The 124934-nt window shown below is 33.0% G+C and overlaps 9 protein-coding genes and 1 long non-coding RNA gene across 15 annotated transcripts in view; 3 read left to right on the forward strand and 7 right to left on the reverse strand.

Moving 5' to 3' along the window:
- Window positions 1-3673, reverse strand: part of LOC144843416 (dynein axonemal assembly factor 19-like) — a 4347-nt gene extending 674 nt beyond the window's left edge. Inside the window, exons 1-4 of the mRNA XM_078700204.1 lie at window positions 3537-3673; window positions 1160-1312; window positions 903-1053; window positions 1-682 (exon numbers count right to left, since the gene is read on the reverse strand). The exon at window positions 1-682 is cut by the window's left edge and continues 674 nt beyond it. Coding sequence (XP_078556330.1) covers window positions 293-682; window positions 903-1053; window positions 1160-1308 — 690 coding nt within the window. The 5' untranslated portion in view covers window positions 1309-1312; window positions 3537-3673 and the 3' untranslated portion in view covers window positions 1-292. The remainder of the gene's footprint in view (window positions 683-902; window positions 1054-1159; window positions 1313-3536) is intronic.
- A 310-nt stretch (window positions 3674-3983) lies between these two features.
- LOC144843149 (DNA replication ATP-dependent helicase/nuclease DNA2-like) lies at window positions 3984-17867 on the forward strand. Of its 2 annotated transcripts, none has more exons than XM_078699876.1 (29): window positions 3984-4066; window positions 4231-4284; window positions 4428-4632; window positions 4822-5942; window positions 6114-6194; window positions 6465-6604; window positions 7217-7285; window positions 7413-7574; window positions 7932-7956; window positions 8059-8121; window positions 8443-8528; window positions 8683-8811; window positions 8900-9023; window positions 9149-9244; window positions 9582-9699; window positions 10457-10619; window positions 10964-11149; window positions 11480-11587; window positions 11862-11999; window positions 12239-12355; window positions 12730-12818; window positions 13255-13356; window positions 14400-14644; window positions 14853-15046; window positions 15635-15839; window positions 15963-16037; window positions 16178-16261; window positions 16469-16651; window positions 16742-17867. In XM_078699876.1, exons 1-29 carry the CDS (start codon window positions 4037-4039, stop codon window positions 16907-16909), a joined length of 4560 nt encoding a protein of 1519 aa, XP_078556002.1. In that variant the 5' UTR covers window positions 3984-4036; the 3' UTR covers window positions 16910-17867. The 2 variants fall into 2 exon arrangements, with proteins under 2 accessions (XP_078556002.1, XP_078556010.1); XM_078699884.1 differs by having other exon boundaries at window positions 4428-4614.
- Window positions 17828-21714, reverse strand: LOC144843375 (cyclin N-terminal domain-containing protein 1-like). Its single transcript, XM_078700166.1, has 8 exons — window positions 21593-21714; window positions 20904-21097; window positions 20721-20799; window positions 20292-20460; window positions 19643-19805; window positions 19268-19412; window positions 18696-18792; window positions 17828-18132 (listed from the first exon to the last, which is right to left on the reverse strand). Exons 2-8 carry the CDS (start codon window positions 21076-21078, stop codon window positions 18013-18015), a joined length of 948 nt encoding a protein of 315 aa, XP_078556292.1. The 5' UTR covers window positions 21079-21097; window positions 21593-21714; the 3' UTR covers window positions 17828-18012.
- A 726-nt stretch (window positions 21715-22440) lies between these two features.
- On the forward strand, window positions 22441-25760 carry LOC144839209 (uncharacterized). Its single transcript, XM_078694555.1, has one exon. The coding sequence runs from the start codon at window positions 22480-22482 to the stop codon at window positions 24379-24381; it is 1902 nt and encodes a 633-aa protein (XP_078550681.1). The 5' UTR covers window positions 22441-22479; the 3' UTR covers window positions 24382-25760.
- Window positions 25761-26154: 394 nt separating this feature from the next.
- On the forward strand, window positions 26155-28130 carry LOC144839309 (uncharacterized). The gene is made up of 3 exons (XR_013611740.1): window positions 26155-26457; window positions 26879-26996; window positions 27834-28130. It is a non-coding gene; the product is annotated as an uncharacterized LOC144839309 (long non-coding RNA).
- A 1166-nt stretch (window positions 28131-29296) lies between these two features.
- Window positions 29297-36029, reverse strand: LOC144834918 (uncharacterized). Its single transcript, XM_078689907.1, has 13 exons — window positions 35759-36029; window positions 35400-35654; window positions 34766-35203; window positions 34250-34672; window positions 33653-34087; window positions 33193-33431; window positions 32814-33009; window positions 32041-32469; window positions 31432-31851; window positions 30916-30960; window positions 30458-30552; window positions 29846-30066; window positions 29297-29530 (listed from the first exon to the last, which is right to left on the reverse strand). Exons 1-13 carry the CDS (start codon window positions 36027-36029, stop codon window positions 29416-29418), a joined length of 3582 nt encoding a protein of 1193 aa, XP_078546033.1. The 3' UTR covers window positions 29297-29415.
- Window positions 36030-36170: 141 nt separating this feature from the next.
- On the reverse strand, window positions 36171-41248 carry LOC144834927 (hyalin-like). The gene is made up of 11 exons (XM_078689919.1): window positions 41127-41248; window positions 40276-40858; window positions 39868-40110; window positions 39368-39610; window positions 38895-39140; window positions 38558-38800; window positions 38150-38392; window positions 37476-37718; window positions 37003-37248; window positions 36666-36908; window positions 36171-36499 (listed from the first exon to the last, which is right to left on the reverse strand). The coding sequence occupies exons 2-11, from the start codon at window positions 40367-40369 to the stop codon at window positions 36171-36173; spliced, it is 2373 nt and encodes a 790-aa protein (XP_078546045.1). The 5' UTR covers window positions 40370-40858; window positions 41127-41248.
- Window positions 41249-47015: 5767 nt separating this feature from the next.
- Window positions 47016-105054, reverse strand: LOC144843309 (cardioacceleratory peptide receptor-like). 4 transcript variants are annotated; one of them, XM_078700113.1, is made up of 11 exons: window positions 105028-105054; window positions 96584-96715; window positions 93274-93300; window positions 56835-56995; window positions 55988-56123; window positions 54640-54746; window positions 52388-52481; window positions 50436-50720; window positions 49210-49332; window positions 48557-48728; window positions 47016-47675 (listed from the first exon to the last, which is right to left on the reverse strand). In XM_078700113.1, the coding sequence occupies exons 4-11, from the start codon at window positions 56919-56921 to the stop codon at window positions 47495-47497; spliced, it is 1185 nt and encodes a 394-aa protein (XP_078556239.1). In that variant the 5' UTR covers window positions 56922-56995; window positions 93274-93300; window positions 96584-96715; window positions 105028-105054; the 3' UTR covers window positions 47016-47494. The 4 variants fall into 4 exon arrangements, with proteins under 4 accessions (XP_078556239.1, XP_078556245.1, XP_078556231.1 ...); XM_078700119.1 differs by lacking the exons at window positions 96584-96715; window positions 105028-105054 and having other exon boundaries at window positions 93274-93938; XM_078700105.1 differs by lacking the exons at window positions 93274-93300; window positions 96584-96715; window positions 105028-105054 and adding an exon at window positions 71023-71229.
- Window positions 105055-109925: 4871 nt separating this feature from the next.
- On the reverse strand, window positions 109926-111262 carry LOC144843407 (uncharacterized). The gene has a single exon (XM_078700194.1). The coding sequence runs from the start codon at window positions 111112-111114 to the stop codon at window positions 110359-110361; it is 756 nt and encodes a 251-aa protein (XP_078556320.1). The 5' UTR covers window positions 111115-111262; the 3' UTR covers window positions 109926-110358.
- A 4645-nt stretch (window positions 111263-115907) lies between these two features.
- LOC144839400 (achaete-scute homolog 5-like) lies at window positions 115908-120868 on the reverse strand. 2 transcript variants are annotated; one of them, XM_078694773.1, is made up of 3 exons: window positions 120727-120868; window positions 120057-120379; window positions 115908-117143 (listed from the first exon to the last, which is right to left on the reverse strand). In XM_078694773.1, exon 3 carries the CDS (start codon window positions 117089-117091, stop codon window positions 116600-116602), a length of 492 nt encoding a protein of 163 aa, XP_078550899.1. In that variant the 5' UTR covers window positions 117092-117143; window positions 120057-120379; window positions 120727-120868; the 3' UTR covers window positions 115908-116599. The 2 variants fall into 2 exon arrangements, with proteins under 2 accessions (XP_078550899.1, XP_078550976.1); XM_078694850.1 differs by lacking the exons at window positions 120057-120379; window positions 120727-120868 and adding an exon at window positions 119883-120014.
- Window positions 120869-124934: the final 4066 nt, after the last annotated feature.

The following is a 124934-nucleotide window of genomic DNA, read 5'->3' on the forward strand; positions in this document are numbered from 1 at the left end:
AGAGGGTACTAAATTAAAAGTGTTCAGTTTGAACATTTATTTGTATACATTGTGGGGCTGTATATTAGCTTATTATGTTAGCATCTGTATGGTCACGCAAAACCAAATAAAACATATCTCAATATATTAAATGATGTTTGTATTGTACTATTTCAATTCATTCTATGTAGCCAATGTTCCGAGTATTTTGGTGCCATATTCTTTAAAATATCCCAGAGGTCATTATTAAAATGAAAGTTGAAACACTGGATACACTCCTGTCTATGACCAGTTTCATTCGCAAGCCATTGTTTTATTCAACATATTTCCTGCCATAGATTTTAGTCAATGATTTCAAATCAAAATCTGAACATTTTAACACTGTTTGCAATTTGTCCATTAACTCATCTCGATGCTGTGCCTCTTCCTTGCTTAGAAAATCAATTGATAAACTAAATCGTTTCGTGTTTGACAATTGCTTCAGAATTAAAAATATATCTGTGCAATTCTCTTCTTTAAAATGCATGTTAAAAAGTTTTAGGATTTCTCCTAGTAGACCAAAACTGATTTCATGTTTAAAGGTTGAAAACAGTTGATCAGCGTCAAACTGTAAAATGTAGTTATATTTTTCTTGTTGATTATCGCCAAGTCTTTTCCACTGTTGCATAAATTCATGACCATCTTTTGGTAAATGTCCAGGTATCTATAATAAAAAAATAAACACAATTATTTATATTCATTCCATTACATATTTATAACTCAGATTGTATTGCAAAATTATCTTTTTTCGTTTGTCCCATGTGCAAAATGGAAAATGTTAACATTAGGCGAGGAGTGAACATTCCATGAGGATTATCTCTGTGAGGATTATCTCCGTGAGGATTACTGTATCTCCCTGACCCACACCTTATCCAGATTTTTACCTTTATTGGTTGATCAGTTTTGCTTTCCACATTTTGAACGTCTTTGTCATTTTTATTTACATATGGGTTCCATGGTTGTTGTCTAGGCCGACCGAGTCCTTCTTTGTCACCTTTCTCAAGAGGCTTCAAATGAGATGCAGCAACAATATCCCTGAGAAAAGATAACGTTTTGTTAATAGCACAAAATAACATGGTACTGTAAAATAAATAATGTATTACTAATTTCAAGAAAAATTGGCAAAATGTTTTACACTAACCTAAACTGTTCATATGTCTCAACACGTTGCTCAACGGCTCGGAACTTAGCATCATTTTCTCTCCAATATTTATTGTGCGCATCCACAGCCAATGAGAGTTCCTTTTCAAGCTTCTGAAAGTCTATAGTATCTTCATTAGGGTCTGCCATGGTTCTTCAGAAACAAAAAGCCTTATTTAGTAAAAAGCCTTCTACACTACTACTAAGCTGAAGGCTAGGCCTATAAAAGTATATTGTTTCAATAAATTTCTTATAATTTATATTAAATATAAAGTCAAAACATCAGCATAACGGGTAGTACATGCATTAAATTAGGCAATGTAGGTTTCTACAACAAGGCTAGCCTAGGTGGCGTTATGTATATTGTGTAGGCTAAACTCCTAGTGTAGGCCTAGGCTAACTAGGCTAGGCCTTTTAGTACCTCAGTCCTAGCTAGGTAGAGTAGAGAGAGGAGGATCCGAGTAAGGGTGTCAGATGAAATCGGTCGCGCTTGAAATCGGTCGCGTTTGAAATCGTTCGCGATAAAATCAACTTCCGGTATTTTGTATGGCGCGCCGCTAGAGCTATACTTTTGATTATATCGGTCGCGTTTGAAATCGGTCGCGCTATTTTGTATGGATCGAGCGGGATGCATGCTAGAGCGGGATATACATTTTTCGTTTATATATATTTAATTGATATTTTTTAGGAACTAGATTATTTATGTGGATATTTTTTATTTGGTTAATAAATATTTATTGTTAATCATTAAATTAATTTTTTTTTTGTATTTCACAGGTCTCGGAGAAGGACTGTGTCTGTTCAAAATGGCCATTTATAAACACGTTTAAATATTATATTAGGCATAATATTATATAAGGCATATAATAATTTACCTCTATTTATATGTACTGTAATTAATATATTATATAGAGAATATACGTCTGTCGTGTCTTTTATTAATAATTATGCAAACAATTACGTATGGTTTTATGATATTAATAAAATATATAGATAATATGCCGTTATAAATCAATCTACCGGCCTACAGTAGGACTATGATGTACAATGATTGATGTGAGAATAATAATGTATGGATAATAAAGGTGGACACGATTCTCAAAGAGGTAATCTGCACTGATATTTAAACATTTATATTTACGAACGGCATATGAATGTGAGACACTTAAATTTACATTAAATGATTACTGTATTATAAATGAAGAAATAAAAGATATTCAAATTAAAATCTATAGTATCGCCGACGTATATACGTAAATTATATATAAATCATACTGTCAACTGTCATCTTTACCTCACCATGGACAACGATCGTACGTGTTTTGTCCATGAGTTGACACACTAACAAGTGCGTGTTTTTTAAAAAGGGGAAACCCCGTCAGCAAAATAACGTATTGTGTTAGAGGAAACAGCTGCACGATCATAGAAGGCGCATCTCCGATATGGCTTATGTGGGGGGTTATTTCAGTTACTCGCCTTTTAACCATCCGCATATAATGATCATTTTACTAACAACTATTTTAAACCTCAGAAATAAAAATATACACGTGATTTGCCTCAACAATAATCATTATACACTTAATATTATCCTACATAACGGATAGAAATAAAATAGAAATAAAAATAAGGTGATCGAATAGTATGTTGTTAACGACATGGATATGATATAATCTGCCACAGTATGCATAAGTATAAAAATGGATACGCTGACTTTACGGGCTATATTGTAAAAATTATTGTTTTTAAATAAATTGTTCTCTTTTACGTAATTGTTTGCATAATAAAAGACACGGCAGACGTATATTCTCTATATAATATATTAATTACAGTACATATAAATAGAGGTAAATTATTATATGCCTAATATAACATTATGCCTAATATAATATTTAAACGTGTTTAGAAATGGCCATTTTGAACAGAAGTCCTTCTCCGAGACCTGTGAAATACAAAAAAAAAAATTAATTTAATGATTGATCAATGATAATAAATATTTATTAACCAAGTAAAAAATATCCACATAAATAATCTAGTTCCTAAAAAATAGCAATTAAATCTATATAAACGAAAAATGTTTATCCCGCTCTAGCATGCATCCCGCTCGATCAATACAAAATAGCGCGACCGATTTCAAACGCGACCGATTTCATAAAAAGTATAGCTCTAGCGGCGCGCCATACAAAATACCGGAAGTTGATTTTATCGCGACCGATTTCAAACGCGACCGATTTCAGACGCGACCGATTTCATCGTAAACCCGAGTAAGCCTCTAGCTAGGCTAGCTAGCCTACAGGCCTAACCTAGCGTAGCTAGCTAAACTACTGTTTGTGGGCCAATAACTGTCTTTAAATACACAATAAAATAAACATCAAAATTACCTTTATATTTTTTGATATTTAAAAAAACTGATTATTGTTACGTTATTTTGTTTTTAGTGTCTGTTGTTAGTTACGGACGCTCCGATCTTTCTTTTTATGATGGCCGACTGCTGATATGCTTGAATGAGCACAACACAAACAAACGACTGGATTAAAATACTACGCAAAATCCGCGCGAATTCCGCATGTTTATCATATTAAATGTTCAGCTTTAATTTTTATCCGTGGACTAGCCTATGTGTTATGTAGTCCTAAGTTAAGAAGGCATATGGTGAGATTGAGTATGATGTGTACTTCTCTAGTCCAGTGTGTGATATTGCAGTCTAGCTAGGCCCTCTGCTACTCTAATACTAATAAAAAGGCCTCTCTATATAGAGGCTAGTGTATCTATTAATGAGTATGAGGAGTAGGCTAGGCCTACATAAACAGTAGATTGCTGCACACAGTGCATTCATTTCTAAATTGAAGCTTTCGTGTTGATAATTGTACTTGCTGTTAGCATGGGTAAACTTTCAAGATCTTCAGCTGTGGTGAGTTATACAAAATCCCAATTATTTAGTGTATACAGTACAGACAGTAGTGTACAGTATGTCTATGTATGTAACTACAAATGTAGACATATGCCTATTTAGAATGAATTCATATCTTTATTCAAATACTTACTGTGTTTATTAAACTTTCTTTAAATTTTCAGGCAAAGAACGCGAAGAAGAGTGGACAGTTGTCGCTGGAAAGTTTCTTTACTAAGGTTATTTAACTATTTTAATTTGTTTTTCAAACGATTTGCACATTTAGAAATGTATGTCATATTTGTAGAATAAAAACATTGATGTAAATTAAATAAATACTTTGATAATTTGTGTAACAGTTTCATCAATTTTGTTTTTAAAGTTTAAGCCTGCTGAGAAGTTAATTGATCAAGAAGCAAATTGTAATGGTACTACGGAAAAGGAAGTGTTAAGCTCTTGCATACCTGACAAAGATGATGAGTTCCTAAACAGAAGAGATATTGTACCATCAACATCCACGGAAAAGCAAGGAGATATGACTCTTTCTGAAAATAAAATAGAAGATGACAGTAAGTCGCAAATTATTGGTAAGCTGATTATTATTATTTTTGATAGAGTGAGTGTGAGCTGAACTAAATGATCTACAGAATAACACTTTATTAGAAATATTATGTTTTTAGACCCATACACATGTTTTATTACATGAATATGGAATGAGTAAATAAAACATAAACTTTGTATATTGTATAATTTTGTCAATGATCTTTTACCTGCAGAAATTCCTAATACCCCAGATCAAAGAGATCCCTCAACTCCAAAGACAAGCCAAGAATGCTTGCTATATCCAACACACATCGTCCCAGAGACGCCAGTCAGTCAGATGAAATCGTCAAGATTTAGAAGTCAAAACCTGGAGCAGACAACTAAAGGAAGAGCGTTTGTAGAGAATGAAAACATAAGGAAACTGCATACGGCATACAAAGAAAATTTGAAAGAAAGTGAATTATTAAAGCAAGAGTTATATAGTGACATGATTGGAATTGAAACTAAGAAGATCCATACAGAAATTGAACATTTACTAAGCAGTAGCAGAGGGGCAAAACTTTCTCGTAGCTATAAAAAAGCAGTAAGAACTACTCAAGTTCCTTCTAAAGGTGCTAATGTATCAGTGTTAGCTGTTCAGAACATTTCAGATAAAATTGAAACCAAACAGAATGTGTGTTGTAATTTAGCTATAGATAATAAAGTTGAAAGTACAACTATCATATTGAATTCCAGTTTGAGTGACGATGATGAAGACTTTCTTAATGCTGGACTTGATGAACTTTTCCAGAAAAGCTCACAGAGGAAAAATGTTCGGTACAATAGATTAAAAAACAATGTTCAGAAGACTTCTAAGCGGAAATATGGTCAAAACAAAGCAGATGTACACGTGGAGGAAGATGGCACTATCAAACCTTTTAGACTTCACCTTAAACGAGCATCAACCAAAGGAATCTCTCCAAATGAAAAACGAAAACCATCAACTAACCTAAGAAATCCTTTTGCCAAAAGTAGTACTTGTAACAAGATTTTATTTTCTGAGAAAAGATTAGAAAATGTAGTTAGTTCATTTGCAGATAATGTTGACAGTGTTTCTGTCTTTAAAAATGCTAATGTAGTTGAGACTGGTAACACCGTTGATAAAGTTGATTGTTCACCTGTTGTAGACGCCACAAAAGTGGCCAATATTGATGATTCCTTTCTCGTAAAAGATAACTCTGCAGATATAGATATATGTGCCAATACAGATGAAGTTAAAGCTACCAACCTGTTAGGTTGCTCCTTTGACACCAAGAGTAAACTTCAACCTGACGACCTTCATACACCAACTAAGAAGGTCAGCACAGCTGAAGACGTAAGTATCCATATAGAATAGTTAATTAGTAATATAATGTGTCTGTGACATACATGATGGTCTTCGGATCGGAGCATACACTCTCAATATTACTATCCTGTAATCACGCTTTATGCCCTGGTATCGGGTTGAAAAAGAACTCACTCCACAGCATTCTTTTACATTATTTAGTTGTTGACCCCCAACACAAAGGCCTTTTTGGAAAGCATGGATAACAGTTGGGTAAAAGAAGATGTAGCTATGGTGTCACAAGTAAGTTGTATACTTATCTATCTATCAATCAAGGAATGATGGGTTATGGAAATAGAAACCACAGTTTTCAGGACTATTGACTAACTGTATACCCCAGATATATGTGTATTGTTGTATTTGCATCATTGAATGCTTTCAAATATTAAAGTATGACTGAGGACATTTTGGAGAAAGTGAATGGACCACACAATAATGGTTTTATTTACACTTGAGAAAAGACAAACCATTGAATTCAAAATTGAATTGAAATACTGTATTTCATTTATACAGGATTCAGATAGTTGCCCTGATCTTCAAAGGACTTTTAGTGACCTCTTTCCATTTAAGGATCAGTCGGCACAATCAAGTGATGAACCAGAATATCCAGATCTGAACCGATACATCGTTGTCAAAGTTGTTGATCAACAATTGTAAGTTCATAGAAATTATTGATACTAAACACAAAATATGTATAGTTTATAAGTTGCCTATACAGTATATCTATTGACATTTAGTAACATTAAAATGCTCATAACCTGGTGATTCAAGATTCAATTTTATTTTGCCAATTAAAATGGAAATAATATGAGTACATTTTCAAAATGTTAAAATGTATATTAATAAAATTATTACTATATACAATATTTATATTATTTAAAACAATCAATATTTAAAAACAGACATGAATACTACAGAGATACAACATTTTAAAAGCAAATATAAGAACATCAAAAATACTATAAACATTATTATTTGCTTCACTATGATGCATATGAACAGACATACGGCAAATAAACATTTAAGAATATAATTGCTATTACAGTTTTTGGGGGGTTGTTACAACACTCCAGAAATGAAATGCATGTTCAATTTTAGGGTGTTGTATAAACACAGCCTAGGCTAAATATAGCTGTACAGTATCTAAGACTAGCTGGAGAAACTAAATTGTAAGTGAAGGTAAAGAGCTCATTGGTGACCAATTTACAGACAACAAAGAATTTACTTAAATGAGATATATTTGTTTATTTTTATTTTCTTTGCAGTCAAAAAGAAGTTCATGTTAAGGCTGAATTAGATGGTGTATTAAAAGTGTGTACTCTTAAAGGAACTTGGTAAGTATTATTTGAGTATCTGTATTTCACTGCAATGTTCATCATCAAGCCTCTGTAAGCATCTGTTTATTACTGTGTCCTGTATATTATTAACTGTAGTCTTCTATTTTCGTGTTTTTTCTTAAAGGAGTCGGATGCCGATATCTGAAGGTATGGTGGTAGCTATTCATGGTACATTTGACAAATCGAATCAAATTGTTGTTAATCAGAGTGATAACTTCATAGTATTAAAACCAGATATACTATTAACAGGTACTGCAATAGCTGGCAGTATAAAATGTAAAAGGAGGTAGGTACTCTTTGATTATTAACGTTCATCTTAGTCGTTCATCTTTCTTTATCCGAGCCATGTAGTTGAACAAAAGAAGTTAACTAGATAGTTATTTTCTAGTCTTAATCAATATTTTGTTGTTGATTCTTTCTTTCTTTTATTTAGATAGATAGATAGATAGATAGATAGAAATCTTTCTTTATTCTGGATATTCATTCAATATTTGTACATTGTTCTTCCTTGAAGTCCAGTTAACACTTACAAATTACAAATATAAACAATAAAAATGGAAAATTATGAAAATTTAATTCATGTTGATTAATTGTAGTTATTATGGAATTAAATTTTGAGTCATTTACTTTCTCCTTTTTCCAGGTCTGTTTTACGAGAAAGGTTTAAGGTATTTTATTTTTTTTGTTCAATATGTTAAAACCATAATAAAATGTAACCTTTAATTTCAATGACATTTTGTTACAACCACATTATATTATCTTGGTTACAGGGTGCAGATTTTTCAAATAAAGCTATGTTATGTGGAACAATTCTACATGAAGTGTTTGAAAAGGTATGTACAAATTGAATTATTTTCTATATTCTATTCTTCTACTATGAAACAACTAATGTTGTTTTAATTGGTGACTACTACTGAATATACATATGTAAACATAGTAGGGAGTTGTAAACGTTAACCAGGTCATAAAGGGTGGAAGTGCTCAATGCAATGCAAAGCAGAATAAAAATATTCACGCTAGTTATAACTTACAACATTTTAATGCACTACAGGCTGTTTTATGCGGAGTACCTGAACGGTCAGGTGCTTTGGCTCTACAGTATATTTAAACATATGCAAGATCATTACCCCTTTTCTTTGTTTTTCTTTTTGTAGGCAATAAGTAAGAAAACATTTAATAAAGAATTTTTGGAGATGACTGCAAAAGAAGTTTTGAGAACACCTTCTATTATAAATGACATGTAAGAAAAGTCTTCCTTTAGGCAAGATACATTGGGAAAGATCATATAACATTAGACAAACTTCAGCAATTTTTAGGCCATGGACCCCATTTGAAAATCGTGGATCAATCACTGACATCAGAACTTTTTTATTGTTTTATCTTGGTTTTTGTAGGTTTAGAATAGGCCTGAGAGATGAAGATGTGCTGCAAGTAGTTGACGAGTACGTTGGACCAATCACAGCCTGGGCTAGAAAGTATTACTGCGCTGTTCCAAAGACTTCATCATCTCTTGATGTCAAATTGTAAGAAACTTTCTTAAAAACCAACTGAAATACTGAATGTAAAGTTTTGTCACCTCAAATTCATGTTATTTTTTTGTGTTTTTTGCAGCCCTAATGAGATGAAGCCATCAAAAAGCTCCATGTGTGTTTCTGAATTGAAAGATATTGAAGAGAATGTCTGCTCACCACGATGGGGTATCAAAGGCAAGGTCGATTTAACTGTTGAAGTCAAGGTAAGGATATTGCAGTAGCCTCTTATTTTAGAGCCATCAGCTAAATAAATAATAGATGAAAAAAATGAATGCAATAAAGTGTATTTGTAATTGATGGATTCACACCTTTTTTTTACATAATACAGATTCACCGCGAAAAACCTCATCAAAAACAGACACTCATACTCCCTCTAGAGTTGAAGACAGGAAGAGAAACAAATTCTATGGAACATCGAAGTCAGGTAAAGTGATTAACATGGTTTGCTGCCCTCATGGTTATTTTCCATAAAACTCTGTCTACACTATCAAAGTTTATGTGACAAAAAATGTGATGTGCCCATATATGGACACGATGATGTCATATCACTACCATATTTGAACACATCACACTTTTTTTGTCAAATTAATTTGATAGTGTAGACAGAGCTTAGCACAAGTATAAATATATATATCATATATAAATTACTTTATTTGTTGTATGTTAAGGTAACTTTTCTAGTCATACTACATTCCATATGTTGTAATGCTGCATTTTTCAAAGTTATTTTATCTAAATAAAGTACGTCTTCCATTTTTCAGTTGTTGCTTTACAGTTTTCTGTTGAGTGAACTAGGTTGCAGTAAAGAGCTTGGGTTTCTATTATACCTCAAAACCGGAGCCATGATATCAGTACCAGCAACACACATGGATAAAAGAGGTAACATTAAAGCCTTATACCGTATCCATCCAAATCATTTTATTACCTCCGCCAAGGAGGTTATATTTTCACCCCTGTATGTTTGTGTGTGTGTGCCTGTGAACAGCCTGGAGGCCGAAGTTTTCATCCGATTCTCACCAAATTTGGACACAATGATCTATGCCCCAAAAGCTTGGACGAGTTCGATTGCGAGAGGAAAAGGTCATAGGTCAAGGTCACAACTAACAAAAAACTATTTTACTGCCTAGAGACCACAGTTTTTATTCGATTCTCACCAAACTTAGCCACAATGATCAATGACTCATCATATAATTACATTTTGAAGGGTCAGGGTCAAAGATCAAGGTCCACAAAAAAAAAGAAAAAAAAAAAAAAAACTCAACGGGACTTAAACCAGCGATCTCAACTGTGAGAGGCTGGATACATAACCATTACACCAAACTCTCATTCACAACTTTGTAGTGTGCAGTTAGCCTATTTACACTTAGAACTAATAAAAAAAAATTTAAAAAATATATATATTTTCCGGGGACATTTTATGTAGGGGAATTTTACAGTAGGCGGAGGTTTGTACCCTCTAGTTAACTATATTTTGATTAATCGTTATCTGGTTATGGTACTTCTATTCAGATTGTTAAAGAATGTAGAATTTCATGATTAACTCGATAAATTAGGAATACCTTCCATTTTATGTGAGTTATTTTGTTTTTGATTATCAAAAAAGTATATATAATATGATGCAAATTTTCTATTCCAGAGTTGATAAACCTTCGCAACCATTTAGCATACTTTATCACACAATCCCCAAGCAAAGGTGAGAATGAAGAGAGCTGGTCTTTACCTCTCCTACCTGAACCAATCCAAGATACCTTTACTTGCACCAAGTGTTCTGAGCTTCATCATTGTGCCCTTTTACACAGGTAACATATATTTTTTTATTATTTTTATTAATAAAAACATATTAATTTCTAATTTTTCTAATATAGTAAATAGATATGATGTATGAAAATGAGATGCATTGTAGTTTCATTTTCACGATGCACCATGCAACTACTCAGCAGCTATTGAGGTTAACAGTAAGCATGCCCATTTCTTAATAACTTTTTGACTCAATAGCTGCACAATCGAATTAACTGTATGTATCACTATGTAACTCTGCAGAATAAAAAGACTCGGAAATGTGCATCTATGTTTGTTATTGCATTGAGTGTGTGCTTAAAAAATAGATTATAAAATAAATATTTTCTAAATTAATCTGTTTCAGACTCGAGTCAAATCCAGTGATTTTGAGTGAGAACATTGCAAATTTCTACGAAGAGAAGTTGGAACATTTAAATGAAGAGGAACTACAGTATTTTAGAGAATGGTTTCTCATGTGTATGTTGGAGCACACTTCAGCAGAAGAAAGAAAAATCAACAGTGAAATGTGGCTGGTTGATGCTTGGAAAAGGTACAGTTTAAATTTTGAGGAAGTAGGGCTAGTGTTTTTAATCTTTATTGCGCAAAAATGTACTGATTATGCAATGTTTTTCTATCAAATGTTTTACCTAAACTTGTAATTCAGAATTATTATTAATTTAAAAAAAATGCAATTTAAAGCTCTCTCTACACTATCAAACTACTTCGACAAAAAAAAGTGTGATGTTCCCAAATAATGGTAGTGATATGCCCAAATATGATAGTGATATGACATCATGTCCATATATGGGCACATCAAATTTCACATAAAGTTTGACAGAGCTTAATACTATAGATTAATATTTATAAAAATTGTTTGCAGAGAACAGAAGGACCAATGCTACAGTGGAATGCTCCTCACAAGTTGCAAACCTGGTAAAAATTCAGGTCAATATTTATTGACATTTAAACGGAAACCACTTCACCCCAGGTTAATATTACTATTATCAATATCAATACATAATCATAAGTATGTTCATTCACTGTCTTTCTCAAAACATATACACAAGATGTTTGGAAGTGGTAGTTGTATTTTGTCATAAAACACATTTTAGAATTCTGTGATCAGTAGCTGAGCATCTAACCCTCTAAGTTACAACTCCAGGTTGGATACAATTTCAATATATTGAAATATTGAGTCATTGGTTTTTAAAAAGCCCAGTCATATACAGTGAATAAACCCTTACTGTTTACTTCTTTTTCAGCAATAAACCTCTTTCAAGTGTGCAATTGACTGTAGGTCAAAGGTTAGCAGTAACTAAGGAGAAAACAAACGAAGTAGCGCTATGTGTTGGATTTATTGTAGAAGTAACTAGTGAATATGTTGTCATAGCCACTGACAGGTTTGTGAATTATTTAGAATTCTAAAAAAAGATGAAGGAAAGATGATATTTTAATTGTTAACAAGTTTAACCATCTTTCTTCAGCCCACTTCTGGGCAAAGGCCTCTCCCAATTAGTGCCAGTTGTTCTCGTCTAAATCTTGGCCATACTGTGGTAACCATCATCACCATATAAATATGTACAAAATATTCTTCTACAGATCATTGATCCATTTATTTATTTTAAAATGCTATTTACAGGGAACTGAGAACAAGAGGTAAGAATGCGATATACAGACTTGACAAGGATGATAGTTACAACAGTATGGCGTCCAGCTTGGTCAATCTTGGAAACTTGATGAAAAATGAGCCTACAAGGTAATATATCTTCAAATTGGCTCACAGTGTCGTCTTTGTTGTCTCTTTTATTTGATGTTATATCTTTAGGCACATGTGGCCAAGGATTACCAATAGTAAATTAATCACTGTCCTATCAACTAATTTGTGAACCAGTTCACCGGGGTAACACTTACCCATCTCGAATGATGAGCTGGGTTCAACTGTGTATACTGGAACTACGGATTATAGTCCATGTCCACCACCAGAACTAGGAGCGAGTCAGCCTCGAACCCTTCCGATATTGTTCGCTCTTTAGGTATGGTAAACGGTGCCCCTGCCTTAACCACTCAGCCATTGACTTGTATATGAATACATATAACAGTTGTAGAACCGGGTTTGGTTTCTCATTACAGTTCTCATATACGACAGCTTATATTGGATACTAAGCAACCAGGCTTTGAAGATGCTCCTATTGGTCTGCCAACCAATGTCCACGCTAAAGGTACACATTGGCTTGCTTACTATATTCTTAATACTCTAACCATAAACATATTTATGGAGCCTAGTAGGTGTAATATTTAATTCTTAATGTAGTAAATCAAATCATAACTAGATGCAGAGACAATATCTGGCACCAAATTGAGTGTCACAGAAAATACTAAAAAAAGAAAGTCTGAATAGTACCCTAATTATTAAAATGGAAAACATAATGTACAGCACATGATAGGTGTGTTATAATATTAACATATCAAGAAGTAAGTGGACATCTTAGTGTTTGACTGATTGAATTTATAAGCTTAGAAAATGAAAATTTAAATGAAATTCAGAATTGTTTCAAATCCCTGTAAGATAATTATCAATATTTATATTTGACATAGTAGTTAAAGATGTATAATTGGTTGGAAAGTGGTTATTAACATAGTTTTACTTTTCTTTAGTAAAAGGAATCCTAGCTGACTTAAATAAAGATCAGAGATGTGTCATTGATAAAGTACTGAGAAGCAATGATTACACATTGGTTGTTGGTATGCCTGGAACAGGTGAGTAGTCAATACAATTCTTAAAGATGTATTGTCCCTTTGTCAAATTCCAAAAAAATAAAAAAAAAAGATTTGGAAAAAAAGTGGGTCATTTTGAAGTATCATAATAGTTATTAACTTTCACCAAAAATTAGTCAAAAAAAAAACCATTTAACTGAAATACAGACGGATTTTGGTTCAAAAAATAACTTTGACTTCCAGTCAAAGTTTTCGATCAAAACATATCTCATAATGCAACACGCTTATATTTGGCTACTCTGTATGCATAATCATAAAACTTCCTCGCGATCTGTGTGAAAACACCTTCTCAACCGTGACGAGTTCTAAACAATCCTAATTAGCATCATGCATAATGTATACTCATGGTTTAAAATCTTTGTTTACTTTCGCTCGCGACGATTTTCCAGACGAAATGTAATCAAATTAATTTAGCTGTTAATTACGTAAAATTGTTGTTTTTTGCTTGAATTTTCGACTTAAAGTGAATAACTTTAATATTACTTTGATATGGCCAATTTAAATTTAGAATATTTTGACCTTCATTTTTTTGTGTTTCAAGGGACAATACATCTTTAATAAAATGCTTGTTTTTGCATTTTACTTAAAGACAGATTACTGTATGTAGAAAAAAACACATTGCATATGTAGAGCAGTAACACAATCGGAATAAAAAAGCTTATAAATTCTGTTTTGTGTATTATATTATGTTAAAAATGTTAAATGTTAAATGTATTTATTCTGGTCCTCAAGCTTAACTGGAAACTGAGAATATTCCGATTATATTATATTAGTATAAAATAAAGTTTATGGTATACCGTGTGTTTCCAAAAAAGTAGAAAATAAAGTTTGTTATGCTGTCATAACAATCAATGTTATATACCAACCATAAGCTCTGTCTACACTATGAAACTAGTTTGGCAAAAAAAGTGTGATTTTTTTGTCACATAAAGTTTGATAGTGTAGACAGAGCTTTACTTTACACAATATTTTATAATAATGTTTTGTATTTATAAATATTTGCAATTCATATATTGTATTTGTAGGCAAAACAACCACCATTGTTGCTTTAGTGAGAGTACTCATGTATTATGGAAAGTCAGTTTTATTAACAAGCTATACACATTCTGCAATTGATAACATCTTACTAAAGCTGTGTAAACACAACATGGAGTTCATTCGCCTTGGTCGATCACTTAGCATTCACCCAGATGTACGCCGTTTTTCTGAGGAAACTGTTGCGAAACAAGCTAAGGGTATTGCAGAAATTACACATATTTACAATTCAGTGGTATGTGCGTCATTCCTGATATTTTAAAATTAATTTATTGGTACTTTTAAAAAAGTGGAACTGTGCATCCAAATTGGAAAATCTAACATCTAATAAAGCAACAATTTATAATAAATGCTTTGGAAGGATCACTTCTATCTAACTACTCTAAACATGATGTGCTCTAATACTTGATCCTTATACTACCATCTCTATATTTCTCTTTCAGCCTATTGTAGCCACCACCTGTCTAGGAACCAAGCATGCCATCTTCTCTCAACGCCACTTTGATGTTTGTATCGTTGATGAGGCTTCCCAGATTAGCCAACCAGTTTGCCTTGGTCCATTGCTGCTAGCTAACCGCTTTGTTTTGGTTGGGGATCATCATCAACTTCCACCACTTGTTCAAAGTAAACATGCCAAGTATGTGCTATTATGGTTTTAAGTTAAATGTAACAGCAAGATTAATGAAAAGTACAAAATTACGTCAGAGTAGGGCAAACATCTGTCCAATTACTCAATTCCTGACACAAAGCTACTTTGCAGTAGTTAAATACAATTAACAAGATTAATGATATTCAATATCACTGCTCTTAAAATTAAATTAAATTCAACTAATAATAATTTGTCAAAGTAATTGTAATGAATTATTTTAGTAATTTTCAAATTGCAAGTAACTAATGATTTTTTATTCAAAAGTACTGATTTAAAAGAATAAATAAAAGAACAGAGAAATACTTGTACATTTAACACTTCCAATACTGGAAACCCTTGACTATGCTAATATATATATGCTTTTCTGGAAAGTTGGGTATTCTGAATGTGTTTTTAATAATTAAAAAAGAATTTTGGACATTTTGGACCTCAAAAAAGTACTGATTTAAAAGAGAGTTTGGTATTGAGAAAGTTGAAAGATAAAAAAAACAACTGCACATGAAGTTATATATCACAATTTAATATTTTTAATATTTAAAGTTTCAATACAGAATGGTGTTAAATGTTGTTTTACAGACTTCTAGGAATGGATGAGAGTTTATTCAAGCGTTTAGCTACATCTCACCCGAGTGCTACAGTGTCATTAACATTCCAATACCGAATGAACTTGGAGATTATGAAACTGAGTAATATTTTGGTGTATGAGGGTGCTCTTCAATGCGGATCTGACAAAGTTGCAAGATCTACTTTAAGCTTAACAAATTGGGATGCTTTTCGAAATGCAAGTACAGTGTGCTTTAAACTATAAATAAAATTAATTTCAATTAAGTTGATGTGATGTGATTTGTGTTTACAAAATGTGTCCATCATTTACATAATTTATTTGTGGTATGTTTATTGTTAGAAGTCTAACCAGCCCAAATGGTTGCTACAATTGTTGGATCCGAAATCTACCGTTAAGTTTTTGAACATGGATGATGTAAGTATAACATTTTATATGAAGTTTAGTATTATTTATTATTACCTTCATTCAATATTGCACTGGACACCAAAACATTTGTTTCAATTGTTGCATTTGGTTAGAGAGCATTTTTAATTATTTGTGGTCTTTTATTTTAGGTTGAAAGCGATGGTCAAAGTTCATATAGCACCAATCAAAATGAAGCAAATGTTATGATTAAATTAGTAGATGGATTGCTTAATGTAAGTGTTTATTTTCTATAACCATGATGGCAATAGTTGGCATTATGTTACAAAATTGTTCAATAATATGAAATTTGAAAATGATCTATGTGGATATAGACCAGACTATACCTTATTGTATTGTTGGATATAAGCTGGGTTTATAAACAAATGTTGGTAGTTTTTCTTATAATTGATGGTTTGATGTTATTTTTTGTTTGTTTAAAGTGTGGTTGTAAGGGTACAGATATAGGCTTGGTGTCACCCTATAGAAACCAGTGTTTATTAGTTAAATCAATGCTACCAAGCCTAGCTGTAGATGCTTCCCAGGTGGAAGTAAACACTATAGATAAATATCAAGGAAGAGACAAAGAAGTTATTGTTGTGTCATTTGTCAAAACTGCCACACAGGTTAGTGTTTCTATTTATAATATTGTTATGGTCAGAGACTTCATTAACTTCCTTCTCTCACTAATAATGCACTCACTTCTTACAATTCAGGGCGAGTTGTTACATGATATTCGTCGTTTAAACGTGGCATTGACTCGGGCGAAGAGGAAGCTGTTATTGATCGGTAGCTACAAGGCATTGAATGGGTACGAACCATTGCGCAACCTACTCATTCACCTAATGCAAGACAAGCTAATAACTTCATATTCAGACGCATAATGGGAGGACCATGCCAATTCAAGTTTGATATGTTTTATAAAACAATACAGTACCACTAATTAAATATATTCCCAAAAAATGGTATATTTCTACATTTTTATACAAAATAATAAAAACCAATTATAGTTAGATTTTTCTATGACCAACCATAAGTTGGTATTTATTTTATTAACAATTAAAATGAATTAAGTAGATGGAAATCCAGGATCTAGATAAATGCCAATTGCAATATTTTTGTCCATAGATAGAAACTAGAATCTCATTTTTTTCAATAAATTGTGACCTTAAAAGGGTAAACTTAAATCAGGTTTGTATCCTAAGAGATCTCTCTTCTCCCACAGACCTGTCAGAGCAGTAAATTGCAAAATTCACATTAGTTTCACAAGAAAATTGGATTTAAATTTCAACCCTATTTTTATCCAGATTACTCTCTAATAAGAACAAAATAAATGCCATAGTTTTAACTTTGTAAATTTATTTTCAGCTTTGTACCCGATACAACTTCAATTGTTCTAAATAATTAATATATATATAATTAAAATAATAACGTATGTATAAACGTGGAAATAGTATTAGTACTTGTATGTCTAATAAGAAATTTATTGTTTAAACATAACTAGTTTAAATTTATTGAATTGTCAAGGGATATTTGTATTCATTTCCTTTAGGTTGAATGTTTCCCACTACTCAAATGAATACTCTGTATAATGATTTCCTATAAATAGTTTAAAATGAATAGTTGCACATAGAAATTTAGTATTTTGCTTCTTGCACTTTTTATGTATTACTAAAAAAAAAAAATTGAATTATACAATTGTAATATAATTAAACATAAAACTATTCATTTTGTATTTATATCTTTAAAAAAAATTCATTTATGCATATGCATTAAAAAAATATTTTTGTCTGTACTTTTTGTTATTCCTGAAATTGTTTACAGTCAATAAATAGGATAATATATATATATAATATTTTCACTTTTATGTTTATAAATCTGTCATGTAATATTTATTGTTTGCCAAATTGGGTAAGTAGATCTTTTGTTATAAATATAAAACAACCTGTCTGATTTTTCACATCATTTACACATAAAACCCATACATTTATTTGGCACTGGTCGGTGGATCCTTTTGTGAAACTACATAATTACGCACTAGGATGTCGGCAAACATTAAAATGTCTAGAGTACAGATTCCGGTTATCTTCTCTAGATGATTAATGACCTAATGAAATGAAATGGAATTCATGTCGTCAAGAAAATGTTTGGTGAATTTAAATTGCAATTATTTCCAATATTACTATTCAAATAAAGATTAACAATGTACACATTATGTGCATTTATATAGAATGCAGCTTCTATTATTATGCTGTATTTTAAAAAGGTAATAACCAACCACCAATCACCATTCATTCCCAGAGGTATAGTCAGAACATCAATTGCAGGGTGGCACACAGAGCAAAACAGCAAATAGGATGTGGGTGTTTGCTAACTGGATGGATGCTAAGGCCACTAAGGACCATAAATGAAGGTAATAACTTGTTTATCTTTGACTTACACATTTCACTACAATTTAGTATGAATTGAGTATCTTGGTTTTACCACAGTGTAGGTGGACAGTGTAATCATTTGTTTCACCCACAATTACATGATAAGGTCTGCTGCAGCTGAATTTTAAATGTAGCTTTATTAATAGGCCTACTGTTTACTATATTAATGTTTGTGCTCCACCCTAAGCTATAAGCTATGCTAATTATTTTTTTTTTTATTTTATAATTGGAAGCTTACTTGATCACTTGTACTTTGATCTGCAACATATGATGATGCAGCTATAACAGCAACTGCAAACAACATTAAATCATTCTCAACGGGTACAAACTTTATCCTAAATCAGTAAAAAGAAAACAGACATCAACAAATACGAACTGCAACAAACGGACATCAACAAACGGACATCAACAAGTACCAACAAATTGAAACAAGTATTTGGAAAATCTCAAACAAAAATGTGAGTTTTAGGTTTATTTATTGGTTTTTATAGCAATTGCTTGAGGGTTTGAATGAACCCCGCTTTTTTAACAAAGTGTCCTTTTTAAACTACATACTGACAACAGAAGTGATGGTAAATATGCTTAGCTCAATATGATTTATTTAAAAACAACCTTGTAAAAATCCTGGCTACAGGCTGGTGTATTATGTTCTTGTTTGAATACCATTATTTCAAACATTGTTTATGCAAAATCACATGATTATTAGATAATATATGTTTTCAGTTGTGGGGTTTATCAAAATTTGGATAGATAATTTTAAAGCAATACAATCTTTGCTTTAATCAATAAGGCATTCATTTGACACTGTACCTGTCCTGTTTGTATATACATGGTTGACCAGTAGCAGTTAAAAATAGTTGTTCATAGATAGATTGTCTTCTTAGATATGCTAGATCTATTATCTGTATACTAATATGATGCAGAGGTTTCATCTCTACTCCGTGATCATTATGAGCTATTTGGTAAATAGAGACAGACAAAATTAGAATTTAACCTACTGTCCTGGAAAAATAAATTAATACAGAAATATATTTGTACTGTATTGGAAAAGTATCATTTGTTCTTAACATTTTCATTTTTTCAATATCTTTATAACAAAAACACAATAAAAAATGAAAACAATATTGTTTAATGTATATAAGGGTTTCCTATTAGCTTAACATTAGTTGTCAATACTGTACTTACCAATAACCTCTAGAATGATTTCCACATATGTTATTGGTGAAGATGTACTGATTTCATACTGTAATGTCTTAAGCACACACAGCTCAGACTGAACAGTGTTGTCCATTGAATAATTAAGTCCAAAATCATGCAAGATTCGATGGCACCTTTTAGCTGTCAAAGACTTGAATTGGTAGAGTACAGTATGCAATTAATGACAATATATTGTAAATGGCGCACGCAGGCATAGTTACATTTTTTTTCTACGGAAGTGATTAACTTGATTAAAACAGCGAAATGACCTATTCAAAGTCTTTTTTTTTATTAATCTTCATTTTTCATGTTTTTATAATTTGTTTTAATAATGTCATAAATATCTTTTATTAGTTTTCTTCAAATTAGCATGCATAAACTGGTTTATTCATTGTGTAATACAACAAACACAAATGTAATACAGTATTAATCACAAAATAGTCATTCCTGTGGTAAAATTAGCAGTTCTACACCAGGAGGTGCTCTAACTTGTGTTATATAAACTTGCTCAGATATGCTGGCTGAATAAATACATTCAATTTAGCTAAATGTCATTCTCCTTAGTAAACTAAATTTCATACAAAGAATCTTTGAACCACAATCATTTCAGCTTTCATTATCACATCCACTGTCTTACCTTAAAATGTGAGCAAAGTTTACTGGCCACTTGAATGCATGATAATATTCTTAATGTCATTTGCTTCATTAATCTTTTTATTATGTTCTGCCAGTCTTGTTTCTTGTGGGTGTATGTTGGACTGCTCATTACATATTCATATAAACTCAAGACTTGCTTGACCATAAATCTAAAAGATAACAAAATAATATTAGTGTGCAAGGTTGAAATATCTGTGGTACTGGGTGGTACTCCTCTTCAAATATTAATAAATATAAATAAATGTAGTAACAAATAAGAATCATTTTACTGAAGGTGATTTAAATTATAATATAATTTAAATCACCTTCAGTAAAATGATTCGTATATATTTCATGTTATGTAATCATAGTCATTGGAATAAATTTGATATTGAAATAAGAGTAAGAGAAAAATATTTAATAAATATACCTGTTGAATATATCTACGGCCAAATATCTTGCTTCAGTAGGTTGTTTTAGCTTTTCACACATAAGAAAAATAAACTCAACTAAAACAAAGTAAAAGATCAATTAATTCTTGAGAATCACGGTGATTAACATTATGTGAGCACATCCTTAACTAGGTTAATGGATTTATAAAAATGTTTCTTACCTGCTTTTTTCTGGTTTTTGAAGCAGTTTTGGTTATTTATGCCATCCTTCAATTTTTTCTCATTTTCTTTTGCCAAATTTTGTAGCATCGACTCCAACACTTCTGATGAAACACTTGCTCCTTTGTGATTGAACAATGGTTCTGGTGGAGTGGCAAATATTTGAGATGCCTTCATGTTTCATGAAATTTCGATTCTGTCATAGAAATAATATTAAAAGAAATAATTCTAAATATACTGTACTACTAGGCCTCTTAGGTAATGTGGTTCTTACAGTATGTTAGGCGTTCCAAATGTGTTTCATAGTTTAATACTAGGGGCCTAGTTAGAAGAGGCCTAGGCTAGGACACAGTAGCTAGTAAAGTAGGTCTAGGTTTGGCCTAATCTAGCTCTAGGTTTGGCCTAATCTAGCTCTAGGCCTAGGCCTAGTGTAGAAGTAGGTAGCCTCTCATGACCTCTAGCTAGGCATGTCATAGCTCTAGGCTAGGCCTAGCTAGCTAGGCCCTAGCTAAGGAGCCAGGCCTATGGTACCTCAATGCATTCCCATTAATATTCACTGTAGCCCGCCAGGCTAGGCTTAGTTAGGCTACCTTGTCCTTTTTAGGCTTAGGTTAGGCCTCTAGATAGCTAGGGCTAGACATATATTAATGCTGACATAACCTAAAATAACGACTCCTATCACCGAACTTACATGTACAATTCAAATATTATATAATATAATGGTAAAAAGTAACATTTTAAATAGGATTTTTAAAGAAATAAAAATTAAATGCCAATCGACTGAATGTTCCGGTTGAGTGAGTTTTCTGTGACTTCCAACCAATCACGTTAATCTATCATTCAGCCAATCGTTGATGAGAAACCATCTATATTTCGTACAATATTCATAATAATTGATTAGGCCTATTATACTGTAAATAAAGGCAGGTAATTAGTTTCTTATCAACGACGAAGATGAATCTACCGTACTAACGTGAGAATAGCATATACAGTAACTACAGATGGTAGATAACTTTAAAATTAAAAATAACGCTTATGCATATAGGCCCTATAAATATAAAATGTACATACATAAATTAATTATATTGCTAAAAATTGTATTTTTTTGTATAATTGTTTCACTTAAATGTTATCAGTAATCATATAGGCCTAGGCCTGTCACATGAAATTCTTGTGATCGTTCAAAATGAAAGCGTTATAATTTAATTACAGTATTTCAAATCTTGACATTTGTTCAATAAATAACCCAGTATTTGTTAGACATTAAATGTGTTTCCATTTTGAAATATATAATATAAAACTCTGTTATACATTGATTGTGTGAAAAAAATACACCTATTTTGAATCAAATCTCGATAACAATGGCTGACAATTGAATTGCGTCATGTTTACGTCATTTGTTTGCTAATTCATCATAATATTTTGGCATTTGTAACTACAAGCTAGTGAAACGGAAGTTACTCATAACCGTTTTTAAAATTGGAGTTTCCGACGCACTTAAAAGTCTTGTTCCAAATATATGCGATTTCATTAGCAAGCCTGTTTTTCAGACTCAACCTTGTCTGCTGTTAGTCGAACATGGCTAGTAATGTTCTTGCAGACCTTGCTACTGACTTTCTTGAATGTTCCATTTGCGTTGAACTTTACCATGTACCAAAATTGTTACCATGCGGACACACATTTTGCCGAGAATGTATCAATAAATGGATAGAAACTCAAGGAAGCCGCGCTATATTCTCATGTCCAAAATGTCGCACTGATACGTTTGTTCCAGACGGTGGCTTAAATGCATTTAAAGATGACAAGTTTGTCTTGAATTTGTTGTCGTTTCACCGAGTGCAAGTTGGTATCCATGATGAAGTAGAGTGGCTGAACTGTGCATCGTGTTCTGAGCAAGTTGGCCAATCCAGCTGTAGTGGGTACTGTCATGAATGCAAGGGTGTCATCTGCAAAACATGTGGACAGCATCATAAGATGTTGGCGGCTTTGAGAGGTCATACTGTTGTTGACGAAGAAGAGCTTAAAAGCAGTAATATTCAAGAGTTATATCAACGAAGCCAACCAGAGGAACAATGCTCTCAGCACAAAGGAGAAACAAGACGTCTTTTCTGTCAAACGTGTGAGATAATCATTTGTCAGGTTTGCTGTCTGATTGCACACCCGCGCCCAAAACATTCGGTCTCTCCTGTTTCTGAAACGGCAGATAGAGTGAAGAAGGAACTGACAAAAGACCTTGATTCTGTTTGTCTAACAATGAAAAGAATTGAGAAGAAAATGGAAGATGCCAATCATATTAGAGGAAGATTAACATCTAAAATTGATTCGTCAAAACAAGCTGCCTTTCGGCGATGTGAAGAAGTTATTAAAAAGGTTAACGAAGAGTTCCATTCGATTATTAAACACATCGATAAAGTTGGTGGTAATAGATTGAAAGTTATCGATGCGTTTGTCGATAATACAAAATTAACTCTGGGAAAAGTGAAAGGTAGTTATCATCTTGCGCAAAGACAAGTTGACCTTTGTACCGATCGTGATATCTTGATGATAGGACCAGAACTTAGGCAGATGAGTAAGAACCTAAAAGGAGAAACAGTTGGTGAAGTTGATTCTAATTTTGGGACCATTGTATTTGAATCTAATAAGATTGAAATTAATCCACTACTAGGAAAGCTGATAACAACAAGCTATAGGTGGCGCCTTAAGAAAACTTTCGGCCAATTAGGAAAGAGCAAAGGCGAATTCATGTGGGCGTATGACGTAATTGTCACACCAGACTCCGATATCGCTGTCTGTGATCCAAAATTGAAACGAATACAAATTTTCAATGAGGTTGGAAAATACAAATTTTCTCTTGATGTTGGAAAAGATGAAAAAGATGGCACTAAAGAGCAAATGAATGTATCTATTACTAATGATGATAAGTATATTGTTGCCCAGAGGAATTCTAAATGGGTTAAACAATACACGTTTGACGGCAAGTGTTTTTGTAAATTTAGTCCAGATGAAACACTAGACGGACGATATGCTTCTCTCGAAAGCGTTTCTGTAAGTCCTCGAGGTTTGATCTGTATTGGCCAATCTACACCGATAGGTACAGTTTATCTTCACGATAAAGACGGAACTATTATCTGGAAGCGTAACTACTCTCAACCGTGGTTTATTGCTTTTAATTCTCTTGATCAAATTGCTGTTAGATCAAAAGATGGAATCAATATATTATCGTCGGAAGCTGGTGATATGATTAAGAAGATCACAATTCCGATAAAAGAATTTGATCTTAGAGGAGTTTGTTTCGACAGCAAAGACAATCTATACGTAGTTGACAACAAAGGAAAAACTGTTCATAAGTTTAATCAAGAATGGAACTATTGTGGGAAAGCTGTGATTGGTTTGAATGATCCGTATGGAATAACGTTTTCAAATGAAGGCCGGATGTACATTTGTGATCATGATGACGTTAAAGTGATGGAATGGTTTTAATATCAATAAACTATAAGAGTATATTATACTATACTGTTTATATAAATTCCCAATATACACAATACACGCTTACGGTTTACTGTTCCCTATTATTATTGCTGCTAACCTTGATTGTAATAATGGATTGTAATGAATTTATTCAACAAACATATATATAATATAATATATATACAGTATGAGAAATATATGATTTACAATGCCCATAGGCGTGTTCAGCATGGTGCATGCTTTCTGCTATTATAACGTGTGCTGAAATAATGAATTACAGTGTATATATTAAACTCTATGCAATTAAGTCCCTTTCAATTGCTTATTTTTATGTTTACATGTTAAGACATTGACAGATTAGAAAGCAATCGGTTGATATGATTTGGGCGTCAATTAAATATGGATTATTAATTACAATGTACGTAAGTTGAATAATAACAAATAGGCGAAAGGTTACAATACTATTAAGCCTGGAATAAACAAAAATCGCTTTCTATTGTTGGGTGTCTCTGTTTTTAGACCAGCAAAGATTTCAGTAAAAATGTCAACAATTTGATCATGTAAATATGTACCGTATATCTTATACTGTTATACAGAGGAAGGCAACTTTATTTGTATTTCTAGATTTAAAATTGATAATCTATTCATGGCAATCTAATGTTAACAACTAATATAAAGACATGACACCTAGATAATTAGATAATCACTGTAATGTTTTGAAGAAGGAATTGGGATAATAATTTTGGTCGATGTTGCTTTAATTTAATCGCGTGGTTACGGATTGGACCCCATTGGAAATAAGTTTACTTTTTTGTCGACTTAATGGGTTATCCAGGTATTCTTTTTATACATTGTATATTTTAACTTTTATGTATGAATATCAAATAAAATCAATCAATCAATAATCACTGTATTTTGGGAGGAGATGGAAATAGGATATTGGGTCCAGATTCTCTTGAATAATAACTGCATTTTGTGAGGATGAGATTAGAATAAGGTGCTCGATGTTGTTTTAATAATCACTGTATTTTGGGAGGATGGGATTAGGATAAGTGGCCTCGTTGTTGTTTTAATAATCACTGTATTTTGGGAGGATATGGGATTAGGATATTGTGTCCTGATTTCTCTTAAATAATCTCTGTATTTTGGGAGGATTAGGATTTGCTTGGATAATCACTATTTTGTGGTTGATAAAATCGGCTGATGTTGCGTAAATGGTATTTAATACGTTTAATGTTTTATGTTGCTTTAGGTTATATATTAGGCTTACTATGTTGTTCTTTAGAAGAATTAGATTACAATAGGTACGTGGTTTTTTACAAGGTTGCCTGTAGCTTATTAATTTTAAGCAACACACCAATTTTTGAATAAATACTATATATTATTAAGAATCGCAATATTTTCATTCATGATTGGTTTCAACAAAATTAAGCAAAAACATGCACTGAAAGCAGCAAATGAATCGCTATCGTACTTAGATTAAAATTACATTATAACCTTAATGATGTTTCGCACAATGTAGATGAGAGCATTATCATAGAGCATTATCAGAGAGCATGAATAAAAGCCATTTTTGTGTGTTAATTATAGTTGCGGTTAACATTTCCTAACTACACGGAAATGCTTTTCAATCACTCTTTATGGCAATGTACGTACTGTAATGATAAATTGTATTGCTCAGCCTACATGGAAAACAGCCCTTTGATTAGAAAACCTTCAGTTTCTCATTAAGATGTATAACATTATAAGATGTGCGGATGACGCAGATCAAAACGTCCAGTTAATAATAATAGCTAATAACTGTTCACAGTATTGGAAAGCACCGCTCGGCATTGTTCTCTGTAATTCGGATGCCTGAAGAAATTACGACTTAAGGCTTCTGATTATAGACTAATAATGATACTGTAATGCATTTAGAAGTGTACTATCAATTTCATCGTAATTTGCGTGCACACTTTATATAAGTTCATTTTCCTTTTCTATCCGATGTAGAACGATGCCATACTATTAAGATCGTAAACACAGATATTTCCGAAGTCATGTTAACTGCGATGTTAACTGTTTTCACTGCGATCATTTTGTTTACAGGTAAGGCGATCACTTTTCATAATTACTGTTATAAGAACGGAATTAAAAGAATAAATTGTTATGGGAAAACCCAAAATAAGTTGCGGATCATTATAACAAAACTATTAATTACTATAAAAACTATTAGATAATATTTGTCCTACCATTGCATACAGTATATTGAAATTTCCGCTTTGGATGATGAAATCGTTTATTTAAAAAAATCTATTCGGGTGAAATAGAACTATGCGTTTTATTACGACATGCATGAAAATCCTATTGGGCCTTTTTTCCACTTCTTCTTATTTCTTATTTAATATTAACGACTAAAATGAAGTATATAAGTAGAGTAAACAAATTGCTTCAAGAACGAAATTCATACAAAGAATATTGCAATATTTCACTAAAATATTCCACTAAACTGGTCCTACTTTCTTTCTAGATGGTGCTTTAAAGGAGCAAACATTTACAAACCATGAAGTAGATTGTGTATGTTCCTTTGACCCATGTGTGACCAGCAGTGGAAAACAGGTTACTTGCGATAAAGATGCATTTTGTTCGTAAGTTATATATACAGATTTTGTTGCTAATATAATGGGGCTTAGAGGGGCTCTTTCGCTCATCCTAATTGGCTTACCCAACGCATTGGTCTAAAAGCTCGGTTTCCACTAGGACGCAACGCAAGAAACGTAGACACAACGCAAGCGAGTTGACCAATGACAGTTCGAATAATCCTCCCAAATCACCTGCGTTGCGCATACGTTCTTGCGTTGCGCCCGAGTGTGAATCCAGCTTTAAGAACACAGTGTGTTGAGCGCTGTATATCGCACTCGTCGTTGACGACAGTACATTTAATTTATAACCGGATACATAAGTCACAGTGACAATTTTACAACCCTTATTATTTGATAAGAAGACGAATTGCTTCAATCCCATGTCCATGTTCATAGTTTTTCTGTTTATTGCAAGCCTTAAGGCAAAACTTGACGCGACGATAATTTGACATTCAGACGTATAATAAAGTAATTTTAAATCGATACATCAATGGAAAAGAGAAGGATGGGATTAAAATATCCTATTATTTCTTGTATCGTTACCATAAACATTGGCCAGCATGAAATTATGAATGGCCGTGATTTATTTTGTATAATGTATATAGAAAGCTATCATCACGTTAATGGGAAAATATATCGGGTTAAGGACCAAAGTTTGAATAGTAAAGCTTGGTTCCCACTAGGACGCAACGCAAGGACGTTAACGCAACGCAAGCGTTTTGACGAATGACAAGCGACAGTTCGAATAATCCATCGCTTGTGATTGGTCAACTCACTTACGTTGCGTGCTAGTGGGAACCAAGCTTAAGATTGTTAAATTAATAACCACAATTAATATTCTAGGCCTGTCTGCTGCTTGGCTGTCTGTGTACCAAATGATTATCCGTGGCCCGACATGCCTCTTGATCCGTATTGGTGAGAAGCTATTCAACATCAAATGTTTTATTGAACTAATAACTAACATTAATGAAAAGAGTATAAAGAATAATGCCAATATAACTAGCTTATCATGTGTTGTAATTATCAAAATGAAGAACTACAAATGTACGATTGTATAAAGACATTTCAGACATCATACGAGACGCTTGATAGCGTTATATTGTATTTACTTCACACAGTTCACACTAATTTAAAGTTTATTTTTCACAGGGATTTTTTTAAAAAATTGGCAAATTTTGACCGTTTTAAAATTCAGTAATTATTATGCGATAATATTGCCATATATGCACATATATTGTGTTATCATCATCTAATAGAGCCATAGTAACTAGTTATGTAAAAAAATAAAAAGGTAGAAATGTGGCCATTTTTCTAAAAAAAAATTTAAAATGGCCTATTTTCGACCCTTTCATTTTTCGACATAACTGGTTTCTATGGCACTATAAGATGATGTATGATCATATACAGCAATATTATCGCATAAAAATTGAATTTTAAAAACTTGATATTTTGGGCATTTTTCGAAAAAATCCCTGTAGGCCTACAGGGATTTTTCTTTAAAAAAGGCCAATTTTTTACCCTTTAATTTTTCGACATAAATGGTTTCTATGGCACTATAAGATGAAGTATGATCATAAACAGCAATATTATCGCATAAAAATTGATTTTTAAAAACTTGATATTTTGGCCATTTTTCGAAAAAAAATCCCTGTACTATTAGTACAGAGATTTTTTCAAAAAATGCAAAATTTTTTACCCTTTTATTTTTCGACACAACTGGTTTCTATGGCACTATAAGATGATAAATGATCATATACAGCAATATTATCGCATAAAAGTTGAATTTTAAAAACTTGATATTTTTGCAATTTTTCGAAAAAATCCCTGTAGCCCCTACTTATAGTACAGGGATTTTTTCAAAAAAATGTCAAAAAGGTCTAAATTTTGCCATTTTCGAAAATGTCCTTGTACAGGGATTTTTTTTCCCAAAATATCGACTTCTTAAAATATGTTAAATTTTGAACCATTTATTTTTGACATAAATGGTTACTATGAGACTATGTCAAAACAGAAAAGGGTCGAAGTTGACCATTTTGTCGACAAATTGGCCAACTATTCAATTTGCAAATATTACATTATTATGCAATATTACATAATCTTCTTATACATTATTATTATTATCACATATAGTAATTGAATGTGTATAACCATAAAATAAATAATAAAAGTCTGTGTTTCATTATTATCTATTTATTTCGTAGAAATATGATAGTAACCATAACGTCAATTCATGACAACATTCTTGCCCTTTTACAGTACTCATAATCATTCATTATTTGTATAATATCTAAATTCTATGGGGGAATCAATCTACTGAACTGAATCTATAAATACGATAAATGTATTTTTTTTTATTATTTAATATTATTGTCTGTAATAAAATGCTATCGTTTGTTATTGTATTTATCATAATTCGATTACTAGACTAATTACAGAATCGCCAGATGCCATCGTTCCTATAGCCATTGGTACAATAACTGTAGTGACTTACATACAGTGGTTGGGGATCAATCCACTCCAGTACGATGTTGTTATTGTTTCTAAAATAATAAAGGAATAATATACGAGTTAATACAATATAATATTAAATTAGATTATTGGAGCTATTGCATCATTGCGTAATCGTAATCATCAACCTCATTTATATCATCCTCTCCTCCTCATCATCATTGTTATCAAACAAATAAAAAAAATTACATACTAATATTATTATTGTTTTTATAAAATGTATATTTGTATATTTTTGTTTAAATAAAAAGGCCATAAAATAACTCAAGTAATTTAATCATATAATTGTAATACGTTTGATAGGTAATAGGTACAGTAAATGAATGAGAATTAAAATAAATATTTACCGGACTGTGAGAGTTCCAGCGTTAAGGGTCACCGTGAAAGCATTGAATGACTGTGGGTTCAACAACCAAGGGTTGAATTCACATTTCTCGTCCCTGCAGTTCTTACACCTACGAACACACACATAAGTGTTCCAATATGCATCGATCACAATTTCATACATTGGATTGCTTTCAGATGAGCTTGACGATAATGCAATTTGTGCAGATAGACGAGCTTGTACCTTTAAACAAATTATAAACGAGCAATTATTTACACGTAAACGTTGCTACCAATAAGCAGGCAGATAATATTGGGGGCACCATGTACCACTAGACCTGTAACTCGTGTATCTAGACTTAAACATAACGTTTTTTACACTTTCTTTCTTACACGTTCTTTAAGCGCCTTGAGCACTTTGTGGATATGCGCGCTTTATAAATCTTATTATCTTATCTTATCTTTACGCGTAGGATATAATACACTTTCTAGTAAGGTACCGTATAGGTGTTTTTAAACAAGTATTCTAACCAAAAACTTTAGAAATTTTAGTTATTGCACGTTTGTGATAAGTCAATATCTATCTGTTCATTCATTTAAGTAGACAATGAAGATAATATTTATGTTTAACTTACCTGGAAGCTAACTGTTACAGGGTAAGATTGACTGACCGGAAAGAATTGATAGTTACAGGTTCCATCGGTTTCACTCTCAATGTAATTATTGCATTCTAAAATGAAATAAGTATGTCTACTGTTACAGGTGTCTTTCTTTTGAGGGTGGGAGAACTTACATTTAATACTGTATAAACCGACGTTGTCACTGATTAATGAACTACTACCACTAATTACTGCAGTAAACTGTTGACCAACGAACTCTTCTGTTTTCTCCACGTGGAATTAAAGCTTGGTTTCCACTAGGACGCAAAGCAAGGACGTAGACACAACGTATCGACGCAAAATGCCGTAAGAACATAATTAACCTTACGTATGCGAAGTGGGAACCGACGACGTAAATACGTTGCCGTAAACGTATATTTACTGCACCATTTTCTGCCTTTTGCGTATGTCGCAACAGTGATAAAATTAATTACCTGTAACTCCTTCTGGTAAAATGTAGGTAGGTATCCCGCCATTTGCTGTCAATAAGAAAATAATGAAAGCATGAAAGAATATTTAATGTTTACATAGTAAGCCCATATTGTAGTAAGCCCATATTGTAGTAAGCCCATATTGTAGTAAACCCATATTGTAGTAAGCCCATATTGTAGTAAGCCCATATTGTAGTAAGCCCATATTGTAGTAAGCCCATATTGTAGTAAGCCCATATTGTAGTAAGCCCATATTGTAGTAAGCCCATATTGTAGTAAGCCCATATTGTAGTAAGCCCATATTGTAGTAAGCCCATATTGTAGTAAGCCCATATTGTAGTAAGCCCATATTGTAGTAAGCCCATATTCTCATGAAACAGAAAAACAATGCACCTTAGAATGTAGACATAATGAAAAAACTAAATACAACGTGTTGCATAATCTATAGTTCTGAAATCATAAAAATCAAACGCATATTATACTTTTAGTGGATCTGTAATAATAACTATTTACACGTACCTATTTCACAGAACTGCCAATATCCACGATTATCTTGAGCTGTGCGTATGCCTAAATATGAAACTGATAGAGGGTATGGATCTTGCCATTCAACCAGAGTTTCTGAAGATCCGCCAAATCCAACAGCTATCAGACCGTTTCCAAATGTTATCCAAAACTTTTGAGAAACGTTCGCGCTCAAAATGGCAGCATATGTAGATGAGGTTGCTTGGTTGATGCCTGCGCGCCAAATTGTAACCTTTCTGTTACTACCAGCACCAATTCGAATTTCATATACGTTGTAATCGTCACGTGGTGCCGGTGACAGACGTAGAAACGCATGTGAGGATGCCCTTACTTCGAAAGAGATAGTTGTCGCCTGCAACTGTTCGCTGATATACTTGAACGTCGTACTCCCATCGGTTTCATATGTTGCACATGCTGCCAAAAAAAGTAACATTTTTAACGTACATTGAATAATAGCATCAAAGCGCAATATTTACTTGGAATAATTGAAATAGACTGAGATCTGCAAAATAACTACCGTACATTTATGGAATTGCTGCTGAGCATTTCTCTGTATTTTTGGCAAAACATTTTGAAACTTTGGGAACAATATTATAAACTTACAATAACAATCAAATGGAATGCAGTAGGTTGTCGTTGCTCGTCTTGATTGTGACCAGTATGTTTTAGCAGCTTCAGATGGCAGAAGAGTGGTACAAATATACTGTAAGTGATTATTTGAACATTCTGCGTGAGTAAGATCCAGGTAAACCTTCAAATCATTCAAGCTACTCAATTGGCCATCATTTACATCCAGCATTTTAGCTTCATTGGGAAGTTGTGCCTCTGTCAATGCGAATACACCGTTGCCGTATTCGTCAGGGGAGAGGAATACGACTACTTTGTATCGATCGGGTCCGGAGAGATTAATTACAGATGCCGCTCCTGAAGATGGAGTAAATGCTACATCAACGTTTACATTATGTACTCCACCATCTTGAAGTATACCAGCGCTTGTCATCTGAAGACCATTGACGTTTAGTTCAACTTGTGCTGTTGAAAATTATAAATACGTTTATCAGTCGATTCTCACTGCATCTACATGTGTTTCACATGTGATGCATGTATCATGTATCACGCCTACCCAACCTTGCATGTTACAAACAGCATATTTCATACACATGAAACGCTGTATTTTGCTTATTATGATGATGGGTTATTAATATTTTTGATTTGTGGAGATACAGTACTCAAAACCGGGTATTGCAAAAACCAAAACCACAACATCATTTGAAATAGAAGACTAGAAAACAATTTTGAATTATTATATATCCTATCACGTTGACGATGGAAAATATATTTAACAAAAATAGATTCCTATCTTTCTAGTTACTTACGGACGCAATACAGCCTGGTGCAGAATGTTCTTTTGGCTTGTGGAGATTGTGTCCAGAAAGCACGTGCAGCGGGCGATGGACCTACATCTGTACATACGAACGTGTACCTTTGTCCTGAACAATCAACATTTCTTAAATCGTACTCAACGTAGGCTTCAAAAAATACAAATTGTTCTTCGTCCACAATTGTTTGAGTCTATTATAAATGTAATTGAAATGTTATTATAATGCAAACCATTTTGAAAAACCATATAAACAAGTTACTTCCTTCCCCCATTCACCTAAAATCTAAACCAACTGTATAAAATAGCTTCTTGAACAAAATTACTGTTTTGTCATCCGTGTATTAATAATTGCATGTTCTACTAAAATACATTACCTGTGTTTCCTTATTCAAATTAGCTGTTATAGTTGCAATAGGTTCATTTCCTTGTTCATTTTCAGCTAGCCATGATGTTACTTGGTATCTCTCTAGATCTCCTAAGTCGTTGATGACATTAGCAGTACCAGTGCGTGGTAGAAGATACACGCACAGCAACACGCTGGCCCTATCACCACCGAATACGATGAGGCTCTTAGGTGCGTCAACACCAACCTCTACATCTATTGTTACGGATGCTAAAATAACCATAACATGTATATAAATATTTTATCATGATAATAATGTTTTTAAAAGATTATAAGTTCATTATGTTGTACTCTTAAATATTAAGAGAGAGAAACTCAGTTTAATATGGTAAATGTAAACATCCACAGACGATTCCGATTGGAATGGATCAATACATCACTCATATCTAATTTGCGACTAAAGAGGTAAATATTTTAGTTAAAATAATTACCTGCACAACCAATGACTGTACAACTTGTAGTGTTAGCGCTATCGGATTGTCTCCAGAAATCGGATCCAGCTGTCGATGGTGATAGAGTTGCACATAAGTACTTGTATTTTCCACCAAAGCAACTCACTAATGACAGATCGTAAGACGTGGAAATATCACTGAACGTTGAAGGTACTCCATCTTGAATGTCTTGTGCGCTTTGACTAGATGTCAATTGGACAGATGTAGATGCTGTTGGATTACTTCCAGTGAAGGATTCAGAGAGAAAAATGTCAACGTTGTACCTATCATCGCCAGCCGAGTTGACAGCCGACGCTGAACCATCAGCAGGTATAAAGGTCAAATCAAACTGAAGATCTTGCGCTTGCTTGTCAACGAGGATCTTGTCAGTAGGAATATCAATATTGATGGAATCAACATTCAGAGCAGTTATTGCTGAAACAATGATAATGATTTGCAACTTTATTCAATGCGATTTTTTAGTTTATGAAAGACTATTACAAAAAGTATTTTTTTAAATATCGATTTTTCGTTTATGAATTTGAATAAGATAATATAAATGAAATTATGATGAAATTATATTTATAATATACTTACACGTGCATGTAATTGGCACACATTCTTGAACGTCAGCGGCTGAAGATGCACACCATGTGTTAGCGCATTGGTCAGATGGACCAAATGTCACACACAAATGAGATACACCACTAGCACATTCAACATCGATTGCATTAATCTGGAATACTATTTCATAAAATCGAACAATCTGATTGTCCACGAGGTCGGTAGGTTCTTTTAAAATGCCAGTTGTGTAGGCTGTTGGATTACTTCCCTCACTGTCTGTAGCCAGGAATGAAGTCACACTATACCTGTCTGATCCACCACACGAATTAACCACTTGGGATGTACCCGTGCCTGGGAGGACGTACAAGCACAGCAAGAACAGGTTTTCTCTTCTTTCAACTAGACTACCGGTACGAGGAAAGTCAATCTTTGCCTGTACAGATAAGTCAACGGATGCTGGAAGAAAGATATAGCAAGTAATAATTTTATTTGTATTTGATACCGTTGCTCTAAAGATAGAAGATATATGTTGTTTGATACATTACTTACATTTACAATTAAACTGAGCACATCCAATACGTCGTGCTGAACTAGCTTGATCCCATGTTTGACGTCCCGCATCTGAAGGACCAAGATCAATGCAAATGTATTGTAATTGGTCTGCAAAGCAACCGACACCGTTAAAATCAATTTCAGCTTTAATATTTTCAAATGTCTGTTGGACATTGTCTTGAATATCAAGTCGTTGCTGTGCAGGTGTCAATTCTGTGTCACTGCTTCTGATTGGATTGTTTCCTTGAGCATCTGTCGAGAGGAAAACGATAATCTCATAGCGGTCATCACCAGCGCTGTTGACAACATCTGCGGAATCGTCAATAGGCGTAAATTGTACATCCAACTCTATGTTTCGGACTCCGTCATCTGAAATGACTGTATCTTGAGGTGTTTCGATAGAAACTTGGTTTACGTTAAGTTCAACCAGTACACCTGGAATAAAACAAAAACATGCCTTCAGAAATAAATAATTTCGTTGATACATTTATTAATATTCTATTAATATAAATGCTGAGTAATTTTTTAATGGAACAGAGATTTCTATAAGACAGGACTGGATTTTAATCAAGTATGATCAAAATTGAACAAAAGATAAGGAATTATCAAAAATATTATTGATATTACTTACGTTCAACGATTACATTGAAATCACATTCTGCTGAGTTTCCGCTAGAATCGGTGGCAGTGCACACAACACGCCTGACGCCAATAGTGAAGATTACTGGAGAGGTTACTGGCGATCCTCCAGAAGTGCAACGAATAGAAACGAGGGCACCGGAGTTATCCTGAACGCTTGGCAATGTGAATGTAACTGTTGCTGTTTCACCCCGTGCTTTTACTGTAATATCTGTCTGGCAGTTTGAAAGCACTGGCCTTTCTTTATCTAAAATTAGAAGACACATTATCGAAAGGTTACATTATGAAAAAGTGGTCTTGGAAATCAAACCCAATCAGTCACTAAAGAATAAAAATAATAAACCAATATACCTTGAATAGTTACAGTAAATGTTTCTTCTTGTGTATTACCAGAGCTATCGGATGTTGAACATCTTACAATAGATTCACCAAGAGGAAATGAGCTACCAGATGCAGGTTGGCAGATCACAGATAAACTCTCACCAGAATTATCGGTTGCAGTCGGTGTATCATACTCTACAGTTGCTCTGTCCTGTCCTGGATCAGTGTTTTCAGTAATGTCGGTTGGTTGCGATAGTTGTGGCTTTTCATTGTCTGTATTTTGAAGTAAAGAGAGGATCATTATATTCAAAGATATATATTAACATATATATATAGAATACATGTGAATTAATAATAATAATAACTGGTACTTGATATAGAGCATTATGCTGAAAGCCTCACAGCGCTTTACATAGACAGAACAATTTTGAAAATAAAAAATTCAAAAGGTGAGTTTTGAGAAGAGATTTGAAGACACTGGTGGAAGTTGCCTGACGGATTTCAAATACTTTATGAAAATATATTTACCAATAACTGTAACAGTAAATGTAACAGAGGCACTGTTGCCACTGTCGTCAGTTGCTGTACATGTAACCTGTGTGTCACCAAGTTGAAAAGCGATTCCTGATTGTGGCTGGCATTGAACTGTGGGTTGTATACCAGAATTATCAGTAGCATCTGGAATATTGTAAGACACTACAGCAGTTGGTTGTTCAGGATCAGTATTTACAAGGATGTCATCAGGTTGATCAATGTTGGGCTTTTCAGCATCTAATAATGAAAAAGAGAAAAGCATAAAGAATATAGAAAGTTCTAACTAAAAAAAAATGAGGAAAAAACGCAATTTGTTGACATCAATGATATTTACATTACGTCATTGTTTAAGACTGAACACTTTAGAAATTATTTAATCAGTTATTTTCTAAAATATAATTACCATTGACGGTGATAACGAATGTACAGACTTCTTCATTTTGACTGGTATCAGTCGCAGTACATCTTATAGTAGTTACACCCATTTTTACATCCATTGGTGAATCTTCAGAGCAATCAATCGTTACATCTTTGAGTGAGTTATCTGTTGCAGAAGCTGGAGTAAACTGAACAGACGCTGTGCTACTTCCAAGATCTGTGGTCGTTGAAACATCTCCAGAGCAAGTAAGTTGTGGCTTCTCATCGTCTGTAAATATGGTAATTATTACATAATATACAAATATACTAATACTTTACTTCACATAAGCTAACAATTAAAACTGATTGTCTATTTCCATTACCTGTAACTGTGACTTTAAAGGAGCAGATTTCTTCATTACCACTTGCGTCTATGGCCTTACAAAAGACTGTAGTTTCACCCATGTCGCAGTCGAATGTCTCAGGATGATCACATGTGATTATAATACCAGCACTCCCAGCATTATCAGTTGCCGTTGGAGGTATGAATGTGACACTTGCAGTGCTTTTACCAGGATCAGTTGTAGCCGATATATCAATTGTACAAGTTAAACTAGGCTTTTCATTATCTACAAAATATAGTAAGAATTTACAGATTCATATCCTGGAATTCCACCATAAAAGAAGCAAATACTTTAATCCAGTAGTAGAGAGGTGAACACTTTAGGCCATATAGAACACATTATATATCACTTTATAAAAGAGGGTGTTTGTGTATTCATTTATAATGTACTTTAATGGATTTTGAAAAAAGATTTGCAACTAAAAATGTCCAATTCATAACAAAGCATCTTACCAATGATAGTTACAGTAAATGTTTCTTCTTGTGTATTACCAGAGCTATCGGATGTTGAACATCTTACAATAGATTCACCAAGAGGAAATGAGCTACCAGATGCAGGTTGGCAGATCACAGATAAACTCTCACCAGAATTATCGGTTGCAGTCGGTGTATCATACTGTACAGTTGCTCTGTTCTGTCCTGGATCAGTGTTTTCAGTAATGTCGGTTGGTTGCGATAGTTGTGGCTTTTCATTGTCTGTATTTTAAAGTAAAAAGAGGATCATTATATTCAAAGATATATATTAATATATATATATATATAACTTTTTCTCATTCTCACAGATTTCCTCATCTTTATCGTTTCAAATTAATTAATTAAATTTCAGTATATCACCGGGCGGTTTAGAATTAATGTTCTTTGCCTCTTGTGTTTATATATATATATATATATATATATATATATATATATATATATATATATATATATATATATATATAGTATACATGTGAATTAATAATAATAATAACTGGTACTTAATATAGCGCATTATGCTGAAAGCCTCACAGCGCTTTACATAGACAGAACAATTTTGAAAATAAAAAATTTGAAGAGAAAATAAAAGAGATTTGAAGACACTGGTGGAAGTTGCCTGACGGATTTCAAATACTTTATGAAAATATATTTACCAATAACTGTAACAGTAAATGTAACAGAGGCACTGTTGCCACTGTCGTCAGTTGCTGTACAAGTAACCTGTGTGTCACCAAGTTGAAAAGCGATTCCTGATTGAGGCTGGCATTGAACTGTGGGTTGTATACCAGAATTATCAGTAGCATCTGGAATATTGTAAGACACTACAGCAGTTGGTTGTTCAGGATCAGTATTTACAAGGATGTCATCAGGTTGATCAATGTTGGGCTTTTCAGCATCTAATAATGAAAAAGAGAAAAGCATAAAGAATGTAGAAAGTTCTAACTAAAAACAATGATGAAATAACGCAATTTGTTGACATCAATGATATTTACATTACGTCATTGTTTAAGACTGAACACTTTAGAAATTATTTAATCAGTTATTTTCTAAAATATTATTACCATTGACGGTGATAACGAATGTACAGATTTCTTCATTTTGACTGGTATCAGTCGCAGTACATCTTATAGTAGTTACACCCATTTTTACATCCATTGGTGAATCTTCAGAGCAATCAATCGTTACATCTTTGAGTGAGTTATCTGTTGCAGAAGCTGGAGTAAACTGAACAGACGCTGTGCTACTTCCAAGATCTGTGGTCGTTGAAACATCTCCAGAGCAAGTAAGTTGTGGCTTCTCATCGTCTGTAAATATTGTAATTATTACATAATATACAAATATACTAATACTTTACTTCACATAAGCTAACAATTAAAACTGATTGTCTATTTCCATTACCTGTAACTGTGACTTTAAAGGAGCAGATTTCTTCATTACCACTTGCGTCTATGGCCTTACAAAAGACTGTAGTTTCACCCATGTCGCAGTCGAATGTCTCAGGATGATCACATGTGATTATAATATCAGCACTCCCAGCATTATCAGTTGCCGTTGGAGGTATGAATGTGACACTTGCAGTGCTTTTACCAGGATCAGTTGTAGCCGATATATCAATTGTACAAGTTAAACTAGGCTTTTCATTATCTACAAAATATAGTAAGAATTTACAGATTCATATCCTGGAATTCCACCATAAAAGAAGCAAATACTTTAATCCAGTAGTAGAGAGGTGAACACTTTAGGCCATATAGAACACATTATATATCACTTTATAAAAGAGGGTGTTTGTGTATTCATTTATAATGTACTTTAATGGATTTTGAACAAAGATTTGCAACTAAAAATGTCCAATTCATAACAAAGCATCTTACCAATGATATTTACAGTAAATGTTTCTTCTTGTGTATTACCAGAGCTATCGGATGTTGAACATCTTACAATAGATTCACCAAGAGGAAATGAGCTACCAGATGCAGGTTGGCAGATCACAGATAAACTCTCACCAGAATTATCGGTTGCAGTCGGTGTATCATATTGTACAGTTGCTCTGTCCTGTCCTGGATCAGTGTTTTCAGTAATGTCGGTTGGTTGCGATAGTTGTGGCTTTTCATTGTCTGTATTTTAAAGTAAAAAGAGGATCATTATATTCAAAGATATATATTAATATATATATATATATATAGTATACATGTGAATTAATAATAATAATAACTGGTACTTAATATAGCGCATTATGCTGAAAGCCTCACAGCGCTTTACATAGACAGAACAATTTTGAAAATAAAAAATTTGAAGAGAAAATAAAAGAGATTTGAAGACACTGGTGGAAGTTGCCTGACGGATTTCAAATACTTTATGAAAATATATTTACCAATAACTGTAACAGTAAATGTAACAGAGGCACTGTTGCCACTGTCGTCAGTTGCTGTACAAGTAACCTGTGTGTCACCAAGTTGAAAAGCGATTCCTGATTGTGGCTGGCATTGAACTGTGGGTTGTATACCAGAATTATCAGTAGCATCTGGAATATTGTAAGACACTACAGCAGTTGGTTGTTCAGGATCAGTATTTACAAGGATGTCATCAGGTTGATCAATGTTGGGCTTTTCAGCATCTAATAATGAAAAAGAGAAAAGCATAAAGAATGTAGAAAGTTCTAACTAAAAACAATGATGAAATAACGCAATTTGTTGACATCAATGATATTTACATTACGTCATTGTTTAAGACTGAACACTTTAGAAATTATTTAATCAGTTATTTTCTAAAATATAATTACCATTGACGGTGATAACGAATGTACAGACTTCTTCATTTTGACTGGTATCAGTCGCAGTACATCTTATAGTAGTTACACCCATTTTTACATCCATTGGTGAATCTTCAGAGCAATCAATCGTTACATCTTTGAGTGAGTTATCTGTTGCAGAAGCTGGAGTAAACTGAACAGACGCTGTGCTACTTCCAAGATCTGTGGTCGTTGAAACATCTCCAGAGCAAGTAAGTTGTGGCTTCTCATCGTCTGTAAATATTGTAATTATTACATAATATACAAATATACTAATACTTTACTTCACATAAGCTAACAAATAAAACTGATTGTCTATTTCCATTACCTGTAACTGTGACTTTAAAAGAGCAGATTTCTTCATTACCACTTGCGTCTATGGCCTTACAAAAGACAGTAGTTTCACCCATGTCGCAGTCGAATGTCTCAGGATGATCACATGTGATTATAATACCAGCACTCCCAGCATTATCAGTTGCCGTTGGAGGTATGAATGTGACACTTGCAGTGCTTTTACCAGGATCAGTTGTAGCCGATATATCAATTGAACAGGTTAAACTAGGCTTTTCAATATCTACAAGTAAAATCAAACAGTTTTATATCTTGGAATTCAACAACAAGGAAAGAAATACCTTGCCGTAGATACATAATGTTGGAAAACGGTGAGGGGATGGATCTATTTTGTTTGTATCACCTTTCAAAAAATACAAATTACTATATGATTACTCAATAACTTACTTTCATTTGGATATTTTTTTTATCCATTTAATAACTTTGTAATACGTATGTAGGCACGATTTGGATGCATATTATATTTTTATTAAAATCCTGTCGATACTAACCCTTTTCGCAAAATTGTCCAACAAATCCAGATGGACATTGACAGGTGAATGATTGGCAATCTTGTGATGGTATACAGGTTCCATCATTCCTACACGACCCTGTGGAGCAGGGATCGACTGCTGTAAAGTAAAATAAAAAACGTAATGACTTATATTTTACGGTACTATTATTGTAAATGCATGTAATAAAGTAAAATAAACGTAGTTTGCACTTTCGATTTACCACATACCTTCTGAACATGTTTTACCACGAAAGCAAGAAGAACATTTGCACTTGAAATCTCCGTATCCGATTCGATAACATTGTCCACCATTTTCGCAAACACCACCGTCGCAAGGATCAACTGAAAATTGAAACAATATATATAATTTCCTCAGTGTTTGGCTGCTTAACCGTAATGAACATTAGGCCTACTAAAAAAACAACAATTTGAATATACACACCAATTGTTGGAATTACGTAAAATCTCCACATTCCGCTGGAGTACGGTCCTGTATAGTAGCCAAAGTAATGGATAGGAATTGGAACGTCATCTTTCCAATTCAGGAGCGGATCTTCACCATCAACTCCAATGCGGATTTGACCGTTGTCATAGTCGATATAGAATCGATGGAACTCTGTACTACTTATTATATTTGATACAATTGCAATATCTTTGTGACAGTAGTCTTTACATCTATAAGATAATGATGTCTTCTAGTGAATTGCTCGTAAAATAAAGTAAAAATATCAACATTTTGACAAATGTATTTTTAAATATTGACATTCTAAAACTATATCATGTTTTTAAATTCCAATGTTTTTAAATTCCAATGTGTTGAGAAAGTTCATCCGAATGTTTAATGAAGATACACTTTTGGTAGTTTCGGTAATTTGAGTTTGAACACGTTACTTTAAAATAGATAATACCTATACCTATTATATTAGTCCAGCACAGACGTATATACATACACGAGGTTTAACACTGTTAGTGAAGTCAAGATTAAATGGAAAATTATAAATACCTTCGTAAAAAGATTTTGTCTTGTTCGATGAGAATCTCATACTGTTCTTCTTGGTCATAAGTTGTTTCGCTGCTAAGGGTTATATGCACTCCTGAATCAGCTTTAACTTCAAACACTAGCCTACCACTTTGTTTCAATTCCTGTTCATAGTATTGATATCTGGTATCTGGTCTAGTATTTGTTTCAAATATAGCGTAGCCTGAAACGGTAACGAACAAAATCACATATAGTACATTACTGTGAAAATATAATAAAGAACGCAAAGTATATTTAATAATACTATTAATTATTGAATGTTTAATTATTGAATGTTTAAATATTACTTACTTCCTTCAAGATTGTTAATATCTGTGAATAAAGTAAAAATAAAAAATAAAGAAAAGTAATTAAATAAAACCAAAATAATATAACGTTTACAATGTTTAAAATAAAAAAAGACCGTTTATTTTAACGGTTATCATGGTACATATACAATTCAATGGTTCTACTGTAAAATCAATTAGTGTTGAAATATAATAATAACAATTATTTTACAAAAATGCACTGTAAAGACTCTGTAACATGGGATATTATGCTAAAACCTACCTTGTGCTACGGTAGCATGCAATATGCAAAGCAACACCACCGATGAAACACTGAATACACCCATGCTTATCGTCTGCCAGCAGTCTCACTAACTGAACTAACACACAAGCCCAACTTTTATACTCATTCCAACAATACAGAACCACTCAGAACAATAAACTTCATGGCTTGAGTTTTTTTTAATAGTAAGATGTAGAGTGTCCTGAATGCAACATAATGTGCACATCACTTGAATGCATACATTTTGACTATACCATACGTGATTCAATACTTCATTCTATTGTCTAAGTCTAAATTTTAAGAACTGTTACTAACATATGTATAAGCCTGTTGACCGTGGGACAACAAGCTTTTCACAGGATCCATATTTAAGAAATAATCAGTTACAGAATGTGCTAATAACGAATATAACTATTTCTATTTTCTATTAACATTAATTTGTCACTCAAGGGCACGAGTTATTTATCCTTCGTAGAATTGAAACAAAAGCAGAATTGAAATAAAATAATTCTCAGAGGCCAATTTACACAGACAAGCGGTAACGGTAAGCGGAAAACCGCGCAGCTTGTCCCACGAGAATATGTATCTATCCTGAGCGGGTTTCCACGTTTTCGCGTTTTGTGCAAATGGTCATAAGAAATAACAAAGTTTGTTTTCGCTTACCGTTACCGCTTACTGTTAACGTTTGTCTGTCTAAATTGGCCTTAATATGGTTTTGTAATTAAAGAAATTAGACGGAATATTTTGTCTACGTAATTTTAGCACACGCATTTCAGTTCGCATACCGCCAATACAGAATTGGCTATAATGACAGTTAAATGTACAATTTAAAAGACCATGTTTTAACACATCCAACAACCTATCGTATCATGGAGGTATAGAATATATGATCGTGTAAAAACCCACCATCACTGAATTCATTAAATCCCATTCGTGTAGTATTATCCGCGGCGGTACCAATAAGCACTTTTGAGCTGAGATGAAAACAAATAAAATAACAGGCGAATAATGCTTCTCCTACTGCTTGGAGAAAGATGTTACTTTTATTACCCTCTTCTATTATTATTTACGTCAATACACGAACATTAAATACGAAAAGAATGACATTTTTGTAACCGTATATTGATAGATCACCATTGTCTGTGCTTATGGCGAGTTTCAGTTGTAAAAATAGAGGTGTATTTAGAGATAACGAATAAAAAGATTATAGTTTTTTTGTGGGAAAATAAAGAATCTTATTGCTTCTAGCATAAACAAATTTCGAGACCGAATGAATAAAGTGATACTTTCTGGCTATTCGACAGTAAATGCTAATCATAAAGAATATGTCTCCGGAAAAAAACACATATACAATTATATGTATATTGTTAATACTAAATAAATGAAATCCAGTAAATCTTTTTAAGTATTATTTGTTAATTGTTAATGTTATAAAACATAATTGACAAACCTGGAAAGAATAAATTGTCTTCCCTGAAAAAACTTTCCCAAGCAGACATTGATGAAAACTGATCTTTCAAATTATTTCTCATTGCTGTTTTAATAAAAAAAACAGTATAGGCCTAGTCTTTCTCTTCATTGCTATATGTTTGTGTACAATCAATAGGAAATATATTGGTAGGGTTAACAAGGCCACTATGTGCTTGTTTCGCACTTTAAGTACATATTGTTTAAGAGGATGCGCGACCAGCCCAGTCTTCCTTTGTATGAAACAGAGGCATCGATTCTTTATACCCGGTCTAATCAGACCATTACATCCCATCCCTCCAGTAGTACAACGATAGTATTTTGATTTTGAAACCCGGTATCCTACTGATAAAAATCCCAATTGCATAATATGGAATATATTATATAATGTGAGTAGTACATCTCTAACGTATTGTGATAATTCACAATTACGATTATTAGTACATTATTACAATGATTATCATATAACAATGGATACGTTTTCTTTATTATTCAAATGAAAAGAGGATAGGCTTATGTACTGTAACTAATGTAACTGTACTACTACGGCGTAGGCAATAATAAGGCACTATTTAGGACAAAGTGTATTTAACAATCACATTTATTCACAAAAACAGCCAAAATTATAACATATGTTAAAATAGTAGGCCTACTTTAACGTTATTCATATTCTTGTTGCAATAATACGTCCATGGCAAATACCGTGTAGGCTTACAATTCCTTTTCACATAACAGAGATTTAAACAATGTATGACATTTACCTGCCGCCAATTGAATCGGTAATTACGCCTGCTTTGTATGAATAGAGAAAAAAATGTACTATACGTAACCAACCAATCAGAACTTTGCTTTAGGCCTACTCATAAATAGAATACTTTAGAGTTAAGCATTGTTCAGTGGCTTTTAAAAACACCTCTGGCTTTCATTCGTTTGATTGTTGTGTCTTTATAAATCATATGTATATTGTATGTGATATTGACCAAATAAATAAATCGAGCCCTTACGATGTTTCTCTTCTGTGTAAACTGTTAAAGCTTGTTTCTCTTCCTCAGTCAGGTTGTTGTTGTTGTGGTTGTTGTTGATTTGAATTTACTGACTGGAATTTGCGCAGTCGTTTTGTTGTATTTGGTTGGTCCAGTCGCCAATGTTGAAAAATATCTTATAGTTTCACACACAGTTTTAAAAAATAAGATAACTATATTATATGTAACAATAGTAATATGAATAGGTACGATCGAGAGGACAATGAGAATATCACAAAATGATTTAAATATTGATAACTGATAATTCCTGCAAAATATCCTGCGTTACACCTTTAATAATTATAATGATTGTAAAAGTACCATATTCAATATTATTATTATTATTCCCATTTTTATTTGTATTTATAACTATAAAAACAGCATAAACAATATTAAATATTCATTAAAACCATTTTCACTCGAAAGACTACAATACAAATATCTGAAATCATCGGAATTAAACACTTCATTACATTTCATTACACGTCATTACATTTTTAAAATATAAACTTCCATTATCATTCGTAAACAGAAATAATGTCATGGCAGAATGTGTAATCAATCTGTATGTGTTTTTAAGCATTATAGTTACTAAAGCTTATAGATACTACGTTACAGTTTCTGTCTATATCAGTCAGTCTTGTCTGTCTGTCTGTCCGTCTATCTACTCGTCTGCCACGTCAAACGGTCAAGTGTCTGTCAATTAAGAATGCTCAGTGACTAGACGCACAACTTTTTATAAAACAGAGGTGCCATGGTGGGGGTGAACTGTACATTGGTATGTTATAAAACAGGGGTGCAGATATGACACTCGCTAGGTGGGGTAAGTATGTACATTGATATGTTATAGACACCACAGACACCACACCCACAAGGTGGGTTATGTACATTGGTATGTTATAAAACAGGGGTGAAGTTACTACAACCACCCGGTGTGTGTGGTAATGTGTACATTGGTATGTTATAGACACCACAGACACCACACCCACAAGGTGGGTTATGTATATTGGTATGTTATAAAACAGGGGTGAAGTTACTACAACCACCCGGTGTGTGTGGTAATGTGTACATTGGTATGCTATAAAACAAATAATAAATTACTAAGCTTAATAAGTTACCGGTAAACCTAAACAAATGAATAAAAAATCAAAGAAGTTATAAATATATCAAACAAAACAATGATTATAATGCCGTCAATAAAAATATATTATATTCTTTACACTTGCACAGTTAACCATTATGTATTGCACAACAAATTTAGCTTAAATATATATAATTGTTTTTTACACATAATTGATTAGAATTAGGTCATCACGCTTAGCTTTACTTACATTGTGACTTGATGGATTATGTCATGACATCTTCTAATCTTAAGGCCTACCCATTAACTCTGTACAACATCCTTATTATTGTAAAACTGTTGTCGCACTTTGTAATAACTGTTGTCGCACTTTGTAATAACTGTTGTCGCACTTTGTAATAACTGTTGTCGCACTTTGTAATAACTGTTGTCGCACTTTGTAATAACTGTTGTCGCACTTTGTAATAACTGTTGTCGAGCTTTGTAACAACTGTTGTCGCACTTTGTAATAACTGTTGTCGCACTGTGTAACAACTGTTGTCGCACTTTGTAATAACTGTTGTCGCACTTTGTAATAACTGTTGTTGCACTTCGAAATAAATGTTGTCGCACTTTGTACTAACTGTTGTCGCACTTTGTAATAACTGTTGTCGAGCTTTGTAACAACTGTTGTCGCACTTTGTAAAACTGTTTTGTAATGAATTAACTGTTGTCGAGCTTTGTAACAACTGTGTATCCCGTCTTGATTTATCATATACTAACCGTTTCTCATAAAGCTGCCCAAATTCATTGGTAAATGTTTATCTTTCAGGACTGCTATGTTTAGTTATTCGGCATTCGTTTATTGTACATTTGCCTTCATTCTCAATACCAGCGAAGAAAAAACTAAATAATATTTATATCACTCCTAATCAAAATGTCGGGTTACTTGATCAAGATCTTTATTAAAACTATTTACATGAACCGACAGTAACTTTAAAACAGTATAAAAAATGCAATAGCAAAAACAAAATAAATAAAAAAGAAACAAAACAAAAGTGTACACAAGTTTTAAATATTTTGTATAGTATAATTCTATCTAGATTAGTCGTCGTCGAAAGTAATAGTATTCTTAAGAGAAATACACTGCTGAAACATTGCGATAATTATTAACATTTAAAATCGGTGGCTTAAAATTGAAAGGATAATTGTTAGCGATCTGCTAAGATTTATTTACTTGTTTGGCCAAGTTTAATGCGTTCAGAGTCCTGTTCGCATGTAGTAACGCTGTAGTCCATATTTGTGTTTTCTGTCCTAGTGTACATTGCACGAGTAAAACCAGGTTCTGCCTTTTTCCGAGCAGTACAACAAGGCAACACTCCCGCAAACCAATTAACAACAGGAATTCGTCTGAAATTAAAGTAATAATAGTAAGAACCTTTTACACATACAAAGATCTACAATGGTTATCTATGAGGTACTAAATACCTAACTGGTTACACGTAATTATTAGACCAACACACGTAATCATTAGACCAATACACGTAATCATTGGACCAATACACGTACTCATTGGACCAATACACGTAATCATTAGACCAATACACGTAATCATTGGACCAATACACGTAATCATTGGACCAATACACGTAATCATTGGACCAATACACGTAATTATTGGACCAATACACGTAATTATTGGACCAATACACGTAATCATTGGACCAATACACGTAATCATTGGACCAATACACGTACTCATTGGACCAATACACGTACTCATTGGACCAATACACGTAATCATTGGACCAATACACGTAATTATTGGACCAATACACGTAATTATTGGACCAATACACGTAATCATTGGACCAATACACGTACTTATTGGACCAATACACGTAAGCATTTGACCAGTACACGTAATCATTGGACCAATACACGTAATCATTGGACCAATACACGTACTTATTGGACCAATACACGTAAGCATTTGACGAGTACACGTAATCATTGGACCAATACACGTAATCATTGAACCAATACACGTAATCATTTGACCAATACACCTAAGCATTTCATTTGGACCATTTTCCTGTTTTCAGAATATCCGGTTATGAGAGAGTTGATTAATTGAAAACCTGATCTTTTAAATGAATACACATAAGATAGATAAAGCATTTTTTTTATATGATAATTACAATATTACTAACCTGTTTTAACAAAGAAGAACAATGAAAAGATAACAATATATTCACTAGACACAACACAACATAATGGACAACACTCACTTCAGCTCCCGGCATAGGTTGGTACTGAATATTCCATAGATGAGCGGATTGACGGCGCTGTTAATAGCTGGTAAATTAGCGATGACTGCCATTAGTTTGGCACTGGGCTGAATCACTTGGAATGCAGTTAACAAATATGTGAAGATGAACGGACTCCAACACAATACGAATGCTGTAAAACAATCACAATCATCATATGTATCTTCAACGTATACATTATTTTAAACTAAATGTTTGTTTCATAATTTGCATCTTCAATTGACCAGCATCCACCGTTCAGCGCCTCCATGAACGACAGGGTTGACGCTATAGACATTGGACCATGTACACCAGGGAAACCTCCTTAATCTGCCGAAAGATGCACTGGAGGGGGGGGGGGGGGGGTGTGTGGAGGTGTACACAGTGTACCTGCAATTTTAAATCCTACCACCAAAACTACGGACCGAGGCGATTTGAATCTGTGTCGTCTGGTATGGCTAGGGTTGGCGGCGCCCCTGTCCGCTCGTTCAATTGATTCGACAAATGGACATTGTAATCAAACATATTGTTTGTGTGTGAACACTACAATATAAACGGGAAATATATATTTCGTTGCCAACATCTAGACGTTGATGCATAAGTGATTATTAGGATTAGTATTAAAATCAACTTACCAATTACAATGCTTAAAGTAATGTAAATCGTTTTAATTTTTGCTTTTGGAATAAGTCCTCTTGAACTTGCACGATGTGAACGACTGCCCTCATCAGCTTTTAAATTGTCATAATTATTACCCTCTGAAATAAAAATAATAAAGCGTTCTAAACTTAAGATTCTCATCCTTATTAGAAGAAGAATAGTGCGGATGGTAGATAGACAAGAAATATTATGAGGAGGTGGACACATTGTGAATGGTTGGGCCTGAAAGAGGTAAACATCGCATGACACTGTGACCTATGAACACATTCATTGTCATAATCAACTCATTCCATATATCTTTATACAACTATAGGCACATTCAAAGTCATAACAACGTGCAAACAATAACCTTACAAATGTATTATAACCATGAAGCCATAAAATTATAAACATAATTTTATATGCCTATGTTATATAATAGCTATGTTAATTTATAAGCTATTAATTACCGTACTTTTTAAACTTATTATCGTATAATAAAGAATCACATTGTATATTAAATATCATAAATGTACGTATAGTTGTGTATATGCTAATATACTAATCGTCAAATAGCTTTGCTTTGTTGTAGTACAATTATTGTTTTATGATACCGTAGTCGTCTAGAAATATTACTCGTTCTCAGTTTATAACAGATACTCATTTCAAACAGTAATGCAGTACCGTGTCTGTTAAGCTTTTGTATGGAGTCATTATGTTGTAAAATATATTCCTATTTCAACGTATTTTTAATCACTGCCTATAGGATTTAATGATTATCTGTATGGCAATTATTAAGATAATAACTAAAGAATGAAAAATCTTAGGAATCCCAGAAGCATATTCAACAGGAATAAATCTTTGAAACACAGGAAAATAATATATTAAGATAATAGTAAATGAGGTGATAAAATACAAGTTTATGATATACTATAAAGTAGCAATAAAAATCTACAAAACAATGCAAAATCGTTCAATGAGAAAGTGTAGGAGAGTAAAGCTCTGTCTACACTATCAAACGAGTTTGACAAAAAAATGATGTAACTTATGGTAGTGATATGATTAAATATGATAGTGATATGACATCATCATGTCCATATATGGGCACATCACACTTTTTGTAACATAAAAAGACAGAGCTTTACAGTACCGGTATCATCACAGTGTGTTACGTCACTGCGTATAGGGACAACGAGTAGAAAGTAAATCAACATTTTCTTACTTTTGTTACTTGCTGGTTTAATATTTGGACCCATCATTTTACTCTTTTTCCAGATAGTAATAATTATAGAGCAGTAGCAGAATAAGATGACAACCAGCGGAATAAAGAACAAAATACACATCACATATATTGTGTATAATTTTAATTTCAAGTTCTCATTTTCCAGTATCATCCAACACTGTGTCCCTTCACCATGTTCTCGGATTTCAAAAATGTGCAGTGACGTAATAGATGTTATAAACGGCGTTATCCACGCAGCCGCAGCCATCATGTGTGCTCTTCGACCTAGCAAAAAAGATACAACAATATGATACGTTATCATTGTGTGATTACTAAGATCAGATTGAAACCTTCTTCCATAAGATCACTGGACAGATTTTGATTTTTACACGCTCAGTGAACCTACTGTACTCGAATATCTTATAGTAAACTTCGATACAACGAATGTTATTTTCTGAGAAGATTACATTCTTTTAAAGTTCTTTATTTTATAAATCTATCGTGCAAAGTATTATGACTTTTTGTAAGGTTTATTTTTACTTCCTTTAGAGAAAGTAATAAAAAGCTGTTACACAGAATCATTGACCAAACTTTTACCACGTCTACCAAACGACAAAACATATTTCTCAGTTTGGGATAATAACGGTTTATTGAATTGAATTGAATCACAGGTTCTGGATCATGCGTGATCTTAATGTTATTTTAATGGTATTATCAGGAAAGAGTAAATCTTCCCGGGTATCATTAATGTACACGTTAAGTACGTGATGAGATGAGGAGGAAGAATAATGTACCAATTGCGTTCCCTAATTATTCGTGCGGGAATATTATAAGAATACGCAATGTATAACGGTATACATTTTTGCATCAATTGTTCACTGTTGGTACATCAGTGTACTTGTAAACGGGCGTCGTGATTTTAACTTCTTGTCGTTGCTTTCAATACCTTGTACTCATATGTGAGAAGACGGACGGAAGAACATCACTTTTGGAGCAACGATGAGCAGTTTTGAAGTGACACAAGACAATTAATAAGTAAGCCTACAGTTGTTCTTTCCATATTGACAGAAGTTTGTGAATTCATTTAAATTTATGATAACCAAATATTAATTAAAAACCAATGTCAATTTAATAAAGTTGCATATCTATTTATAATGCTATTAAGGTACTCCTTTCTTTATTCACAATGTTTACATTTCAGGTTGAATTAGACCTACATACAACATGTAACAATCATGACGACTGTGATGTAGGCCTGGGTCACTATGCATCAACGCCCCTGTTAAATTATCCATTTCCAACTTTGCTTTCGGTAAACATTTATTAAAATTGCTATAAAAGCTATTATATCAGAATTAACTTAGGTTATGATATGCAATGACATCTACGTAATTAGTAGGAGCCTGAAAAGGTCACTATCTTTTTGCCATTAACCCTCTCTATTTACAAAATATTATATACATAACACAATATTTGTTCGGTTAATATTGTAGAGTAGGTCTACACCTTACTCTATCATCAAGTAGGCACAGTTTAATGGCAATGCTATTGCAGGTATTAAAAGCACGTAAATAGATAATAATTATAATATTACCATTATCAAAATCACGTTTTATATTGTCGAAAGTACGAGACATTACTGTTTCTTATACGCTGTCTATTCCAGCCTACACTTCGGTGTCTCGGGGTATCACTCCAGTTACACAATTTTAGATCAACCCCGCACACTGGAAGTGCGAAGGAGGTATATTTTCTGGGATTTAAAATTGTTTTTAATATAATTATTGGTTCAACAGATAAAGATCCTTTAATATTTATCCGGTTCATTATCAGTGCGGTATCAGATTTATTGTATTATCATACATATACTCGTAAGTGTGAAGTAAATTATTTATAAAGCTTATTTTTAAAAAACGTGTTGATATCACGTGTTATTGTTGCGAATGACTTACTTCTTCCAGAAAAGTTCATGGGATATATAATAGCCAGATATCTATCTACACTTAGAGCGACCAACTGGCATGATGATGCTGTCAATGAAGCCGCCTACAAAAAGAAGTAACAGAAACAAAATCTCAATAGAAATTAAGAGATGTTGTTAGATGCGCAAAATATAATTACCTGTTGCGATCATATAACAACAGATAACTTCAATAATTGAAGAGGACATTATCAATTTGAAGAACATCATTAGCAATTACTGTGATATAAACATTACATTTACTCGCTTATTTAAAGTTTAGGTTATGATTCAAGTTATAATGTCTGGGTTCTCAATTCATTTATACTCTAATGTCATCTATGCTCATAAGATATCACGAAATAAAAAAAACAAAAAACGCTGTAATACCACATTGTTTGACCAATCAATCATTTATAATACTACATACCAGTGGGCTAGTGGTAGGGCGTCTTAGAATATCCAAATTAAAATTCGGGCGAGTTTGTCACCCGCATACAGTATGTTTGTTAATCTTTACCGTTGTTTCAATACAATTCATATCTTTATCGTTTCGTAATGTTTAAAGCGGGTTAAAACACGTACTAATAAAGCCTACAATCGTTTTCAGATTCATGATCATTCCTCTATTTGATAGGTCAGTCATACGATATACTAAACCTATTTATGAATTTAGCGAATGAACTGATCTTAGAATTAAAATGCAAAAAAAGGTACTAAATTAACTAATGTGTTTCTATATCAGATGTGATTTTAAGCTTATTTTGCATGACATTTCAGTACAGCAATAATTCCTTAAAAGCATACAGTTGTTTATCAAGCTTAAGAACCCCATAGGCAATCAAACGATATCCTTTGATTGAACATAATTGTGGTTTAATCATTTTAAAATGTATTCTTGTAACATCTTCATTCATTTTCATTATATCGAAATCAATAGCTACAAATACGTATATCGTATAATCAAAACATACTTTTAGTTTATACTAAAGATCTACAGAAGCGGTATGGGTAGATCGATTGATGAAGTATAAACAACATTTAATAATATCGCATTTAATGATTTTCAAAATAAAAGATCAGATGACTATGATATCTTTCAACTTGGTTCAGCTTCCTTGATATTGTTTGTCTGCAGAAATCCCAGCACCGTGCTGTATCCGATTCTCGTACGGCCTAACAGTTTCTTGTTGTTAAAAATGACACCGTGAAATGTTCCAAAATTGTTGCGGTAGTTTCAGATGACTGGTTAGGCATTTTATGCTATCCATATAATTTGACCAGTATGTGTATTGCATAAAAGTTTCAAATGTGTTCACGCAAATATTAATTCTAAATTATATTCCAAATAATTGATTTCATTGTTTCCAGAAAAAATGCGATCTAATTTGTCAATTATCGGTAACTGATTTCTTATCCGATAAAAAACAACAATATGAAGCATTGTACCAATTTATTCGGTCATCATAGTTAATTGAATCCGATTGCCGATATCAGGATCTGAGTATTACAGAGAAACTCAATGGGAACTTGGAACCGGAGCGGGAACTTGGAACCGGAGCGGAAACCGGAACGGGTTAAACCTGTATCTAAAATGCCATCACAGTAAATAATGATGTCTGCTGCTTAGCACTTGAGAAAAGTGACATTTTCTTGGCATTTTATATTGATAGAAAATCTTAACGATTCAACACGTTTGTTGATGCATATTTTTCCGTATAAATCCTTTCAAGCATAGTATAATTCAACATTTAAAAGTATTACCTTTCAGAAAGATTTTAGTTTCACTTACATACGTTTTTATTTTTTCCACTTATATTCTTACTTTTTCTCTTAAAGCAGTTAAATTTGAAGGTGTGATAATTTTAGAATACATAAATGTTTTTGAGTTTTCTAATTTTTTTTTTCAATTTAAAAGCCATGTGGTTATTTTGAGACATCACTGTTTGGAGAATATTGATTTCTTCGCTCTGCTATTTATTTTTTAATGTCATATGCCTTATCAAGCCGACTTATCCAAGTTAAACGTTATTATCAATTCGTTAACATATCAATATGTGTTTTGGATTTAGTCAATGTGCTTCATAGCACGGACAATTCACGAACATAGGTCAACGACTTAATGTCTGATCCGAAGGACGGTGGTCAACAATGTAATGATATATCGATGTTAATACGGTATAATTATTATTAACGTTTCGAAGGTACTATAACTGAATATCAATACAACTAATCACCACATACCTGAATATATTTAACAAGTTTACAGGCGATGTTACCAGTTTCCCATGTCCCAGTGTATCCTCTATGAATAAGTTGCACCAAAACCTCAAAAAATCCAACAATTATATCTGTTGAGAGAGTAGAAGGTTATTGTAGTACAATGCCCCACGGTATTACCGTACCACGGTGATGCTGTACCACACGATACACCCCATATCCACAGTAATGCGTGGTTTCCACTAGCGACGCAACACAACGACGTAACGCAACATAGGGGATTTGACCAATCACAAGCGATGAATTATTCAACCTGTCGCTTGTCATTGGTCAACTCGCTTGCGTTGCGTCTACGTCGTTGCGTTTTTTCCTAGTGGGAACCAAGCTTAATGCCGTGTGCCACACGGACGAGTGAGATATTATTTCATGAATAAGAAAAAAAAGTATGAATGAATGAATGAATGATAAAAATCACTTTGATAAATATGATATTGATGAAGATGGAGAGACGAGGATGGCTAACAATAAAGACGACGGTGATGTTAAAAATGATAGCAACATTGATCATGATGAATATCAAAATGCTGCAGATGATGAGAAGGGTTTAAATAAATTGCTTGTCAACCGCAACACCGAGGTTATTAATACACATAACAAAATGAAAGAAATCTATAAATCTTGTTTTATTTTCAATTAATATTGACTTATTATAGAAAAAAGATTAAGTTAAAGGGAGGACATTGCCTTTTCTTCCTTGTATTTTATTGTTATAATTATTTTCCAGTAATCAAAGTCGTTAAACTGTAAAAAAGGACCCACCGTCCATCATCACCGCAATGATTACTGTTTTTTTTTCTAGAATTTGATCGAATATATAAATGCACATTTTAGAAGCATATCTCCAATCACGTAGACATTCCTACATGCTCAAATACATTAATGTATGCTAAATTTGAAATATTTCATATTTAACAAAATGGAGTTATTAATTAAGTAATGTTTAAGACGTCTTGTTCTTTGGTTTTGAATTAAAATTAAAAATGAAAAAAAAACACGATATACTGTACGGTAGTCTTCGGAATCAGTAATTTTAACTATTTCCTCATCATTAGTGATTTTTTGGGAGATTTATAAATGCTGATGATTAAAATGACAAAGATAATAACATAAATGATGTAATGATGACTCATCTCGATTTCAATGTGAGACACCAAAACTACATACCAGGACAACTCGGCCTCGCGTCAACTCGGCACCTTTCCATACTTCAGACGTTGCTAAATTGACGAATGCATTTCAAAAGTTTGGCACAATTACAGAAGCTATCACTACATAATTTAATTCGTTACATATAATAACATGGTATACTTACCGGAAATTGCTAAGTTCATAACAAAGAAGTTCATTCTCGATTTTTTATGTCGAACGGTGTATAAAGCAAAAAGTACTGCTCCATTTCCAATCAAAATCGAAATGAACAGGGACCACAAGACTATCAATTGTAAATCCTATAGACATAACAAAAACACTATATAGTAACAAAAAAAGACATTCACACTTTTAGGGCTATTTCACGAAACGGAAGACGGCGTCGTGTTGTTAAAAAATGGAAAAATCATGAACGTCTTCCGTTCCGTGAAACAGGTGTGAATCTGTAATTAATTAGGTAACATTTTACGTTAGTAAACAAACTCAAGAATTGTAGCAAATGAATGTAAATGATTTAAGCCAAAAGTATCTGAGATTTATTTTTTTAAAACAGCGGACGTATAAACTAAGAACTCGTTCAATCATTTTCAAAAGATAATACATCAACAGATTTGTTATGCTCAAACACGCATCGATTCTAGTCCTATGGATATAACACGGATTTTGATGTATTAAGTATGTTCTGGCTTTAGGCCTATACGACGGACTATGACATCGGCAACATTGACGAATGTCACAATAAATTGTAATTATAAGTGAAATGTTTTTTTTTAAACTATCAAGATATTGTTTCCATACCAGTACCGTTGACATTCTTCATACATGCTTCATACATAGAATTCACTACTAAACCCTTTTCATATTCTATGATTAATTAATTTTCTTCATTACGCGTTTAGAAGAGTAATATTATCTTGTCTGCTGGCGTGTGTTATGTTCGGTGCTTGTAATTTCGGAACGATACAGATCTGATATTGTAGCCTCAGCAGAGGTTAATTATTGTAACTTACCCGATAAAGCACAATCCTGGACACCTCTTTTGTGGTGGGAGTCATTTCGGTCCAAAAGTCTGTATAATTGTCCATATTATAATCCATAATGCAATGAGTCTATTAACACTGTGCACAGTGGTACTTATATGTGAAAGGGCATATCAATTCAAAGATATAATCTATGGAGATAAAAAAAAATGTTTTTAATCAATTAAACGAGAATAATATTATGTTTGTTTTTATTTACCATCATGATAGTCAATGTAATACTGTCCACATATTCCATCGATGCTTTGTAAAACAAAACAATGAATGACTGAATAACTATATTTTATTTCATTTATTTCGTCAGGACAGAAACATAACAAAACATAACAAAAACCCGTGACGGTGACGGGATTAAACAGAAGCAAACTGAATTGCTGTATACATTTTCTCCGCCGTCACTGGTATATGTTGAATAAGATAGTTGCTATTGAAAACTTGTTGTGATAGTCAATGCCTACTTAAACTGGTCAACTTGACTAAACTAGTCAGTGGTTTCTATAAATGCATTCGGAGTTAAACCTTCAGGTTTCATTGTTGGCGCACAAACGCGTTAAACATTGCTGGACTTTTGCATAATAACGGTAACTGACGCACTATTATGATATGTAAGTCCTTTATGTGTCCTTTATATGTCACACTTAAAATCTGACATTCTTAATAAGGAATGGTATTAACATCAAAAGAAATAACATTTAGCTTTTAGTATTGTACATGACAGTATTGCGTATATGGATGCATTATGCAAAAACACATTAGTATCATATCGGTCAGAACAAGTTTGACCCATATCACGACCTACATCTGGAAATGCCTAAGGAATACTTTTACTATTAAATCGGGCTATTTAGCTGCACGATGTAACATATGAATTACTTTAAAATCTTGTTAATCTCTGTCTTTTGTCATCTAATTTAATTAGATTTAATCCAAAGAATATTTTACGTATAACTCGAGAGTTCGATGACTATGTAGGGCACCGTAAGACGTGACTATATCCATTTTATTTATTATACATTGCTAATTATTCTACCAAAAAAAAAAAATTTATTCAAAACATTCAAAATAACGTAATTGTGTAATAATTTAAAAAAAAATAAATGCCATCTTATGGCCTTAAATATAAGTGTATTTCCAATGTAATACCAGATCTAAAGATGAGAAACAAGTATTTCGTATAATTTAAATGTTAAACCGTTATCGGCATACGGTAAAGTTTTAAAGTATAAACAGTTAATAGACATCATGCTTTCAAATGATACATATATGTCATAATGGTCTTCTACAATATTATACGTGGGCAACAAACTGCAAAATATTGTGAACCTACACGACCCCCTAAGCTAATGGTATTTACTTTCAACTTTATTCAAATCATGCAAACAGTACAATATGTGAAAAGGAGCCAAAAAATAGCTTTCGCTAATCGTTGTTTGGCTCCCGAATTAATTGTCTGTGAGTAAGGTACACATTGTTTTTACTTTCTAATAAGGTTGTGGATAACAAAATGATCAAATAGAAGCAAATACACAAGTATTTGGGATTCTTAACTTGGAAAGACCATAACAATGTACAAGGCTCCGAAATTATGTGGCTAAAATCTGATGATACTGGCAGCTTATGATATACTGTACTAGTAATACGTATTCTAGTAATAAATAAGTTTTGTTTTCGAGAGAGAAGAAACAATTTCATTTTTTTTCTTTATTGAACTAATACACAATAATATAAAATCATATAAATACATTTTTCTCACATTAGTTCTACACAAGTGAGCATTAATTCATTAATTTGAACCAAAATGCATGTATAAATTTCAATTGAGACTGACATGTCAATATTGGGTTGCTTGTGTCTTTCTATTAAAATTCTATGATTTGAAAGATGTATGTATTACTTAAAATTACAAGAAACAAGACAAATTAATGCACTTTAGCTCATGAACAGACACATGATGTAATGACGTCAGTAATGAAAACGCTTCAGTACATTTCAGTTAGACAGATTGTCAAGAAAGGTAGAGAGTGTATTGAATAACTTTTACAAAACTTCAACAATGACAAGTTTATGAACTTACATGTTACATGATAATGTTCAAACTTGTTTGCGACAGTTTGTGTTATATAATGCTCTGAGTGACGACGGTGAAATGTTTTCTAAGGAAAATAGTTGGATGTGACAGGAAACATTAGGAGAGTGAACATTTAGTTATCAAAACGAAAATAAGTCGAGTATAACATATTGTGTACAGTTGTATGATTTGAGGTTACACAAACAAATTTGTGTTCGGTGATGGCACTAGTTACAATCCGTGCGTTATGCGTGAATAATTAATGACGTAAAATACAAAACAGGCATAAATTAGAGGTTCACTGAAAGTACGGGTATGCACCATGATATGCCATAAATAAAGGTTGAATGATTTTAGCCAATTGCCGTTGTTTTGTACTTTTCGATAGATTATTGACCGACATCATAGATCACCCTGTCAACCATGTGTTATAAATTTCGATTGCTTCACTTATTACCGTACACAATTAAAAGTTCCAAACTATTGATTCCCAATGCATTAAACAGCACCAAATTATATATGTATTTTTAATTGCTGAAAGTACAGGTATTAGTATAATTATGTAATTCAATGCATTTCTCTAGTTCAATTACGGCGGCGTCGGTCAACTGACAGGTTAACTGCCAAACAACTTAACGTGTTGACACTCTCCGTCCCACAAAGATTAATTTCCACAGTAAATAGTATATGGCTAATATTACAAATCTGATATGGACATTTTCTAAATCACCTGAAGTCCCCATGGAAAAGTATATCGATATATAGAAAATGTAATATATACAGTTAAAGGGATATTATATAACATAAAATTTCATTTAATAGCCAATCTAAAGAATGACAACTCCTTTGTGAAACGGCTTTCAGAGTCTGTATACTGGATTAAAAATTGAAACTTTATGGGTTTAATGGTAAATAATTACTGCATTATACCGTTTTGTCTCTCTGATCTTCACACAAACAACTTTAAATGTATTCACAGAGGAATGTAGACGTGTTTGTGTTAAGTGTAGTTCGTGGCCCAAACGTTCAATACAATGAAATAATCTTGAAAAGGCATGATTCATTACACAGTTGTGTTTCCGCAAGCATTTAATTTTTGAAAAAAAAATTAATTTAGGACGATTTGTTTGCTTTTGCACCGATATTTAATTTGATAGAATATAGGGTAGGCCTATTCATCCTGCTTTCGTCACAAACCACATTTGCTTACTGTCTACATATCGAAATCCATCTTGAGAACCGTAACGACATCAAAACACGATTCTTAATGAAGTGAAATTCCACAACCTCTTTCTCATGTATATGGGTGGTTGCTTGCTGCGTCTAGTGCAATACAGGATAATTCAATTTATCACTTCTGTGTTTTTTAAAGTGTAAATTTATTTTTACATTGTTATAATATGACAACAATTTAACATTCCCATCCAAGCTATTGAAATAAATGAACACTTTCAACATGCTGTGCCTGTGGTAAACAGTCCTGGATCGGCACTGGATATATAGGTTTGAAGTATCATCGTAAAATTCCGTAGATAGACTCTAACTTAACCCTTAACCTACCCTTTCATGATACAGAAAACACTTGTGATACATTCTGAATATACGGAATATACCTATAAATAGGCCTACTGGACAAATATATACATCATTCGACATTAATTATAATATTTCATTTCAGTCATATGTTGATATACATCAGTTCAAATCAGGTGTCAGATCATTGAGGAAAACTTCCTTCATGGTCGATTTGATTTGAGTTAACATCTAAAATTGTTGAAGTTGAACCGAGTTCAACTTCAACGTTTGTTAGAACTGACCAATAAAATGGTTCACATATTACGTCATCATAGTTGGTAAAAAAATACGTACGCGTACTCAACTTTGGAGAAACTTTACAGCAGAAATAAGCAGAGCGGCCGAGGCGGAACGGCGATAAGTAGTAACTGCACTGTTTATTAAGACTGCATTAATTTTAAAATATTAATAAAAAAAATCTCGTCTTAAAAGATGCAGAATATAAGAACAATGACAGATAAATGATGAATGCTAAATATCATCATCCTACCGATTTCGTATTTGTTGTTGAATGTATGACATTGGTTTTGGTATAGAAGTAATCCAGTATACTCACTCACTTTCTGAATCTACATTAAAGTTTAATGCAAATACAACTATGAAAAGGTTCACATAATCACGCTAGAACGAACATTGTTACTACTACGTGTACATAATTAGGTCAATGATCTTTTTTAACGTATTGATTAAAATGAACTCCTTTTCTAATAAACTATATTTATTAAAGCTTAGTCAATAAAATTAAACAATTTGTTATTAACTTTCAATATAAATACATCAACAATGAGAAAATATCGAATAGGCCTATTATTATGGTTCATTTATTAAATAATGATAAAACATAAAATGTCACTGGTCAACCATTGGCCTCCTACATAAGCTGCAACTTCGTACGTAATGCCATTAATATAGAGAAATGAAAATCTATCGGCTTGTCTGCAGCTGATCGCCTCAACGTAACGAGAATATTATGTATCAAAAGATTCTGCATCAGTTACAGATGTTGCAAATAATTCCATGATAAATGTTTATTGTGGACACTATGACATTACGATACAGCATAATTAGTTCGAAAGCTTTACATTACAGGACCAGTCAGTCATATTAGGCCCATTTCAGACTAGATGTAAATAAACGTAATGCAACTCCGAATACCCTAATCCGATGATAGAAAACTGTATACCGAATCACAATTATAATAGGCCTACAAGACCATGCAATCAGATTCAATTAAATTAAAAGGTCATTAAATTATCATTCATTTTGCAGAATGGACTTAATTGCTGTGCAAACTTTAGTAATTAATAAATAAATTCCAAAAAGCAGGCACCTGTACGAACTGTTGTACCGCATATTCACGTACGTCTTTACATAAATATCGTGCGTAATTCACTGTACAAATACCGTAAAATGAATTTTTTTTAAAGATTTTTTTTTCAGTTATTTAAAAACATTTAGATAGTAAATTCCAATATAAAAGAGATATAGCGGTAGTTAAGAAACTTATGGTGTATTTGAACGTATGTTGACCTCATGCTAACTGCTGAATATATACATTAAGAAGTGAAATTTAATTCCGAAAATAGATAATATGATCTCTTTCTATAACGAGCAAGCCATACGTAATTGGCTCTCACATCAATCAGCTAAATCCTTACAGCACAACCTGAAGTGCTGTTGTAAGACGGGCCCTCAATCTATCAAGGTATATCTATATATATTCAGCCCTATTCTAATGTGCCCGTTGATTGAATCTGCTAGTCATGCAGCCTATTTCAAAATCATTACAAAACAGTGAAGAATGAAATTACGTGGCACTATCTACTATAGCTGTATTATTACAGAGAAGCCATATTCAGAGGACACATTTGGAACCTAACAAAGTGTCCCCTTAATATAGGAGTGTCCCCCGAATGCTGTCTGCAGAATAGACTTCATGTAAACGCTTTTCGGCAAGCAATCTGATATGCGCGCGGTTTATTGTCTGTAGACATAATACCGTAAACGAATCACCTGTACATTATGAGACTTATATGCACTGGAAAATATAGTCACCTGTCACTTCAACCCATTGATAACATGTAGGCCTGGATCATAATCATGAGGCCGGATTCCGGAGAAAAAATCGTGAAGGAGCACGGATTCGGATCTGAAAGCCATTCGTAAAAAAAAATCGTCCGGAATTTTTCCTCTAACCAATCAACGTTCTTGTATGTAAACTAAACATCTTATCGATTTTATACGTATGTGAATTATTAATTTATTCGTTAGGATCGTTAATACTATAATAAAAGACCGCACACATGTCATGTGGCATATGTCTTCTGTACTTTATTATCGTAATAAAAGTGTATCGATTAAAAAGGGAATAACAACATCATTTTTTTTCCAAGATCATTTTTAAGGATCATACAGGCAAAATGAGATCGTTGAACTTCAGAATACAATTCGAATGCCTATATTTTTATGTTGTTTAATTAAAAATTGCATCAATTTATGATGTAACTTAAGTTTAATAAAATGTTACTTTAAACACGTATTTTAATAAGGTCCTTCTTTGCTCTGAATGGAATAACTGTGTACGTCAGTACAAATGTTTTCATTATAAAAAAACTAAAATACGTTAATCTTATTAAAAAGACAAATAGAGGAAACAAATAATCGTTCGTATCAACTACATGTACATACCTTCTCAGAAAGAATTTACTTCATAATCGAATTAGAATTTGTATTAAGATTAATGGTCTATTGAAATCGTCCATCACTATACACTAAGGGAACAGTGGTATTTATACTGGGAGGATTAATCTAAAACGAACCCGTTTTCATTCATTATCAGAATGATATGGCCTTAAATGTTGGGCGTTATTAGTACGATTTGTTGGGTGCTATGGTGACACAATTTGATACATTTTGGGCAAGGAAATCTAAAACAGCGTTAAAGTTATTTTTGGTATTCTAATTTCAAATTATAAAAGCATTTGTTTATTAATACGGTGGTCCTACTCTGGATCTCGGATAAGCTCTCATTCAAACAATCAATGGTGAAGTGATTTATGCTAGAATTTCATATCTCAAAACTTTATATAAGCCGACATGATTCTTGATATATGTTCCTCTACTAGGAATTTCGGACCCACTGTTAGAGTCTTTCAGTGGTAATTCCCTATAGTGGATATTCCCTATAAAGGTTAAAAATATCATTTACTAACATAAAGCAAGTAACACTACTTACCTATCGATCTGTTTATGAACCCAGATGGAGTGATACCGGTTGGTATAATTTTAAAAACATTAACTAAGTAAGCAGTGTAAAACCAAACTAAATGTATATGCGTGGTTGTTGTTAACATGTTATTCTTAATGCAAAACGATTAACCAATCAATAGATTTCAGTCTTTAAAGAAACAAGCTTTCTAAGCGCCACAAAAAATGTAATACGTCTGATCAATCACAGACAAAAACAACAATCAGAAAACAAAACACCAAGAAGTGAACGTTGTGGGAATCCGATCTTAAGCAAACATTGTATTCAAAATAAATTATATACAAAAAAGCGTTTTCCTAAAATCCGGCTTTCACAGTCGGACAAACTTTCACAATCGACTTGATGAATAACTTCTTGAATATTCCACATGGGAGCAGCGCTGCAGCAAAGCAAATTTGTTGTGAGGAAAGAGACCTGTGGTGGGCGTACAATCTACTACTATCCCATGAAAATGGGTGTCCAAAAGAAGGGGTTATACGTAGGTCATTATCATTATTGTTATGACCATACCTTAGACTACGAATATAACTTGACAGCAGGCCTACTCACACTATAGAATATGCTTATGTTTCAATACTAAGTATATATTAACTTCCTCCAAACAATTAAAAAAAGTAAAAGTAAAAATAACTAGAGTTTAATTGAAGAGAGATTCCTCCGTCATTGTGTACATTTAAAGCGAAGATCTTATTTCTATATTTCAATCTATCTCTTACCTTTGAATATGATTTTTAGATATAAAGTACAGTGATCAATGTACCAGCTACCTATAACCTATGTCAATATTGTGCTTGCAAATAAAGCAAGACAGCTACTGATAAATGGATGTATCTTTAGGTGATACCGGTAAATAAGGATTATTGTTAAGGAGGTTAAATCAATGTGAAAAACAACATGATGTCAATTTTCAATTGAACAGATAAATACGATATAATAGACATTAAATATTAACACAGCCTTGAGTTGACTTAACGTGATACACCAGAATAGTTAAGACACTATACGAATAAAGAAGAACATGTTCGTGAGTGCTCTTGATACTATGCAAGTAAATATTCACGGACTTACTATTATGTTCGCACCCGTGACTATGCCAATTAACGTGGACCAACCTTCACCACGTTAAATGTATTGGCACGAAAAAATACATCAAACCTACCTGATATGGCAGATGCAATGGCATTTCAGTGAAATAATAAATCAATCAATTAGAGGGAGTTTAAATCTTAAATAAATATTTATTCTGAATTAATGAGTTAATTTGTGCAAATATAGTAATTGGCAAAAGTGCATTTTATTCATTTTATAACAGCGATCTAAATTAGCTAAACGAACCACATCAACAAAGTCTAGTCACTTAAATGTTTATATCTAGGAAAAGTGTTAAATATGGGTTTATTGTATTAACTTAAAAACTAATGTAATATTTCTCACTCCCCCTTTTAGTAGATTTCAGCCAAATCTTTTTAACTGTAGCATCTCAAAGAGAGGAAAATGGACGTTTCAAAATGCATCGACTACCTTTGTTAATTTTAGCATCTTATAGATTCCGCTGGTACCATGGTACCATAGAGTTATTATAGAAATAACTAGGTGACAGCGAAGTAATGTGAACATGGATAGAGACTACCACAACAAAGCTTTCTGACCAGAACATGGATAGAGACTACCACAGCAAAGCTTTCTGACCAGAACATGGATAGAGACTACAACAACAAAGCTTTCTGACCAGAACATGGATAGAGACTACCACAACAAAGCTTTCTGACCAGAACATGGATAGAGTCTGCCACAACAAAGCTTTCTGACCAGAACATGGATAGAGTCTGCCACAACAAAGCTTTCTGACCAGAACATGGATAGAGACTACAACAACAAAGCTTTCTGACCAGAACATGGATAGAGACTACCACAGCAAAGCTTTCTGACCAGAACATGGATAGAGACTACCACAACAAAGCTTTCTGACCAGAAAATGGATAGAGACTACCACAACAAAGCTTTCTGACCAGAACATGGATAGAGACTACCACAACAAAGCTTTCTGACCAGAACATGGATAGAGACTACCACAACAAAGCTTTCTGACCAGAACGTGGATAGAGACTACCACAACAAAGCTTTCTGACCAGAAAATGGATAGAGACTACCACAACAAAGCTTTCTGACCAGAACATGGATAGAGACTACCACAACAAAGCTTTCTGACCAGAACATGGATAGAGACTACCACAACAAAGCTTTCTGACCAGAACATGGATAGAGACTACCACAACAAAGCTTTCTGACCAGAACATGGATAGAGACTACAACAACAAAGCTTTCTGACCAGAACATGGATAGAGACTACCACAACAAAGCTTTCTGACCAGAACATGTATAGAGACTACAACAACAAAGCTTTCTGACCAGAACATGGATAGAGACTACCACAACAAAGCTTTCTGACCAGAACATGGATAGAGACTACCACAACAAAGCTTTCTGACCAGAAAATGGATAGAGACTACCACAGCAAAGCTTTCTGACCAGAACATGGATAGAGACTACCACAACAAAGCTTTCTGACCAGAAAATGGATAGAGACTACCACAACAAAGCTTTCTGACCAGAACATGGATAGAGACTACCACAGCAAAGCTTTCTGACCAGAACATGGATAGAGACTACCACAACAAAGCTTTCTGACCAGAACATGGATAGAGACTACCACAACAAAGCTTTCTGACCAGAACATGTATAGAGACTACAACAACAAAGCTTTCTGACCAGAACATGGATAGAGTCTGCCACAACAAAGCTTTCTGACCAGAATATGGATAGAGACTACAACAACAAAGCTTTCTGACCATAGAGAGGTCCTAGTCTTAAGAGAAACAAGTTGACATTGACCACCAGACCAAGAGAAGCCAGCAGTAAATCGACACAAGCCAGGACGGTGCTAGATTGTGTTTGATACAGAATGTCTGTATACTGTAAGTATACAACTTCTATTAGTTGGCACAGAAATTCAATTTATCTTTTAAGTACTGTGCATTTGTTAATCTGTGAATATATGAGATGTTAGAAATATTCATTTATTCAAATATCAACCCGTAATTTACCGACAAATAGTAATTGAATGTCTATTTAATGGAAATAAAGTCTGTAAAATATATGCACCTACAGTGTACCCAGAAGGCTATATATTAATAAATTAAAAACAAAACAACCTAAAAACAGTCCCACTGGCGCGAAAGATAATAATCCAATCTAGATTAATTTTCGTTCATATATAGAATTGAACTTTGAGCATTTCCAATTTAAGTTCCATGAATTTTCAATTTAATCAACTACCATAAACCTGCGATTTTAGAAGTATAAACCAATAGTTACAAAATCGACTTCAAAAGGCTTTCAAGCTATCAGAATTATTAACTTGACAATGACAATTAGTGATTATTGAAAACATTCCAACAAACAAAGCTGTTAGTAGGTCATAACTTTTTTTTATAACACTGTGATACTTCGAAAATAGTAATCGTAAGAAGGAAGATTCTTTTCAACTCTTTTCCTTTTCTCAGTGTTACGTAGTTTTGATTTTACTTTTATATTTTACCATTTTTTATCCGTAAAGGGCACAGATGTATATCTTAAGGGATTTCCATTTGTAAAAGACTCAATAAATTGTGTAAACTAATACAATATTAAGAAACACACTTTGGAATCTTCAGCGGCAGCTAAGTCACAATTGTACAAAAGTTAAGTAAGAAGACACACTGGTTACCATGGTTATCAGTGATTAGAAGAAGACATACTGACAATGGTTAGTAGTATCAAGTTAATCTAACAACAAGATGCTGAGCTCCGGAGATCAAATGGTTTATCTGTGGCTGCGACACGATCAATTCCACGCCCGGAGAATTTGTACATTGTATACAGTACTGTTGTATTTGTCGCAGCCAGACATAAGATCAAAGAATCGTTACGAGTTCCTATCATGACACGGAGAGCACAGTGTCTTTGTAATATGTACTATCTTGAAACATGACAAAGTTATTTAGATATCTATTCAAAAATGAACAAGGCCAACAGCCATAAGTCGCGTGCTAAAACGCATAGTGATACCGGACCGACAGACAGACCGACAGACCGACAGACCGACCGACCGACATGAACTATAGAGTCGCGTCCACGTGACTAAAAAGGTACAGCAACTAATACTATAATTCATAAATTAAAACTTTGCGGTATTTATAAATATTGATGCGAATCGTTTTTACATTCTTTGTCAATTGCACCATAATTGTTGAGGATTAAAGATATCTTTCAACGTCATTTTCAGTTCAAACGTTCACGCCGCGTGTTGCAAGAACTGTATTATACAAGTGTTTGTGTGTATACACTTAATTTAAAGAGAAGATTAAAACAAAATCATATTTTCAAAAGTAAAACTAAATGAAATATAATAATATATTTCATTGCTGAAGCGGTTGTTCTTAAATGATTAAGTTAATTGGTAGGCCTAATTAAGGAAGAAACCAGAGAGTAACAAAAATAAAGAATTTAGATGTTACTGGTCAGTCAACTAACAGCGTTACCGTATGCGTATGCCTGCATAAAATGAACCAGCGCATTATACACACATAAATAAGTGATTTTTAAATACGAATCGTATGTTATCAAAGTGAAATCGAGGATGTTCCATCTACCACGTTGAGAGTGAAAAGGGTTATGATGACTCGATTGCTGCCTCATTTTTAAAATGTTCATGATTTTTCGAATACATTCTTTAAGAGTAACTATAAAGTGAAATGCAGGTAATTAAATTAAAAAGGAAATGATGTTTTAAAGATACAGACTGTTGAAAATACTAAATCGTCGTATTCTCTATGCTTTTGAAAGTAGAACGATTGTATTTAAGAACTTTATAATGTAATTGAGAAAGTAAATATAATGTGAAAACACACGTTGTAGTATAAAATATCGGAATTTTACAATTGATCATAAAATACAATTTTGAGAGTGATAAAATGCATATTTTGCATTTCTTGTCAGCATGGGTAACAGATATTATGGTAAGTGGAATTAAATGGATTTAGTTCAAAATCACATGACCCCAAGCTTCAATTTGTCAGATTGGATTTAGAATGGCATTTGAATTCTGAATCGTTTTAGGCCTAAGTTTAAAAAATGTACACTTTTTTTTAATTAGAAAATGTGGAATGTGGATCATGGGGTGGGGTTAGAACTACTTCAAATCTTGTTTCTAGTGTTTTATAAACATAAGCCTATACAAACATTATGTACCGTTATGAAGAAGAGTTATATAATAATAAATTATAAAATGCACCGGTAAAATAAATCACTGGCCTTATACGATGAATACGATGCAACAGACTTACCATAATCGAACGAGTTGAATGTCTGAAAAAATAAACTAAAACACAGTAAGATGTAGATTTATATACCGTAAACCTGCAGAGTTTAACAAATAGGAAGATGATAAATCTAGTTTTACAGCAAATAATCAATAAATCAAAAGACTAACGACGAAATAATGTATACAAATACGGAATATGAAGAAAACACAATTATTTCGATGATGCAACGGCGACGATACTGATTTCGATAATGATTATGACAATGATTATGATACTGATTTTGCTGACGACGACGATGATGATGATTATACTAATGATAATGATGAGATGATAAGGATGACTAAACTGGTGATCAATTAGCAACCGATTGTCGCACACTTTCGAAAAAGAGGCAATCAGGCCTGCTGTCAGGAGGCGGAAACATACAGACAGCAGACAAGAAATTGGGTGTCGAGGCGAATTACTCGTCGCAATTAGTACCCATCATTCATGACCATGCGGTTCTAAATGTACCGTACTGCTTTCAGTATCTTTAATAATGTAACAGAACACGAAATACCATAATAACTGTTTGTTCACCAAGACAACACCATCAAGGGGACATTTTATTAATTAAACATAGAATAGAACCGAACCATTATCGATTTATTATTGATAGTTATAATAACCCTCAACAGCACCTAAGGTTGTGTATACGCCCAGGGAGTATGGACTTGTTCTATATTATCATGCAACGATTTGAACTACATAATTCAATTTGGAAACTGGTTTCTCTAATTATCTAAATGAGATTAGTTTGGAAGTAATTATGTGATTTAAATGACGAGATAATAAGACTAACACAATTCAGAAAAACTAAATTCCACAATAGATATACGCAGTGTCTTCTTTGTAAACAGGCAAATGACCGAATAATTGTCTTTTTAATTGAAATGTGTAAATTAATGACAGCTCATATTTCTAGACGTAATGCGATATCCAAATAGCAATACATTTTACATTAAACGTGGTTAAGATTTCAATTGGTGTATAATCCAGGAAATGAGAAATGACAAAGAGAAAGATATTAACCACATCACATTCAGGACTAATGACGATAATAGCTTTAAATACGTCATAAATCGGAATGGCATTTATATTATCAATTGATATATGGATGGGAAAGTACGGTAAAGATTATGCACTAAGAAAAGGGGGATTGTTTGCGATTGACAGTGGGTACTTTGTACATGTTTTGAGTCAGTGGAAGACCCATTCCCCACTAAACGCAAGGACAGGCACGCAACACATCACTCTATCCCCTGTGATCGTTCAAAACTTGCGTGCTCCAGTATCATAGGACAATTCTGTAATACAGGATCATATGTGTTTCACATAAGATACTGTACGTACGTAATGTCCACATGATATTGAGAATCGAGAAACGTACTGTACGTGTCTTTGCGCGCCTCAATGAAAGCGGAAACAAAACATAATAATTATAATCCATTAATCATAATAATATTGCATAACATGGGAGAACAGTCTTAGTTTGAAGAGGCTACCCAGCATAAAGAATAAACAAATAAATGTAGAACATAAGAAAGGTAAATAATTTAACTGGTCAACTGGTGGCCCAATGTTTCCCGCATCATGAAGGCGATTCATTAACAGCGGAAATTATTTCATACAACTTTACATATACATCTACACTAACAAAATCTAAATGAATAAAATAGAGCATACCTGAATGCGAGTAAGAGATCACACTCGTTATAACGATCGTAAATAATTACACTATTATTAAACACATATACGGGTACCTTTTTCCCTGAAACAATTAAATCTACTGATGATGTAACTATCGACTATAAAGGCGGAAAGAATTCGTTGCAAAAAACTTACCTAAACATCTTCTAAAACAGAAAGTTCAGACTACTAAATCAAAATAATAAAGCGTTCCGATGTTATTTTAAAAACGAAGAGAGAACACGAACACAGCTTTTACTACCGATACGTCTTGATAAATCTATGCACTAAATCGTTTACTTCGTCTCAATTCTAAAACAATCTAACAAGAGAGGTTTTCATTAGGTAAGCCTAACGGATGGTTGTGGACAATGATAATGTGTGAATCTATCCGACTTACTTTCTCGCTGTTATACTATAGTATTGGTTTACGGTGTATTATCTTGCGCCTGCGTGAACAATTTAGACCAATAAGAGAAGGGTTGCGAGAGTAATGATCATCGAATGTGATTGTTGCACATAGGGATTCAATGCAGAACCGAATGTGTGAATTTAACCATAAAACACATCTTAATTGTGACACACTGTGTTTTTTGTTGTTTAAAACACTTAAATTATATCCCAGTATTTTCCTCTATTATTATGTGTATTTCTTCTTACGAGAGAATAAGCTGCACAGGTAATAGGCATGATACACTGATTGATTAATTATTAACAAAATGTGCAGGAGATTCATTTACCTGGAGTTACCAAGACCATAATTATATAAAGATCAAACATTATCAGTAGCTACAATATTATTCTGAATAATAATTCCAATCCTACGTTTCAAGTATCATCTATTGCAATACAAACAAATATACACTAAGACATATTCTGCACATAGGCCTATACATTATGTGTCTTTTGATCCACTGTTTATTATTATTATTTGTATATGCGTCTCATTGCCGACACACAGCGTCACAATGGTTGCTTGTGGTAAAAAGTAATCAATGTAATGTGTATAATATAAAATTATTAGCTAAATGTTCTTGTTAGAAATAATTCCGTTAATGTGTAACCTGTAGACTGTGTAACACACACCGATACCCGCAGGGGTTGCTTTGAATTACGTAAATATCAGCAAAATATCCATGGCACTTTCATATTTATGGAGATATAGAAAGGATTGATGTCAAATTGTTAAAGATGTATTGTCCCCCAAAAACATGAAAAATGAAGATTAATTAAATCAGACTTTGAATAGGTCATTTTGTAGTTTTAATAAAGTGAATTACTTCCGTAGAAAAAAAACGGAAAAAAATAATGTTTTCACTTATAAAATAACATGATAAATGGTTAAATTCAACCAAAAATCCATTGGCTGGCAGCCAATTTGACCATTTTTTGCTTTAAATTCCAGTATTTTCAGGTAAATAAATTTTTTTTCGATCCAATTTTTGGTCGAAGTCAATAACTATTATGTGACATTAAAATGGCATATTCAACAAAAAAAAATTTTTTTAATTATTTTTCAGGGGGACAATACATCTTTAAAGAGGATCAAGGATAGAATCATTATGTTTATCTAAATAAAATTAATTTAACATGAATGTTCTAATTCCTTCCAGCTATATCCGTATATAACAACAACATTTGTGTTGCGAAACATGACACACGTTTATGGTCTAATAGGTGATGAATACATTTTGTTTCAGTTCTGCAGGGTTAATGTTCCTTATGCAAAACTGTTCATCGCACGAAACTACCAAAACATAAAGAATTTCCATATGAATTTCCATTTCAGTTCATCTTGTTTGTATTTTAAATGCCACAAGACTCATTGATATTAATTTAGAATTTGTTTTGCCTCTCAAATGGTTTATAATCAACAATGACACTTTGGTTTAGTTTAGCAGGAGAGTATAATGTTAGGCCCAGGGTTATACTGTAACCTATATACCAACCACACTGATTAACTTGATTGAAGAATGCAGCCGCGTTATGCCATGCAAATTAATAAACTTGAATTTGCGCAATAATGTTTAAGTAAAAAAATGATAATTAAGTTGAGAATGTATAAAGTGAATAGATATATATCACCTGGCAAACTCTCCATGCATTCGCACACGTCTGTAGGAAAATGTAACCAGTCAGAATTACTACTCAAACTTAATTGATCTATGCCTAGCAGATAAATATTAGCAAATAAGTATCTAAAAACTATCAAAGAAAATGAGTAAAACATGGAAAAGAGGAAATACGTATATAAATCGTAAAAAAAAGTAAACAATCATTTCAAAGTACAATGCACTCAGGTATTTCTCATTAAGATGACATTTTTCGGAATTTATCAAAGCGTCAAATAAGCTGTTTGTTGCAATTTAGTTCAAATTGACACGTTATACTGGTATTAACCGCAATGTTTTGATTTATTAGCAATCAATCTGGAATTTACTAATACATTACGTTGAATTAATGTTATCTATTTCAGGCAATTTTTGAAATATGAGGTTAATCTGAACGATGATGTTGATAATTAATACGCATAACACAAGTCCCAAATTTCAATTACAATTCAGTTTAGTCCCAACAACTTTCCTCTAGTTTTATCGTCACAACAGATGGTTACATTATCATAAATACGAATTTACTACAGTTAAAACAAGGCCATATACATGGCTTCAGTCGCGTGCGCAAATTTGACTTACTGTTTACCGAACGACCAACCGACCGACCAACCGACCGACATAATGAGATGTAGAGTCGCGTTTGCACGCGACTAAAACAAATAGATAATGGCTGATTAGCTAGGCTCAAAGAATGGCAATCCCCCCCACCCCCTCCCACCTGGTTGTTCCAAAGATGAAGTAAACGGTTGAAAAACCTCCCAAAACAAGGTAAAGTATAGATACACTTCGTAGATTTAGGTTCACTACAAAGTACGGATTCTAGAACGATATCCAATCAGATAATTTCAAATAAATTGTGTTTTCCAATTCGAACAGCATGGCTTACGTCCGTAGAAAATAAAAATCGTTTTGGTTTAGGTCAAAAAGAACACAATGAAGATAAAATTTACATTAACATAAACCCCCTATCAATATAACAGTAGGCCTAATTATAAATATACACTAATTATTCAAAAATAAACGAATATATAAAAAACAACTAATTAAAGACATACAAATGATCTACAAGGAAAAATGTAATGAAGCCGCGTGAATATACGACCAATAAAAAAGCAGCGTAAATGAAGTGATTCATGGCGAACCATTTTCTTCATACTTGTTAAAAGTAAAAGTGCATTTACCATATTTTTAATTTATTAAATTACATCAACATTTGATATATTCTAACTTAATCACTCCTTATACTTAATACTTTCATCACTAAACCCATTAAAATAGTAATTCAACTTGCCCGACGATACACTTTTGATGTACTTTATATTACTTTATCCACGAACGTTTCATTTTAAATCGAACACAGACTAAACATGAACTATCGTATACAAAATAGATATTATACTCATACAGTATATATACCAACAGCCTACCATTTAATAAAAAAGCAAATATACTGTGCAGTACTAAGGCACGACGTATAATCGATATCGAATGACGCTTATTTCACAGCAATTGACAACATTGAACTTATTTGTTAGATAAAATACAGATGCTCAAAGTTGTCATTGGTGGGCTGCTGACTGTCTTGTCATGGTATCGACCGAGCACTTAATTCACGTAGCTTTATTATATGTTTTTTGAGTGGAGTTAATTCCATCTAATTACTCCTTGAAAGTAAATTACTAGTCTTATATTGCACAATTAAAATATCAATCCGGTACGGATAGGTAAGCGTTATAAAAACGTACTGTGTGCATACTGGATGTTCACGTTTGAAAAGTAGAAACTTCGACTACCTGTAAATATAAAGCAAACACATGTACAATAACGAACAAACATAAAAACACAGGCTTAATATGAAAAAGTGGGGAATTTAGAAGACAACTGATTCAAGATGGCGGATAATTTTCTAATGTATAGTTTCAAACCTGCTCAGTACCTATTTATTTATAGGTATTTTTCTCACCTCAAGATTGTACACAATGTTGTTTTATATATTCTTTGTGGAAATGAATTGAATATGTACTGAAAAAAAACCCATTTCTTTTCTCCTGTTATTCTGATGTTTAGGAATGATAAATACGTAACTTTCCAATTATCTGTAATATAATATACCATGGGATGAAAACACATTCATGTTTTTTTCTGATACGATTGTAATAAATAAACCTTTTTGACAATGTTATTTTTTAAATTTTAAAAATGTATTATTTTGTTACATTATAATGCAAATTGTTTCTATCACTAAAATATAAAAGATATGGGAAATGTTTTTTTTTTCTATAAGTGACAATATTTATCTCTATGAAATATAATATCAGAAATGATTTAGCTCGTTAGTATTATTACTATTAGATTCAGCATAGGGTAGAGTTCACGTCAACTAACGACTTTAGCGTATCGAATAACAGGTGCGTTGTTGGGTTTCCAAAGTATACCTTAATTAGATATAATCATTATAGAATATAATGCAGCTTAACATGAACATAGTGTGTGTTGTAGCTTACAAACATGCAAATCAGACGAACTTAATACATACAGAAAAACCATACAGAAGAGTTGGGGCTTTGAGGCCCTCGTAAATTCCCGTGAGACTGGACTTAAATTGTCAGATTGAGTTAAGGGTCCGATCTCACACAAGGGTGGAAAGAAGGACGCCGAAATGGTGCTCTTTATCATGCTCTGAAATACGGATAGTAGAATTCTTTCCTTTTACTAGAAAATAAACCCACGGATTTCCTACTGATATAAAGAGCACCTGCACATGTCATAAAACAAAGTATTAAAAGGCGGAGAAGATGTGGTGGCCCATAATACGCCATACTTTCATTCTGCGATGTTTTTTTTATTATAATGCCCATAAGCATTACATGAATAGAGATAATAAATAACCTTGTATTTATCGATATCTATTAAACATTAAAGTAGAGATAGTAGGCCTAAGTGTAGATTAACACTTAACAAATTATTTGTAACTATAATTATCAGATCGTTTCATTAACAGCAAATGTATTTTTACCCGATCAAAATGTCCCTTTATGTTTTTAATTAACTGTGAAATACAGGTAATTTCACAGATTTGTTTCTGATACTCAGTGAACGTTTTATCCATTTAGTTCATTTCTCTTTGTGTTTTAATCAACTTTAAGGTTATACTAAAATTAACTGACCTCTTCCTACTCTTCGAATGCTTTTATTCATTTAGCTTTATTTCTCTATGTTTAATTAAGTTTAAAATGTGCGTAAATTATAATGACCTCAATGTGATCATTTCAATACATACATTGAACTTTTCCAAATTTTCTGTAAAATTCACAAAAACAATGTGTATAAACCTTAATCTCTAAATTGCAATCGTACATTACTATTAAACACATTTAGGTGAAGACGAACACTTTGTGTTACGAGCCTAATATTTGCAAGGATATTTTAAATCTTTTGGGTTGGATATTGAAATAAAGAACTTATCCAACAACACTTGTACTTGAAACAGAATGTTATAATTTTAACCAAGAACTTGACTTACGTGCAGCCAGGGTATTAATTCGCTTAGCACTACAGGCTTACTGTTAAACGTCACAGCAATTTGACTTCAGTAATTTCATTATATTGCAAATGTTATACTCGATGGGATATCACTGTTAGGCATAATTCGTTTATTTCTCTTATCCCAGTAATAGGAAAACAACAAGTTTATATACAGCAAATTAAGAAGGGCGAAATCCCAGAAAGCAAAGGCTTGAAAAGGGCTGCATATAAACAGAACGTACTTAGGCCTATACTGTAAACACGTGAAAGGGATAAACATAGAAACAAACACACGGATTAACATGAAACTGAATAAGAACAGGGAAAAGACATAGAAGGACGAGAACAGAACTCTCTTTGAAACAGAATAATACATTTTGCTTGTTTGAAAAATAATGTGAATAAAATGTCTATTTTATTTATTTATCACAATATGTATACTATGTGTTTATGGATTACAAAGTCAATGCAATTTACTATGCAATCTGTAAACATACATTTTTAATTCCATGTTCATAAATACGTTTTGAGAAAATAAAATGTGGGAAGAATTCACAAAAGACCAAATGTACACAATGGTATTGTCTATGATTTTGAATTATGCAAAATGAAATAGTGTTGAGTGGACATGTAATGCATAAAAAGAACAGGAAAATATGTCATTCAAATATAATATATTACACATTAGGCATAGAACATTAATTCGGCCCGGTGATATACTGAAAATTAATTTGAAACGATAAGATGAGGAAATCTGTGAAAATGAGAAAAAGCCCCAACCGAGATTCGAACCCGGACCTTCTGCTGATATGTAGATGTCCTAACCATTAGACCACTGGGGTTTTCATGGTATACTGTAGTTCGAACCTGATTGGATAGCGACTCTTTAATATTATCGGCGTGGTACGGCAGGACTAGCACAATATATTATATTATTTAAATATAATGTATATATATATAGAAAGTATAAACAATAATTAAAATGTTATGATTAGTTCTTACAAAAATCATCGACTATACATAGGCCAGGTCACAAAGGCCTAGTAGATCATGTAATTGAAACGGCACTGAATATTTGAAAATCATTACACTACAATAATATGCAAATGGCAATGCAAATCAATGAAATAACATTATATTATTGGAAATACTTTAGGGAGTGTGTAGTGTAGTTATCGTCACTTATATTGTCGCCAGTGAAATTAATGAATAATAATAATAATTATGTTTTCATTTATATATAGCGCAAATTCCATATATGTTCAAATGACGCTTACACATTATTACCCCGGTTATTTTGATCAAACATGTATGGAAGTATAGCCTACTTCCACAATGTTGCAGCCAGTAATCAGATGTAAACATGTATGGAGGTATAGCCTACTTCTACAATGTTGTAGCCAGTAATCAGATGTAAACATGTATGGAGGTAGCCTACTTCCACAATGCTGCAGCCAGTAATCAGATGTAAACATGTATGGAGGTATAGCCTACTTCCACAATGTTGCAGCCAGTAATCAGATGTAAACATGTATGGAGGTATAGCCTACTTTCACAATGTTGTAGCCAGTAATCAGATGTAAACATGTATGGAGGTATAGCCTACTTCCACAATGTTGCAGCCAGTAATCAGATGTAAACATGTATAGAGGTATAGCCTACTTCCACAATGTTGCAGCCAGTAATCAGATGTAAACATGTATGGAGGTATAGCCTACTTCCACAATGTTGCAGCCAGTAATCAGATGTAAACATGTATGGAGGTATAGCCTACTTTCACAATGTTGCAGCCAGTAATCAGATGTAAACATGTATGGAGGTATAGCCTACTTCCACAATGTTGCAGCCAGTAATCAGATGTAAACATGTATGGAGGTATAGCCTACTTCCACAATGTTGCAGCCAGTAATCAGATGTAAACATGTATGGAGGTATAGCCTACTTCCACAATGTTGCAGCCAGTAATCAGATGTAAACATGTATGGAGGTATAGCCTACTTCCACAATGTTGCAGCCAGTAATCAGATGTAAACATGTATGGAGGTATAGCCTACTTCCACAATGTTGCAGCCAGTAATCAGATGTAAACATGTATGGAGGTATAGCCTACTTCCACAATGTTGCAGCCAGTAATCAGATGTAAACATGTATGGAGGTATAGCCTACTTTCACAATGTTGCAGCCAGTAATCAGATGTAAACATGTATGGAGGTATAGCCTACTTCCACAATGTTGCAGCCAGTAATCAGATGTAAACATGTATGGGGGTATAGCCTACTTCCACAATGTTGCAGCCAGTAATCAGATGTATTATGAATATCATTATTACATTACGTAATTTAGATCTTCATACACAATTATATAATATAAAAATAAGGTGGCATCTCGCGTCACATTTATAGCGGATACCAACTGTGTAATTACTTTTTATTAAACTATCCATGAAAACTATACTTGAATGAATGAATAATAATAACGATGGGGTGTAAGTTAATTCAGTTATTGTTGCCCAAGAGAGCTAAGTATAAGTATTATAGTGAACAGTAACCTAAGCTCACAGGCGTTCATTCATTCATTCCTTGCGACACCTCCGTTAACGAATACATACTAAATACCTACTTTGTACCGTGCTGGGTGTGTTATGCGGAATTTAAATTACTGGATATTGTTAACTGGGCATTATTTAGAAACGCTACTGTACCATTCTTAATATTAGTAATAATATGATACGCAACCAGAGCGACATATACATAGGCCTATACTGTACGTAGTCCTGTTGTCAATCAACAATATTAATATTATTAAATATAATGAATCAACCCAGGACACAGTATACATAGAAATAAACAAAATTGAAATCACAGCACCGACCAGAAATTGAAAATCTACAAATTATTAGAAGAAATTAACACTAATAAAAGGTTGAGTCTATGTTAAAATTAAAGCCATGCTTTTTATTATTCTTTTGTAAAGGAACAGGAAGATAACGCTCGACGATACAGATACATTTGTCTTACATAAAACAAAAGAAATGTTTGCTTAACAATATCGTCGTCACTCTGCTCGTGAAATGAGCACTGAAACCGTCAGTCAGGCAAGTTTGGTTTGTCAAAATAGAATTTTAAAATAAAGTATCTTCATATACTAGAACTATGGGATATCACTGTTTGTTAAAATCCAATAACATCGTTGCATCGTCACCATCGCTAACTTATCATGACGTCATTTGATAAAATAAGTTTTATCAGCATAAATCGTTATCTTGGTTCTAGAATGACAATTTTTCTATTTCTTTTGTTTTATGTATGAAAAATACATTTTATCAAATATCGTCGATCCTTATCGTCCTAGTATAATAGGCTTTTATAATTATTATTCCGATATTTATTATTCTCTATGTATTTTTCTTATCATATTCACAAGCACTGCGTTATTTTAGGCCCCTCCACTCTATCCATTCGAAGAATAGAGAAATGTGAAGAGAAATAAATATTGTAGGCCTAAATATTGTTCCTCTCCTCCTAGCTTCATGATGTTATCGTATTTGAGTAGTAGTAACCGTAGAATTATAGTATAGCTTTGCCAGCACAAACTGGTCGATATAATTATACAAAAAATAAAATCACACAGAACGACACATTCCAAGATAAAAAACAAACTATGTTTGATCAATGTATGCTTCATAAAAATGATATTTGTGATTGAACAGGACGGATAAAAAGTACTGCACAGTAATTGCTTCTGAAACCGTTTGAACGCAATAAATCTTTATTTATAGTTTAGAATTAATTAGGATGGAATGAACACTGGCTGAATTTAATATGAAAAAATGACATAAAATTCAAAAGTCAAATAAAATATAAATACATATGCGCATATCGTCTTGAAATATCTGTGTCGCGAAAACATCAAACGAAAGTACAATATGTGGCAAGTCGTTAATATTTCTGAATAATTTTACAAAACGTGTCAATATTATGCTGTACACATGTCAAACACGTCAATATTTTGCTGTACATACATGTCAAACGCGTCAATATTTTGCTGTATACAGGTCAAACGCGTCAATATTTTGCTGTACATACATGTCAAACGCGTCAATATTTTGCTGTACACATGTCAAACGCGTCAATATTTTGCTGTACACATGTCAAACGCGTCAATATTTTGCCTTACGTTTATTTATTTTTTATTTATTTATTCTGGTATAAAACTTACAACAAGTAGCCGCAAGGCTAAAAACGTTGCATTTACAAAATTACTATACATACATGTCAAACGCGTCAATATTTTAAATACTGTACAACTATTACTATGAAAACGCGTCAAATATAGTGAAAGTACAGTAATAATAATAATTCAACATTATTAGTTTCTATCAATGGTAAAACAATACAATAAAAAAGAATGATAATTTATAGTGAGACAATACAAAAATACCATTAATAGAGGATCTTGCAAGAAGAGATTACTTGTCACGCAAGACCCATAAACAAAAGAAAAAAATACATTTGTATATAATTATTGTGTGACAAACCCGTCAAATAAGTACAAAAACACACGTGGAAATTGAACGTGCGCATAAAATAATTGTCGATGAAGTGGTGAGGCATGATTAAAAGCAGTCGCGTGCTGAAATTTTAGTTAGTGTTTACCGACCGACCAACATAGTGAGCTGTAGAGTCGCGTTTGCACGCGACTAAAATGGCATTTAGAACCTCGGTTTTATTTCCCACTATAATTATATATACAACAGAGATGGGAGGGTGAGCTGTCAATAATTAGCCTGCTCATTACATGTACTTTGCATTGAATAAAAATAATATTAGCTTTATCCTTCCATTGAATTAATAGCAATGATTGATCGTAATTTACATATATTGATATTAATGGTTAATTAATGTTAGTAATGATTATTTATAATGGTTCAGAAACAGCAAACTCATGTCACACAGTGTTATTTGTCATCTTTGATAGCCGGTTAATGTGCTATAATCGTTACCTCATGAACCGATAATGTGACATGCAGTTAAGGTCTAACAAACAGTTATTGATTAATTTCACAAATAACTATGATATACGATTTGTCACTGCTTTCCGTATAGATGTGTTTTGCAGATTTTGCATTAAAAATAATACGCTCATCGACAAATCGATAAACCAAATAGTCATCGATAAATCGATAAACTAAATTAGTCATTGATATATCGACATTATCAATCGATCTTTGTAAATTCGATGTTTAACATTTTTGTTTAAAATGATTTATAACATAAGAACAGGTTGTAAAAACCTTTGAAGTCTAAATTGAAAAATTCTAAATCATATCAGAACAAATTTAACACGTTTTTAAAAACGACACAGACGTGTGGACCTTGAACTTTAAATGTAAAAAATTTCTTGATTTGACAGCAGGCTGAAACATCAGCGCCACTCAACTTTTACTGACTGACAATAAATAATATACCGTATTTATTCGAATAAATAATCACCCCTCGAATAAACTCCCCCTGCCCATAGTTGAACGTTAGGAAAAACGCTCTTTTCGAATAAACGCCCATCATCTACAATACCAAGAAAATCGAAAAATGTTTTACTGTATTTTATACTACTTCTTCATATTGAATAAATACGATAACTTAAAAAACTGTTTTAACAGTTGATTTTATTAGTAAATAAGCATACAATAAAATTAACTGTAGGAGGCAATGGTGAGATAATGTATTTTCCATAATTATAAATTTAGTACATACAGTACCTCATTAGTAATACTTATTAGTATAATTTTGATAATGAATACACTACATATACAACGTGAAACATCCTAACTGTGGACCGTGACGTGTAGATTAAATTACTAAACTAGTTCAGTAGTAAGTTTGCCGGCAACAGCCAAAGGCATAATAAACATTAACATCATTTAACCCAATGCCAAAACTAATGATGGAGAACTACCGCAAAGGTATTACTATTGATGAGTATACAGAATCCAGAAAGAAATAGATCACAGCATTATTTCTAATCTATAATTGTGTTCAGATGATTGAAACGCTCTATGATTCTATGATATATTTATAGAGTGATCATGTTTTATATAGTTCATTTTAGTTCTAGTTCACACTATGTACTTTCTCTTTAACATGCAGGCTTTGACAGGGCTTATTAAAATATCTGTAAGTAAATATTTTGCTGTAAAAATGATATTAATTGGAGTGTTAATGTGATTGCTCGATTTTCTAATGTTAAAGGTTATTAACCTTATAGGTTGGCATTTATTGAGTACAGAACTTAACCAGCAATTTCTACTTGTCGCCTATAAATAGACACACTCTAGTGATCTTTCCTCAGATTTAAACCATCAAGATTCAGTTTGCGCCTCCACCAAAACATCGACATATCGAGATAATGTTAAAGGGCAGATGCGGGTAAAACAATTCTATTGATCATACATTCCAATAATTATCGATCTATAGTTTCCTCTATGTTTCATAGTTTCATAGCATAGTTCAAATTACACAGTGAAATCCCTATTCGTTTGTACACAATGTTGTAAATGTTAAAATAAACGGTGTGATAAAAAATGTTATCAGATGACTAAATATAGGTAATATAACTTAAATGTTACGTTTCTGGTGTTTTTATTCAACTTCAGATTTTAATTGTCATATTATTATATCAAAAAGTATCCACCGTATATCCACCATCTTTTTTCACTTTCTAGGGAGTCACCAGACATGTTATTACATTTATAGGTTAAACTACCTAACTACTGAAAAAAGGTTTGTCTGGTTTTTTTATAGCAGATTTTTTTTTGTAAGTGACCTTAAGGGAAATTCATTTTTTTTCGTCATGATTTATGTTACACATATTTGATTTATGTACAATTAACAAAATATTATATTCGAAAGGCATGCTTGTACCTGAGCTTTAAATACAACAAGCCATTAGAGGGATAGTTTGTTGTTCAAATACATTTACAATACAATGCAGTAAGCAATAGTGGCATGTTAAAAAAATATTTTATATAGGTTATAAAAAATATAAAATCACATTTTTACATGAATGCTAACAATGACGTAAAACAATACCCATTTTATGAAATACGCTGGTAATTCAAAATACTCTATCCAATATTTTCTACAAAGACATTTGTGACGGCCATCAAGGGATTGTTTTTATTTATGACCAGTTTGTTGAAAATTCTAGGCTGGCCTATATTTAAAAGAGTTAGTTAAACTTTAAAAGATTTGCGTTGGAAGTGTACGTAAGCCTACCTACTAATCATACGTTTCTCAGTAGAATGGATCGAGCAAAGTAAACGTACGCATGCGCTATTAAAGCGCATGTTTTGAACGATATCATGACGTCGATGCATCTTTGTCACAATCTTTAAATTCAAAAACATCTATCTGATGGTTTACATCGTATACAGCTTTACCTTTAAGTCATCGATTACTTGAATAATCGCATTGTAAGAACCCGGATTACGTTACTAATTAAGAACTTCAATTGACATATATCAACCCAGATTCATTAATTAGGATCAATTAAGAAGTTAACCATAACAGCTAAAATTTATTTATTATAAGTTCTTTATTCATTAATATAATGTTAGTTAATTTAATTATATTTAATTTTCTTCGGTAACTTACTGTTGTGACATACAATACGATCGTATGATATAAATCATAAACTCCAATATTTTAAGGTTTGTCGGGTATATTAAGTGCATACTTATACTGGATCCTTACATAAAATAAAATCAATTACATTGCCAGAAATTGTGTTTATATACATAAACAGTACTATTTGAACGTCAGTTTAAATTTTCAAATGTCAAAAGCAAGCCATTGATGGATTGGCTCATTCGCTATTATTTCCAATGACGTTTGATATTACGGGTAGATGACGTGTCATCACGTATGTTACGTGAGCACACGAAGTGCTCCGAATTATCACGTACATGCCATCATCTAGTTTGAGAAAGGTTTTATATGTATAGTATTTGTCCATCTAGAATATGTACCAAAAGGAGTTAGCGAAGAAAATTAGCTCCAATTACTGTACGTTGCACTGTTATATTCTTTCCATCAAATTGCAAAACTGCTAAAGTTAGCGTCTTCTGTCCATTAGCTATTTTGTGTACGTCACTGTGAATCAACGTTTAGTCGCAACGACAACTATACGAAAACTCGGCCTTATCATGTTCAAATATAACTGGTCAATCCGTATATAACTGGTCAATCCGTAGGCATACTCATCGTTTCGGTTCGATGTTGAAACACTCAATCATTGTTGAAAGAAGACTTAAATACCAAACAGAGGTATTGTTCGATAAACCCTCTTAAATATTCCAAGAAATATGCGTGTAGTTTGCAACACGCAAAAATAATAATAATCACACTGTATAATCATTTTTTATATTTGTTATAATAGAAGGATTTATACATCTGACTGCCCATGATGTCAACATCTTGTTATATTGGCAACGTTGGGATTCGCAAGAAAGCAGACCAATTATAATACATAATATTGTTATAACTCTAAAGCTATATAACTTTTGTACTATACCCATATTAGGCCATTCATTTGATGTAAATCTATTTGAAGGCCAATTTGAAGTACCAATTACGGAACGCTTCTTAATTATTTTTCATTGATTGAAAACCCCTTGTATTGTCCAATCAGTTCTTTCAAAACCCCTTGTATTGTTCAGTCAGTTCATTTCGTGTAAAACATTAATAACTACACGGTCCAAATAGAATATAGTGTGTCATAAAAGATCAGCAAACTAATGTTGCGATATTCCATAAATGTCAAATTAGTTCAGTCAGAATAACAACATTTCTTTTTTTATGATGAAAAAGATACCATTGATTCTCTCGTTACCGCTGCTGGGTGTGATTTAAATATGACAATAAAAGAAATTGATGTTTCTTGGACCCGGTTGGACGTAAGCAATATTAGTTATTCGTATAGTGAAGGCCTATCAAATTCAAATGAAATGCTGTATTTGCTATTTTACTGTAATAGTGCTAGTTAACTGCCATGCGAATACATTCATGTCTGTTATAGGCCTATATATAGTAATACATTGCATAAGTATTCCAATACGCATTTTGGCAATGACCGTATGCCTTACAAAAAGTTTGACTAAATGCATTATAAACAAATGTTTTATATTGTAAGTGGGTAATTTAATTTAAGTTGGCTCCATATTTATGTTATTTTGCCTATTTATTGTATATTTTATGTACTTGCTTACGAAATATAATATTAAGTGAATTATTTTTAGTGTCGTTCATAACGTCAGGCAAACTTAATTGTATTTCAAGTCGTTTTCAATTTATTTATTGGAGCACCTATGCAAAGTTAAAATCTTTCTCTAGACCATGGCGTTCACAAAAATCTGATGGAATCTACTTAACATTGAGGAATATCACATTAGAATCTATACACCAACGTATAATTCCCCAACCCAGATGGGAATTTAAACTTAAGTACGGTATATAGTCCTACTTTTTATTTTTCATTTATATCGTATGCTTCATTCAATACTATAGATTGCATTATATAGTCGTGGTTTCAAGAAATGATTCGACATGGTTTTTATGGCAATAGCAACTGGCATCGTTATGATATCAAGTCGTTTGTAAACGGTATCATGTGTTATGTAATTGTAACATCTCACTGAACGGTCATCTTGTGCTAACAAACATAGTGAATACTCTAAAGTGCACAAAGCATAATAAATTAAATGTGTTTTTAGAAAAGTTTCACTTATTTTCTAACGGATTAATTTTAAATGTTTAAATATCCATATCGTACGAATTAATCATTATCAATACGGTCATAATCTAATTTTGTATGGATGGTTAAAAAACAATATTGCATTCATTTGTTGATAATTATGTGCTTAATAAAGCAATGGCTAAGCTTGGATTACGCGGTCACAACATTGTAATGTCAACAACATTCACAAGTTCAATCAGACAGATATAGAAACGCACCATTAAATACAAACGACAAATACACTGCATGCAATCGGCATATTGTCTAGAAAGATATCAGTACAAAAACTATAAAGAAGAAGATATCAACCGTTGTAATTATTGTGAAGTTGCAAAGCATCCTCCTCCTGCAGCTATTTCTGCGAGTATTAAATATACATTTTTTGATTGAAAAAAAAGATCAGTATAAAATCTCTTAGGATATCAACAGAATAATGACGAATCATTATGATCTCACTCATGAGATACAAGAGAAAAAGAAAAAAGCATTTGATATTGAAATATTAATTACCATTATGATTTATATAGACCTAAAGTATGTAAATATGTTTATGCTTTGGTGCGAGATGACGTAATGTTGCTCATTAAATTTGAACCTAACCTAAAAAGCTTGCTTTAAACACATTACACAACACACACACATACGCGTTATGTTCGATTGTTCTCTGCTAGGACTGCTCCTCCCAACTTGCTCAATGTCATTATAAATAAACGTTTTATTACTTAAATAAAGATGATAAGTTGTGATGTAGTTCATCTGAACCGAGAACAACTTTCGAATCCGTTTCCGCAAGCGTTTCTCCTAAAGACAGTACTCAATATTTTTCCAATTTAACAATTCACCATTTAATTGTCTTTCTCTGTATCATCGACATTCTTCAGGGGATGGAAAACATCACATACATACAAAACAATACATGGTTAATGATGGTTCCTCCGTACTACTACTACATAAACTCTACGTAAACTGAATAACGACAATTCGACTTACTACAAAAACAAATTGTTGTGTTAGTTTTATCAGCTCTATCAACTTTAACATGGATTTTAGGGAAGAATAAATTACCTGGTGGTAAGTAAGTACCCGGAACGACTGACAATAACTAATCCAATTGTTAAATTGATAATTTTAGATGGATATTTAATCAATTTTATGAACAATCATCAAACACAAGTGACTGCTTGTAATAGTGCAATCAGTCAATGTGTTCTATATTACGGTGATGCCGGTTCAGGGTACTTTGTCGAGAATAAAGGAACATTTATTAATTTTTTTCAATAATTGACAAAAGTGCTACAACACCTTCTGAACTTTATATTTATTTCTGTAACCTTATGTTAATATCGATATTACATGTTTTTTTTAAATAAAAACCAATTTGGTAATCATATTTATTCAAAAGAACCGAAGGAAAACTAATTGTATTAGAAAAATTGTACCTGAATAAGCAACACATACACCACGTGATACCGAAGAAAAAATAAACAAGGCCAACAGCCATTAAGTCGCGTGCTACAATGCATAGTGATACCGGACCGACAGACAGACAGACCGACAGACAGACCGAAAGACAGACAGACCGACCGACAGACCGACCGACCGACATAGTGAACTATAGAGTCGCGTCCACGCGACTAAAAAGGCATAATTTAGACGAATTTTTGAACTTTTTCATCAAAAACGTGCGCAAATTATCCATTTCGACGTGCTCGTATGACGTAATTTTAAGTCGAAATTGTTTAAAAGTTGGTAAAATTATTAGAAAAGGCTGCAAAAACATAAATCACTCGAAAAAAGTATGTATTTAACGCTACGTGCGCACCGCGCGCGTAACAATTTGCGCGCGTATGGGAATTTTTGATATGCTCAAAATGACAAGAAACGCGTAGAAAGTTGATTAAAAATTAATGTTGCGCATTTTAAAATTTTAAATGCGCGTGCGCGCGTAACTTTGTGGAAAACACACATTTTTTTTCAACAGAAAGTTAGCGCCTGATATAAATTAAACTTTTGCAAAGTTTCAATTTAAAATGTTATTTGGTTTTTGACCTATGTTTAATACGAGAAAATCGTTAAATCGCGCGTAAATCACGTTGCGCAAATAGGAGGTGCACAATTTCACGTAAATGCCCACATGTTGACATCAAAACAGTTCAAAAAGTACAGAAAAGCAATAAAACGCATAGTGATACCGGACCGACAGACAGACCGACAGACCGACAGACAGACCGATAGACCGACAGACCGACCGACCGACCGACATAGTGAACTATAGAGTCGCGTTCACCCGACTAAAAAGATGATTTTTATAAGTCACCTAATAGAATGATTGTACAGAATGTATGTTTTTATTGCGTCACATAAAATAGCAAAAACTACTATATAAATAATTATTATTTGTTATATTTATATATATCGTTTCCAAATTAAAAAAAATAAAGAAATAAGACGAGTTGTCCTAAAATCTATTAAATGTATTTTCATTGTTATTTTAATTTAGTATCATTTATACATTTACTATTATCGACTTTAAAGTATACATCGATACACACACTTCACACCTGTTAAGTAAATCTCGGTTTATTTACATATTTTTAATGGATGTAATTATTGTGTTCTATAGAGAAATATACCGTACTGATTGACATGAAATATATGTGTGTTTAGAAAAAAAAAACATTTCAAAGAATTGCAACAAATCTGTCAATGGCAGTTGTCTTAAAATATTGTTTTGTGGAATAGATCCGTTTGCCAACTTCACATTTTTGCTCTAAATGAACAATTTGTGTAAAATAAATATTCTGCGTATGTTTATGTTTTCTTGAAGCGTGCGCGAAATGCATTTATATGTGTTTCGCTGTGCTGTGTTGTGTTGAATATAAAAGCCCCTATTATAATTATTATCGATCAATCGAATAATAATCAATAAACAGATTTTTATTTATGACATACCTATACAATCATGACAATATAATCATTACAATAATTGTATTTCATTAAGTGAAACAACAGTATCTCAATAAAAGTTAATTGTTGTTAATTAATAGGCATTTTGGGACTGTGCATCTTTCAAAATGTTGACAGTATTTATTTTGTTGCTTTGTCCACCCTCACTTGAAATAATGATAAATACGTTTAAGTGTATATTATTGCGTTTTATCTTGATTCAGCGGTGTCGTTAGGAAGATTAGTCTGCCTATAACTCATCCATTATTTTATTTACGATATTGATTTGTTGACGTCATAATAGAGGGCGATATAATTCGAGTTGAACGCCGTTGTCATTAATAATAACAGCGCGGGTCTTTTGAAGTACATTTGTTTATGGTGGTAATGTTATAAAACGGTCAAGTTCAATTCCGTGGTGTGTTTTTTCTTCTTTTTTTAAACTAACATAGTTTCAAATAGTTTGAAAGCTTTAAAGTTAGAATTGAGACACACTGTACGTGTACGTAGGCTTACACCATGATCACAATGCTCATGTCAATATCTGACATGATCACAATGATCATGTCAATCTCTGTCATCATGATCACAATGATCATGTCAATCTCTGTCATCATGATCAACGGCATCATGAGATAAAACAGAAATGTATGCCGATTAAAAAAAAAAAAATGAAGCAGTATAATAGGCTACTGAATCTAGCATTTGAGCCGGACAAAATTGTAGGCAAAGGTTTTTCAGTTTTAAATGAATGTATATGTTGTATAATATAACGAACGATAATACTTATTCACTAAAGCACAGCAAGAAGGATAGTTTAAGAATTTGTCTTATTATAATTATAATCTCTAGAAAACCAAAAATGAATAAGGTAAACCGTTAACCTAAAGGAGTAAATGTCAAATAATCATTAACCATTAATGTAAGTTTGAATGTTGAGTTAACCTATGTAAAGAGCGGCATATTGAGTTACAAATCACATTATATTCCTGTTATTCACTATATGAATTAAAAGCATGCGGATAACTTATCATTTTCATATGATAATGCATGTTAAGGTACGAAACGTCAAACGAACAAAACTCGAAACATTAAATGTAGGATCAGTTAGATTTCAAAATCTAAATTCTGCGGATACAGCAAGCATGGATGGATGTTTGATCAATATGTGAATTATAATCGGTAAAAATCAAAGCATTATCAATTATAAACGTATTTAATGATTGATTAAATTAACGAAAGGCCCACAGTGGCGGATCCTTGATTTTGTAGGTGAATTTGGGAGAGGGTAGCAGAGCCTAAAAAGGGAAAAATGAAGTGCTGAACCTAATGTTCTATACTTTACATTATATCCCCTTCGTCTTATATTAAGCTAAACAATATACGAAAAATAGTATCAAAAGCTTAATAAAGCATGCGAGCTAAACCTATTCTGAAACGAATTGACCTACTTTTACTGATCGAGGTCATTAACGTGGTCGAACTTAAATGTTCGAAACCAAGTGAAATGTATATTAAAAACTCGTTGAATTAATTTACCACGAAAAGAAAATAGTATATCCGTATTTCTCATTTTATCTCATATAAATTCCATTATAACACGTCATTCAGGGAATAATTTGATATTATAAAATAATGTAAATGTATATCCAATAAAAACTTTCATTCCATAGAGTTAATAGTAAGATAAATGAGGTCGACTTCACTGGCACAACATTAAACTGCAATTGACCTAAAAAATAATGAAAGATATTGACATTAACAATGCTCTAGATTCAACAAGCAGAATTAAGGGAGACGAAATGCTTCCACACTTCAAAATCTACAGGAATTGGAAACACCGTTGAGCAAAAAGCACGAAGACACTAAATATATCTTGAATCAACGAAATTAGGAATAGGAGAGTATATTATGCCTATTTGGACAATCCAAAAATATGAAAGTGTGATACCATCATATCAATATTTAAAAAAATGTATTCTTAGATATAAGCCTATTGCAACACAAACTCAACACATAATCTATGTTGATTCTGTAGACAAATAGAAGTTTAAACACACCACTAAAGATATATCTAATTTGAATTATTTAACTGATATACAGACATCTAATAGACATTTTCTGGAATGCACTTTGATGAAACAGTTCGTAATGCATCTAAAGCTCTGTCGACAACACTATCAAACATTATGTGACAAAATATGTGATGTGCCCATATAAGGTCATGATGATGTCATATCACTACCATATTTGGGCATATCACTACCATATTTGGGCACATCACACTTTTGTCAAACTAGTTTGATAGTGTAGACAGAGCCTAACAACCTGCACAATAGTCATCTCTTAAGATTATATTGGAATACAACAACATTCTGTTCCAATACATTGGCATTTTCTAGGCAACAAGAAATTGCTAAAAGAGTTCAATCAAAAGTCACCAAGATGAATTATTATATTTACATTTCTAAAATAAAACTAAATAAATAATAGTTATATACCATATATATCAATTTGGTTTCAAAATATACAGCTAACATCTGCTGATGGTGGTTGGAACAGATTATCTATATTACCTTTTTACTAGCAAAAAAGAAAAACACGGTTGGACGAATATAATACGATCTTTTTGAAGTCAAAGTTGAACGTATATTCTCACTCAAAGTAGATGAATAAAAACACCACAGATCACAGCCTGATATCGTAGATTTATTAAACAAACACTAGAACATTCAAACTTTCTAATGACTTTCTAGATTTTAAGTAGATACTCTATCAAAATGATTTTTTTCTGTTATTTTGTCAAAAATAGCTGAGAACATTCGTCATTGAATACATCCGTTTTGCAAATAAAAACAAAAAGTTGTATTCAATTCATTTAATTCATTATAATGTGTAGACGTGACGTGATGCACTATAACGGTGCTCAGCTGCTGCTGCTGCTGCTGGTGGTTTGATCAGGGATACGGCGTGTTTGTCTGATCAGATGAATTTCTAATACATATCGAAGAAATGAAATTATACATGGACTGCATTGATACTTCATTTCAATAAATATGTCTGATTGTATTTCTTTGAAGAATTCATTAAAATTTAAATAAACACTTTAGAATCAACTTACCTTTCTAGGTCGACAATACTTCACAACATCTAACTGCACAAATATTTTCAATGCATCAAAACAAACAAATTATAGCGCATGATAAATAAAATTAATTTAAGAGTAATATAAACATAATATTTAGCACTTACGCAAATATGCCACTAGCTGGCTGTTACATGTGATTAATAGGGATTGTGGATAAATCTTCCATGGTTGTTGGATAGTCTAGTCTAGGTTCTAGACCGAAATTAGTAAAAAGATAAATATTTTGGGACATATGGCGTTCCATACGTATAATACATGCTCGTTTGTAGTATTCAGACAAAAATCAAAACGCCTACTGATGGACTAACACAAAAAAGACAATAAGTACAGACTTAGGGCAAGTCTAGGATAGATCATGACGCAGTGTATTTCCAAATATCTGAGTTTTAACAACATTTTTACCCGTTTATGCAGCTGTGGGGCAGTTTTTAGTTGCAAAAAACAATAATGGTTGCCATATTTGTTTCGACCATCGGTGGTATTAAATATGGTTAGTGGACCTATACTCGAGTATAATTATACAGTCGAGTTTTGGTGTTATGACCATCTTGTACCTTGCGGGTGTTATTGTAATTCAATTATTCAAAAGTGAACTAGTTAGATTCGATTATGATATGAAACAGCAACAGCCGACTAGAATTACATCTAATTTTTAAATATGCGGCTACACGTGCGACGTGATTTCATATCCGCGCATTTTGTTCCTATCGAAATACTTGAATTAATGTTTAAAATACAAGTTAACAAGGAAAGACAAGTTCGATGACGCTAGGAATACATTCACGAGTACGCATACCAAAATATCACCCTGAGGTTAGCAACAACATCTCAACATCTTATTTTTTTATTCAGGGGTACATGTAGGTACTGTAGCAATCCTACCTTTTATACAACTTCTCAATAATTCCACTGAAAAGAAATGGAGACGGCAACATAATTGTTCAGAACATGCGTTACGTTGTTATTTCATACGAATCACAAAACCGGCACTGCCATATCATATTATTTATCATGTTCGTACGCTTCCATACTGTTTTAAGCACACACGACTTATAATGAAACTCACACTAAACAAACACTAAAATGATCCAGTTCAGTGGGATAATATTGACGACAATTTCAGACACTTCATTACATCAATGAGCGGGTGTACGAATTATCCAACGTATCCAAACGTCACTGATGTATTTAAATTAGACATAAACACAGTGGGGTACTGGTCATCCCCAATGCATGTTTCAATCGAATAAGCATCGACTCGTTACATAGACATTCTCCTGAACATGCTCTCAAACACTCCTGGCGGATTCACCTGTATTTAAATTAGTCATAAACAAAGCGGGGTACTGGTCATCCCCAATGCATGTTTCAATCAAATAAGCATCGACTCGTTACATAGACATTCTCCTGAACATGCTCTCAAACACTCCTGGCGGATTCACCTGTATTTAAATTAGTCATAAATATAGTGGGGTACTGGTCATCCCCAATGCATGTTTCAATCAAATAAGCATCGACTAGTTACATAGACATTCTCCTGAACATGCTCTCAAACACTCCTGGCGGACTCACCTGTATTTAAATTAGTCATAAATATAGTGGGGTACTGGTCATCCCCAATGCATGTTTCAATCAAATAAGCATCGACTAGTTACATAGACATTCTCCTGAACATGCTCTCAAACACTCCTGGCGGACTCACTTGTATTTAAATTAGTCATAAATATAGTGGGGTACTGGTCATCCCCAATGCATTTTTCAATCGAATAAGTATCGACTAGTTACATAGACATTCCCCTGAACATGCTCTCAAACACTCCTGGCGGATTCACCTGTATTTAAATTAGTCATAAGCACAGTACTAGTACTAGGCATCAACGATGCATATTTCAACCGAATTATCGACTCATTAGGCATGAATTCATTCCATGCTATCATTCTAAATATATCATTGTCAAACTTTTACATTCTTCTGTTATCATCACATTTGTCTTGGTGAAAAAAGAAAGATGGGTGGGGGACTATTTTACATTTCTTCCCTGAGTTTATAGCCTCTCTCTACCCACATAAACACAATAGACACAGTTATAAGAACGGTCTTTTATTATCATGTTTTATTTATTCATTTTAATTAACATCTTCTTTAAAACTGTAAATGAAAGAAAATATGGTTTAACATTGAAATTAATAATCTTATTAAGTAAACATACTTGTTTTTTAACCCATAATAATCACAAATTATAAAATCGTACTACTACTTTTAACACTACAAGAATCTTTGTGTACATTATATATATATATATTTTTAGTATGTACATACAATGCTTTCAGCATTTGCTGCTTTTTGTATTATATTTGTATACCGTAATAAATAAATAACTAAAAATACAGATGAAAGAAAATATTGAATTGTCATATGTCATAACAGAGAATTGAAATAAAAGTGGGACGAATCCACACAATATAAAAAACAAGCTCTCAAACACTCCTTGGGGATTCACCATTTATTTAAAAACACATGAATTAAGTATACACAGTATACTGTGTCATTACTTAATTATTTAAATTTGTATTATTAAAATATTTCACTAAATAACGTATACGGTATTAATCTTAGGGAGTAATTTACTCCTTATACTTGCTATAAATGTGCCATTGACATTTCTACCCATAATACAGATACGCCAGCATTTCAACTAAAATGTAGATATTAAAGTGGGCGAGCAGAAACTGAGTTCAATCAGAAAGGGTGTTTTACAAGAGGGTGTGACAGGTGGGTCTGATGTGTACTATTGTATAGAAGATGCATCATACACTACCGTAATTATACCGGATACTGCCACACTTTGTGTAAACGTTTGGAATTGCCATTCATTCAACCTAGGTCTTGGTTTGGTTATCTTCATGTTTTACCGATCCGTTAATTAACTTCAGAAACCCTGCAGCTGTTACAGTACGCTTGGCAAATATCGAATGAGAGACTTATTATTCTGAGATTCACTTAAACATCAGGGCATTATAGTATCATCAAGTCAATTTCCTATGCGGTACAGGTTATTTTAAACAAAAGGTTATGACCTGCCCCCAAAACTGATAAATGTTATTTTGTATTCCTATTCGTGACTTGAAATAAGAACTATGTAAGTAATGACGACATATTTATCTGCATATTTTTCCTAATACTTTTAGAATTTTTATTTTCAAGATGTAGCAACCAATGTCACAATTCATTTACGTCTTATTTGGCTTGACATTATCTACTTGTTCATCAGATGCATTTAAACGATATCTAAATTTTAGAGAAACAAAAATCCATTTGCAATGTTATTTAATTACTCGGATCATTAAAGCAACCGACAATGGCAAAGCGACCTTTTTAAAAAAAAACAGCGGTTAATAATTATCAAAAGTAGGCCGGAATAATGTGTGCTGTTGAGTAATATCTGTTGACAATACCTATGTATTGTCATGTTTAATTTGTTTATATTGCTACAATAATGTAAACTGACAGTTTTGTAGGTAACAAGATGGAGCTGAAAGAAATCGAATAAGACAGGTATAGCTTTAGAAGCGCGTAAGGTTATTGTTTGTTCGCGTGATTGTATCATTGATTGTTCTTAAGGTGTTTGTTTATTGTTGGCCTACAAACATCATTTTTGTTTCTCTAAAAAAGTGTACCAAGTATTTAAAAAATTGGATTCTGTATCAATATTTTAATAGAACAACCTTTTAAACTTGAATATGGTAAATTCCTTAGTATCTCCTAGGCCTCATTTGCCTAATTGGCCCTCACAGTGGAAATACCCCTTCTCATTACCCTGCACTTTTTGTGTTAACATCCATCAGCATGCCGCATGTCACGCAGATATTCGTCAAAATTTAGTATAGCCTAATAACATATCGTTTTTTATCGTGCAGTTAGGCCATGCTAACGTTCATAATAATAATAATAATCTCACTTGTAATAAGTATCTTAACACCACATATTGCACCGGTATGTAGTTCAGAGGCTTTAGTAAATAACTTTAAATACCCATTAATTTATAAAGTAGAGAAGCTGCGTGTAATTAGTATTGTCTTGTAAAAGGTAAATCTCCGATACAAATATTAGTGTAACCCCACTACGGATCATCATCAATTTATCTCGAGGGTTTGAATTTGCTAAGCCTACATTGATATTATTTTACCCTACCTTTTATATAAAAGGTTACCGTATCTAATGAGGAGCAACGGATTTCATTGCTTGTTGAAAACCCAACATCACTGCTGGTGCTGAATTTGATCATCTCTAAAATCTCTTGGATAAGTATGCTGATGATGCTCGCTTAAAAAAAAAAAGAAAAAAAAAAAAGGGAGGAATTTAGTATTTGTGTAGTGTTAGAGGAAGATTATAGTTCGGGTTGGTTTAGATATGTTGTAAGGTCGTAAGTTTGCAACACTTTTATCGAAGCGTAACACGTTTTCTTTCTGGATATACAGCACCGAAAATGGGAAGGGAATGGGTGATAATCCAACTTCTTGCATTTCTTAATAAATTATAAACTTCTTAAATTAAAATTGTCTGCCACCAACACTATCTTCCTCATTGTCATCTTCTTCTCAACTCAACTCAACAAGAAAAATAATTAGGCTATAGTTTATATTCAAAACATCGTGTCCCACCCCTTCCCCAAAGTAAATGTTTCTCCTGTGTTTATACCCCTGTCTCAGCTCACTCCTTCTCCCAACTTTTCTCTAATAATGCAAAAACAATTACATGACCTGTATGTTGGCAAGTTTCAATTGATATATATTGGGTACCGGTAATATTAATAAAAAGTAATTTCATACAATCTAATCTCACTTTTTCTGATAAAATATAATAAAAATATAAAATAAAATAAATAACATGATTTGTTTGATCCTTGGTTTGATTACGGTACCTGTGTTAATAGACAAGTAAATAATATTCTATATTAAAAATTCTATGCTGGCAAGTTTTAACTGTATTATATTGGGTAATATTTATTAAGAATAATTCCATATAATATTTTGACATATAAACTTCTCGCACCGTGAATTTGACTGTAATAAAAACACACTGGTTATATTAAAAACAAATCCTTTAGACAGAAAATAAACATTTTTTTTTGTAATTAAAATACACAAACGCCATACTCTTTAAGCTATGAGACGCCAAATAAGTCAAACCTCCTGAATAATACACACTAAAGATCATTAGCCAACTCTTAATAGAAATCATCGACTGTCGTGCCAAATACCAAAAACCGGATGAAAAATGACGATAGGACAATACTTACAAGGCAAATTAAAAAGTACAATTCTATTTTAGTAATAATATTAGAATATTAAAAACATTAAAAAAAATATCAATCTTTCAAACACAATGGAAAATATACGACTAAATTGAATAAAGTTGTAATCTTTACACAATTATTCAATAAACTTTTAAAAATTATTCCCTTAGGCCTATAAGATGAAAAAATATATAAAATAAAAATGTGCTACAATATAGTCTGAAGAAATAAAGTTCTGCTAAATAAGTAAAAAGGATAAAAAAAAAACAATAACAAATAAGTAAAAGACAATACCGAATACAACATGTTGCAATAGAATACAGTATATCTAGCCGATTCTTGGTACTGTATCTTTATTGTCTAGCCATAGGCCAATTCTGTAATACAACATCACAGTGTTTCACGTGACGCCTGATTAGATCTGAACCTAATTGCCCGTGATACAGGCATGTGATACACATGGGATTCTGTATTATGGAATTTGTCATGATAATAGGCAAACTTTGTCACTTTTCGGCTAAAACACATGCATTGTCGTATAATTTACATGAATATAGAACAACAATCTGTTTCATGTTGCAATTTAATTGTAATGTTAGAAAATGAATCAAAATAAAATCAAATGAATACCTCGTTATATCAAGCTTAATCGATATATTTTGTAATGTTTCTGATGGATTAGGAATGTTTGTAAAATAAGTAAATTAAATACTATGGGCATCAGTGACTGGATCTTAATGGATATACTAAACTAAATTTAATTCTGCAATGTATATAGTATGATGATTGATAGAATTAATGTATTTTGTATTATTGTTTCAGTTTTAAAACATTCACAATATTGTTATGCACATTAGTCTCATCGCCGACGGTTATATCAGGCACGTATAATAATAATTATACCTCCCTGGTTATATTTACAATGAATTACGTAATGACAAGCTATCTGTATTTTTCCGTGTCATGTGCCTTTAAATGGAGTGTACTATAACAACTTGCATTAGTTGAAATGGTCATTAATAAACCACGCTAGATTAATTACCTTACCTCCTTCAAGTTCACTTTTCGTTTTTGGATAACAGATCTATAAATGGGTACGGTTGACAAGCAATGAATAATTTAATATGCAGACAATAAATGATCTTAAATCATCTGCAAATGTACCATTAACAGTGCACACAATTAAATTGATTAGTATGCATCATTTCACTCAACTCCTATATCTTTCAATAAGGGAAACCTCATCTGTCATAAGAACTATACGATTCTTTTTCGTTTATACCTTGTAGACAGATTTCAAATTATCTTGCAGCAGAACTCCTCGAGCAGTTTTGTTTTGACAAGTTTTGTAACATGACCACAGTGCCGATTTTGCCATTTTCCCCTTAACTGCAAGGGGAAACCTTCGGGAACCAACAGAGTATGCCCCAGGGTCTATTTAAAAGGTTGGCTGTAGAAATTTAAACATACTTCCTCTCGTTCGTTACACAGTAAAGTGCCATCCTAACATGGATGTCCCCGTGACCCCCAATGAACAGCAAGTGGGTTAATCCCACAATAGAGATGCATGTAAAAGAGCCTTGAAGGCCATAGACATCGATGTTAAAAAGGCAGATGACAGAAAAGCATGGAAAGACTGTACAGTATTAAGGCAGGACACAGCGAAGAAAGATATCGTAGTGAAAATGAAGAGAGGTATCTGAAAAGAAAATCTAGATCAGCCACTACAATTCACACAGACTCACTGGATAATTTTTCTTTGGATGACATTCTCTCCAATGTATAGCCAATTTTGACTGAAGCATGCCTGATGATGATGATGATGATAATGAGAGAAAAAAATAAAATTGCAATTGGTTTTAAATTTGTAATATAGCATGAACCACTCTAATTAATGTATATTGAACCTATCAAGAAGATGTGGTAATAACATCACTGTTTTTCCTTCAAGCTTCGTCACTCCTATCGATCACATGTTTAAATAGTTGGTAACAATACAATAATTATGTCCACTTTTGACGTGAATTAATGCACCGACAAGACACATTATAAAGTGTACAGGAGTCTACACAGTGCCTCCAGTTGATTGACAATGTGAAGTCGGAATTAAGCAATACATGTATAAACCTGATATGTGTCGAGTTCATTTGCGCATGCTCATTATCCCAGGCTGTACTGGACTACTATTAGTAAAAGGTAAAGTCGAAACCTTAGCTAATGCTAACGGCCGTGGTGCCCATCTCCATTTCCTTAGCGTTTGGGCCAGACTCCACTAAGTGTGTATGTTTGTGGGGGGTACGCCACTCCTCCCGCACAAACAAGTCTGATTTACCTTCCCAGTACTTTTTACATACCGGTACCCATTTCTATCACCTGGGTGGGGAGGAACAATGTGGATAAAGAATCTTGCTCAAGGACTCAACACTGCAGTGACCGGGCCGGGGCTTGAACCGGCAACCTATTGATTGCAAGTCCAATGCTCTAACCACTGCGCCACAGTGCTCCACTGTGTATTATGTGAGGCGAATAATCCCGACGGTTGTTATAACTGCAATACTATCACGCAACATCGAAAACAGTCGTGCTATAATAACAAAACAAACGTTTCGTTGGTACGGAAGAAGCGAACACATTATACGTAAAGAAAATACTGACGTAATTACTTGCGTGTGCCCCTAACAGAATATCACCATGGATTCCCTTTCCCTAATACAAGTGAAAGATGCTCTCCAGGTGGAATGCCATCTTGAGATGAGTAGTAGTAATTAGTATAGTCTGTTTAATTGTATGTAATTTTACTTTCTATGGACCAGAGATTCCGAAATAAAAGAATGAATGAATGAATTCCACTTTCCTACTACCAAATCTTAATTTTTAAATAACACAAGTTTTAAAAGTCCATTTTAAATGACAATTGGTAGATTAGTAAACCTATAACCTAGTATGCAACCGATGTTAATGCGTAGCAGTAATCTTCACCACGCTTCAACAGTTAATGGTGCAACATGTTTATTATCTAGAAATGTGTGTTTTCTAAAGTATGGTCATTAAGTATTGTAATATCGAGGGATTAGTGTGGCGATTTCGAAGGATTAATGTTACAAATCATGTCAATAACATGTAACGATATATTAACATGGTTTTAATGGATAATAATAAGCACAACCGACTAAATAAACAAACAAGCATTGAAAGTAAGAAGAAGCGCACACACCGTGACGCGCGTTTGAACCGGTATTGGGATTGTTGCCCAGATTCAATTTGTGAACTATTGCAGAGGAAACAAAACTTGTATAACTTATCCGATCGTATCGTATTACCATGTAAGAACGATATTAACCAGGGACGGACGCAGGGGTGTTGGCCTAGTGGCCCGGGCAACACCCTTAATTTTATACTAAATGTTTTTTCTGCCACTAAATTGAAATTTAGATCCCATTTCATTGCATGCAATATAGGTTATAGAAGTACAAGGCTGCAAGAGAATATTTGTAAATTGACAGACTGCATCGTACAATTTAACCACGTGCACCAGCATCAGTCCTGCGCCGCCCCTGTTGAATTAAACTTCCCTAGTATAAGTACTATTATTTAGCAGTACCAAAACCAATTTCATCGTAAAGCGCCCTCCTTATCGACACCATGGAACGCAACAAGTTGATGTGCTGTTGGAAGAAATTTGTAGATGTATTCTGACATTGTTGTTATGTATATCGTTAACCATTGTATGTATTCAAATGTATAGCCTACTTTATTTATGCACTATCCATCACCATGGAATTTCCTAAAAATGTAATTAAGTTATACATTATTATTGATTCAATTAACGTTCAAAGTGCTGTTTCTACACGTATACTCTTTAAACATATAGAACTACATACACTTACTTATTTTGAAGAACTTCATTCTTTATAAAGACAGCATATTCTAATTAAATTATTTTACGGATGCCGTTCATTGCCGTTTTAGTTGACGCGCATTCATTTGTACGGCTAATTAACTGGCTAAGGCATTATACGTTTTATTGGTCTTCTTGTAAAATCAATATGCTTCATTGAAAGCAGGAAATTAGCCAACACCATTCTTACAGGTAAATGTGAACGTAGATTACATGCCATAAGGTATTAGGGTTTGTGTGTCACTAAGGTTAATAGATAAACCCTTCAAACTGTGTCACGGAATGAAAATGGGCAAATACATCGTTCAATTTTCAATTTGTGGCCAAGAGTGCTCATGTTATAACTGCCAAAGGCTCAAGGATAGCAATATCGATTCAAATAATGAATGGAACTTATAATACAGAAAACATGATTGAGCCTTCGTGGTCGTCCAATCCGGGGAGGTACCGTTTAAGTGACACTGACTATGCCTACGAAATGACAAACTATAATATAACAATATGACTAAACTGGTTGAAGCTCTGTCTACACTATCAAACAAACTTTGAAATATGGTAGTGATGTGCCCAAATATGGCAGTGATGTGACATCATCGTGTCTCGCAAAAAAAAATAATTGGAAGGGAGGTCATTGTGATTAAAACAGATTTGAATATGGATTTAATTTCATTAAATTAATCTGAGAACCATAACAGGTGGTTTAATAAAGTGTAATATTGTTTATAGTAATAATTTTCATCATCTAATTAATGCTTACCAGTCTGTTCATTTAATAGGATTAAAATTCCCATTAAATAACATAATGTTATTGTACTATATACTCGAGAAATGTGCAACCAATTTGGTTAATCCGACCTAAATACGTCCTTTGATTTCCAGTGAATAATATCATTACTAGAACACAGTCGTCAATGTGATGTAGGTAACTAACAAAGAATATTAAAATGTGATTCTAAAGAAAATAATTTTTTTACATTACAATATGTCTAGTTCATATTTATGAGTGTTTTTCAAAGTGCAGGTAGCGGCATCTGTTTTATCAACAGAGAACGCTTAATTTACGGTAACTAAAATGGTATTATTACACTAATAAGCCTTCATCCAATAGTGCCATTATAGCCTACGTTATGTTATCAAGGACAAATAATAATAAAATCATTTCAAATGTAAGTCCCCTCGCGGCCGAGTCATTTATGTGTATTACTTTATTTATTTACGTCAACATTTGCCGTTTATCATCTGCTATTTAAGTGTCAAATTAAATGGATTCACAGACTGTCACGTAATGTTTTCGTTCCCCATAGCTATACACACTTTATCGTGTCGTCGCCAATAGTGTTTAACTCCAAGTAATGTATAGTGAATGCCTCCATATCATTCAAATAATATTGTATACGGTAATCAATGTTTGGATGGCTTCTTGGTGATGGCACGGCGGGGCGCGCGCAATGACAAGCGCTGGGAAGAGGTGTTGGGAAATACAACTTTATCATCTCACGTTGAAAAGACCAAAAAGATCAACGTGATAATTCATCACACATGTCTAAAAGAAAAGAGGCAGGAGATTTGTATATACATATAAATTATTATTTAGAATGAAAATAATCGTTGAGGAAAGGAAACCAGTTCAAACCACACAAGTTCAAGACAAATATCAAGCTCAAAGCATTCTTTTATGTAAAATTATTACTTTTTCAATATGCCATTAATATACCAACACTAAAGTATAGTTAGCTGATACAATTGTTGATGATATGAGACTGATTACTATTTTTCATTATTAGTATTATTATTACTAGAGGGTGAGCTCGTTTCGCCCGTTCCCTCTCTAGGAAGTGTAGACGATGGTTCTCGGAATGATAATGACTCGGGGAAAAAGGTTTTAGAAGGACGTTCTGGCCTAGACGTTTTCGGTCGGTTACCATTATGGAAATACTTGATATTCGTAAAACTAAACCTACACTGTTTCACAGTGTCTTAGATGATTAATAACATTTTAAAGTAGTGTTTATTGTTTAGTAGAGCCCTTATAAGGATGCAGAGTTTATAATCAAATAAAATCCTCTGGTAGATATGAAAAGTGGTAAAAAAGAATAACAAATGCTTAGTAAATTGTAGACAACAGTCCGATGAATAATTCATCAAATACAAATAGGCCTAGTATAATTGTGTTATAAATATAATACAATATTGTGTGTATAAATGTGGATGGTCGGCTATTATTACTCTAAGTAATGTTTTATTTGGGATGTGTTGTGGGCGTTTATTCAAATAAATACCATCCTAATTGGTATAAAGTATACATTATTTAGTTTAAACATCTTTAGACACTAACTTCCACGACATAGTGGGCCGTTTCGACTTGAGGAGTTTTAGACGGCTTGCAACATGGGCAGACGTATCCCGGTCCTAACGGGACACAGATAGCCCACAGTTATTCTTGCCAGCTTCCTCAACAACTCGGCTATCGGGTTTTACTCGATTTCAAACAAAAGGTCTTATCATCAGTTCTCCCGATGTAATTGTATATACTATTACCCACAATATACTCGACGTGCGGTCCAAAAATAAACAAAAAGCTAAAATGGCTATCGCCACCAACGGCCAACTTACTTGAAACCAGGAAGTTGCAAGGTGAACCCGGAAATTACTTACGGTTGAAAATATACCGATGAAATCAGAATATTTTTTTTAAAACCCTTTATAATATCTTCCTAAGATAGAAATATGGAACAATATCGTAATAGTGAAAACTAATGTTATCAAATCTACGTTTCGCGGTACATCTGAGATAGATGAGGTAGGTATCCAAGGCGGAGATTTGTCCCGAAGTTTGTCCATTGTGCTCGCCTATGTCAGAATTAAGCATAATTAAAATAGATTGTAGGATTATGATAATGTAGGCCTATACCAATTACAACCATTATAGACTGGTTGTAGGGTCTACTTCTGGTAACAAAGAATGAAGTCACCGAAAGACGAGCAACCAAGAAAGTAACTCGGCATTAGGATAGTTTCAAATAGGAGTTCAATCGTAGTTTACGAAAGATATAGGAGCTTGTGATCATGCGCAAAAAATCCCTTGTTTATATTGTTGTGTATACCATGGACCTACAAATTAGTATGATAGGTCCATGGTTATACTTTATCAACGAATCAGTAACAAAACGACAGTCACAGAAATATAGCGCGCTTTCGTTTCTGGTCGGTTTTACAAACCGTTTTCTTACCCTGCGACCGAAACAACCATTTACAGTTATCATACCAGGGACGAGCGAACTCTTTCCTATCATCAGCTAACTGTAATATCTACATACGACTATCCGTTGATATAATAAACACAATAATATTATCAGTATATATAAATGATTCCTGGCTATAATCATAAACCAAAATCCCAAGATACAACAACAGATGCGATATTAACTCCATAGCACTTACCAAAATGACTTTGATTGCCTACAGTCTACAATGAAACAATTAGAAATGGATTTAATTTCAGTCGTTGATACAAACAGATTAATAACATAATACTGCACATTTTGTAATGACTTTTTACACACATATCCTGGTAAGAGAACCATTGGATAAAAGTCAATGGCGCCATATTAAACCATTCTTTAAGATCATGTTTTGGGAAGCTATCAGACAATAATAACAACAATATACCTGTATGTTCACTATCATATTTTCACCTTTGATTATGGGAAGAAAAAGCATTTCTGAAAACAAACGCATATCAATAATAATCATTATGATCAGTATACTCATCATTATAATATAATTTTTTTAAAAAAATATTATTAATAGTAATCAATGTTAATACCAACTTCAACATTATACTTTTATCAGCCAATATTGATACCATCAATATATTGCTTAAAGGTTTGCATGGCGAGTAAAGTATAAGATTTGAATAACAAGGAAAGGTAGAAATAATCTACACTCTAGTACGTTGTTTCCTTTTGGAATACACTTTGTAGCGTAAACCTCAATTTAAATCAATAGTAATCATATGAACATCAAAACCCGTATTAATAAAACAAAAATATAAATATCAACATAATTTATTTCAACACTAACTTATCCGTTGTATTTTACTGGATATTTCCATCTTAATTAAATTAATAAATGCTGTTAATTCTCCTCAACACAATTCTATTTTGCGATGACCTAGGACTTATGACGTAAAAATGGAGGCACTATTCGTATAAGTTAAGTTTGTTTTGGCATTGTTCAGTCGCCGGACAAAATTTGATCGATGACGACTTTGGATTTGAAACTGTTTAGGTGTAGGTTCGAACAAAATCGAAATCGTTTTTACCGAGATACGACGACTTGGGACACACGAAGTAATGCATAATTTACAAAATCTTAGTTCTCATGTCGTTGGAATTCCATTACAGTACATTCATTCTTCTAAATTATTATTAATTTTCAACATGTTGGTCTGTAGTTATCAATCATGTGATACTGTTGCATCCATTAAATATCGATATACATTTTAAGTTGCATTATACATGTTTTATTATCATCGTTTAAGTAATTGAAAATGTTAATTCTTAATTATCCTGGAATACTTGTATGCTGTCATAATAATAGTAATTTGTTAAAGTTATGTAAAGTTGGTTAATTACTGTTTTCAGTGATAATATTTATTAAAATTAGAAAATTATTCACGTTAAACTTCACTTTTTGTCACAATAAAAGTAATTACACATGTTTATAACGTTATATCATTTTGATACTTTGTAATTTTAATGAAGAGATATTTGCCAGTCATGTTAAAATTTGTAATGTTTTTTAAATTTTTTTATTTTTTATTTCATCATATAATACATTAAAAAGGAAAACATACTCAAATAACAGTCATGTTAAAATGTTAACACACGTTTAAAATGAACGGACGGGTTAGTGAACATCACCATAAAGATAATTTATAGAGTCGAGTGGCCGAGCGGTTAAGAAGGCACTCCTCAAACATAGTTCTGGTGGTAGAAAACAACTTTTCGAATAATAAAGACTTAAATCTGGAGCTCCAGTGTACACTTCTGGCTCGTGTACACTTAAAAAAACTAACAGTGCATCTTTCGTAATCGTATCACTTCAAAGTCAAGTAAAACTGACTTATACTACGAATTGCGAATGTTGGACATAAACAGCGTTTAATCTAAATGTCAACATGATTCTGAACACCAAACATTATAGTTTTAAGATAGTTGAGTTTAGGTTGATTCTTAGCCGCCTTATACCTGAGGAATAACTGTGTATACCCTGTGCTGTGGACATTTAAAAATTGAATTATATGAAAAAACCAACAACCTGCATTTATTAATATTTTATTGGCAAAATAAAATGGATCTTTTCTCAAAATTGCAAAACTTTCATTCACAACTCACGCACGTTCTAGTGTTTCTTCCTTTTCCATATTATTTTTTCTATTATTTATTTCGTTATTATTTCTTTATTGTAAATTCTTAGAACCTTGTCGTATTGTTAACCCCACGCGTGTCATAAAAATCTGATATAAAAGGAATCTAAAATTCTTCTTACCAATTCATGTAATATATTCTTAGAATTTACATTACAGATAGATAAATGATGATGATTTTTCATTTTAGAGTCTCGTGAACAAATAGGATTATTTAATATTTATGTCTTTTTTTTATGATTACATTTCGTCTGTGGGAATGAGATTGACCCACGGTTTAATAGATGTTATGATGAGTTTTGGTGGTAAAGCCTGTATTAAACCCAATGCGTAAGTTATAAATCTTTAAAACCATTATTATAACATTCTCATTCTATAGCGTTTGGGGATAATAACCGTAATTTTAAAATCTACACCATAAATGGATAGGATTTAAAATTTAAATATAACATTCATAAATTGAATTCTACACATGCAAGCGAGAAAAACAAATCTAAACATTTGTATGAACTCAAATGCAGTACGCAAGAGAAGTCTTCCATTTTGGCAATTCTATATCTAGGACTACATCCTCGTGTGAAATTCAGAGACTAAACTTTTTATTATTTTATTATTATATATTTACTATGAATATTTGATTTTTTTCATATTGATGTATAAAATGAGTTCAATTGAAAAAAGAAAGCTGAATGAATTCAATAAATGTATTTTACCAGGTCCTTGCCTGGTATACATGCATGCTCATCCTGACACTGTATTTTTGTTTGAGGGCGTATCAGTTGATTGAAGTGGAAGTTAACAAGGTAACCAAAACGTAGTTATTATAGTTTGAGTTTAACTCAAATGTGATGTGCCCATATATGGACATGATGATGATCACATCACTACCATATTTGGGCATATCACTACCATATTTGGGCACATCACACATTTTGTGTCAAACTTTATAGTTTGATAGTGTAGATAGAGCTTTATATTATTTTAAATAAATGAATGTATTTAAATGATAGTAATAACTTTAAAATAAAAGTTGTATTTTGCACATAATAACGTAATCAATCCGATAAGAAACAAACCCATGAAAAAGACAGGTATCTACTTAAGTATCTACTTAAGTATCGCAAAGTTAAAACTAAAACAGAACAAATTAAATCACCCTTGGGAAACACGATCAGTGAAAAGTTGCTAAAAAATGTTTTTAAATTCACAGGAGTGTCATTTTCGTACTTATTTTATGGACACGCAAAGCGCGTTGAAATTAATAGGCATTATGTTATCGTAAAACACATTTTTCGTTTGAAAAACAGATGTTTAGGGAATAAATTAAACTAATCATTACCTTTTTACTACTTTTTGTTGTTGAAAAGGTGTGATGTATCTGTGTTTAATAAGAGACAATTTGGCGGCGGCTTACGATAATAAAACACCACAATGTATAACGAAACGTTGTTGTTCTTTTAATCGTCTTTTAATTATTTCGGTTGACGGAATTATGGGTCAGTTAGGCCTACGAACGGAAAACATCATTACGGTCTCTAGTGCTGTTGAACCGATACATATAATGTATTGTATATCTAAATATGTTTTCATATCTATCGAGAAACTGCCTGCAGACTATCGTGCATAACCGGTACGTCACGGCAACTCTCGTCCCAAATGGGCCTCTGTGAGATGTTGTGCTATCTCCTATGTCCGTTTAGGTGTGAATGAGCATGTTTTCGTCAGCAGCTACGATACTGTAGGCTGTTTACACTTGTTAGACATAATACTCCTGTTATTCCATTTGATTACAAATATTTCAGTGCCATATTTAATTATGGGCATCTTGAGAAAGTGCCGAAACCCTATTTTCTGCTCGATCCGATCAAAAATGAAAACGGTATAAACCGTTCCGACTTGATACTTTAATAAATTAATATTTCTTAATAAAATATCGCACAGTATTTTATTTTATTACAGCGCCTGCTAATTGCTGTCAACTCCTGACAGTTATTTTAGTTGATTAATGCTCGTTCCGGAGATATTCTATATGTTAACGTCATACTACATTTTGTTCCAGGTTCAAAATGATTATTACGAGTCTGTTAAAATGAAAGACAATGGACTTTCCATCTCCATCTATTTTCATCATTTTGTTTTGAACGTTATTGCCGACGTAACGAGTAAGCAAACGAGAGAAGCTTTGACATCTCAAGAATAAATTGAGTCGAACTTTCAAAATGTGTAGTAAAGTATAATATAATAGGAAGTAATAAATAAAACATTTGTTATATGTTATATCATAACTTTCGCAAAATAATATAATATTATTATTATTATTATTGAATACGGCAACTGTGACATAATATGGCCTATTCAACAACTCATTGTTTCAGATAAATTTTTAGGGAAACAATACATCTTTAATATAGAAACATTATATTTTAAATTACAACCTCGTCTAGGCCCGTATTCGTAAAATAGGACTACTTGTCATGGTTCCATTAGTACAGATTTCAAGAATGGCAGAACAAAGAAAGTCCTGGAATATCCTTAGTCCAGGACTAAGGATATTCCGGGACAATTAGTCCTCTTTTTATATTTTAAATCGTCTAGGCATGTATTCTTTAAATAAGACTACTTGCCATGGTTCCATTAGTCCAGATTTCAATACCAGAACAAAGACAGTCCAGGACTATCCTTAGTCCAGGACTAAGGATATTCCTGGGCCATTAGTCCTCTTTCAGGAATACGAATCAAAGTTACACCTGTATGTATAAGAGTCATAATTCCGGTTGAAGTTGCAAGATCATAACAAGTAAACAAAAACATGTTCATCAATCAGACTTATACGTGACTTATACGTGTGTGTGTGTTTTAATATCTCGCAACAATCATGTTATCATCATAATCTATCATTCTTCGGGTCTGTTCGTAAACTACGGAGTTAAAAACTCACCTGTGTACGACTTATAGAAGGGAGAGGGCAGTATATCTAGTTTGTAAAATACCACATCACAAATTCAAACAGAGGTTTGTTGCAATGGTTTGATATTGAAAGAAGTATAATAATATTTAATAAGGCTGGAATACGTAATAGCATTATTTTTCAAAAGCAAAAACAAATACATCAAAGTTAAAGTAGGCCTCAAATGTTATCTGGTACTAGCTCACAGTAAAAGTAATTCGCTATCACAATCTCTATGTACTGTACATGTAGGCCTAGTCACTAAGATTCAATTCAATATACAATATAAAAATATATGACGATCATTTCGATATACCTTATAATGTCCTTGCGTTAAAGCAATCAAACAATCAATCTGTTCATCAGCATGGCAAATAAAAGTCGGAATTAATATCTATTTCTGTAACTTCTCAAGGTATTCCTGCAAGAAGCGTATGTATTCAATAGCACTTCTAAGCACCTGCATTTTTGTGGCACGTTTGCGATGGTTCATTGTTGATGGTAAACTTGCGTGTAATTGGTCAAATGCCTCATTCACATTCTGTATACGCATTCTTTCGCGGCTGTTTGCAAATGACCGCTGTCGAAGTCGATTCGTCTGAACGCGAGCCGACTTAATCTCAACGTCATCGTATCTACCGGTAAATCGGATATCTGTTTTGTACGTTCTAAAAGCAGAAACGTCACGATCTTCTGCGTAAAGACCGCCATCGCCGACGTCTGAGCTGGAGCGTCCAGTTGTGGTTCTGGGGTCAGTGGATTTGTCCAAGTTATAGGGTGACGTAATAGGCCTACTTTTTCTAAGAATACCGTTTTTATCGTTAGTGTCCACTTGGCAATTCCATGTTGCTCGACAGAGATTCGGATTAGAAACATGACTTGCCAATGCGTCCTGACAATACGTCACAGTACTATTCGTTTTGCACACAAGACACATCGGCATACTCGTCTGTCTGATCTCGGGTGATCGTGAGATATAATAGTGTGGAATATGGTTAAACGTCCAAGCATGAGCATGTCTGTCTGTGACCCCTGTCCACATAGAAGTCGGTTGTATCGGACATCTGTAGCAATAAACATCCATACATTCTTTGTTCTGTATGTAACCTGCCGACGGAGGAGGACTACTGCCAATATTAAACACGTTCATTTTGTGGAATCGAAATCGTCAGCAATGAGGATAATAATCAAAACGCAGCATTTAATGCCCTTGCTCTTTGCTCAATGATTTGGACAAATGACCAACCGGTGTTGTTATTTAATATAAACGACATTATGCAGGGAGCACCTGTTACCCACTGGGGTTCCCAGTTAGAGGTCCAGTCGTCTAACGTGGTATAGACACAATGGTCACGGTGTACCAATTATGCAGTATTAAAGTGCTACAGGATACCACGTATCACGTCGAGGAGATGGGCCTTGCTTTGATCAAGATACCATATTTTTTATTATTGCTTTAGTTGGGAGCCTTAATGAAAAGATAAACGTTCAAATAAAATCGCCGATGGACAAACATCTTTCAACTTTGACCAACAGCGGTAACTCGGTGGTACATAGCCAAATCATAATATTTTATCTACTCATCTGTGTATCAATGTCCGGAATTTAAATTTGTTTATGGTTGCTATGAATGCATTCCATGTTAAACATAAGTGTGTCATTTGTGACGTACTTAGCAATAGAAATGTATCACATTTTTTAACTCGTTAGTTCATTAATGTCGAAAAGAAACCCACAAAAGAATTACAAGCGAAAAAAAACACAAATCTTTCTTTATTGTTATGCTATTTCTCATTTACATATAAATTAAAACATTATATATCATGTTTGTATTTCTTACTTATTGACTTACTGTTTTGCTACACTCGCGTGAACAAGGCTAACCGATCTAGTATATTTTTATGATTTACCAAAAAGAAAAAATTACAAACATAATTTTTTTGAAACCAGATGAATATTTTTGAGATTACATATTATATATTGATGAGAAAGTGAGAAAATGCATTAATAATTATTACAGTATTCGTGGATCCTGACACAAACTTCTTTCTAAATAGCGCCACCAACAATCTCGACCACTCAGAACTTTATTTTTGTCTTGTAGGAAAATAGTATTTTTCAATATGTATATAAAAAGGTCCAAACAATATAAACCGTAATGACAAAAATAGTCAACATATTATTAGGAGCCGTGGACTACGTAAAAAAATGTTGGACGAGAGGGGGAAGGCTTTGTGTTTTGTACAATTATCACATGCAACCGCTGACGTCACTTTAGTAATGTTGTATTGATTTTCGTCATACATCAAAAGATAACACACGAAACATCCACATAAGTACCAAATAAGACCAAACATGAAATGTTCAAGCTGCATGACTTTTTAAAATATAATTTGCAATATTAATTTAGTAACACTGCCAACCAAATTGCATCTGTACCTCGTTGTTAAAATGACAATAAATAAAATAACAATAATTAAAATGACAATAAATAAAATGACAATAAATAAAATGACAATAAATAAAATGACAATAAATAAAATGACAATAAATAAAATGACAATAAATAAAATGGCAATAAATAAAATGACAATAAATAATATCGTATCGTAATTAACGTTCCGATGTTTGTAAACGGCGACTACTGGACTTTTAAACTCAGTATCATTCTCATGTGTAGCGAAAAAAGCTAAACAAATTCAAATCCTAAGCGTGAAATTAACACAAACCTTATATGCAATATTATCATGGAGAAATAGATACATTCTCCATGGTAGGTTTTACGAAACTATCAAATTTTAAATGCACTTATAATGTGTATAATACTGCATGTTAGGTCTCGTGAACACAGGCGGGAGGAACGGTCTATTTTATTTGTCTACAAAATGGTAAAAGTTGTTTGACCCTGAAAAATGCCTTGCACTTGTTAGAAAATTAATTTTTGTTTTAATTTATCTTTGTTTCTAAGTGAATTCCTGGAATTTCAAACTATGTCGAAAGTTATATATAAAGCCAAACATTAAAATAATACTATCAAAAACAAAAGTGTTTATACTCTCTGCAAGTGACTGATGACTTATCGTTTGGCCCACGGGCTTAGCATGCCTGATCTGATTTTAATCATAACATAAGGTACCTGTTTCTTACAGGATCGAAACATCAATGTTTTAGAACCTTAAATATTAAATATTTAATCAATAACTAATAATAAGTTTAAAAATCAATTTAAGACTCTGATATGTGATAATATAAAACAAGGAAAAAACAGAAATTATTCCTGAAGATAAACAAATAAAGTTCGAAATACAATTCGGAGTTTGTTTTATATTTTTCTGGAGAATTTTCTGCACCACAGATTCCGCATGGTTTGCAAAATCGCACATTGGCACGTTGGGTCGTTGGTCGACATTTTTAACACTCGCAAATGTTCTCATCTTTGCAGAGTAGGCTAGCTATAATTATTATTTTATCACTATCGATGGATGGTTTAGAGGATTTTGTATTTCCGTTAAAATGTAGCCTATAATGATGTTGTATGTACCAAATGGCCGCATCATCGTTTATGTAACACCCAAGAAGAGAAGAGGCCACTACGAAAAAAAGGATCCAATTGATCGACCCGATCCTCTAATTGATAAAATAAGTTCACGGCCCAGAAACCATTATTTACGTTTGGAAACTAAACATTGGAGAACAAAAATGCAATATAGTGTAGATGACAAAGTGCCTTCCAAAACAACTACTGTTAGCATAAGCTGTGGGAATGCCTTGCACTTTTAGTGTGGCTCTTGTAGGCCGAGGTATTTGGCTGTCAAATGGCCGTAGCCTAGGGCATCAGGTATCACTCGAACCCGCGCCTTTAGGCTAGGGTTATACCAATACATATCTCTCCCGGTATGACGTAAATACAGTAGACATTTTCATGTGTTTCAGTTGTATTCAATTTCATCTCTATTATGAAGAACAACACGGTATTTTGATTGGAGAAGTGGAACATTAAAAACGTACGTTCGCTTTTTAGGATGCTATTTTAGCGAATGCATATAAAATAAACCATAACACATCCGATATGACCACAATATTGAGTGTTTCTGGTGTCATGTGCATCTAATGCACATCATGCCTTGGAACGAAACCGAACGCAATGCACATGGCCTAGGCCTACATGTCGTTATACAAAAAAATGCCGGAGGAGAACCATGTAGCCCTCTGGGTAAACGACCCTCGCGATGTTGATACCAATCTTGTAGACTTATAGAGTATACTTGCGAATAATGACGGTGGCGACTACAATAGCTCCTGCTACCAAGTCTCCCCTCATCTCACCAGGTGTGATGACAAAGAAAGTGTTCGTTAAGATTCCAGTCAATTAAGATAAATGACGAAAATTCACTTAACTGTCATTTTATGATGTGATCTGTGACTATCCGTGAACATCATTTTTTCCCTTATTAACTTGATAAGATAGCTGGCGTGGGAAAGTCAAACACTACAATAACCTTTTTATTTGAGATATTAGTTTCATCTAGACCTAGATCTGGGTGGGTGTCTTAATTGGAGTGTTACGGTATTCATATGATGATGAACGTTCGGAGGTTGACATTCTATCTTGTTTATCAAGGCATATATGGCGTATTCACATTTTTGTCAATAAGCACATCCCAATGGGAACTTTCGTTTCAAGAAAGTATAATATATATAAGAATAAAAACAGTTTTATAGGAACCAGGAAATGTCCATCATAGTCAGGAATTTAGTCTAGATTTAATTATGCTTTTATTGTGCTTAATTATGTTTCAATATTATTTTTTTTATGATTATAACGGTATTCGGAAAACGACACAGTGACAGGGTAACGAAGAATAAAAGAAAATCACAGTACAGTATACACAAACTTAATTAATTTGTTGAACATGATTTAGAAACCATTCATGCCAGTAATTGAAGACTTAAATTCTTCTATGTTCCAATTCACTTTATAACCATATTCATTCCTCATTGTTTATATTATCACAATTACATTAACGAATAACATTACATTAAATAGCCTACTATAGTTACTGGGTTCAAAGCTACTCGTAAGGCCTAGCGAAATTCTCACTCATGTCCATTACCGTATCTAACGTGATATTTCACCGCCCTTAGGCGTAATCGGCGTTTATCGTTGCTAAATAAAAAAAAACCGTTGCAAAATTGTTTGTACTTTGAGTTCAAAATAATATCTCACCTGGGTCTTCATTAATGGTAGAACATGATTTTGAAAGATTTAGTGGTTACGATGATTCTGTTGCATTTGCCTATGGGCAACAAAAACTTGTAAACGTTTGTTTTATTTATTTAAAATGAAACAGTATTAAAGCACCAACAGAGACAAAGATTTACGCAATTATGAAACTATCAAAAACACCCGGTCATAATTGTCTGGTTAAAAGTCAGTTATTTCATTCCACACTTTATTATTAATTCTTAATGACATCACAGAGAGTATATTCAAAGAAAACGAAAAGAACAACATAATGGTACCGGGTCACCAATAAACTATTTCATTTACATTTAAATCGAATGGTTCAGAAGATTTCGCGATTTTCAGTGCTTAGTGAACTCCACATAAAAAAATCCGTTATACAGCAACGCATGTGTATCACATGCTGTGCCTGTATCATGTAAGGTTAGGTTAAGGGATAGGTTATGGTTTATGGTACTGGCGATAACTCTGAAACACATGTGATACTGTATTATGGAATTTTCCTATGATACTGTAGAAGTCTAAATACAGACCAGGAAATCTAGTGCGAAGTTGCGGTTCGTGTCAATATGTGTTTTTACATGGTACACAATATACTTATCACAGTCATGTAGTATGTGAGCATTAACTGGGAATTATATTTTAAAAGAAGTAAAATGTTCACACATAAGTAAAAAATTCATCGTTATGGTGTAAATTATTTTAATATCAACTCATATACATTTTTGGCATTAATTCTATAAGTCAACATTAACCTATATCAATTGTTTCTAATACAATACATTACATTTAAGCAGCATAAAAAGTATTATTCGTTTACAGTAATTGGCAAAAACATTTAATCAAATGATAACGATTTCTTATAAGGCCTACTTTGTTTACAAAAAGGCTAATATGTCAATAATATAGATATATATGGTATATTTGTGGTATGGTTTTGTAATTTGTAATCTCTTTATTATCAACAAAAACAAAATTGATTATTATTTATCATCATTTGCAATCAGCATATATTGTTGTATGGCATACTGTAAAAACTTAATATATTTGATTGGATCTACAATTACTTTATGAAATGCTGGTAGCCTTCTGAAGACCTAGTACCTTAGTAATCTTTAATTCCCACGTCTTACGTTTGTTTATTTAGCAGCAAACTTCCTAAAGAATCGATAAACCACAAAACCAACGAAGAGTAGGCCTAGCCTACAACTGTGTTATGCCAATGGTAATCGATAACAATAATGAAAATGTTTTAGGCTGATTAAAGATATTCCTGTCAGAATTGTTAACAAATATTACATTTTTAAAATGATATTTATACAGTAATACTATTATACATCATCGCATTATACAATAAAATGTTCTCTGGTATTTTTGTTCAATCTTCTGATTATGATTTGTGATGTACTTTCTTTGTTATAGGCCTATAGTCCTCCGTCTCTTCGTTTTCTTTATGCTCTTCTGTGTCTAAAACTCCTTGTAAATGTTTAATGTACTTAATCGCCATTCGTAATGTCTCAACTTTACTAAGTCTTTTCTCTGGGTTGTCTGATGGAAGACGTTCCCGTAGCCGGGCGTACCCCTCGTTGACACACCGAACGCGTTCACGTTCTCGTTCGTTCCGTCGTCGAATGAAGGACGGTTCAAAATCGTAAAACCCCAATGGTCCAGATAACGGGATTACTCTTGGATATGGCCCCATCATAGAGCCTGGGTAACGAGATTCGATGAAATTTGGCAGTGAATAGGCATCGTGTTCTATTCTATGGTCCCGCATAGGGTACATTGAGTTTGAGCATTCGGTCATTGGTATTCCTAATTGAACGCAAGTTGGAGTAGAATATACAACGCCTTCCGACATCGGTTCTTCCATGTGCAACATGACAAATATACGGCTTACAAAACAGCAAGATATAGAACTTATTTCCGTCGGCCTAGAAAAAAAGAGAAAAATATTTAATTATCGTAATATGCAGTATACTGCAATTATAGCTGCAAATATTTACCTTATTAAAGTAAGTTTTTGTGGTACACATGTGTACACCATAGGAAATAAAGTTTACAATGTCTGGTTTGATTTTTAAAATTCCCACATGTTCTATATAAGTAATGCTAGATAATCAAAATAAAACGCCTAAAACATCTACGAAAAATTGAACAATATTTTATAGATATTATGAGATAGAATAAAATACTTAAATTATATACTAATCCTTTATAAAAACAAACGTGTACGATGATTAATGTTCGAAGTTCAGAAGCAGCCTTGGCATTCAAACCGGTGTTTCCCATCATAATTCATTCCATATTATGACGTGCCTTTATTATCTTATCATTTAGCATTGACGATATTAATATCTTACATTGATCACACACGACGGAGTGGGAGAATGCCTTCAATTATAGCGACCAGGTAAAATGGGCCATCGAAGCCGATGAACCGGGGGCTAGAGGTCCACTAGGCTTACTTCACCTGGACAACAGGTCATTTGATCTACCACCTACAGTGTCCTGCAAAATGACCATTGGTATGAAAACACCCAGTAATAGGCTTAACTGGTTTTATGATTGATACAATTTGAATATCAGATGGTGATACCGTTTTAGAAATGTATTATTGTGGTAATTAACTTTATAAAGCAACCCGATTCCATAATAATGGGTATAGAAAAAAGCTGATAAAATACCTTGTATATTATTAGCCGTTTCTATATTAGATTTGAATTAAGATACTGCTGACTATTAGCCTACTGTGTATAATTCAATTCAATCAAATATTTAATGAAGGTAATACATTTAAAATAAAAGCCACAGTTGTGTAGTAATATAAAAAAACCATGACATCTAGTAGTCGGAAAATGTTCCATTGGGCCTAAAGCCTTAATTTATAATATTTAGGATTATTCCCGTTTGTTTGCATGATTTCAGACTTAAATATTTTACTTTATTTCTCTGAATGTTATTCTACATGCTCGTTATTATTTCAAACATTATTTCAGCGAAGTTCTGTTCTTAAGATTATGTAAGCCTGTTCAACTAGAAACTCTTGTAATCGCCATTCGTATTTTCTCTGTTGTCGTAGCCGGGGAAAAACTGATTTGAGGCTTAGGGAGTGGAGTCGAAAGAGTCGTGAGTTACAATACCGTACTTAATTAACGTTCGGAAAATTATGGATAATCATGGAGAAATAAGCAACTTTTTTCTGTTTCATACCTGTAAGTGGCAACTTTCGTTGCTGTTGGTTTTGATAAATTAAAATAAAAAATAAATAAAATAAAAAACGTATTTGTCCATGGGATAAATAAATATGAAGACAAAACGATATAGGCATATAGGGGAAAACTAACATAAACAATCGTTAGATTATGTATTAAGCCTGTACTACTACTACTACTTGTAATTAGCTGTCACGAAATGGACATAGCCTTTTTTCATCGCATCCAACAAGACGGATAAACCGAAGTCTCATTTGAGGCTTAGAGAGTGGAATTGAAAGAGTTACAACCCTGGCACCAGGTCCATGATTGAACCATGGACCTTCGGATTGAAAGGCAAGCGCATTAACCATCAAACTCCACTTATACTCCAATACTATATTGCATTGCATACTCTTTTTTTGTTACATTCACATTGTAAACGAATTCTTTAAGGATAAGATAGAAAAGATGGCCAATTATCATGAAAATAATGGTTACAGTTTGATTTGCAGAAGAGATATTCACATGCTGTTATAAACATAGGCAGTAAAACATAATTATTCTACTATTTTTATCGCTTTACTAATTCGTTGTATAAAATATAATGGGTAACTCTATAGCATTTTCATTTTGCAGGCAAATTCAGATTAGATCAAAATATGAAATAATAGTCACAAACGAATAATATATCGTATGACTAATATAGAATATGATATTAAGCCTGTAGAGAATCCCAGTATTATTAGCAATTATCATTACAAAGGTTCGGAAACTTTCGCCTAGATTGAAGAGCTTTTCCGCAGGCGAAGAGTGTAAAGATGTGGTGTCGCTACCCGGGGAGAATGCGGCAATGCCGCAAGGTGGTGGCAATGGCATTGACAATGACACTAGGCCTAAATTCAATGAGTACGACAAATAGGATATGCAGCATGTATACATTTTAAAAACTAAAAACACAAACTTCAGAGGTAAACTTAAATTTTTAAAGAAACGATAGGCCTATTCCCTTGGTCATAATAATTCGAAGAACAACACAAAAATGAAAAATCGAAAAAATATAAATATTAGCAAAATGTATATGTTAATACCGGTTACTAACAGCAATAACATATTTCTATAATAATTTAATTTTTTTTGCAAAATAGTCGTTGTTTAATTTTTACAAGTTAATAATAATTCGTCTAATATGACAAATTAAAATGTTCTAAAACTAAATGACTAAAATAAGAAATCAACTTTTAGAAAACTATTAAACTAATGAAGACGAAATAGGTATAGGCATACACTAACTAACATAAAAAAGTATCAGTATCAAAATAATTTTATACAAAAAAGAGAAAAATTGATCGCAATAAGATCCATTACAAAATAAAAAAATATACAATTATTAATCGAGGCTGTTCAATAAAAAAAATCGCACTGAAAAAAAGTCTCTCAGAATTAATAGTTGGGATAAAAATCGTATTTAACACTTACCGTTTTCATACGATCATATTCAAAAGTACCTAATGAACTTTGAAGATGTTGTGCAGAGGCAGTGAGATATGGGTAACTGCGACTAGCAGACGATCAACAGTGTAAATATCAATGATGTTGCTGAGAGTTAAGATGAGTTGTAAAGGTAGTCAGTGAAAGTTATGTATGCATTACCTTTGTTTCTCTAGTAGCACTGTCGGTATCGGGTGTCCAGGTTCTCGCCAGGTATCTTGATGTTTCGGCTCTGGCGTGAGCTTTGATCCAAGCGGGGAGCCTGTCACTGGCCCGGGGTTATACGCCAAGTTCGTACTACTTAAAGCGTTTCCTACAGACGTTGGGAAGAAACCTTCACGGTATCAACGCGATATTGGCCCGTCTTGACGTTGATGAGACCCAGGCCTAAATATTCTCAGGGTTAACTTTCTCGTCCTGTTAGATTAGCGTCTATACCAGGTAAACGTACTTTTGAGCTTGCTGCAGGTGCATCGAGTTTGATCCTATACAAAAGGAATATTTTAACGGTGATAAGTAACAACTGTTAATAAAAAACGAAACAACAATCAACAATTGTCTAAATGTGTGCCGTCGGAGCGATACACTAATGAGAAGGTCTGGTTCAAAATACTTGATCCCATCGACTCATCTCAGCAATTACAGAAAATCTAATGCTGAAAATTGATTATATGTACCTTATTTTATATATGCCCACCGGCCGAGAAACAACGGAAAATTACCATGGAATTTACATGAAAATATTATGCGACAAGAAATATGTCTCCTCAAGTAAAGAAAATACGGCAATACGAGGTTTTGTTAAGCTCTCACGAGCTATATCAATGCGTACCTTAAAGGGGAACACCACTGTGATATGTCGTATCGTTTTCAATGCTTTTGTCAATCTCTTCCCTGAAGTTCGTCTATAACGAAAACAAACTTGTTTTACGTAGTATCAATTCACTGGCGTACTTTTAAAGAGTTTAGCTACGAGAACTGATAGAATGGTTCTCGTCAAACTGTTTAAATAGGTCAGAAAGCGTACTATGTCGGAGTAGTCGTCACCGAAGGGTATTTATACCCGTGATTGGCATATATGATATTAATTCGCTTTAAGCACAACCACATAATCAGTGCTTACAAGTTAAGTTTGAATCGTAACAATACCATAACTAATTTCCATCAATTGCTATTGGTTAAATTAATAATACCGCGTAACTCATCACACTGGGCGGAGTCGGAAACTTAATACGCATCTTATTGGTGAATTTGTAATTACGTTAAACGTTTCATTGTAATTACGGTAGCTTTAATGTTTAATTAGCTTTGATCCATGCATTAACTTTTAAATTCCAACATGTTATAAACTCTTTAATTCAATTACTACAGTAAATCTGTATTTTCATTGATTTACTGAAGTTTTGGATTTTTTTTGTACCTATGATACCATGGATACCAAGTATATAAATAATGGTATTTTTAACCTAAAAGCTGATACAAAAAATGTATACTAATGGTCTTCAACAAGATTTATACTATTAGCTCTATTATGCTATTACCATCATTATAAACGAAAGAGATACGTTTTAAAAATTGAATTGGGCCCACGGTACATTGACCAATTACCAAAAATCGTTAATACCAATAAATCGATAATAAAATTTAATGAGTGCTCTTCAGCATTAAACTGAAAGATATTCAATAATGTCACGGATATTTGTAAACATAAGAATTTTGAAAGGGTAGAGGTGTCTTCTGAATAGAATTGGCCAAAACATTATTGCGCCTCATTCGTTTCAAAAGAAAATGTCCCTTAAGTATACAATAGGGGTGTCCACTGAATAGTGGTGTCTCAAAGCAGCCTCTGTATAATAGTTATAATTAAAAACAGAGTACTCTAGTATAAGTGACAATACATCATATGCGAACAATGCTTCTTCAAATTCGAATTATCTTCGTCATTACAATACAAAAAATGAGTGTGAAACAATTAATGCACCTTAAAATCAGAGCATGCTAAAGTGGTTGGAATTGATTACATGATCTTAATCAATATCTCGCATACGTTACTATAGAGATACGCGCGTTTTGATACATGTGTGTGATTTCACCTGTCTGACGTCACAGGTGAATCGAGCCTGAAATGACACAAGTATTAGCCACACGTTCATCCACAGGCATTGGCATGAAAATCTGATTGATTATTGCTAAGAAACTGAACATCGTCTCCTCGATACTAATGAGTTTGATGAATTTGAGAAGACAAAGTGTGAAACTAATACCGTAACTTTGTTCTAAAGCTCTGTCTACACTATCAAACGTTATGTGACAACAAAATGTGATGTGCCCATATATCACATATCTACCGTATTTGGGCATATCACCACCATATTTGGGTACATCACACTTTTGTTTTGGTCAAACTAGTTTGATAGTGTAGACAGAGTTTTACTATATTTCTTTCTTATCATAAACATTGTCTTTCAACGTTTCGTTTCCCTCAGAAAGTTAAATCATTATATCTCTCTTAAGCTTTCTTTTTACATTTTGAAAAGTTAGAATGAAGTTTAGCCAAATCTATAATTACACCATCCACTAGAATATCGGTACGTTAACTAGATTTATCCAGTATCATAGGAACATTCTGTAATATAGCATCACATGTGTCTCAGATCGCCTGGTATCATACCAACCTAGCCCTTAACCTAACACGATAACGTGTAACACATGTGATGCTGTATTATCGAATATTCCTATGATACTGGGCAAATATTGTAGTATGTGGAGATTTGTCAGTACTGAGAATCGGGTATGGCAACAGCCAATTTAGAAATCGTTGTCATTTGTTCGAAACCGACTATTCTGGGAAAACGATTTCTCTTCACTTTTGTGGCGTAGGCCTAAACACTTTTATTCACATTAATATCATCTTAGTCATCTCATCACCATAACCTCTTCATACTATTTCATTATTATCACATTCTTGTCATTTTTCTAATGCTTTCGTTCCACCTTTAAGGAACACGAACAACATTCATTAACATTTAGTTTAAATCGCATCACCAATTAGTTGGTGGAGCAGAGAACCGTAGTTTTTAAACATCGAAATATTCTAGGATCTTCAATGCAAACCAACTTATTCAATGGAATGAAAACTACATTATAGTCCATAATACTATTATGAACTATACTTATATTATAAGATATTTGGTTCGAATAGAGGTATCTGTGTACGTACTCTCATGAGAAAGGTTGTGACGAGTTAAAAGAAACGTTTACTTGTACACGGGTGCATGTATCGATGATTTGAACAGCTTAGTGGACTTAATTAAACATACTTAATTGAAATTAACGTTTTGTGTGGATTGTCTTACTGGTTCGTCGTCTGAGAATCCTGTAACCCAACGATTATTTCAATATGATAATACAGCCTGCATAATGGTGTGTTAAGTAAAGCGTAAATATAACAAAGCATATGAAATAATTTAATTGGGGTTTAGTCCCTGGTTTTGAATAATCTTCTTATTTACGCCGTTATATCTTGACATTTTCGTGTGAAAATATCTTTTTGAATAAAGAAATGTTGCAAATTCATCAGAACGTAACGAAACATCTCACAAAGCTGACGCGCATGCGTGGTGTCATTATTTTATTCGAATGTGCGTAAGTAAAAGTGATGTAGGGCTTTAATGACGAATTACCCCCGAATTACTCAATAATCATAGCAATGATGCATTGCAATTCATTAGGTTTCATTCATTAATAATCAGATAAACAAACTCTTGAAACTGACCTCATTGAATAAATGTGAACAGATTACAATGGAAAAGGTCGATTAAAATAACTGTAATGCTACGTTGTGTTTAAGGCAATCTCACGGCGGTTGTTGGTAAAGCAAGTTTATGTGTGCCATTCCCACGACGGAATTAAAGTGTCTAACTTCAGATGATCTATGAAAACTTTTCTTATTTTACAATATGATTTTGGCTGTTGAGTTGTTTATTAAAGTTCGGCGTTTTTCTTTTGTATCAGGCTGAAATTCATCTATTGTGGATTGGGTGTGTGTGTATTAATATTAGGCATACGTACGTGTATACTGTCTCATTCGGTACACAAGAATCGTTTGTTTAATTTAGGTTTTATTCTCATGTTAAACAAAACTTTCCCGAATATTTCCATATTGTACTTTGCCAGGTTGAACCCTCAATATAGGTAGGCTGTCATTCTATGTGGTAATGTGTCCGGCTTCAAATCATTTTCAGCCATTTAAATTTCAATATTATTTTAATAAAGTTGAATGAAATCAAACAGTTAATTGCATACGTGCCAGTACTGTATTTATAACATACCATATTAGATATATCTGTTCATTTGACAAAGGACGCAACTAGTATTTATCAGGTGCATAAATCAACATTTGAATGATTTAATATTAGATAACAGAATGTCTTGATTCAGATATTAACCTGCTAATCGTTATCTGTTAATTTCATATGTAATATTATATGATGCACCTGATCAGTTTAATATAATGTTTTATCAAATCCTCGCAAATCTGTCAACATATCCATGCAATATGATATCGGAAAAAAAAACGACCTAGCAATATCCATTGAGCTATAAACCTGTGATTGTATTTGTCTTTATACGAATAGAAGAAAATAATCGAAATGCGTGACAAATTGTGTTAATTCACTACCTGTTCACACGCCTTTGTGATTGACAAAGTCATTTATTATTTAACAATCACTGAATTATCGGATCACGTCAAAACACAAGTCTAGTTTTTGATTGTGTTATAGATAACCATAACGTATCATATTAATAATTATGTATAGGAAAGAAATCAATACGATCAATTGAATGGAGCACTCCCTCAGGCGGTCGTGTGTCGACCGAACCCTGGATTATTTCTCTGCTTTGCGCATCACCTGCAGAATTGTGCGCGATTGTGAGTTGGCCAAGCAGAAAATCTGTTGGTAAGCCGTCTTGGGAAACACTTCGAACGACGTTTCTTCAATTGGAATGTCTTATCCGATCTTAATTGACCGATTAGAC

The sequence above is a fragment of the Antedon bifida genome, chromosome 1 (assembly GCF_963402885.1).
Source record: "Antedon bifida chromosome 1, ecAntBifi1.1, whole genome shotgun sequence".
NCBI lineage: Eukaryota > Metazoa > Echinodermata > Crinoidea > Comatulida > Antedonidae > Antedon > Antedon bifida.

Excerpts from the sequence above, each read along its gene's own strand:
- LOC144843149 (XM_078699876.1), top strand. The coding sequence starts at position 4,037 with ATGGGTAAACTTTCAAGATCTTCAGCTGTG. Across the intron at positions 11,150-11,479 it reads CTGGTTGATGCTTGGAAAAG|AGAACAGAAGGACCAATGCT; the intron begins GTACAGTTTAAA and ends AATTGTTTGCAG. Across the intron at positions 12,000-12,238 it reads GTTGTCATAGCCACTGACAG|GGAACTGAGAACAAGAGGTA; the intron begins GTTTGTGAATTA and ends TGCTATTTACAG.
- LOC144843375 (XM_078700166.1), bottom strand. The coding sequence starts at position 21,078 with ATGAAGGCATCTCAAATATTTGCCACTCCACCAGAACCATTGTTCAAT. Across the intron at positions 20,461-20,720 it reads GCCGTAGATATATTCAACAG|ATTTATGGTCAAGCAAGTCT; the intron begins GTATATTTATTA and ends GTTATCTTTTAG. Across the intron at positions 18,793-19,267 it reads TGTATATACAAACAGGACAG|GATAAAGTTTGTACCCGTTG; the intron begins GTACAGTGTCAA and ends TTACTGATTTAG.
- LOC144839209 (XM_078694555.1), top strand. The coding sequence starts at position 22,480 with ATGGCTAGTAATGTTCTTGCAGACCTTGCTACTGACTTTCTTGAATGT.
- LOC144834918 (XM_078689907.1), bottom strand. The coding sequence starts at position 36,029 with ATGATCCTCTCTTTACTTCAAAATACAGACAATGAAAAGCCACAACTA. Across the intron at positions 35,655-35,758 it reads ATTTACTGTAACTATTCAAG|ATAAAGAAAGGCCAGTGCTT; the intron begins GTATATTGGTTT and ends TTCTAATTTTAG. Across the intron at positions 33,432-33,652 it reads TACAGTCATTGGTTGTGCAG|CATCCGTAACAATAGATGTA; the intron begins GTAATTATTTTA and ends TGGTTATTTTAG.
- LOC144834927 (XM_078689919.1), bottom strand. The coding sequence starts at position 40,369 with ATGGATGTAAAAATGGGTGTAACTACTATAAGATGTACTGCGACTGAT. Across the intron at positions 39,141-39,367 it reads ATTTACTGTAAATATCATTG|ATAATGAAAAGCCTAGTTTA; the intron begins GTAAGATGCTTT and ends TATATTTTGTAG. Across the intron at positions 37,719-38,149 it reads ATTTACTGTTACAGTTATTG|ACAATGAAAAGCCACAACTA; the intron begins GTAAATATATTT and ends TTTAAAATACAG.
- LOC144843309 (XM_078700113.1), bottom strand. The coding sequence starts at position 56,921 with ATGGATTATAATATGGACAATTATACAGACTTTTGGACCGAAATGACT. Across the intron at positions 50,721-52,387 it reads CATGAACTTTTCTGGAAGAA|GTCGAAGAGCACACATGATG; the intron begins GTAAGTCATTCG and ends CTTTTTTGCTAG. Across the intron at positions 49,333-50,435 it reads TAAACCAGCAAGTAACAAAA|AGGGTAATAATTATGACAAT; the intron begins GTAAGAAAATGT and ends TTTTTATTTCAG.
- LOC144843407 (XM_078700194.1), bottom strand. The coding sequence starts at position 111,114 with ATGAACGTGTTTAATATTGGCAGTAGTCCTCCTCCGTCGGCAGGTTAC.
- LOC144839400 (XM_078694773.1), bottom strand. The coding sequence starts at position 117,091 with ATGTTGCACATGGAAGAACCGATGTCGGAAGGCGTTGTATATTCTACT.